The sequence below is a fragment of the Nyctereutes procyonoides genome, unplaced genomic scaffold, assembly GCF_905146905.1.
Source record: "Nyctereutes procyonoides isolate TBG_1078 unplaced genomic scaffold, NYPRO_anot_genome, whole genome shotgun sequence".
NCBI lineage: Eukaryota > Metazoa > Chordata > Mammalia > Carnivora > Canidae > Nyctereutes > Nyctereutes procyonoides.
Window position 1 is genome coordinate 26,205,894 of NW_026575040.1, and position 144,179 is coordinate 26,350,072.

The 144,179-nt window shown below is 39.3% G+C and overlaps 2 protein-coding genes and 1 long non-coding RNA gene across 6 annotated transcripts; 2 read left to right on the forward strand and 1 right to left on the reverse strand.

Annotated features, from left to right (window-relative positions):
• The first annotated feature begins 442 nt into the window (after positions 1-442).
• MYEF2 (myelin expression factor 2) lies at positions 443-30,380 on the forward strand. 2 transcript variants are annotated; one of them, XM_055319947.1, is made up of 17 exons: positions 443-712; positions 6,232-6,440; positions 7,679-7,731; positions 8,957-8,964; positions 9,069-9,162; positions 12,627-12,818; positions 13,550-13,703; positions 14,245-14,294; positions 14,416-14,479; positions 19,009-19,110; positions 20,584-20,634; positions 20,929-20,997; positions 21,237-21,335; positions 21,626-21,688; positions 23,397-23,605; positions 23,685-23,736; positions 30,216-30,380. In XM_055319947.1, the coding sequence occupies exons 1-17, from the start codon at positions 534-536 to the stop codon at positions 30,377-30,379; spliced, it is 1,812 nt and encodes a 603-aa protein (XP_055175922.1). In that variant the 5' UTR covers positions 443-533; the 3' UTR covers position 30,380. The 2 variants fall into 2 exon arrangements, with proteins under 2 accessions (XP_055175922.1, XP_055175923.1); XM_055319948.1 differs by lacking the exon at positions 21,626-21,688.
• A 571-nt stretch (positions 30,381-30,951) lies between these two features.
• On the reverse strand, positions 30,952-59,691 carry SLC24A5 (solute carrier family 24 member 5). Of its 3 annotated transcripts, none has more exons than XM_055319946.1 (9): positions 59,451-59,691; positions 58,565-58,744; positions 38,768-38,851; positions 38,571-38,674; positions 38,127-38,227; positions 36,051-36,223; positions 33,687-33,893; positions 31,782-31,883; positions 30,952-31,274 (listed from the first exon to the last, which is right to left on the reverse strand). In XM_055319946.1, the coding sequence occupies exons 1-9, from the start codon at positions 59,632-59,634 to the stop codon at positions 30,952-30,954; spliced, it is 1,458 nt and encodes a 485-aa protein (XP_055175921.1). In that variant the 5' UTR covers positions 59,635-59,691. The 3 variants fall into 3 exon arrangements, with proteins under 3 accessions (XP_055175921.1, XP_055175919.1, XP_055175920.1); XM_055319944.1 differs by having other exon boundaries at positions 35,940-36,223; XM_055319945.1 differs by lacking the exon at positions 38,768-38,851 and having other exon boundaries at positions 35,940-36,223.
• A 72,755-nt stretch (positions 59,692-132,446) lies between these two features.
• Positions 132,447-143,282, forward strand: LOC129506389 (uncharacterized). Its single transcript, XR_008663759.1, has 6 exons — positions 132,447-132,554; positions 132,965-133,046; positions 133,160-133,256; positions 134,439-134,612; positions 135,029-135,187; positions 143,110-143,282. It is a non-coding gene; the product is annotated as an uncharacterized LOC129506389 (long non-coding RNA).
• The last annotated feature ends 897 nt before the right edge of the window (positions 143,283-144,179 follow it).

Genomic DNA, 144,179 nt, shown 5'->3' on the forward strand with positions numbered 1-144,179 from the left:
ATTCAAAGGATTTCTAAGGGGGGGGGGTGTGTGTCTGAAAAGATTTGCAGACGTCTTTAAAGTTGCAGAGGGGCATGTGCGTCTTTAAACTGCCCCATCCCAGGAATGGATTGAACAGTGTGGGTTTCAGAGCTCTAGGGATTTCTAGCCCTCGGGGCCGACCTCTGTACGCGGAGACCCCAGCGGGCGTCAAGCGGCGGGCGGGCTGGCGGGCAGAGCAGGGCCCCGTCGCGGGCTTCTGGGCACGTCAGGCCGCCCCCGGGCTCGCGCAGGGCGCGCTGCGGCCCCGGCGGCCCTGACCCGCCGCCCCCTCCCCTCCCCTCCCCCTCCACGCCCACCCCCCGCGCCCGGCTCCCACCCTCGCCTAGTCTCCCGGCTCCGGCCGGTTCTCGCGAGATCCGGGCCGCTGAGCGCTCGGGGCCTTTTCAAATCGGGATCCGTTACCGCTTTCCCGGCCGCCGCCATTGCAGCGCTCGGAGCCCCTCCGCGCAGGCGGCCGCGGCGGAGGCGGAGGCGGAGGCAGCGACGGCGGGATGGCGGACGCCGGCAAGCCCGAGGTGCTCGGGGCCGCGGGCGACGACAGCCCGCATCAGCAGCCCGTGGAGCAGCCGGGCGAGCCGCGGCGAGACCCGCACCCGCCGGAGCCGGAGAAGCAGCCGCCGCAGCACGGCAGCAGCAGCAGCAGCAGCAGCAGCTCCAATGGCGTTAAAATGTATTGTCTTTTCCTCCGGGGACCGGGGCGAGGTGGGGGGGGGCGGGGAGTCGGCCTGGGGCGGGGCGGGGCGGGGGGTCAGGGCCGGCCTGGGGCCTGGTGAGGGGCCGCCGCCTCCGCCTCCGCCGCCGCCGCCGCGGGCGCGGGCGTGGGCGTGGGCGGCGGGCGCGCAGGTGCGAGCTGGGCCCCCCCCCCCCCGGGGCTCCCCCTCCCGCCGCGCGCGGGGCCCCGGGGCCGGCCTGAGACCTCGGGTCGCCGCGTTCTTCCCGGGCCTCGGCGGGAGAGCCCTGGAGCCGAGCTGCTCGGCCGCCGCCGCCGCGGGAAGATGGTCCCCCTTTTAAAGCCCAGCCGTGTAGTTGGTGTTCATCACTAGGGAGTAACTAGGGATGACATCATCGGGCATTTCCTCCTAACTACGCGGAGCGCGCTTCAAAGGAATAGCAACCCCCCTCCCCGCCCCATCTCGCGGCCGCATCCCGAGCTTTGCAAGTTCGGTGTTTGCTGCTGCTTTTTCCAAAGTATAATCTTATTTTCCGAACGGATTATATATACCAAGGGGGAAGTTAAATAATGTGCGGTTAGCCTGACTCCATTGTGTCATTCTTGCGTTGGTTAAGCGGTTATTCCCAAAGGAAAATGTGCGTGGTGCCCTGCCACCCACCCACCCTCCCACCCCCTCCCGCCCCCGCACGTGTTTGTAAGTCAGCTATACAGGTTACTATTATTTTTTAAAGGACTCATTGTGTGATGGTTTGTTCTTGATTTTGGTAAAATGGTAAACTAAGTTTTTTTTTTTTTTTTTGTCGTGGTTGTTTAAAGATTAAGATTGCCCCTGTCACCAGTGCTTATAAAGAATTCGGTTGAGTCGAATCCATAATTTCTAGTTTGTAAGAAAACACGCTCGCTCCCATTGTTCTTGTTGTACAGGTGATGTGAATCAGGCATTCTTTTGCAGGTGCCCAGCTCTTTAAACTTGGAGCTGAAAGTCTGTTAATAATTTAGCCGAAAAAAACATCCTTTTCCTTCTCTTCAGTTGTGCCTCAGAGTAGAGAGCGGTGAACATCCACACTCACCCTAAAATAAGAAAGAAAAGTGTTCTTTTGTGTGTGTGTGTGTGTGTGTGTGTGTGTGTGTGTAAAATGTTTGAAGCAGGAGGGTAAGACCTGAACTAGTTGGTGTAGGGGTTGAGGGCAGATGAGGTAGCTCTCTCCCAGCTCACTTAGAACCCTCTTGTTTTCAGTTGGGTTTGAATAGGATAGATTGCATCTTCCAGGCAGAATAGAGGTGCAGGTAGAAGAGATTCGACCTCCGTGGAATTTGTTCCTAGGTGCAAACTGGTGCACCTCAGGAACGGAGCAGCTGGAAAGTGAGCACTTTCTACCATGCCTGCCAAAATGTTGGCTCTCTGGGATTTGGCATCCTAAATTTGAATAGAAAGCATTGGAATGATAAAATACGTGGTTTTTGTTTATATCAAACATGGACTCGCCACCCTATTCTCCCGAACAAGAAGTACAGCCTTGAATTACAGAGAGAAGCCCTACTATACTTGGGTGTGATTACTATAATAGTGTCAGTACAGATAAAGCTGGCATCTAAACCTCCCAGATCTGAAAGTCTCTAATCCCTTTGAAAGTCTCATTGTGGTTTAGCTGGACAGGAGAGGAGAGATTTCTTCCTACGATTCTTTCCTACGAAAAGAATCTCTCACTTCTAATTGAAGAAGGGGGGAATATAAAGTGAAGTTAAGAAATGTTACTAGTGAGTACAAATGAAGATGCTTTTCATGTTACTTATAATTCATCTCTCACTCTTTTTTTTCCCAAAAGTTGAGTAAAGATGCAAATTTATTCCCAAGGGTTTCTTGTACTGTCAGTTCCATGAGAACCATACAGTGGTCCAGCATGGGTCGCTCATGCTGAATCACTGGGGACATTTACCTGCATCCACCTAACAACCTTTATTTGACCCTGTGAATCAACTGGAGTAGTTAACAATCCAACACATAACTTTTGATTTGATTACCTTACATTTTTAAGGATAAGAATTCACAGTATGTGAATGCAAAATATGTATTACTTAACATTGAGCAGGGTGCCACCTACCAAGATTAAAAGGACTTTTCTGAGGTTAATCCATAGTCACTGAGGATGGAGACCACTATGTCTTATTCATCTTTGTATATCCCCAAGGCCTTATACTTAAAAAGGTCCAGTAAATTTATGTAAGAAGTGCAGACGTGAACTTCTGTGATCATGACACTTATGCACAGAGGATTTCGTGGGCATGTTCACATCTTTTGAGAAGTTAAAGATGTCTTCCTAGGTTTAGTCTTTTTATGCCAAAGTGGTAGGCCAGTTCTCCTTAAGTGAAAGAGGAGGAAAAATAGCAGTATTGTTACGACTCTTCATTATTTCTGTGTAATTAAGTAACACTGTATTTGAAGATTGAGAGTTACATTAGGGTATAAAATATTGTGTAAGATCCTACGCATTTAGCGTGAAGCAAAGTGAGGTGGAGTAATATTTTTTATATTCGGAATAAAGAATGGAACTGCGCATAATTTTAGATCTCATACTAAAGCACTCTTTTTAAATCATATTAAAACTGTGTTTCATTATTTGGTGTGGAATATTGACTTTTCAGAAATTTATTATTTGGGTAGGCATAATTCCATCCTAAGAGTAGATAACATTTTTGTGACTTAAAATAGTCACAGTCCTTTTTTCAAGGGCATTAGGAGGAGGGTTTGTTTGAATGAATGGTTCGGGCATTATTACAAGGAATTCTGGATATAGTGCCAATATTTAATACTATGTAGCATCATTTCTCTAAGAGTTTTCGCATGTATCTGAATTATTCCATAGTGTATTTATGACGTAAAAAGAGTTTAGGAATTGAATAATTAAAGCTTATTTTCTTAATAATCAGATCATAATATCTCTAGCCACTAAACTGGTCTGCTTTCCATAGATATAGATAATCTTAATTTATGCATTCTAGATGAGCAGTGTAGCAGTTATCTTTATTTAATATGTCGCTGATTGGGGAAAACTTGAAGAAATTGCTCTCTGGTCATCATTGAAATAAATATTTTTGAGAGGGTATCCTACCCTATATAATATCATTGCTTTCTAATGGAATTATCAGATTGTTGTAAGCAAACAAACATTCATATAAGATTAGAAGAACATAGTATTTCAGAAATTTGCACAGTTTTCATAATTGGTTTCAACCAGGAAGAAAATAGGGAAGAGAAGACATACTGAGCTAGAGACTATATAGATGTCTATTTACCTGAACAGAGACTTAGTGATTTTAAAAACATTAATTCTGTCTACTATGTAAATGAGTTCCTTGGGGGATGAAAAAGAAGAGTTCTTGTATCTACTTAAAAATCAGAGAAAAGGCCTTTGTACCTTTTGGCTGCTTCCTTCCATTTTCAGAAGTAGCACACTGTTCAGACAGGTAGGTACTTGCTGGAGTTGGACAGTTGTGAAGAGCACTTCTAGATTGTGCCATTTCTGATGAGGGAAGTTGTTTGATAGTGAAGGTGCACCTGTCAAGGTCTGAAAAGGTGGCAAAGCAAATTTGACCCTAATGTCTCTTCCTTGATTTTAGCAGTTTTTCTGGCAGACAGCAGCACCATCTGTGCCCTGATGAGAATGGGTTCTTAATTGACTGTTCATTCAGTCAAAAATTAATATTTATTGAGTGACATGTGCAGTCACAGTGCTAGATGCTACTCATACCAATGCAGATAGTTTCTGTTCTTACAGAGTTTTATGTAGTATATTTACAGCTGTGTAGTTATCTGCTCAGAAAAGTAGTGCCCAGGAAGTTCAGTGTATCCTGGAACAGGTGACCACAATAAAAAGTGTGTGTGGACACCTACAGTGTATAGATTCCCACAATTGCTTGGCCTAGAAGATAAATTAGAGCCTGGATTATGAAGCCTGGTTCATTGTTGGCATAATCTAGGAAGCTTTAAGAGATTTGGAATTCTGAATGTCATTCCCAGAGATTTTTATTAGTATATGTTTGTGGAAAATTGGATTATTTATTTTTTATATTTTTAGAGATGAGGAGAGAGAGCAGGGGCTGGGGAGTCATGGAGGTACAGAGGAAGAGGGAGAGAATTCTAAGCAGGCTCCATGCCCAGTGTGGAGCCGGACCCTGGGCTTTGAGATCATGACCTGAGCTGAAATTGAATGGGATGCTTAACAGGCTGAGCCACCCCGGCATTCCATGGAATTTAAATTGAAGTTTTAATTAAGTAGTTTTAGATCCACTAGAATAATTAATAATTTAAAGGAAGCCTATTGTTATTCTGTTAAAAAAAGATTCCTTTTGAAAAGTAAATTGCATTTTAAAAATCTATATCCAGATTTTTATCTATAGGATTTACTTTAAGCGTATACTTACACATGGTTGGTGGGTAACGTCATATAGTTATGTTGTGATTGCAGTCTTATGATTTAAATAGTTTTCCAGTTAGAGTCTCATTAAAAAGTAGATTTATAAAATTCTGATTTGTGCTGCCTTCAAGTACTACTACCCATCTCCTCTCCATACTACCTTCTGTGTAATAACTTCCAGTAAAAATTATATGATTCTGTGAAGTACCCTATCCTAGTTTATAGATTAATATACAGAAAATATTGAGTATGAAAATATTAGAATACTTCACAAGTAATTATGGTGATCAAAATTGAGAATAGAAAAAATTTACAAGAGTCATATGGGAGTGTATGCATATATAGACACATCAATATAGCTATGTATTTTAGTTATGTTTTTAAGCAAGGAGGAGAAAAGTTTTGTGAAATTGTTAAGCTTGAGGAGATAAACTTTTTTCAGGGTATCCTTTGCAAAGTAAAGTATAGGGTTCTGATTGAAGTTCAGAAAGTTAATGCTTCCTTTTTTAAAGATTTTATTTATTTATTCATGAGAGACCCAGAGAGAGAGAGAGAGAGAGAGAGAGAGAGAGAGAGCGCGCGCTAGAGAGAGAGAGGCAGAGACAAGGCAGAGGGAAAAGCAGGCTCCATGCAGGAACCCTACATGGGACTCAATCCCAGGTCTCCAGGATCAGGCCCTGGGCTGAAGGCGGCGCTAAACCGCTGAGCCACCCGGGCTGCCCGAGTTAATGCTTCTTTAAAGAAGGCAGATATATATACTATAGGAATAAAATCACTCGTTTTCCCCTCTTGTTAGGTTCTTTTAATATTTATTAAATAGTATGATGGGAGAAGCTGGGAGACTGGATGCTGCAGCTATTTAATATGGAAAAAGAAGGATTGTTAAATGAGAAGTTTGGGAAGATGCCCAAATCCTTGCTTTGAAATGGCACTGGGTAATTTCAAAGCAAGCAAGCTGACTCTCCAGCAGCTTTGCTAAGGTCTAACTTAACGGAGAGTTTTGTGAAGTGAAGTGATAAGTATAAAATATTTATGTAATGTAGGCTTCTATTATTAGAAACATGACTGAGGTTTTCTTCTTGTTTTGTTTTTAATTCATAGGGAGAATGATGAATCAGTCAAAGAAGATAAATCTGAATTAAAAGAAAAATCTTCAGGAAATAAGAAGGCCAATAGATTTCATCCTTATTCAAAAGACAAAAATTCGGGCACTGGGGAAAAGAAGGGTCCAAATCGAAACAGAGTTTTCATTAGCAACATCCCATATGACATGAAATGGCAAGCTATTAAAGATCTAATGAGAGAAAAAGGTAACCATCCCTGATAAACCCACTGTTGGGTAATCTTCATATAGAAGGGGGAGGGAACTAAGCAAACGTGTTTTTTATTCCCCTGAGCCACACAGACTCAAAAAATTGATTTTTTGTTTATTTCTTGACGCTCGAATTAATCTTTTCCTCTTCTTTCACTTGACACAATTTCATTACAAAGTCATATGGATAAATGAAGTTATTTTTTTTCCCATTTTAGTGGTATAGTGTGAGCCAGCATATGCATGCCACCAAGAACTTTGTTAAAGAGATTGCTTTGTCTAGTTGAAGTTTTTATAGATTTTTAAAGGACTATTGCACTAGTTAAGTAATACATTTAGCGTGTTAAAGTATGAATAATAAGGTCTGATTATTTTTTTCCAAAAGCTGTTTTGTTATTTTCTTGGTGGAGTCTGGAATCTGGCTGTGGAGTTCATTTTGTTTGCATTGTCATGAATGCCATGATGCTGTCTCTGCAGTTCTATATTAAAATTGCGTTACTGCTGTTGCAGTTTTGTTTTTAGAATAACCTGAAAACCTTCATTTTATATACATGGTTGGTTTTGGGGAAAAATAATTTTAATATTTGATCTTGTAAAAGTTAGTTTTGTTATCTCTTGAAAAATTGAGTTTCAACAGTCCTGCAAACTATGTACTTGGCTTTGAGGCTGATCTCTTCTAATAAATAAAAAAAAATTTGCATTGGTGTATCTGTTGTAAGGTGACAACTATTTGATTGGTTTTATTTATTGACTTTATTTAGAAAGTGTGTGGCTTGCTGTGAAGCATGACTTGTAAATTTAGTTTACTGATGGCAAACATGATTGAAGACATTCAGGTAGAAAGTCACCTTAAAACAGCTGTTGTGTGTAGGCGACCAAAGTTATTTGAAAAGTGTTAATGTTGATGTTTTTAATATGACAGGCTAAGGGACCATTTGTTATGTATATGTGTATTTGTTCACCAACTATATCATGCTGGCCAAAATATGATCTGTAGCATGAATTAGGTTAATATGGTTGTTAGCTTTTTTTTTTTTAGAGAAAGTGGATGATGTACATTTTAGAAAATTAGTTAAATTTACATAGCCATTGATAGGAGGTATGTTGGTCTGGTTTTGATTGTTGGTGAATAATAGGTGCTTTTCTGTAGAGTTGTGCACAGGTGTGCAGTAAAGCAAGATACTGGTGTTTAAATGTATTGTTTCTTGGTATCTTCCTTTTGTATGTCTTATGTAGTTGGTGAGGTTACATACGTGGAGCTCTTTAAGGATGCGGAAGGAAAATCAAGGGTAAGTGCTGTGGGCAATAATCTGCTTGAGGTTTAAAAGTTCCTCAGCAGTTTACTTTTTTGTATAATATTTGTACCAGTTTTTGGAAACTTAAGTTTCATTTTGCTTTACTTTATTATGCAAGATTTGAGGCTTTATACTAGCAAGTCTGACACTTATCCAAACCAAACTAGCTGCCTGGAAGGGATGGGTTTCATAAAGGGCATTCACTTTTCTAATGCTCTAAGGTAATGCTTCTTCTTAACCAACAGACTTTAATATAGGATTTTTTTTTTTGTTGTGTTTTGATGTCTTCAAGGATATTTTAAAAGTTACTGAATTGATAATATTCCCTAAGAGTTCTATGAGAAGCCCATAGCTTAAAGGTGTTAATTCAGAATGTATGTTTGAAACTTTACATTGAAGAACTTAATTTGTTAGCCTGCAAGACTACATAAGAGGCAGTGCTCTGACCAATTGGTATGAATGACATTGATGATTAAATTGACATGGAAGGAATTGGTTGATAGTAGACTTTGATTTTTAGCAACAAGAAAGCAATATTCTGAAGAATACAGTGGAAAACTTTAAACAGTGTTTAATTATATTGGAAGAACCAGTTGGGTGCATGAGAAAAGCTTTGTCACTACATTCAAATGGCACTTCAAACAGTAATAATGACATGCTTATTTTTAAAATGATTCCATAAGTTTGTTTCTTTAGCATAGGTTGTTTTTTTTTTTTACATATTTAAACTGGATGCTATTAAATTGTATGCAGCCAGTTTTGTCTAATAGAGAACTGAGTTAAAAAGATTATTTCCTATATTGATTTAATAAAACTGAAAGATATACATTAAAATCAATTCGTGCATCATACATCCTTTGGAAATATTCCTAACGACATGAGAATGGGTGTATTGAAACCTTCAGTTATTTCCTTGAGTTACTTTTGACTGAATTTGTGCGATGATGTTACTTTGTCTTAGAGAAGAGTCCTCTAAAAGTAAATATTTGCTCCAAGCTTTTTAAATGCTAGATTTTACTTTCTTACATAGATGGATTTAAACATTGACAGGAAATTTGTGGTCACTTGCCTGTTGTGTTCTGGAAGTGAAAAAAGACAAAATGTAATTGTGTTATTGGTTGCTTTTAATGACTTAAATATTAGACTCTGCCATTAACTTCATCTACTGATCTAAAACTTTTTTTCTTTTGCATATATTGACAAATCTACCTGGATATAGGGTTGTGGGTAAGAATTTTTTTTTTTAAAGTATCAAGTCAAATTTAAACTTCTGATTGGGAAAAAGAAAACTTAGTATATAAACATTTCCTATAATTTTTTTCCCCATTAAGTGTGGTTGAATTCAAAGATGAAGAATTTGTAAAGAAAGCACTAGAAACTATGAACAAATATGATCTTAGTGGAAGACCCCTGAATATTAAAGAGGTAAGATTTCTTATATTTGGAGTAATTTAAACTTTGAATATAAGGGCATGTTTTCTTTGCATTTTCATCTTGGGGGATATATTTCTCTTACTGCAACTTTTTTCTTTTTCTTTCCTTTTTTTTTTTTTTTTAAGCATAGATGCTTACAAAAGCATTATATAATTGATGAAAGTTTTGCTTGTACATGCTTTCCTATTTGTCGTTAAGCAGTTTTCCTATGTGTTTGATTTGTCGCAAGTTGTTAGAAGTACAGACACATGATTAAAAAAAAAAATTCAGACATTTAATGATGGCAAACCTTAGGTGTGACTTTATTCGGTATAGACATTTTCAGTTTTTAGATTGTGTGGCTTAATTTGATAAATATAATAGATATTCTTGTAGTTGATAATAAAAAGTTGCTTAATAATGTAAATACCTTATGGATTTGAATAAAATTGATAGTCACTTTTAATGAAAATTACTCTGAAACTGTGCCAGATTAAAATTAAAAACAAAACAAAACAAAACAAAAAACGACTTGTGAATCTATTAGTGAAATTGTAACTGGAACTTGAACACCCCTAAAGTGGAGATACTCCCTTTGTATGGAACTATAGCAGTATAAATCTGTTGAAAAAAGAGTGGTCTGAAGATAACATGAGCAACTATTTACACTTAAGTGTAATTGACCTTGGTAATGATTAGTTTGAATAGCAGTCATTTTCATGTCTTCCTTTAGTTCATATTGGTACTCTTATCTGAATAGTTTAATCACAGACCGGTTACGTATATGTTTTTGCTAAATTCTATATTACGAATAATTGAGAACGTACTTAGGACCCTGAAGAGTCTCTACCAGCAAGCTTGCAAGTCATTGGTAGTAGAGCATTACTGTTGGTCACAGTTTAATTTGGTATAGAAGTGATTTGAATCCCAGCTCTATCACTTTCTGTGACTAGGCATATTACTTATTCTCTAAACCTCAGTAAGTATAATAGTACTACTGATAGTACTCACCTAATAGGGTTTTTATGAAGATTAAATGAGATAACTTGGCAAAGAATTCAGGCTCTGGTATCAGATAATCTGTGATTTAGGGCAAATTACTTACCTTTACTTACTTAACAAGTTGCCTAATTCTAATTCCTCTCTATTTCTTTGTTTCCTTATCACCAAAATGGGAATAATATTAGAAGCTATCTGATAGTTTTATAAGGACTCAGTTAATATATGTGAAGTATTTGATAAATGTTAGCTACTATGATTGTGATGTTATTATATAAAACAATTAGCACAGTGCTCAAAGTAGTATATAACTACGTAATAAATGTTAGCTGTATTAATAATTGATTGTTGTTATTCCTGTCCCAGGTGGGAATGTTACTGGTTGTTGGTCTCTTGATCCTGAGTATGAGGTGATAATAGCTTAAAATTAAAGGCCATGCCACCAGGAAATAGAAGTATCCCAAATCTTTTTATTGGAGTAAGCTCCTGAATTATTCTAATTCTGTTTGAGTCTGGGGGTTTGTTCTTCTTTTCTTTTTCCTTTTCTTTTCCTTCTGTTCCCTTCCCCCTTCCCTCTTCTCCCTTCCCCCTTCTCCCTTCCCTTCTTAAATATTTTGACTGGGAAGTGGAGAATTACAGAAAGTTTAGACTGTTGTCGTCTGTGCCAGCCATTTATGTGGTAGTTTTTATGCTACAAGCTGAGCCCATGTTATTTGTGTTATTTTAAGTTTTAGCACATCGTATATCCTCAGTAATATTTCAGAGACCCTAGTATAGAGTTATGTGATCCAAAATGATGTAGGTTACTTCCCATTTTAAGCTTTTTTAAGAGAGAAGTAACCGAATTTGGACTAGCTAAATGGAGAGGCACTCTTTATTCAGTTAACTTTTTTGGATTAATATCATAAAAGTTCCTGTCCTAGGAATATCTAATTTACAAATGGGTGGCTGAGCTCAGGGGTAAAACAACTAGTGAGAAAATACTAAGGAAAAATGTATTTCCAGTATGCCTTACCAGATAATTAGAATTGCATTTTTTCATTATCTGAAATGGAGGTTAGTAGCAGTTACAAGCTTATAGCAGGTAGTGACTACAAGGCTGTCATCTAAGGGGAAAAGAGGAATAAAAACCATGTTATGTTACGGCAATTTGCTTTATATAAATTGTATTTTATATATGTTTTATATGTATATGTATATATATTTTTGTGTGTACACATTTATATACATGTCAAATATAAAGAGACAAATCAAAACCTTAGCAATATGCTTTATTACGATATTAAGGACAAGCAACTTATCTTAATAGTTTATGATATATCTCTCCTACCCATCTTCCCCTCCCCATAGGTAACCACAATCCTAAATTTTGCATTTTTACAAGTTTTTGAAACTTTAGTTAGACCCAAAGTATTATTTATTAACTTAAAAATTTTATAGCATTTTTCAAAACATTTATTTATTTATGTCTGTATTTCTTTTTATTTCTTCATGGTGAAGACATACTTTGAAGCCTGTGTACCTTTATTCTTGCATTTACTTTTTCACCTTCTGTTTTCCCAGCCTTCCCAGAGAATTTCTGAAGGTCATCCAACTTTCTTTTTATTAGTATTCCCAGACTGAGACTAGTAGAGTTGAGTTGATGGTTAACGTTTGTCATTATCATTTAGTATTGCAGATGATAGTCTTATTAATGTTTATGTGTTTTTTTGTTTGTTTTTTGCATTCCACCTAGTGAGATGAGTGAGTGACAGGAGATGAGCTTAAACTCACTTTTTTAGTTTTGTTTAAAGGTAAAATATTTCTCTTAAAGAACTTTTTAAAAAGCCGTGTTTAGTATCATTTTTCCTTTTGACACAGCCTTTCTTTATCATCCCCCAACCCCCTTCATCTCAGGTCATAATCCATTGTTAGATCATAATCATTGTTGAAGGAAAAAGGTTGGAAAATGGATAATATTTTGTTCAGGAATGAAGCTTAGATGTTATAATAGTTTCCCTTTACCCCAGTATTTCTGGGTTTTATAACAGTCTGTTCCACAGTTAAAAAGCTTTGACTTAATCTGGTTTGGCATTGCCTTGGGCATCCAGTGGTGAGAATTCATCATTACTGGCATTTTGGAAAGAAAACAGTCAACAGTAAGTATTTTGTTCCTCTTTGAGTTATGTATATTTATGTGGATGTGTCATATATTTGAACACTAGTATGAGGGCAAAATTAAACTAATTTCAAGTTCTTAAGTGACTTTAGTGATTGGAAAGAGGTATTTAATTGACACCCCTGGAGACTGAAATCTTTTGTCTGTCCACAGGTTTTTATGGGACTGAATTCTCTGGATAAGAAAAAAAGCTCACTCTTCAAGAGGGTCAATAATTTGAGCCAGTTGGGATAGCTACTGTAGAATTTGAAGTTGTTATTTTAATGATACAGATTTACTGATGTATCTAGTGGTATTTAACATTCAATGTGTGTTATAGGATCCTGATGGAGAAAATGCTCGTAGGGCATTGCAACGAACAGGAGGATCATTTCCAGGAGGACATGTACCCGATATGGGATCGGGGTTGATGAATTTACCACCTTCCATTCTCAATAATCCAAACATTCCTCCTGAGGTTATCAGTAATTTGCAGGCTGGTAGACTTGGTTCCACAATTTTTGTTGCTAATGTAAGTTTAAGCTTTAGTCTAAAATTTTGTCATTCAGATAATTAGTTCTAATCATGAGATTATTAAATTAGATGAATGGTTTGTATGTAGGTTTATAGAACATTTTTCTTATTTTTGACTGAAGTAAGCGAAACGTTAATTACTGTAAACTTGAATCCAATTTAAGTCTCTCTCTCTCTGTGTGTGTGTGTGTGTGTGTGTGTGTGTGTGTATAAGGTTAGGGTGTAAATATGAGTAGGATTCTTTAGAAGAGAACTGTGGAATTTATAAATACCTAAGCAGTTCTTGAAAATGTTTACTTGCATTATATGTGATTTTTGTTCATATTGGGAAATGGATTTCTTTCTTTAGCTTTGTTATTTGATATTTGTGAATGTGCGCATTGTAGTTGGTCTGTCATTTGTTCTAAGCTTTTAAAAGTCAGTGGTATCAACAATACTTTCCAAAATCTGAATTTTTCTCAGTAAAAATAGATGTGCAAGTTTCAAATATATAAAACAGGATTGGGCAGTTGAGAGACTATTTTGGGAAAAAAATTAAAGATAAGGAACAATGTGGATGTAGCTTAATTGATTTTTAAACAACTTAAGATGTTTTTATTTGAATATTATCGATGTACTAACAAGAAGTATAGTTCTTCATAGTTTTGAGAGTTCAGAAAAGATTTATTTGTATTATAAATGGGGAGAAGGGTTTATTAGGTATGTAACTTTATATAATTTTATGTTAAGCTTGACTTCAAAGTTGGTTGGAAGAAGCTAAAGGAGGTGTTCAGCATAGCTGGAACTGTAAAGCGGGCAGATATTAAAGAAGACAAAGATGGCAAGAGCAGAGGAATGGGCACAGTCACTTTTGAACAAGCAATTGAAGCAGTTCAAGCAATTTGTATCCTAATTTACACTTTAGCCTTATTTAATAAGGTTGAAGAAGCTTGATACCATTTTGTGGGGTCATGAAATTTAAGGTTGCCTGGCTTAGAAATGTATATTAGACTTTAGTCTCCAGCACATAAAACCTTTACTATGTCCAAGTACTAAAGTCACTCTTAAAACTTGAATTAGCTATTTTGTATAAGCCTGGTATGAACTTTTTTCAACTTTCTCTTCCTACCACAACTAATGGTATGTATATCTGCTTGTTGACAGTTAATGTAATCCATAGTACATTAATGCAGTTGCTTGAAATGAAGCCTTGTTAATTTTCTTTTTTCAGTGGTTAAAATAAAAGGTTGTATTTTACTTATAAAACTGTAAAGCAAAGATTTCAAGATTTTTCTTTGAACATTTGGAAGAGACTAATACAAATAAATACAATAGCAAAGATGTTGATTAAAATTTTAGAGGTAGTCTGACTCTAAGATTATTAAAAATGTCTGTTCAAGTATAATTTTATAGTCTTAATGGACTTTCCTTGACTGAACCAACAGCTATGTTCAATGGGCAGTTTTTGTTTGATAGACCTATGCATGTGAAAATGGTGAGTTTCTATATATCACTTCGACCCTCCAATCTCTTCAGCCTCATTTATCTGCTCTCCTCTGCATTACAGATCCTTTTAGTTCTGTATTAACCGTATAATAAACTTTTTTTGCAATTAGGATGACAAGTCTGTCCCTCATGAAGACTACCGTTCACACGATAGTAAAACACCACAGCTACCACGTAAGTAAAAGTTATTATTAGAAACAATGCACACCATTTCTTTTCTATTTTATTATATGCTAAGCAGAACTCCATTTTTGTGCCTGTATCACAAATTTCTGACAGTTTAGGGTTAGTTTGGAGTTAATGAGGTAGATTGTCATGATTGATGAGGAAGACTGAGAAGATATTTTTCTTTTGGTGGTTTTTATGGATTATAACAGCAAAACATACTAAAAAAAAATTTGGTAAGTCCATATACATGAAGGGAATAAGGAGTCCTTTTAATTTTACGACAAGTAACCTCCATTATAACATTTTTGTGTATTTTTTATCGCTTTCCTTATATATGTGTGTTTAACATTAATAAGCAGTATCCCATGTTGAAATTCCAAGTGTTTTTATTGGGTGTATAATAGTCTTTTGTTTAGGTGCCCCAGAATTATTTCACTGTTAATGTTAGGTATATTTTTTAACTTTTTTTTCTTTAATTATCAACAGTTATTCATATCTTTGTATACAGATATTTGGTATGATTTTGGTTATTTCCTTCAAGTTGATATACAGGTTCTCAGGCATGCTTATTGATCAGTATTATCTAATTGTTTTCTAAATGATTAAAGAACAGTACCTAACAATTTTGTCTCAATGCTCCATCTGCAAAATGAGGATGAAAATAGCACCTGTATCATGGAGTTGGCATGAGTGTTGCATGAGTTAATATATGTAAAGCACTTAGAACAGTTCTGATATAATATATAAACACTTGAAAATACTAGTTCTTGTTCATACCATTTTATTGTACCGTCTCTGGTTTTTATTAAAAAAAATTTTATTTTAAAATATTTTAAATATAGACAAATAAAATTACTCCTGTAGCTATCACAGGCCATAATTGTTTTAGATGAGTTTTCTTTAAAATAAAATTTTACAGATAAAGTTGAGACTCCCCCTCTCTCCTGACTACCAAATACCATACCAAAAGGAAGCAACCTATGAATATAGTGTTTATCATTTAGGTTTTAGTGATTTGGCTACGCATTGATACATCCATAAACACTATATGAAATTGTTTTGTTGGATATAAAATTTGGGGTGAGTGACATCATATTGTATATATTATTCTACAAGTTGTGTTTTTGGTTTAATATTTTCAAGTCTGCGACCATACCACCCTGAACGTGCCCGATCTCTAATATTTTCAAGATGCATTTACATTAATGTATTTTTTAGGTTATTCTATATATTCTATTTTTTAGGTTATTCTGTTTTCTTGGGGAGTTGGGGAGTACTTACTCTTTTTTTTGTTAGAATAATCTCTTCTCTCAGTGTTCAACAAAAATTACTTAGAATGCTGTCTGACCTTCTTGTATAATTTGGGGGAAGATTTGAACTAATGATTGTATTTCCTATCACCTCTTTAGTCAATTTTGGTAATTGCAGTTTTTCTAAGATTTTTACCATTTTTGTTCATTTTCAGGTTTATTGGCATTACATAGTCTCTTAAATTTCTACTACATCTTTGGTTTTTCCCTCTGATAAATTCAAAAGGTTTACAATTTCTCTTTGGTCTGGTCGGTTTTGCTTAGATTTTTCAGTTTTATTAGTGCTTTCAAACAAATTAATTTTTGTATCTTAATTTCTGCTCTTTGCTTTAGTACTTTCTTCTGTTTCTTTCGGTTTAGTCTCTTGTTTTGTCCAAATTCCTTAAGTTGAATGTTTACTTGACTAATTTTGCAGCCTCTCCTTTAGTAAAAGTAGATATAACTATTAAATTAAGCTGTTGTGCACAGGTTTTGCTATGGAGTATTTTTATTGTGATTTATTTTTTGTTAAATTACTGTTATGATTTCTTCTTAAGCTATGCATTTTTGAGTTTCTAAATGTAATAGAGCTTTTTCTTACTAATTTTTTAATTTAACAGTGTAGCCAGAGGAGATATGATTGTGATTCTTGGAATTAATTTGGACTTTGCATTGTGGCCTAATATATGGTGCTGTTTAATATATATTCCATGTGTGCTTGGTGAGTGCAGTGTTCTACATCTGTCCAGTAAATCAAGTTTGTTAATCATTTATAATTTTTTATATCTCTACTAAATCATGTCTGCTTGTGCTGTCAGTAGTGAGAGATGTACAGGGTATAATTTCCCACTAGAATGTTGGATTTGTCTTATTTTTTGTTTTTACTTTAAATATTTTGAAACTAACTTAGGTACATCCAAGTTTAAAACTGATATATTTTCCTAATGAATCAAAATTTTATCATTATAATTTTATCTTTATTAACTAGGTCTTTTGTCTATTATTAATATAGATAGAACAGCTTTGTTTTGTTTATTCACGTTTATTGATTTATTTAGATTAATTCCATTTTCTTATTTTGTGTTCTGTTTTTCTGCTTCTTACAAATATTTTTCTCCTATCTTGCTTTCTCATTTAGTGGTTATCCTGTATTTTTAGTATAGCTATATAATATCTGAAGTTAATGTAATTATTCTTTTACTCAATAATAGAGTGACCTTTGAATGTTTTAGTTCTGATCACTTTCCTACTGAATTATATGCTGTTATTGCTCATTGTCTTAGTTTTGTATTGCTTTCTTTTCAGCCCCACAAAGTAAGCATTACCACTTTTTAAAAAATCTTACCTTTCTTTGCTTTCACAGATTCTGGCACTAGTGTTCTCCTCCCCTGCCCCCCCCCCCCCCCCGAAGGTTACATTTTAAAAGCTCTTTCAATGAGGATCTGTTGTTGGTAAATTGTCTCAACTTTGGATAGTCTTCAAAGATAATTTTACTGGTTTGTAGTTTAAGATAATTATTTTGTTTCAACACTTTGAAAATATCCCAGTCTTCTGGCTTCCATTTGTTGCTTTATTAAGTCACTATCAGTTGAAATGTCCTTTCTTTATAGGTAGTCTTTATTCTTCTTATGGTTGATTTTTAAGACATTTATCTTTGGTATGCAATTTTCTGCAGTGTGGGTATGAATTTTTATTGGGCTTTCACGATATTGGAATGCAGTTTTTTTTTTTTTTTAAGTAAATTCTGGAAAATTCTCAGCTTATGTGTCTTTGCAAATTGCCCTTTTTCTCTTTATAGGGCAGTCTTTTCCTTCCTCAATCAAATTTACCTTATCACTTAAGATGTCATCTTTCAAGATCCTATCTGGCTTTCTGCAGGGGCTTTTGGTTTACTTTTTGACTATTAAGTATACTTCTATTTATTTAGATTAAAAAATATCCTCTGTTATATTCAGACTTCTTCTATATCTATTTTTTGATATTTATGTTTTTTATATTTTCTTCTCTATTGACATATAGTATGAATTCATAGACTTTGACGGAATCCGTTTGTTGTCTAATCATTAATGTCCTTATTTTTCCCTTCTCTTCTTTTGCTCAAATTATTGTAACTTGTCAAGTGGGGGCTTTCTCATTTCCTATGCTGCTGATTCTCTTACTTTTGGTAAAAGCATGATTTCCCAGATTTGGGAAGATTTTTTTTTTTTTTTTTTTGGTCCCAGAGACATGAGATTGGCCTAGTTTCAAGGAGTCCTAGTTCCTTTTAGTGAAGAATGATATAAGAGATGAAAATATGAGTTTTAGGTGTAGACCTAGGCATTGCTGATGATCAAATATGCTGTTGCTTTCAGTTAGACCAATTTTAGGAACTGAGCAAAAAAAAGATATTTCTTTTACCAGATCACAATCTTTCCAATTTAACACAATGTGCTTCCGTACTTTATCTTTTAAAATATATATATGGTTTTCTCAGCCCCTGTCACCCAATTGCTACATTGACTAGCAAGAACTTTAAAGCCAGACTCAGATTTAGTAGAATAAAATAATTCCCACTCAAATGTCAAGTCTTTAAGGTCATCAGATTAACTTCTTAAAGTCTATTTCAACAAATTTAATTAGTTTATTTTAAGAGAGGTAGTAAAAGGAATACTGGATTTAGAGATAGAAAACTTAAATTCTAGTCCTAGCTTAATCACATAGCTAAGTGGTGTCATACAAGTAACTTAAGGTCTCAGAGATTTCCTCCTTGTATGGAAAAGAGATGTGAAAACACTTTAAGATGCCATATAAAATGTAAGTAAATATCTCATGGACAAAACCAGGTAATGTAATATTTGTTTTATCCAGTATTATGTTTTCATTGTTGTTGATCTTTTAGTTTGATTTAAAGTATCTTAAAAGTAATTCTTCTACTTTAAGTGGTTCTACAAATTTGAGCAGGGTTCTCATTTTCAGATATGTATACCATTTATAAGGTATATAATATTATTTAAAATCCTGTTGGTATTTTTTTGGTCCTTCTCAATATGCCGTGAAACTAGGATATAAGTAAGATAAGCCTGCTTCATTAATAAATGGTATTATAGTGAGGCTTCAGTGTGCTGTGTTTTGATGAAAGCAAGAGCCAGGACTCTTATTTGCAAATTTGCATAATTTTGGAAATAATCCTACAGGCATCTACCTTTACAAACTTTATTTTGCCAGTTATTTATATATGGGTTAGTAATAGTCTTACTTATGTTTTAGGTGGTCTTGGAGGCATTGGAATGGGACTTGGTCCAGGTGGACAGCCTATTAGTGCCAGCCAGTTGAACATAGGTGGTGTTATGGGAAATTTAGGTCCAAGTGGTGAGTATTCTCACTTATTTCTTTTTTAGTGATACATTTGCCAGATGACAACACTTACATTTACTAGTTTGTAATAATATTCAAAAGACTATTTTACAGTTAAGCATTTTGGATGTCATTCAATCTGAATAAAGAATGAAACCTTGAGAGCAGAGAACATGAAAGAGGTGAGCAAAGGTCAGGCAGGTTCTTCTGAGGGCAGTTGTATTGTAGCTAGCTTTTTAGGGGATTTTAAAGTGTCTTTAAGGCAGAGGGAGAATGTTTAAACATAGTGTCTTGTGTGTCATGGATATACGGTATTTGTGGAATGACTGAAATGCTACCCTGTCAGAAGCAGGTTAAATTTTTATATGTAGATGGGAAAGTAGCTTTTCAAAGAGCTGTTTGGCTCTTTACTTGGACTAATATACAGTTTATCTTTGAAGATCAGTTTTTAAACATTGTGGTTTCAGAACCCTTTTACTCTCTTAAAATTTGTTGAGGATCCCAAAGTGCTTTTGTTTATGTGGTTATGTTTGTCAGTATTTGCCGTATTAGAAATTAAACCCTAGAAATTTAAAAATACTTGAATATTTATTTAATATAACAATAATAATATCATGTTAATATAAATACAATTTTTAAGAAAATGAGTTGTATTTTATAATACAAAGAAATTAGTGAAAAGAGTGGCATTGTTTTTACCTTTTTGTACATCTCTTTAATGTTTGGTTTAATGTAAGACAGCCAGACTGTTATATCTGTTTCTGCATTTAGTTTGTTATAATATTGTACATCATGTAGTTCCTGGAAAATCATACCTTATATTCATGACAAAATGAAAGTAAAACAGTCAAATAATATCTTAATGTTATGTGATGAATGAAATAGTTTTGACTTATTGGACCCCAGACCCTACTTAGAGAGCTGCATCTTAATTGATGGACTAATCAATGCTATCAGATTCCTGTTTTTGCTGAGATGCTATAGCTAAACTTTTAAATTATAAGGATAGTTTTGGTAATCATTTTGACCCAAACAGAAACTTTGTCCCTTACTCTTAAGCCCTCCGACCTCCTAAACACATGCTATTTTATTTTTAGTTTTTTACTACCCCTTTAGCTGGCATGTAAGGAGTCCTTACTTTCTGATTTGATCTCTGAATCTGCTGTGGTGATATTTGTGTGTATGTGTGTTAAAAAAAAAGTGAACAATGACCTAGTATTAAATATTCTGTACTTGAATGTGAGTGTGACCAGTGAATTTTGTTTTCTCATTCAATAAATATTCATAGAGGCCTTTTTGAAGACTAATGATTAAATAGCTGATGTGGCATAGCACTTTAAAGCGTGCCACCTGTCCCCATCCCCCACTGCTTCTCTAGCATTCCATCATGACTAGACCAGTGGTACCTTTTGCTGTATTGCGTTATGTCATATTTTCAGTCATAAAAATAAGATTGACTGAACGTACATACTGTGTATTTTATTTGAGGTATGGGAATGGATGGTCCAGGTTTTGGAGGAATGAATAGAATTGGAGGAGGTATGTATAAGCGTTTGTTTTTTGTATGCACCCATTACCATTTTTAGTAAATTAGAAGCTGTGTTGAGAAACCCAAGGAAAAAAGTCATGGTTTATTGTTGGCTCACACCTAAAGACCACTGGCAGGTACTGAGCCTGGTACATACTTAGGGGATATGGAAATTGATGTGTTGAGAAGCCCCTGGACAAAGTAGGGTGGATGAAGAGCTTACTGGTGAGACTTAATCTTTACCAAATGTAGCTTTCAGCTGTATAACTGACAGGTAAATCTCAAAATTAATCTTTATTCCATAGGAATTGGGTTTGGTGGTCTGGAAGCAATGAATAGCATGGGAGGATTTGGAGGAGTTGGCCGAATGGGAGGTAGGTGAATGTAGGAATGTGTACTGTAGATGTCTTCAAAGGGCATATGGGCATAGGGAATAGGGATAGGCATGATGGGACTGGGGATAGTATATGGCGTATGAGGTAAGTTGGTGAATCACAGACTTTTGTTTTTGTGACTTTTGCTGTCTCTTCAGTTTAGTTTCAAAATATTCCTAAATGGAATACCATGTAACTGATGTACTTGAAAAAGTTAATTTGTTGCATAATCTTTTCAGAGCTGTACCGTGGTGCGATGACTAGTAGCATGGAGAGAGATTTTGGACGTGGTGATATTGGAATAAATCGAGGCTTTGGAGATTCCTTTGGTAGACTTGGTAGGGCTGGCTGCATATTTTTCCTTTTCTTTCTGCAGGTCATATTTTTCAAAGTCTGTTTCCTTTTATTGTGAACGATTGGAAATTTGTAATGTTTCACATAATTTATAACTTGATGAAAAAACACTTTAGGAATTTTAATGTACTCTCTTTTTCCAGTATATTATGTATTTGACCCCTATTTCTAGACGACTTATATTTTTTGCTTACTTCTGAGAGCATAGTACCGTGGAATTTTAAAATATGATTATTCAAATTAATTAGTATATTATCTTTCCATCCTTGTTTAGGCAGTGCAATGATTGCAGGAAGAATAGGAGCTTCTAACATGGGTCCAGTAGGATCTGGAATAAGTAGGTTTAAATTTTACTAGAATTTATTCAGTAATATTTGAGTGCTTGCAAAAGACTTTGCAAGAGTAGTTATTATAGTATAGTAATACTTTGTTTTTATGTGTTAATGTCTTGTCATAATTTAGAGAAATTTTGATAGTTGTTGAGCTTTTCTGTTTGATCACTGTTTGAAATTTCTAAACCAACTTGGAATTTTACTTCTTTGACATTTATAAACTAACGCCAGAGTATGTGTTAACTGTCAGGTAATCCAAGAAGCTCCATTCCAACTAAGGAATCTGGGGATTTCCTCTGATCATGTCAGGAGCAACTTTTGCTTTAGCACCAACTTTGTTTCCTTGCCTGTTGTCTACAGTTGCTGTTGGTGACTAGCTTATTTCATCTGTAAACAACTTGTGTCTTTTGGTAGATGAACGTGAATCACCCCAGTTATAACCCCCTGTAGAGACCTCCTGAGGTTGAGGGCTGAGGTTGAAAGAGATGCTTATTTCTTTTTCTCTTAAGAACCTTTCCTGTGACAGAATCAAGAGTAGTTGCAACATTGGGGAATGCCCATTTCTTCCACGTGTTTCCGCTACCACATTTGAGGCCTTATATTAATTCTTAAAGACATGGCTCAGTTTTTGATCTCTGTTGCTTATTAAGCCATGTGTCTTTGAGCTCTCCATACTCTACTGACTTCCTTTAATTGATTGAAATCTCACAAATAGGAAATAGAACCTACTTGGGCTTTTCTAAAATCCTGTCAGCTAAAGATATTTACTTGCATTGTACCTTGCTTCTCATTCCCTTTCATCATTTTCTCAGCCGTGAGGTAATTTTCCCATTAATCTTAACTTCCCTACTTTCTCTTTTCACCTCAGTGTTTATACTTCTGTTTCCCTAACTTTATATATGTTGTTCATAGAAAGTCGATTTAAAGGTGATGTTAATTTTTATAATTTCTGTGTGTGGGGATATTAGTACAAGAAAAAAGGATAAGTTTTGAGAATGAATAGGATTGGAATTAATTAAAGGGGACTTAGTGCATAAGAATGAATTGGGTATGAGCTGTGAATTAAATTTCAAGCTCTGGCCAAAGGGGTGTGATTCCATTTTTTTGCTATCTCCTTAAGTTCTATATAATATTGAGATTAAAAGTTAGGTTTTACTGTGGTCATTGAGAAGCTAAATTACATGTGAAATGGAAGATACTGAGGTTAAAAGAATATTATGTAAGGGAGTATGATGAGACTAACAGTTAATGTGTTGGAGTTATAATAATTTGAGTTCACTTCATATATCTTTGTTCTAGCATTTATTAAACCTGGTTTTATTAGATAAAAATGATAGAAACTAGTGTAACATTAATGGATCAAATAATTGGTAGGGAATTTATATCCTATGTATTTTATGATCAGAATTTAATTTATAGAAGTATATATGATGTATTCATGTAGTGGCTAGAATGAACAGATTTGGTTAGTGATTAACAGTCAACTAAATGTATATCAAATTCTGCTTCTTGGAAGATTGTTCTATTGTGTATATGAAAATAATTTTATGTTTATTATCTACTTATAGAAACGAATTAATTTTTCTCTTCTTTCTCAAAAATGATTCCTCCTCTTCCTCCTCTTCTTTCTCCTTATTCTTCTGTTTTTTTTTTTTTTTTTTTTTTTAAAAACACCCAAATTCCCAAATCCTCCCCTTCCTTCCTGAACTCTAGGTGGTGGCATGGGTGGCATGAACAGTGTGACTGGAGGAATGGGGATGGGACTGGACCGGATGAGCTCCAGCTTTGATAGAATGGGACCAGGTATAGGAGCTATACTGGAAAGGAGCATCGATATGGATCGAGGATTCCTATCTGGTCCAATGGGAAGCGGAATAAGAGACAGAATAGGCTCCAAAGGCAACCAGATATTTGTCAGAAATGTAAGCAACTAAATGTAAAGGATGCTTAAAATTATTTTTTTCTTTGTATATCTGTTACTAATACATTTTTTCATTCTAGCTGCCTTTTGACTTGACTTGGCAGAAACTAAAAGAGAAATTCAGTCAGTGTGGTAAGTATGCTAATGACTGCAGACATGTTAATATTGATTATGGAGGAAAAATTGATTTTAGACTTTTTAAACACTGTTTAAAAACAGACCTTACCTGTCCAGATGTTTTTTCCTGGATAGTATGACAGGTCTAATTCCACTTCAAATCAATTATTCTGCTAACCTCTGACATTAGTGCAAATTTACTACTAAATAACAAGATTCAGAATAGAGCCTGCCTGCCATTGTCTTCTGTGGATAAAGAAAACGCTTGTTTTATTAACCTTATTTTTAAAAATTAATATATCATCATTGCTTGTATTTAAAAATATTTTTTTTCTGTGGGAAATAATAATGAAGGGTATATTTATTTCCTTGTTTGTAATATAGTGCAGTGCATTGTCAACATGATCCCAAAATGCTGGCATCCAAATGATGTGGAGTTAATAGATGAGACCCATTCTGCACACTTTGTTGCCCATACGACACAGGATACTTAGCTGATAGCATAGAGTCCACTGGCTGGAATTCCTTAGACAGGTACATTCTGGTGGCCCTTCTAGCCCTTTTATAAACTATTCTTGGCTGTGGTGATACTGTCTATACAACCTTACTGTGTTCATTAGGCCTGTAGAAGATTAGGTGGTTTTATTACTTTAAAAGAGGGCCTTTCTCTTAATGATGAGAGAATTAGTGTGATCAAAGTGACCATGTGGCTGTCATCTCCTGTGTTCTCAGGGTACTTTATACCCAACTTTGTGGTAATAATCTGCTCACATGTTTTCTTCCCTGCTAGATGGAGGCTCTTAATGCAAGAACTGTCATCTTTTTATTCTAACATTTTTCATTGCCTTGGTACATATAGTAAGACTTTATTAGATGTTTAGAGTGAGTTAAGCATTCTGAGTAGATCTTCATTCGTTTATTCAGTTATTTATTGAATAAATCTACAATTTTTTTGTGAGTCTGTCTAGGATGTTCCTTTGACTCCTTTTGTTGATAGTCTTTTTTTTTTTTTTGTATTTCATTTGCATTTTATTTAAAGAAGAGAAACAACATTTTTTTTTATTGTAAAAAAGTTGTTGAAAATGGGTTAACTGTTAAATAGGTACCACTAAGAGAAAGCAGGATTGTAACATTGTTTTGCAGTGTTGGTAAAATTTGTATGAGTAGGAATATCTATCAGAATGGGTAAGCAGCATCTGGCTACGAATCACATAGACTGGGGAGGAATGAACATATTATGGCCTTAGTAAAATAGGTCAAATGAGGAGCAGTGGCAGCAGGTATAGATGATCTCTGTTATAGTTTCAGTAGAAAAAAAAAAATCTCAAATGAGATATGTGAGATTATTTTGATCAGTAGAACTGAGACAAGAATAAAATGGGGAAACAATGACATTAATGAAAATGTGACCAATATTGAGTTGACTTTATCATTTGTAGGCATATCTCTTTTTTGAGGTCAGACATGAACAAGGCTTGCAGCAAACTTCAAGTCTTTTGGTGGGCTTATTAGTGGAGTGGCATTGTTTTGATAGAAGGACATCAGAAATTCAAAAATATTTTCTGAAAGAAAAAAGATAGTATCCAAATACACATTTAAAAAATGTGTACAGCGTTTTAGCTGATAAAATGGTTATTATTCTTTTGTTATTTTAGCGTTCTTCCTATGTCCTTTATTTGATCAGTCAATAGTATGAGAGTAATGATTTTTGTTTTTCTTCTCAATTCTGTTGTAAAAGCTTCTGACTTTTAGGTTTATATTAAAGTAATACCATATTTAAATAATTCCCTACAATCTTGCTGTTTTTAACCTTGAACTACAATGATGGGAAGGAAAATAAGTTACGGTAATATAGAATTAAGTGTCTAGCTATTGACATCTATGGAAATTATCTGGCTTGTATGAACTAAATGATCCATCTTTCTGCCACATCTCTTTATTTTTAAATCTTAGAAAGTTTATTCTTTGTTAGTATGTGAAGCTGCTGCAAGTCAGTAATGACCTCTTTCACAGTAAAAGGCAGGTTTTTGTTGATTGCTTTTTCCCCCCTTGAGCCCAAAGTGAGTAAGTATATACTTTAGTTGCTGCTTGGTAAGAGTCTAGTGGTACTCCAGACTTCTTCCCTGGACAATATCTGCCTATAAATGGCTGATTAACAACCCCCTGGTTGTTAAGTATCTATATAGATCTTCCTCGACTTAGGATGGTGTTACACTTAACCTACTGAGCATCATAACCTCACCTAGCCCACCCTAAGCATGCTCAGAATACTTAACATTAGCCTACAATTGGGCAAAATCCTCTAACACAAAGCTTATTTTATAATAAGGTGTTGAATATCCCATGTAATTGATTAAATATCGAAAGTGAAACATTGAATGGTTGTGTGGGTACAGAATGGTTATAAGGACGTGGATTGTTTATCCTTGTGATTGCCTGGCTTACTGGGAGTTGCTGTTCAGTGCCTTCTGCCCAGTATCAGGAATATCATACCAGACACATATCACTAGCTTGGGAAAAGATCAGAATTCAAAGTATAGTTTCTACTGTGTATTGCTTTTGTACCAACAATGTCAAAAAAATTGTAAGTCAAACCATCATAAGTTGGGACTATCTGCAGTGGTTAACTGCCCTTGAAAGGGCAAATACTGAAGCTAAAAAAATGTATTTTAGGTTATACTACATTCAATACATTTCCTCAGCCCTAGGGGAAAATGTGTTCAAATATCCCCGAATGTATAACAAGATGAGAAATAAGTGACTGTGGTAAACATAGATCTCTTTTTATCCTACCCTATGTAATTCATCAGTGACATGCATTTTTAAGAAATCTGAGTATAAATAAGTATACTTATGGGTATAAGTATAACTGACCCATTCAGAGTCAGACCCCACATTAGTTTAAGTTCTGCTAATGGGGTCAAATAGACATAGTCTTTCAAACTTGCTCCCATATTTACTGTCCACTTTAACTGTATTCTGACCTTCCGGTTCAGTGTGATGCAGGACCATAACATATTAGAACTACAGTGTAAAAAAAAAAAGCTTATTTAATTATTCCTCCTATAAACTATGGAAACAAATACAACTTTGTTTCACATATTTCCGTTACAGAGTTTTCTAGACCAGTGTACTTGATCCAGATAGAAAGTAGAGACTTGTAGTAGATTTTATTTACCAAAGCACATGGTGCTTTAAGCATAACTAGTGGACTTTTTTTTTTTTTTAAAGATTTTATTTTTTTATTCATGAGAGACACATAGAAGCAGAGAACATAGGCAGAGGGACAAGCAGGCTCCTTGCGGGGAGCCCAGCGTGGCACTCCATCCCAGGATCCCAGGATCATGACCTGAGCCAAAGGCAGATGCCCAACCATTGAGCCACCCAGGTGTTCCATGACTGGTGGACTTTAACTATGGAATGATTTAATAGTAAAGATAATGTGCAGTAACAGTAAAAATAATATACAAAGAGTATTCATTGATATAATTACTTTTTTTTTGTTGGTAAAGAAACACTGAAGCATTGTTTTTTTGTCCTTTATATCATAATTATGGCTACTTGTAGAATATCTGATTTTGCTTTTATTTCTTGTGGTTATGTTACAACTTCATTTGGTAGTACATTTTACTGAACTATTTATTTATTTGTGCTTTAATTTGGCATATTTTTAGATGTGCTTTTATATCAGCATTTCCCAAAACATATCACAGGATGTTAATAGGCTGGATTAAATAAAGTGAAAAGTTTTCTTTCGGCAGGATAGGTTATTTGTATAAATAGTACGGCAGTGTTAACTATAACAGCAAGATGTTTGATTATTCTGTGGTACTGATTTCTCATTGCATACTATTTTGTCCTGTACTGCTGTTAAAATAGCAGTTCTGTTTTTGTTTTTGTTGGAATCATACAAGATTGGTAGATATTTAAGTCACTCAAGAAAGTCCTCAAGAGCATGTAAAAATAGCCAGAGGTCTGGTTTTAAATTTTTGAAACTACATTTTTTTCTCCTGAATTATTTATCTTTAGAAAAGCAAATTATCTCAATTAGTGTTTTTATGGTATTAAGAAGAAACTTAGAAAACCTATAGCTCTTGCTGGTTCTGTTCTGCCAAGTAGGGGTTTCTGGACAGTCTAACCATGAAACATGGATATCTATAGGCCACTTTCAATAGCCTTAGTGTCCAAACTGTAAGCATGTTGAAGCATCTTGGTCAAGAGACCTTGTCAGATTGAAAAGCCATGAGATCATTATGAGTTCAGGAATTTGAGGGTCTGGATGTTGGTTTCTAAACTGAGAGAGACAATTTAAGAGAAAAAAAGAGGCTTGTCTTGAAAGATTGAGATAGATTTTGCACGAGATAATTACATATTTTCCTTTGAAGTTTTGAAGATTTCTTGCTTGAGTGAACCTTACTATTATTGCTAATAAACTGATGATAAGATGCTTATGTTAAGTAAAGCCCTAAGTTTTTATAAAAGGTAAAAGTAAAAGTAGAATAAGGAAGAAACTCTAATCTTAAAAGCCCTTGAAAATTTTTCACAGTATCCTTCGGAATCATTGTGCATTGCTGCCATTTATGAAGGTATGCGTCTTTAATTAAACTTGTTTTTTTCAGGTCCCAGCATTCAAGATATTAGGACTCTGGAAATTGCTCTGTGTCTGTCTTTATAGCTTTTTAAAGTTTCATTTTACGTTGTTTATTAGAAAATGCAAAAGTTTCATTTTATGTTCATTAGAAAATGTGATTTCTGTGCTTTTTGTTTTGTTTTAACCAATTGTAGGTTATATATTTGAATTAACTTTAATCATGATAATAAAATTTTTTTTCTGGGAACTAGTCTGTTTTATGACTTTTAGAAACAGTTAAAGGCTGCCTGGGTATAAAATCATGGGTTTGGCTCACTATGATATTTATTAACTTAGACCATGTAATTAGTATTGAGTGGGTATTGAGTAGTTGACTACCAGTTGGTTTAAAAAAATGCAGTAACGGTAGGATGCAAAATGGATGAAAAGACAAAAATAGAAGAGTAGTCTCAAGTTGTAAATAAGAAAGCATTCAGTTCAAGAGTTAAACAGAAAACAAATTTTTCTACTTATGCATTGAGATTAAAACTGATCCTATCACCCGGAAAAGAGATTATGGGATTTTTTGATAAACTCTTTGCTTTTATTTTTCCCCCTTCTTTTTTAGTCCCTTTATTAGAACTAAATGTGCTTGCCTTTTAAGTTTGTTGCCAGACTAAAATTAGCCCAGAGTGATTTGGCAACTATATAATATTCAAGGGAAAGGAAATATTATGGTAGGTAGGCACACAATTCACCTAAATCTGTGTGGATCTGGTGAGAATACATCCCAGTTTGCCTGGGGATAGTTTCCCTTTGCAGCTGTTATTTATGTATAATTACTAATAACTTTCCATTTAACTCTCTAAAGTTTCTAGTTTGGATGGTGGGTTTTTATGGACGTTTTATAACTTGATAAGTGATAACTAATTTACTCAAAAACCAGTCTCTAGAGTCAGCAATAATATTAACTGTATATGGAATAATTGTCTGATTTTCTTCTTCCTCCTTGAAGCTTCTCTGAGGTTCTTTCATCTTAGTGTTCTTATCATCACTGTTTTTACTTTTATTGTTTTAAATCTATGATCTCTCTTCCATGCCAATTTCCATAACCCATTTGGTGCTACTCTTACACTGGAGTTCAAATTGTGATATTGAATAAATAAATGAGTTTGGCACTGATAAGCAGAGTTAGTGGGACCCTTTGTTGCCTGGTAAAAATTAAAATTCTGAGCAATTGGTACTATTTGCAGGGATGAAGGAATGAAGGGGGATAAAAGGGAAAGGAGAGATTAGGGGGATTGGGCAAAAAGCGACAATTTTTTCTAAAACTAATTTTGTTTAAATTTGTAAGTTTGTTATTGGGCACATTGACTTGGTGGCATTTTGTGCTAGTTTGCCTTACTGCTATAAAATTTACTTCAGAAACTAAAAAACTTTTTAAAGACTTTATTCATGTGAGAGAGAATACATACAAGCTGAGGGAAGGGCAGAGGGAGTGGGGAGAAGCAGACTCCCTGCTGAGAAGGGAGCCTGACTGGGGCTCAGTCCCAGCACTCCTGAGGGAGCATGACCTGAGCCAAAGGCAGACGCTTAACTGACTAAGCCACCCAAACACCCCTGGAAACTAAGAATTAAATATAAGAAATAAATTTTTAAATTTTCTATTTTAATAAAATAGTAAATCCTCAGCAAGTTATTTTGATTCCTATTTTGTATATTTTAACATGTTTATATTAGTGTCTATGAATTGCATTATAGTCAGAATATAATGATGGGAATAATGTTTATGTGATGTATTATTTTTAAATCATTAATGTTTTTAGTTATTTATCATTTCATTGGCTATAAGGAATTTCAGACCTGTGAAGTGAAATGAAACCTATTTAAACTGACTAGTAATTCTGTACTTTTTCTTTTACAGGTCATGTAATGTTTGCAGAAATAAAAATGGAGAATGGAAAGTCAAAAGGTTGTGGAACGGTCAGATTTGACTCCCCAGAATCAGCTGAAAAAGCCTGCAGAATAATGAATGGCATAAAAATCAGTGGCAGAGAAATTGATGTTCGCCTGGATCGTAATGCATAATTTCAAACCACGGTTGGAACATTCTTACGTCTGTTTTGCTGAATCTCCTAGTAAAAAGTCATTTTTTTAGTAATACTGTATGCTTACAAAAGCTGTAAAAATGAACTTTTAAATCTCCCACCAGCTTTTAACAGTATAGTGTGAAATATACTGTGATTTTTGTTAATCTCAAGTTTGGGTTTTTAAAGACAGCAAGTCGGTCATTCAGTTCAAATGAATGGTTATACTGTTTTTAATGAAATAAGCCATTTTTCTTCTTGTTACTTTACTACATAGTGGGATTTGTTTGTTCACGTTTCCTCAGCTTTTATCAACTTATTGTAAGGTAAAACATAGGTGATTTTTTCAAAACTTCCGTTTTATATATGTAATTGTCCTTGAAAGGGCTCGGGCAAATTAGGATGTGATTTGGGTTGGTTTTAAATTACTTTTCTTTGGTGATAAAGAATTACTGTAAGTAAGTTTTAGATTCTAAAGTTCAGGATCTTTTTTATTTGACTTAAATGAAGAAGTGGAGTTTTCCTTCTCTTCCCTCTCCCATCATTCACATTTTCCACATAACACTATTAATATTACCCTCCACAGCCTCTTATTTTATTATTTCCAATGACTCCAAGTTCATATAGAACTGATAATGTGGCAATCCCCAGGTATAATAACAGGCAGACTACTCCTAACTTTCTATCTAATTTCCAGCCATTGAAGTGAACTGCTGAAAAAAGAAAAATAATTGATATGTTGAGAGAGATGGTTATGTAAGTTAGTCCTCTGCTGTTCACTTCTACAGGAGCTGATGTATTTATAAATGCAGTTTTAATAAACCATGGAACACCTAGGCACAGCATATCAAACACGTTGGATCCCACGATGTTAGACATAGCCATATCTCCTTTGCCTGCAGAAAAAACATGTTGTTAAAATGTGCACACCAATACTGTATTTTATTAATAAGCTTCATAAAAAAACACTGGAAAATTTTTTTGTTTGTTGGTTTTGGAAAATTGTTATATTAGAACAAAAGTCTTACTGAATTTGTATTTTTTAATTTGGGGGGTTAGTATTTAAAGTCTTAACATTTATTTAATAATAATTATCTTTATTTATTAAACCATTTTTTAATAAGGTCTATAGATTACTTGTTGCTTTTCATTCTAATTTAATATGGTTAATTATGATTTAATGCACATTTTAGATAAATATTATTTGGGGGATTAGATTTAGTGAAATTACTCTGATATTAAATAGTAAATCCTTCCTTTTGAGTCCCTCTTTTTTTTTTCTTAAAAGTATGTTAACTGAGGAAATAAATATCTTTAAAGGTACCTTTTACCTTTGCTCAGTGTATTTCAAAATAGCCAGTCTTGAAGAATGGGCATTGCAGCTTGAGGGGCCTAGTTCTTACCTTTTCTTGCAACCAGCACACTTGTAATTGTGTCTGGCAGGCTTGTTCCTGCTGCTAATAAAGTAAGGCCCATTACTGTATCTGGAATTTCTAAAGTCTCCCCTGTAATAAACAGAGATACTACAAGTTGCAGATCTTATTTCAGATATTTCCTTTCTCAACAAAAGGAAAACAGGCACATTTAGATTTCACAACTAATATGTACTTAGACTTTACCTAGCAAAATATTTGAATAAGATTGGTAAATTGAAAAACCCAGGTAGCATTAATTTTTAATGACCGCTAAAGATATTTAATAGAATTCTACTAAGGAGTAATTCTACTACTCTGGTATGCTTACAGAAGGTTTGGATGTTCACTGTTATCTCATCAAGGCTGTTGCTTAATATATGCTAATAAGATCGGTCCTTTTCAAACTCTTAATGTGATCAGGATTAAGTAAATTGTTTTTAGCTATTTTTAACCTGTAAATGTGTTAAGATGGTACATGTTTTTTAAGTCCTACTTTGATGATCTACCTTAAAAAAGGAAAACAAAAATAGGGTTCTACTTGAGTCTTCCTAACATGGTCCCAATTTATTAATTCTGTTAAATTTGGTATCCGTTCAACATTTGACAGAAATGTGTTCATTCTGGGACATAATCAGGGAAGTTTAAAAGTACATGTAACTACTGTTTTAATGTTGCGATTGAAAACTACTTTAGAATCTTTTTTAAGTAGCTATTTATTGCATGCTTTATATATTGAAATTGGAATTGTAATAATGGTTGTTAATTTTTGTTACTGGTTTGCCAGAGTTCATATGTACATAAGTAACACTAGTATTTATCATCTTAGGGGCTGTTCTATAATATTGCTTGATTTTGCTCTTTAACGGATTTCCTATTGTCAAATATCTGGCTGAGAAAATTTGGAGAGATTTAATATGCAAGCTAATTGGACTCTTTCATCTTTCTCATTAAAAATAAGAAATATTCTGATATTTTGCTAGCATGCTATTCTAAGTCATATATTAACTTGGGAAAAGTCAGAGATCTGCAGGCTTTTTTTGTAAAGGACCATGTAGTACTTACTTTAGGCTATGCAGGCTATATGGTTTCTGTTGCAGATATTCACCTCTGCCACTGTAGTGTGAAAGCATCCATAGATAATGTATAAACGAATTAAATGAATGGGTTTGATTATGTTCAGTAAAACTTCACTAGCAAAAACAGACTTGGTCGTTTGGGTACACAGGCGATAGTTGGGTCACCTCTGATATGTCCAAGTTAACCTTTTTGGGAGAAGTTTTTATTTTTTTCCCCTATGTTTATATTCAGTTTTTTCCTTGGAATTCTGTGGGACTAGAGCTGATTATGGCCAAGCAGTAAGATTTAATTTTTAATCATGAAGATAGTAGAACCTAAATTTAAATTTTATTTTATGCCCTTTTCACCCATTTCATAGTTTGTTTATATGTCCATATTAAAAAGCAAAATGAAATGCAATCCAGTTAAACAGTGAGCTCACATTGTTATCTCAAAATGCTGGCTCCTTGTTATATGTTTCATTATGGAATGGAATTCAGTATAAAGAGTATATTGTGGATCTCATACAGTGTGATTTAATTATTAGTGTAATAGGGAGATATCCTGTGTATTTAATTTCATTTATAAGAAGATCCCGTGGCCTTTAACTCTGGCCTATACAGTACTGAGAATATAGTTGATATGTAATATGCAACTTACAAACCCTGAATTGATCTTGTTGGTATATTAATATTTTATCTTTTTATATCTTTAGTCTTTGCTGAAATAGAAATTTCCTCTGTAACTAGATTACTTTTAGTGAATATATGCAGTTTCTTCTTCTATAAAATTGATTATTTTCTTTATAAATTGTGATCTTGTACTAAAGATACATACCAGTTATTGTGACCATCCAAACCAAGATATATGTAAATGCAGATATCCACAGTGCTGACATGAAAAAGGTTATCATAAAATAATTTTTCCAAAATTTTCTTCTACAATCTGGTGTGGTTAGGAAAAGTAAGGTAATAATAGGAAGGGATAGTACCCAAAAAATTCTTTTTAAGTCTGCTTCAGGCATGTTGAAAACACTTGGTGGATCTGTTGAGGAAAAAAATAAATGATTCTGAGTTTTCTCAAATGGCCAATTAAGTTGGAAATGTCCATTTAGAAAGCTATATTGAAATAAATTAGCTGTATCAGTTTTTAAGAGGCTATTTTAAAACATTTGAATACCTCATTACTGATATTGCTGGCAAAAAGAAACTAATTGAGACTTTAGGGCAGACAGTATAAAATGTTATACTCAGCATTTCTTGTTTTGGGACCTTAAATCCATGAAAATCTTGGGTCATCCACTAAATATATTGGTCGTAATGTTTATGAAGTACTGGTTGGACTTTCTTTTGGTTTTCTACAATGTGGATGGTAATTTTTAGTAACTTTTTTTGCTTTATGGTATTAACCTGACTTCTACCTATTATAACTACTATACTTGTCCTTCTTCCTCAGTATTGATGTTTCTAGCCTGCCCTATGTATAAGACAATGCATACATACTTAGGACATATAAAATAATTATAGCATAATCTTTTTCTTAAGTTGAATATTCCATTCTAATTTTCATTGTAAATGAATTTTGGAGGCTTGCTTCATATTTCTCTCTTAACATTAGTTTACTAAATTTGGAACTCACTACAGTTCTTATGAAGAACCTTTAAGAAAATAGCAACTAGCATGGAACCTACAATATAACTTCTAAAACTTGAGTATGTTCCTTTATACAGTACGTTTTATTAAGTTAGTGGAAGACAATAGTACATTCGATAAAAATAAGCATTCACTTTAAAATCATTTAAAATTTGCATGGCATTTACAAAATAATGTACCCATATATTGGATCAAATTATATTACAACTAATACTAGTAAAATAACTCATAAAAAATTGGTCAGGCCTCAGCCAATGGGCCACCAAGTAAATTTTAGATATAATCTCAGTGTAATGAAAAAATTTAGAATGGTCCTTTTGAATTTCTTGTTATAAAATTCAACTTAGCAATATGTATCACTTGAAAGGCTAAAAAGTATAATTTTTGTAAGAAGGGAAGAAGTTTTGTTTAATTTTTTTAGGTAGTAAATTAGAATAACTTCCCTTCCTAATATACTTAGGTAAATTTAGAATCTGTTTCATACAACCACTTTGTAAGAAGCTAACGTATAAATTTCTATTTCTGGCCATAGATGAACTTGACTTCTACTAAATATCTAAATGTTTTGCTACTGCTTCAAATGACATACTTAAAACTCAAATGTTTCTTTTTTCCCATACCATCCCTTTTTCTTAAATTCCGAGTAAGTGATGTTCCCATTTTCTCAATCAATCATAAACAAAGCCTCAGAATTTTCTCTTTTCCCTTTCCTGGCCTTTTCTGGTCCTTCTATTGCCTCGTCTTAGTTGATACTTCCTTTGCATTGTCTTTTTTATTCCTACTTTCCTTTATCTAGGCATCTACCAAACACATCAGCTATTTTAGTAGCCTCTTAAAGACTTCCATTTCTTTTATCCTCTAATTTTCCTGCTTCATAAACCTGCAAAGACTTGTATACTAGCATTTAAGACTCTTCCTATCCTATTCTTTCCTATCTACCTTTTCCCTGCTTCTTTATTGTGTACATTCTGTGCTCCAGGTATGCTAGTACATGAATAGGCCTTTTGCTCATATATTAATTCCTTGGCATTAATTTACAGAACATACTTTACCCTTCTACCCCTTCTACTTCGTAGCTGTTACTTATTGGTCATAAATCAAGTCATCAGCTAAAATCTGATCAATTCTACAAGGCTCAGTTTAAATGTTCCCTTTTCTGTGATAATCATGCCTGTGTAGCCATCAAATTTTATACAATCTGTCCCATTTAGGAGCTACAGTTACACTTTTCTCTTTACTTAAATCTTCATATGTTAGCTATTTTCTTTTTTCCGTACAGCAATGGAAGTTTCTTAAGGATAGGACCACCTCTTCTTTACTTCTGAATCTCCACGGTATGTTTTACATAATAAGTGTGTGTAGTAATTGCTGAATTGAAATGAGATTCTTAAATTTTTCTAGTGAATAGACTTACTAGTGGGCATGATGGGCTTATTACCTTCAGAAACCTGACTTAGATCATGTAAACTTAAAGGAAGCTGAGAGTAGCCAGACTCTTCATAAAATATCCCACTGTCAGTTCTTGATTGCCGACGGATGAATGGCTCACCCTCATCTTCCCATCCCATCAGTGGCTGTTGTTCACTTCTCTCCTCCATAGCTTCAGCAAGACAGGTGCAGCAAGGACTGAATTTCTTTATAATATATTGGTTGATTTTAATGTCAAAACACAGCACCAAAATATATAATCCATATATCAAAAGCAGTAAAGTTCCTTCATACCTATAAATTAGAAAACTTTGTTTTAAAATTAAAAACAAAAAAAAAATTTTTTTAAAGAATTAATAGCTTTTGAGCAGTACCTGCTTAATAATTTTCTGGCATAGCAATAGAACAAGCAAAGAACATTTCTAGATATATTTTGGTTTTCTAAGATTTGTCCAAACTTGGGTACAGCATTATTAGAAATTTATTGATGAAGGCTTGACAATCCTTTCTATATTTCAACTAAAACCAAGAATTATAAACTCATCTTTATTTAGAGATTCTTTCAATGGTAGGCATAAAAAATGCTTTGAAAATAATAATTGTGGATTTTTCAGAATAAAAGTTAATGAATAATGATGGGCATTCTTCATCTCAGTTCATTGGCAGCAAACATCCCCCAAAATGTATAGTGATTATAAAAGAATGTTAGTTCATTTCAGCTGTGTCTATCAAATCTGGTATAAGAATTTTATGTAAAATATTCAGAATATATGAGGCTTTGGGACTTCTCAATTTACTGATTTTTTAAAAAAAATTTTGATGTAACTGAATTTGGCTTATATTTATACAAGAAAACGAGGATAGTCTTTAAAATAAAATTGTACCTTAGGCACTGAGAACTGTTGCCCTGTACCCTGGTTTCGTAAAGAGTTAAGATTAGCTAATACCATTACATTTGAACCTGTCATTTACCTTTTATTTTATAACCAGTGAATTTCTGCTACAGCTGAAAGCACAGAGTTCTTGATTTCCCTAATGGAGGGAGTATAAGCTTGGATACACTCATAGTCATTGTCTCCATAGAGACAACTGCTGAGTCTCAGAAGGATCCTTGCTATATCCATTGGTCTTTCTTCGGAAGACAGACCAGATTTTAGGATGATTCATTTAGAAATTGTTCTCCCTGCTAGATTTTAAGTTTCTAGTCAGCAGGTATTATGCAGGGTTGCTAAGTTGTTCTCCAGAAGGGTGCCATTTACATTGTTTTCTATTTTTCTGGTATCCTCTGGCATTGTGCAGTGCACAACCTGTGTGGCTGTGCATTGTACATTTTTCTCCATCCTTTATGATTCCTAGCATAGTGTTTTTTTTTTTAATTTGTATTTATTTATGATAGTCACAGAGAGAGAAAGAGAGAGAGGCAGAGACATAGGCAGAGGGAGAAGCAGGCTCCATGCACCGGGAGCCCGATGTGGGATTTGATCCTGGGTCTCCAGGATCGCGCCCTGGGCCAAAGGCAGGCGCCAAACCGCTGCGCCACCCAGGGATCCCCCTAGCATAGTGTTTTAACGCCTAGTAGATACCTGGTTATTACTAGTTGAAAAAGTTACTAGCTACCCACTGAGTCAATCTCTGTTTCAGTTTCTTGAAATCGCAAGATACTGGGAGGTTACAAAGAAAGTAAACAGTTGTTAATACCTAAATGTTGTTAATTCTCAGAGGAAGAAGGCTGTACTTCCTCTTGCTAAATGAACATTAGAGAGAAAGTTGGAAGAATCTAGATTTTAAAATTTACTTCCTCCCTAATTTCTCTCCAATCCTGTGACCATGAGCACTTCTAACAAAGGCAAAGTAAACAACCCAATAGATGAAAGACCCAACTGATGGGGCTTGAGTGGACAAAGGGAAGACTTTCTGAACAGGCAGTAGGGTGAAGGAAGATTGGTAATATCCAGTGATTAGTGAGACAAGGAAACTGACATGACTAAAGAAATTTCAAAGAAGGGAAAAACCCAACTGGCAACTGTGATGAGGAAGTTAGCTCAGAGGCATATGAAAAAATGTTCTAGAAGTGGCAGGTAATTGAGAAGTGACTGAAATAACATTTCTGAAGAAAACATTGCTAAACCATTGGAATCTCATAAAATCCTCTCTGTAATTGTGTTTTACATAAGAGTAACGGTTATTTCAAGCTTACCAGTAAACTTGGTTGTCGAATATTATGCCAAGAACTGCAGCTACACTAATTGCATATGCTGCACAGTCTCTGAATAGGGGCCAACATGATAGCGTTGAGACCTGTAAAATGACAGACCTGTAAAATGACAATTTACTGTTTCCATTACACTGTATAACTTTGAGTACATGCTTAGCATAATACTGGAATTGTATGTAGTTAAATATTATCTTTTGCATTTTGCTTAGAGAAAAAGGAATTTTAGGAAAAATTGTGTTTCAAAACCTACTCTGGTTTTCATAAATTTGACCAAGAGCTATTTGTGGGTTAACTTTAAATGGAATACATGTTTTTCTACTGATTAATAAATTTGATTGAACACATTACTAGTGCCTTGTTTGTTCTAGACTATAAACAGTTTATAGTTTGTCAAGACAATAAATACGTTGACGTTTTCTTACATACCACATTAGATAACAAGCCACAAGCTGCACAGATGCCAAAGAGGTTATACATTGCAGATCCAAGGATGGTACTAATGCCGATATCTCCCTTTGTGATAAATACACCTATGAGCGAGTTAATTGCTAAGTTAGTGTTACTAGACTTGAATAAGAGAAAATCACATTGAGTAAGCAGAAAATATAAGAAGCAATATTTACCCAGGAAAGCAGTAACTAACTCAGGAGCTGAACTACCGGCTGCCATAAAAGTTGCACCTGCAACATCCTGAGACAATCCAAGGGCTGAAGACAAATAAAATTATGTTAAAGTGGCAAATGAAAAGGTATGTCCCTATACCTAAATATTCAAATCTGCGGCTTCACAGAAAAGCACTCACAGTGACAAACTGGAAAAATAAAACATGCAGTTAATAAATTAGAGGAATCCAGTGCCTTGCTTTCTCAATGAATTCATTACTTCCATGGAAAGGGAGAGAGGCCAGGGACTATTGGAGCTATGCTCTGACTTGGTATTTATTGTAAATGCCAAGTTACGAGATTTCGTGGCACCCAGAAAAGATTCCTTCCTAGCTGCACGGCTTGTAGGTGTATAGCGACAGCATGACTGCTTTAAAATGACACTGTCAGCAGTGCTCCAATAAGATTTGGGAAAATAAAAGTATTTCAGGAGTCATAATCCAGTTTGAAAGAGGAGGAAAAAGTGAACATTGGTAGTTCTTAAAATGTGTAAGCAAACCTGAATTAAAGGAGATTATTCACAAATTGGCAATTCCAACCTTGTCAACATAAATGAGAGGAAATTAGTTAACCAGAAACCAAATAAGATTTACTATTATATAATTAGAATCTATTGATTTAAAACATATAGCCATTAAGACTTTGCTCTAGAGTAGGAAATACAAGAAAATACTACCATTCAAATAGTTGGTGTATATCCCCCAGACTTCACAAGCATGCAAATCCATTATCTTCAGTGATTGCTGGGATGAGAGTCTTAATATTTCTGGCTTTTTTCAGTTTTAGAGCTAAGGGATCTACTATGGGAAGGAAAAGAGAAAGCCATGCTGAAAAACTACCTTGTTTTGGGGAGGCTGAGACAAGGTCGCATCGGAAATCCCCAACCAGGCTTTACTGGTAGACTAAAAAGTAGGCTATAGAAGTAGCAGGCTTTTTTATTGGTGGTGTGACAGATTGTATTTTACAAAAATGGCTACAATATTTGCATCCATGTGATTTTTGATAACTTTTTCATTCCTTGCCCTTTCCACCTCCACCCCCCACCCAAAAGTAGAGTTTATGTCTCCCGTGACTGACTTGATTAACAGAATATGGCAGAGCCATGACATTTCTGAGGCTGGGATATAAAAGGTGACAAAACTTCCTTACCGTTCTCTCTCTGGGGACCTTTGCTTTAGAGCCCTAAGCCACCACATAAAGACACCGACTACCATTGAAGTATACTGGAGATGCCTCATGAAAAGCCCATACAGAAAGAGATGCCTGAGGCACCTCTACTATTTCAGCCCCCAAAATTTTGAATCTCCCTGCCCCAGGCACCAGACATGTGAAAGGGAGAGAGATTTCAGATAACTCCAGTCTTCTACACTGCATGAGAGACCTCGAGCTAGAACTACCAACTGAGCCCAGTAAATCCTCAAAGCTGTGAGAGGTAATATGGTGACTGTTGTTTTAAGCCACTAATTTGGAGGTGATTGGTTAAGTAGTCATTGGGAACTGGAACATCTGGCTATCGTTCACTTACTTGTTACACTTTGTGAGTACTATGCCAGATGCTTTTTTTAAGTGCTAGGAATATGGCAGAAAAAACAGCCAAATGTTTCTGTTCTTGTGGAACTTTAATTCTAGTGAAAAGAAACCGATAAGCAAAATTTGTTATGTTAGATCTTCGATATTACTATTGGGATTGTTTGTTGTCACCGTGAACCACACTCATACGATGAACTTCGTTGATAAATACTGTGTGTGTTCTGACTGCTTCACCAACTGACTGTTCTGCTGTCTCTTCCTCTCTTCAGGCCTCCCTACTCCCTGAAACACAACAATATTGAAACCAGGAGAGTGAATAGCCCTACTATGGGCTCTAAATGTTCAAGGGAAAGAAGGAAGAGTTACAGATCTCTCACTTTAAATCAAAAGCTAGAAATGATAAAAGCTTAGTGAGGAAGGCACGTTGAAAGCAGAGATGCTCCAAAAGGTAACAACTCTTCTGTCAAATAGCTAGCCAAGTTGTTAATGCAAAGGAAAAGTTCTGGAAAGAAATTACCAGTGCTTCTCCAGTGAACACACAGAAGGTAAGAAAGTGAAAACAGGCTTATTGCTGATAGGAAATTTTAGTGGTCTGGATAGAAGATCAAACCAGATATACTCTTAAGCTAAGGCCTAATCCAGCAAAACCCTAACTCCCTTTAATTCTGTGAAGGCTGAGAGAGGTGAGGAAGCTGCAGAACAAAAGTTTGAGGCCACTAGAGGTGGTTCATGTGATTTAAGGAAAGAGGCCATCTCCATGACATAAAAGTGCAAGGTGAAGCAGCAAGTCTTGATGTAGAAGGTATAGCATGTGATCCAGAAGATCTAGCTAAGATCACTAATGAAGGTGGCTACACTAAACAACAGATTTTCAATGAAGACAGTATTCTATTGGAAGAAGATGCTCTCTAAGACTTCTGTAACTGGAGAGGAGAAGTCAAAGCCTGGCTTCAAGGCTGCAAAGACAAGTTGACTCTTGTTAGGAGCTCATGCAGCTGGTGACTTTAAATTGAATCCAGTGCTCATTGACCATTCTGAAAATCCTGGGGCCCTTACGAATGATGCTAAATCTACTCTGCCTGGGCTTTATCAGTGGAACAACAAAGCCTAGATGAGAGCACATTTATTTACAACATTGTCTACTGAATATTTTAAGCCCACTGTTAAGATCTGCTGCTCAGGGACGCCTGGGTGGCTCAGCGGTTGGGCGCCTGCCTTCAGCTGGGGTTGTGATCCCGGGATCAGGGATCGAGTTCCACATCGGGCTCCTTGCAAGGAGCAGCCTTCTCCCTCTGCCTATGTCTCTGCCTCTCCCTCTTAGTCTGTGTCTCTCATGAATAAATAAAATCTTTTTTTTTTTTAAAGACCTGCTGCTCAGAAAAAAAGATTCCTTTCAAAATATGACTGCTCATTGACAATGCACCTGGTCACCCAAAGGTTCTGATGGAGAGGTATGAGATGAGTGTTGTTTTCATGCTAACACAGCATCCATTCTGCAGCCCATGGGTTAAGAAGTAATTTCAACTTTTAGGTCTTAATATTTATAAGAAGCGTATTTTGTAAGACTATAGCTGCCATAGATAATGATTACTCTGATGGATCCCAGCAAAGTTTATTGAAAACCTTCTGGAAAGAACTCACTATACTAGATCCCATTAAAAGCATTCATGATTCACGGGAGGAGATCAAAATACCAACAGAACAGGAGTTTGGAAGAAGTTAATTACAACGTTCATGGATGACTGAGGGAGGGGTTTAAGATTTCAGTGGAGCGAGTACCTGCAGAATTGGTAGGAATAGCAAGAGACCTAGAATAAGAAGTAGAGCCTCATGATGTGACTGAATGCTGCGATCTCACGATAAAACTACAATGGATGAGGAGTTGCTTCTTATGGCTGAGCAAAGTGGTTTCTTGAGATGGAATCCTCTCCTGGTGAAAACGCTGGGAAGACTGTTGAAATGACAACAGAGGATTGAAAATATTGCATAAACTCAGTTGATAAAGCAGCAGCAGGGTTTGAGAGGATGGACTCCAATTTTTAAAGAAATTCTAGTGTGGGTAAATTGCTATCAAACAGCATTGCACGCTACAGAGAAATTGGTCATGAAAGGAAGAGTCCATCAGTGTGGCAAAGGTCATTGTCTTATTTTAAGAAATTGCCACTGCCACCCCAGCAAACACCATCTAGGGTCAGCAGCCATCAACACTGAGGCAGGCCCCTCTACCAGCACTGACATCTCAGATAATAGTATTTTTTTAGCAAAGTATTTTAAAATGAAGGTATGAACATCTTTTTTAGTCATAATGCTATTGCACACAAGATAAACATAACTTTTTAACGCACTGGGCCACCAAAACATTCATCTCACTTTATTTGTGGTATTTGTGCTCTGTTGTGGTCTGGAACCAAACCGGCAATACCTGAGGTGTTCCTGAACCTGAGGTAATAGTGCTCTAGGCAGGAGTGAGTGCAAAGATTCCACGGTGGTGGCCAGCCTGAGTGGTCAAGAAACAGAAAAAGGCTGGCGTGTCTGGAATAAAAAGTGTGAAGGGATGGCAGTAGGTGATAAGGTAAAAGGTAGTAAGTGGCCAGATCATGTAAGACTTGTAAATGCTAGCAAGGATTTTGGCCTTTATCTTGAAAGATATGGGAAGTGCTTGGAAAGTCCTCCACACACTGCCTGTCAATGATCCCAGCCCCAGTTATTTGTCTTGGGGTTATTTGGCCTCAGAGTCCCAACTAGCTGGAGGTTGAGCTCTTTTGCCACCTTTTAGGCCTCTGTTGTGAAAAGTTCTGATAGGATAGTTGAATGATTCCTCACTATTTTGCCTTTGGTCATGTTGCTTGATGAACATGTTGCAGTAATGAATGAAGGTAGAGAAGTCCTGTTTTGTGGAACATATTTCATAACATTTCTTTTGCTAGTTAGAATCTGTCTCTCTGTCCATCCATCCATCCATCCATCCATCCATCCATCCATCCCTGTGATGTGTAGTAAGACCAATTGGCCATAAAACTTAAAATATAGTATGATAAAGTGTATTGCTCTGTAATTAACTGTTTTAATTGTAGGAATGAAATAAATGACATCTTACTATCATGGTATACAATTCACTTTCATATTCATAATTTAAAAATATCAATTATCCTCAGATATGAGTGGTGGTATTTCCATTTTACCTATGAAGACATAGGTCCAGGAAGTTAAGTAACTCAGTTACACGGATAGTAAAGATCTCCGATGTGAGGAGTTAAGGCATAAACCCTGAGTCTGTTGTTTCTAAATCCAATGCTATTCCTATTTCACCACAGAAACACAACATAAAAATGGCACTCAGGCAAGCCAATTATATCATGATGGGTGACTGAGTTATTTTCTTCTCTGATTCTTGGCATGGGCATATAACTGCCTCCATTCTGGTCATTCCTAGGGGAAATAATAGTTACCAGGAGTCAGGGATACTTTGGAAGTTTTCCAGCATATTCCAGAGGATGTATCAATTTAGTGATATTGGATATTATCATGAATTCTCTAATCAGATCAGAACTGATCATTCCTGTGGATGAAGTTGAAAAAACAAAATGCCTTATTTTGAACTAAATGTTCAAACTTGGTGCAGCTGAAGACTGTATGACCAATCTTTGCTTAATGCTAGCTGAAGAACGCTTCATTAGAAAACTTCAATCTCAGGAGGGAAAAGGTGATCTACTGAGCTGTTTGTTGCAAGGTGGGAAAAATAAGTGGCCCTTCTGAACACTTCCACTATCAAAAGGCAGTAACGATAAAGCTTGTTGCTATTCACTGGGCTCTAATTGAGTTATGAAAGGAAAGATTCTGTAAAGATGGATGTATAAAATTTCAAAGATATTTTAACAAGTTATATCTTAAGGTTCTAAGCATATTTTGTAAAATGGTTTATACCTTTGAACTTTAGAATAGAGTGACTTTGTCTTCACTGACCTTTGGGTAGCATTTCTCTCTGCTATAGTTTATTATTAAAGATAAATTTTTCTGGTTTTAGTCCCCCCAGAGCTATTACTTTTTTCCTCTTTATTACTCTAAAAGAATAATCACATTTCCTTCAGGATATAGGAGAACCGTTCAAGGTGAGTTTTCTTTATAGGTTTAGATGTCATTACAAAGTGCAACTTTATATAAAGTGCAACTTCATGATAATGAGCTGTGGTCCATGGGGACCACGACTTGGACCAAAATTCATCAGGCTTTTTCTTAAGCATGTTCTCTTTTCTGATGCCATGTTGAAAAGCTTATAACAGTTTTTGAAAACTCTCTTTTGGAAATATAATATAGTAGGAACAGTTTAAAATGGAGACCCTTATTCTGGCCCTGCCTTAGTATGTGACTTCAGACAAGTCATTCAGACAAGACTTGTGTTTTGCCATCTGTAAAATGGAGTATTGGATGACATGATCTTTGAGGTATCTTCTAATTTTATCAATTTTTATCAAAATATAGAACATAGATTCTGTGCTTTCAGACTCTATACTCTTATTGTTAAAATATGTTTCTTTTAATTAAAAAACCCCACATTATTGAAAATTTAGGAGATAGAGTGGAAATATAGAAGGGGATTACCATTGTGTTTTAACCACTGCTATCATTTTAATGTATTTCCAGTCATTTTCCTGATGCATATTTTAACAGACTTACAAGCATAAGGTATATATATGTGATTTGGCATCCTCTGGCACAATTTTAGAAAGTCTCCAGTGATAGCAAATTTTCATGCTCTGTGAATGGATTTGGATTTAAGTTTTGGAACTGATCAAAGGTCATTCAGACCCAACTCTAGTGACTTGGATGGTAGTCATTCTGTGTAGTTTTATTTTGGGTCCAAAATGAAGTGTGACAGCAAACTGGCTTTTTTTTTATTATTATTTGCAAAACTGGTTCTGACATTAATTTTAAATATATTTTTAGAAATTTTTTGAGTAAAGCTTTAGCATCATTGGACTAAATGCCTAGCTTCTCAATGCACGGTGTGTGTGTGTGTGTGTGTGTGTGTGTGTGTGTGTGTATATGTATATATATATATATATATTCCGTGATGTTTTTTAAACAATAAATACAAACATCTTGAGTTTTTTATAGTTACCCACTTCACATTTTTTCTGAGCTCTGATGGAATAAATGCTGAAACCCTACATAATGCTTTTAAAAGGCTTAATTCCACTTAGGACACCCACCAACCCCCAGCATATAGTATTATAGTGAATTTCCACCTGCTCTAAGCCTATCAATAACATATGCACAAGACATTTTATCTCCAGACCTTACAGTTATCTCAGTGTTAACTCCATAACTTGCCCAAGGTCACATAGGTAGTAATTGCAGAGATGGGATGGGCACCTAGCTCTTTTTTACTCTAGAAAGCTCCTCTTTCAGTTATCCATATAGGTAAAGTGAAGAGATTAATGCATGGCTTTATTATTATTACTACTACTACTACTACTACTACTACAATTATTATTATTATTAATATTGCCTGTTTCTGCAGTAGCATCTTGGTAGTACACTCAGACGACTTGGCACTTATTTAGATCCAGACACCTGAGGTAGATTTAGGTGCAATCCAAAGAAGCCACAACTTAGAAAAGAAAAACACGATGAGGACAGCCCGGGTGGCTCAGCGGTTTAGCGCCGCCTTCAGCCTAGGGTATGATCCAGAGACCCGGGATCGAGTCCCATGTCAGGCTCCCTACACGGAGCCTTTCTCCCTCTGCCTATGTCTCTGCCTCTCTCTCTCTCTCTCTCTCTCTGTCTCTCATGAATAAATAAAATCTTTTAAATTTTTTTTATTTATTTATGACAGTCACACACAGAGAGAGAGAGAGAGAGAGAGAGAGGCAGAGACAGAGAGAGAGGCAGAGACACAGGCAGAGGGAGAAGCAGGCTCCATGCACCGGGAGCCCGACGTGGGATTCGATCCCGGGTCTCCAGGATCGCGCCCTGGGCCAAAGGCAGGTGCTAAACCACCGCGCCACCCAGGGATCCCAAATAAATAAAATCTTAAAAAAAAAAAAAAAAAAAAACAGAAAGAAAAACAGGATGAAAATGCTCATGAGAGGAGGATGAGTGTCTTTGTGGCAGGGAGGAAGCACTATTCTTAGATTCTTTGTTCTTTGGGAAGGCTTTGCCTCTGTAAATTTCATGAGGATTAAGAATCAAACAATCCCCTGAAACTGTAGGCTATCCAAATGCCACACTCATGGAATTATTCAGCTCTCTTTCAATTTTATCAATTTAGAACCAATTCTACGTGGAATTAAAACTTGCATTTCTTTCTTATTGTCTATTTCTGAAACATAACATTGAAATGAACATGGGCAAACATTTAGTTCAAAGCAGAATGAATACAAATAAATTTTTAATAAAAAATTAAATGTTTTATTTAAGTATGTTTCCCCAATACCTTATTAAGATAATTTCCACTTAAGACATGTTATACCTCAAAGGATTGGCATGATGGAGGGATTCGTATTTCTGAGTAGTATGTTAGTGTAACTTTAAAAAGAAAAGTGTCTTAGCCAGATTATGGTGGACTTTGGGCTGTATCAAGTGACCAGTCCCAAAGGGTCCTCAGTTTTCTATGTAGTTAGCTTGGAAAAAGGTAAAGGAGCTGCTCTAAACAGTGGTTAGATATCTCTAAGCCCCATTACCTACCAAAAGGATACATAAAAAGGATTTATTTTGGCTTTATACTGAAATTTTATTGTTTCTAAAACTGAACTGCTTGTAGAGATGAGAGACCATCTATTTGGGCTATAAGCTAATATGGTTTATATTATATTTTAATTTATAATATATGAAATATTTTATTTAAATGAAATATAAAGATATCACTTTTTAAACAAGGGAAAATTGCCAAAGATAGAATAAAATAGTACGGATTTTAATGTAAGAGAAATAAAAGGAACTCTAAACAGAATATTCCAAAGATATTTGAGGTATCATTTAAAGTTGCCACAGGGATTGTTAGGTCAGATAAAAGAGTGGGTTTCATAAACTTACTTCCTACCTTGTGAAGGTAGTACTTCCTTTATTTGCCTTAAACTTAGTTTTCAGGCTCTAGCAGATGCGCCCTAGATTTGGTATTTTCCCCCAAACATACTCATACTGACTTTGATCACTCACCTTCTGTGCTTCCATCTTTGCTGAGTAAAGGATTGTAGTCTGTGTTCTTATGTAATAATGAATATTTAGTGAATGTTTACTGTATATGCTAGGTTGTTGTATAAGCATTTTACTTCTATTTCCTCCTGTTTTGGCACTCAGCTCTATGAACTGTCTCCTTCCCTGGGTCTCTGTCACACACACACACCTCAGCATATACACCAAGTATGAGTCTAGAGGAACACAGCTGGTGGGGATGAGGGAGCTCCCTTAAGTTTATTCTTTACCATTGAGCTCAAATAACATTCTACCTCTGATGACACTTTTTAACCCCTTCCCCTGAATCCTCATCCTATTTCCCAATTCAGAAACTAGGTCTTCTCACCAAAGGTAAAATGCTCTGGACAACTAGAGGGTGATTTTTATTCCCTCTGTGATGTGGAATTAATTTCACATCATTCCTCTATGTTCAGAGAATCATCATTAACCGCTTTTCCTATAGTACCTAAATGGATGTGAAAGAAGATGGGATTAGAGGAAGAGAGTATAGCAACAGCCTTTTCTTGTATGGGTGCTACAAAGTTAAGATGACAGCAAAATATCTTAGATTGTCTAACAGAGGTATGTGGGATGGATAGGAGAGCCCGTGTGACTTCTGTGATATCGTGAGTAGGGCAAGGAGAAAGCAAAGATCCTTGCTGGAAGAAGCCGCAGGTGGTGGTGGCTCTAGAAGAAATTGCCAGATCAATATAGATAACTACAGGCAGAGAAAGGCCCAGCAAGGGTATCAGTGAGAGGCTCTGCCATCCACGACCTCCTGCTTGTCCTCTCCACAGAAACTCCCGTCCTGAGCCCCTCTAGTCTTCATCTTGCTGAAGACCTTTCTGCTGACCAAACAAACCATTGCTGGTGAGTTAAAGAGGGGGTGATGGGGTGATAGGATTGGGGTGGGCCTGGATCCTGCCAATTCTCCCATCATGTTCTAAGTTGGGACTCAGAGTATGCACCCTACAGAAAGTCATTGCATCATACATGATGATTAGGTCCCATGAACTCATAGAAATCCTAGACAAAATGCTTAGGCCTCAGAATCTAATTATTGTACTGTGGGCAAGTGTTTATAATATTAATTTACAACCTCCAACAGGTTGCCTAAAGTCTAAACTGTTTTTTTTTTTTTTTTTTAGGAATTCAGCAGATTCTCTTTATTTTGTAGTATACTTCTTCCATAGTAATAAGAGGTATTTGATATATTCTTTTGGTCAAAATTCCAGTGCCCTTGATAGAAAAACACCATTTAAGACTGTTTAAAAGGACAGTTCTTCTAAAACAACCATATTATGACAGCTAACCTCAAATAACGATGTGTAATATTATACAGCAATTGAGAACATTCTTGGAGGTTGGCATTAGAGAGAGCAGGCTCTGAAATGTTCAGACTGTGTAGTCTTTCTTTTAAAGATTTGGAGAGAGCACAAGGAGGGGTGGGGGCGGGTTGAGGGGGGAAGGCAGAGGGAGAATCTTTCAAGCAGACCCCCTGCTGAGCAAGGAGCCTGAGGTGGGGCTCAATCCCACAACCCATGAAATCATGACCTGAGCTGAAACCAAGAGTGACACGTAACTGACTAAGCCACCACCCAGGCGCACCCAGGCTGTGTATTTTTAAGCGGTTATCTGAGCTTCAGTTTTCTCATCAGTAAAACCAATAATCTATAGTCCTGACTTGGTAGGGTTTTTGTGAAGACTAAATGAAACCATCTCTATTTAATTTAGTACCATGCTTGGTCTTCTATAATTGTTTTATGATAAATAGCTAATAAATAAATATATAAATGAATAATAACACTGCAGCACATTGTGGAATGCTTCAGTAAACTGTTTTCAGGATTATATTAATCCTTATTAGTTGACAAAATGTGTGGAATTATTACAACTCAATGCTCATCAAAGAACTATGGGGAAGTGTAAAAGCATTTGCAGACTTCCCTGATGCCAGTTTCTGTGGCTGTAAACAAATTCCAGGGAAATTGTTTTTTATTGTTGATGTTCTAATTTGGATGAGACCATGCTAGACGTTGAAAGGAGAAATGGCAGAATTAATTTATAGCCATTTAAAAAATGAATTGAGCCAGTACTATTTCCATCTCATTTTGTTACCAGGATTTTCAGTACTCAAGACCAGAGTCAATTCCTAGCGGCTGAAGAAGATTTAGCAGCAACATGGGCATCCATCAATCACCCATGTAATATTGTGATTTATAAGAAATATATATTTGGTCATTCAGTTGACCAAAAATATTATTTCCCATATATATATTCAGCGACAGTTACTGACTCAGGCTCCCTAACCCTTGGAATTTCCTAAGTATTCCCAGTGATGAAGGAATCTATTGCTAACGTTAACAAGATGACTTTTGGGTCCCACTTAAGAACCAGCCTTGTAATTAGAGGGTTACAAATTTCAATCCCACCCCTGGCGTCTAGGAAGGAGAGAGGGACTGGAGGTTGAATCCGTTGCCAATGGTCAATGATTTATTCAGTCGTGCCTATGTAATGACGTCTCCATAAAATTCAAAAGGACCTTCCTGGAGAGCTCCCATGTTGGTGAATATGTGGAGGTGCAAAGAGGGTGGAAGTTCTGTGCCCTTTCCTGACGTTATGCATCTCTTTCATCTGGCTATTATATAATTTTATTATATATATATATATATATGTGTGTGTGTGTGTGTGTGTGTGTATAATATATATATATATATAATTTTCTCATAAACCAGTAATCTAGTAAGTAAAATGTTTCTCTGAGTTCTGTGAGCCACCCTAGCAAATTAATTGAACCCAAGGAGGAGGTTGTGGGAATCTCTGATATACAGCCAGTTGGTCAGAAGTAAGGGTAACAACTTGGGCTTATGACTGGTGTCTGCAACCCAAGGAGGGGGTTGTTGGAATCCCTAATCTATAGCTAATTGTTCAGAAGCACAGGCTTGCAACTGGCATCTGAAGTGGGGTGTGGGGAGCACTCTTGTAGGACTGAGCCCTTAATGTGTGGAATCTGATGCCATCTCCAGATAAATACTGTCAGAATTGAACTGGGTTCTTGGACACCCTGCTGTTGTCTGAGCATTGCTTTTGTTGGTGTGGGGACCCCTCCACCCCCACCCTGCCAACCCTCCATTCATATACGTTGGAATTGGGTTCAGAACCTATTGAGTTTGGTATCAGTGAAGTGGGATTTTTCTAGAATGGCCTTGGCTCACAGAGAAGAAGAAGGGTGAAAGGACAGGGGATGAGGAACCTTTGATTTCTGGGTGGCCACTTGGTCACCCATGGTATGGAGCGGCAACTGTGCTGTGCTTAGTTACTAAGAGTAAAGGTTACTAATGGTGAAAGTTATCAGGAATTTAAAGATGGATCCAACTCTTGCGGTTGGTTCACTTGATGCATAAGGAAATGCAAAGTCTATGAAAAAGGCAAAATTGTCTACCCCTTGGTTATTGTTATCTGTAATGGCTAAACTAAAAGTAAAAGAGACTGTCTGGTCAGACCTTGATGCTAGACCAAGCTCAGATTTCTATGAGTCTGTGTGTAGGCTACTGGCCTCAAGGCCAATCAACAAGGGGGAAATTATGCAGGGACAGCAAAAAGTACTTCTAAGACCTCTGGTTACCAAGTAGGTAGTCAATAGGGAGCAACAGCAAAACCAAGAAACCATTGAAACCAGAGGGTATAGTGTGAAGGAATTGTTTCATTTTGTATCAGCAACTTCATGAGGCATCTTTACTGAAGGGGATTGTGAGAGTGAGTTGGGGGCTATGTCTGGTTTTGAATGCTGCAGAGCGAAAGAGCATGTTTGGGTTGATATGGGACAAATGTCTCACTATGGAAAAATCACAGATGGCCATATGTGATCTATACATATAGGAGGTTATTCCAGAGGGAGCAGCCAGCCTAGAGGACTGGATAAAAGCCATGGAAAGGTCTGGTTACCCTGAGAAGGGAGACTGCCCAATTTTCCCTATAAATGTCAAAGTGGAACATCCCTAATGAAGCCAATGATAATGTTCTGTATGTAAGCCATGTGGGATTGGTTTTATGAAGATTAGGATATTCACCCCCTGAATATGTCCATTACCCACGTCATGATAAATGCTGTGATTAAGGGGTCCTCCCCACATGAGCACCCAATATAACCTTATTGTTGCAAAACAGAGAAACAGGGAATCTTTATCAAATGTGCTAAGCTTCCCCGCCTTGGTCTTACAGATGCTAATAAAAGCATCAGGTTATTTAATAAGAAAATGGGGAAAACCAAGGGGAGAGTTAAGGGGCTGTTTGCAAGAAGGTAAAAATTTCTAGAAGGTTATTAAGAAATACATTAACAAAGTAAATATAGAAAGGGACAAAACAAAGGAATCAGAAAGAGGAGAGTGGTGGGACTTGTCCCAGCAGTGTGGAAATCTTTAGATGGTTACTAGAGAATGGGATGAATAAAGAACACATTGATGGGGTACAAACAAAAGTTTTAATGCAGCATAACCTAAGTTTTGTGGGCCAGTGGGACCCAGTATTGGTCACCCACCATTAAAGGACCCCAAACAATTCTGCTGTATTTACCTCTGTCTGGGAAATTTTAAAAACTGGCAGGTAGAGATTACTATGAGAAAATGGACCAGCAGTCACCTGGGGCAGTGGTCAGGCAGATGAATCAAAGATTCCCAAAGGGGCCAGGGTCCCTTGGGTTGACCCCTCACTGAGGACCTTTTGTGCAAGAGTGGGTAAAAAGGGCAGTGGGTGGAGAAGAGAAGTTTCTGGGACAGTGTCCATTGGCCTGGCTGTATGATCAGATTAGAAAGGCAATAGAAACCTGAGTACTAAAGGTGTGCCCATATAAGACATAACCCTGTGGAAATCACTCTGAACATTTGAAAGGTGTATTAGAGAAGAAGCCTATAAGAAGAATGCCCTTCCAAGTTTGGAAGGCGATTGAAATAGATAAGTAGGTATCCCTGTATGCTCCCTTGAGATGGCTGACTGGTCCATGAAATGAGTAGACAGGAGGGTCTGCAGTAGTGCAAAGATGGGCTGAAACCAGACACGTTGTTCTTGCACCCTCTGAAGCACAAAATGCCAATAAGAGCTGCTCTATCTACCAACAAGAGAGATGGAGACTGTGGATGGCTATGTGGTAGATTCCCTGGGGAGAAGGTCCTGAATGTAGCTGGCAAATGAGATTGATGCTGGTGGCCTTTGGGGGCTACCAGTGGGTCCTGACAGGAGTATTCGCTGCCTCCAGACTGGGCTTTGCTTCCCTGGTATTAGATGCAAATGCTCAAAATACTACAAAAGAACAGGAGCAGAAGATATTACATGGATTTGGATTACTGACCATCACTTCTTCAGACTGAGGAACCCATTTTACAGCCCATAATATCCAACAATGGGCAGAGAGATAAATTTGATAGAGAATTGGAGTGGTTGACTGAAACATTGGTTATTGAAAACAGGAAGAAAAAGACCTGAAGGACTGGCTCACAAGCCTTCACCAGTGTGTGCTCACCCTCAATATGAGGAGTCCTGAAGGTGTGGCCCCACGAGGTAGCTGCTTTTTTTCTGGTGGATCTGGGCAAGAGCGGGAAGGGAAGCTGCTATATTCTTTCTTCCTCACATCACCTCAACTTTCGTTTTCTTTGTTTTGCCCTCCTGCTAGATGCACTGGTCCTTGTAGTTACAAGGGCTAGAAGCAGGGAGGATTGCTGAGCCAGAAACTGTAACTATGTTTTTAACCTTTATGTCACAATTCCTGAGAGCCCCATGGGATAGGATGTACCTTCACCCCCTCTGCCAAATTGGGATTAATAGTGAATTCAGCCATATTGCTTGTGATAAAAATAGCTCACTACTCAGTGTGCCAGAGTGACCTTGCATTGTGTGATCAGGAATGGACTGAGGGAGAGGGTCTTGCGAGTGACTTTGCTGCCCCTGATCTAGACCGGCATGGTGGACTGGGTAGTTAGTTACTAAGGACTGAATGAGGGTCTAGTAATGTGCCAGCATCCTTTTGTTTTGTTTTGTTTTTTGTTTTAGATGATTCATTTATTTATTTGAGAGAGAGAGAGAGAGAGAGAGAGAGCCCGCACGCGCACATGTGCATGAGCAGTGGGGAGGGACACAGGGAGAGGAAGAAGCAGACTCTCCTCCAAGCAGGGACCCCCAATATGGGGCTTGATCCCAGGATTCTGAGATCATGACCCAAGCCAAAGGCAGATGCTCAACTGACTGAAACACCCAGGTGCTCCCCTGTGCCAGTATCTTTTGACTGCTATGATTGTTTTGGCATTAGGGGGATATGTGTGTGAAGACCAGGAGGTGGGCTGTGATATTGTTGATTTATAAAAAAATATATATTTGCTTTTCATCCATAGTTCCTGTTTCACAGCTCCCCAAAGCCCTGGAAATTCCTAAATATGGAGAGTGACAAAGGTGTCTTTTGTTATGTTAATGAAGTATATTTTGGTCACCATCTAAGGATGGCTGCTGGTTGCCAAGGGAACAAACCATGTGATTAGGGGGTGGCAACTTTTAGTCCTACCTCCAAGCCTCCACAGAAAGGAGAAGGGCTGGAGGCTGAACCAATTGCCAGTGGTCAATGATGTAATCAATAATGCTTATGTGATGAGGCCTCCATAAAAAAAAACCAAAAAGATGGGGTTTGGAGAGCTGGGAGAGTGACATGCCTGGAGAGGGAATGGAAGCTCTGCTCCCTTTTCTAGTACCTTGCCCAGGCATCTCTCCACCTCTGGCTGTTCCTGAGTTATATTCTTTTATAATAAACTAGTAAGCTAGGTAAGGAGAATATTTCTCTTGAGTTCAGTGAGCCACTCGAGCAAATTACTTGAACCCGGGGAGGGGGTCATGGGAACCTCTGATTTATAGCCAGTTGGTCAGAAGTATAGGTAACAACCCAGACTTATGCCTGGTATTTGAAACCCAAGAAGGGTGTCATTGGAACTCCCAACAGCCAGTCAGTCAGAAGCACAGGTAATAATTTGGGCTTGCAAATGGCATCTGAGTCAGTGAGGACCAAGGGAGGGGACAGTCTGGAATCTGATACTATCCTCTGGGTAAATAGCATCAGAATTGCTTCCTGTTGGGGGGACTACACCCCACCCCGCACCTCCCACACATCAGAAATGTGGGCCACGTTCTGAATTTACACATTCATAATAGCTACTGTATTATATTTCAGAGCAAAGAGCGATTCACTTGTCTGCTGATGATGTTTCAAAATAATTCCACAAGTGGCCTGGTGGAAGTCATTATCATAAATATTCAATGAAGTCACTTAATGAAGATTATTTTGAAGTAGCAATCCAAATTTTAATGCAGTTTCTTCTGCAGGGCTAGAAAAGTTATTTATTTACCACTCCCAAGACAATTTTTTATAAACAAAATTCTTGATGAATTTATCCTTTTAGTCAAGTCATTGTTTGGAAATGTGAAAACAAAAAGAAAAAAAATTTTGGACTTTTTTCTTTTCCAGGAAGAGAGATTTTCAAGGTGGCACAAAGTGCCTTGAATTTAAAATTTCTTAGCTTTTGTTTTGTTTTGTTTTTAAAGATTTATTTGTTTATCTTTGAGAAAGAGAGTGTGTGAGCCTGGGGCAGAAGGGGGTGGGGAGGGAGAGGAAGAAGGGGAGGGAGACAGAAACTTAAGGAGACTCCATGCTGAGCTCAGAGGCCAACATGGCTCAATCTCACAACCCTGAGACCATTACCAACATTTAATAATATGGGGAAATGTGCAGAAAGCATGTGCAGAAAAATCCTCAAACTCAAGAGTTGCAAGCTTAACTGACTGAGCCACCCAGGTGCCCTAGCGGCTCAGGTCATGATCTCGGAGTCATGAGATCAAGCCTTGTATCAGGCTTTGAGCTCAGTATGAAGTCTCCTTGGGTTCTCTCTCTCCCTCTCCTTCTGCGCCTCTCCTGTTTGAGCTCTTTTTCTCTAACATAAATAAGTATTTTTAAAAATAAAATAAATACAAATAAAATAATATAAAATTTCTTAGTTTAGTATAGTTAACATGACCTATATAGGTTTTCTAATTAAAGGTGCAGTCCTGGCACAAGGGCAAACAAATAGATTATTAGAAGTTTAAGAGTATAGAAGCAGATGTACATATATATATATATATATATATATACACACACACACATATATATTTATTTATGGACATATGTATACATGAATATATATGTGTGTATATATATATGAATTTAGTATATGAAAATCGATCAACTTTCTGAAGAAATTGCAATGCATCCTATAGTAAAACAAGTTCTCAGTGAAAGAAAGAAATGTCAAAAAAAAAAAAAAAAAGAAAGAAACTACAAGTAAAAGAAAATATGACAATTTTTATGACCTGGGGATAAATGTCTAAGTATAAAACCAAAAGGAGAATCATAAAGGAACATATTTATAAATTTACTTAAAGATCTGTAAACTTCAATGGGATAAACACATAAAATACAAATGCAAACAGCAAACAATGGAAAAGCATAGGATATAACAATTATATTAGAAAAAGGATAATATCTTTATATATATATTTTTATTTTTATTTTTTTATTTTTATTTTATTTTTTTTATTATTTATTTATTTATTTATTTATTTATTTATTTATTTATTTATGATAGTCACACACACAGAGAGAGAGAGAGAGAGGCAGAGACACAGGCAGAGGGAGAAGCAGGCTCCATGCACCGGGAGCCCGACGTGGGATTCGATCCCAGGTCTCTAGGATCGCGCCCTGGGCCAAAGGCAGGCGCCAAACCGCAGCGCCACCCCAGGGATCCCTATATATATATTTTTAAAGATTTTATTTATTTATTCATGAGAGACAGAGAGAGAGAGAGAGAGAGAGAGAGAGAGAGAGGCAGAGACACAGGCAGATGGAGAAACAGGCTCCATGCAGGAGACTGATGTGGGACTCGATCCCGGGTCTCCAGAACCACACCCTGGGCTGAAGGCGGCGCTAAACCGCTGAGCCACCTGGGCTGCCCCATAATATCCTTATATTAAAAAAAAAAAAAGTCTTGGGAATCAATAAGAAAAAGACAAATCCCTTCCTATTAGAACATGAATAGCAAAAAATAAAAAAATAGCAAAAAAGCAAAACCACAAATTTCAATAAACATGAAATGTTCAATCTCACAAAGAATAGGATAAATACAAATTTTATAAAGTGAAATTCCATTTTAAAGCAATTAGCAAAGACATTTGAAATGCTATTATTCATGGTTTTCTGGAATGGAAACTATCGCACAATTCTGGAGGTTTAAGTTGGTACACCTTTTGTGAAGTGTTTTTGGTAACGTATAAAATAAAGCCTGAAATATGCATAGTTGAGCATCTTTATCAAAAAATTATCAGAGAAGTTTGCAAAGATTTTATACAAGTATGAGCACAACATTTCTTAGAATAAGAATTTAAAAAACCCCCACAAATGTCTAAAGAGATCAATAATTTTAAAAATCATGATACATTTCTACTGGATACCTACTATGTATAAAACCCAGTGTGAGGTACTTAAGTAATTTACAAAATCATGCTACCATTAAAAATTATGTTTTTGAAGAGTAATAATATGGGGAAATGTGCAGAATAATATATGAGGGAAAAGAAAAAAAAAAAACTCAAACTCTATAGCAAGATCTAAAAGCCTGAAAGGAAATACACCAGATGGGGACTGTGAGGAATCTGAGTGATGAAAATGTAGGTGATTTTACTTTTTTCTTGCATTTCATCAGTCTCAGTAAAAATACTACGTTAATTTAATCTGTAGTAAAAAAAAATCAGTGGTGATGTAAAATGGAATGTCAATATAAAAATGGCTGTATTTATACCTACTTATGTTAAATGATAATAACTATAACAAACTTACGCTGACCTGTTTTGTGAATTTTTTTCTTTAAACAGATTCATGTTGAGAGCCTGTGTTAGGTCTTAAAGATACTGCAGTGATGTAGTGAACAGGAGAGAAAATCACTAGCAGTTAAGCGGGGGTAGGGGTCTGGGCCATGGGAAAAGAGAGAGTTAATGTTCTAGCTCTCTCTTTCTGGGAAGAAATGCTAGCAGTGTGTGTGTGTGTGTGTGTGTGTGTGTGTGTGTGTGTGTGTGTGTGTCTGGTGGGGGGAGAGGGTACCTTTTCTGTGCACTCCTGTGAGCATGCAGTTCGAAACCTACCCCTTAATTTTGACATTCTCTGAGGTGAGCATGCTCAGCCAACTCCACTCACCAAGCTGGAGACACACTGGAAACTTCTGCTGGGACTTTTGTTGTTTATGGCATGAATGAATCATCATTGATATCCTGACTTTAAGAAGCCAGTATACCAATGAAAGCTCTGTGCTCAGAGTTCTGGGTGATCCACATGGCTGAAGGGATGGAAGAGAGGGGGCTTGGCCCAGCAGATCTTACATTCAGAAAACAGTAACTGAACTTAATTTTTAGTAAAACTCAATTTACAATAATCTGATGACTGAGGTCACTTTGCATAGGATACAGGATTTATTTGTTTATTGGTTCATAAACATCGGTTAGTTTCCTTACTAGCATAAGGCTGAGAAAGGTAAAGGGGGAGGATAGTCCTTAATGTTGTTTACCATCTACCTTTAAAAAAACTTTCAACAATTTTAGAGTAAAACTGAAAAAAAAAGTTTTTTAAAGTATAAAGTGGCGAGCATCAGGCATGCTTTGTCTTAGGAGTACACACCAAACACACATATGTGAAAACTTGGAACAGTTTACTAACAAACAGCCAGCCGGGCAGTATAGTAGACAGAGAGTTTCTGGAGATAGTCATTATAATAATACTTGCTGGGTACTCATTTAAATAAGATGCCCTGCTGCACATTAACTACCAAGAAAAGCCACACGCAGGCCAGTTTTTTTAAGGTAGGGCCCCAAAACACAGAAGTCTATGCTCTGCAACCAGTTGAGATGGACTAAATCGTTGCTGAGCTGTTTTTCAAGACAGCCACGTATGTGTGGCACAACTATTTCGGAAGCTTTAGGAGATTTCCAGCCACTTACATTCACTGATGATTTCCAGGGAGGGTAGGAAGTACTCGTCACAGACAATAGACAGGGCCACGAACATGTAAAGGATAATTAGGAAGTAGATCACGATGCCTCCATCTGTGCGCTCCTGTTTTGTGAAAAACCCTTCAGGAAATTCCAGTGATGGAGAAATAACACATTGGGTGCTATTTCCTGGTAAGGAAAAGAAGGTGAAAATTTGAAGTATGCTTGTGTCACTTGTTCCAAGGCCATGAAGAGAAATTCCTTAAGAAAACGCTAAGTATGCAGTAACTGGGTGGCATTTTAAGAACCCTGGTGAAAATGTATAAATGATGTAGAGCTTTGCAGAGCTTTTTTAAAAAAATAATCTTTGGAGCCCAAAAAGGAGCTTTAATGAAATAAGCTGATGATAGTAAAAGAATTAGAAAAAAGAAAATCATGAGATCACTCTTCCTTCCTTGTCTGCTTTATTTCAAAAAGGGAATGCTGAATTCCTCCTCCTCCTCAAAGAGAAACTATATCTCTGATGAGAAAGATTCCTACTATCCGTACAATTTCATTTTCCCATTTCAGAGCCCAGACTGTCCACAGGCCTGTGAAGAATCCTCCACTGTTGCAGAGAGAATTTCTAAGACGAAAGAAGATTCTCTTTCATGAGAAAGTCTCCAACAATAAAAAACTGGAGACTTGCCTGCTTCATGATGTCTATGAATGATTTCTGAGCTATCTTTGAGAACTTAACTCGAAGGATCAAAAGTCTTTGATATTATTCCAAATGCTTAAAATCAGAGAAGCGAGCATAAGCCAAAGTGAGTCAAGTGAGATCTCCCTCTTTGTCCCTTCGTCCCTCCCTCTGTGGCAGCAGCAGCGGGGGCAGCTGACCCCAGTGTCCACCTACCTGTGGCCCTTGGGACACGCTGGAGCAGAGAGGCACCTGGAGGAGGCAAGTGTGCAGTAGCCCAGAGGATGGCGAGGAGCAGAGCTCTTCTTGCCCACCGCTGGCCCCCTTCTGCCTGCATTTCTGCTCTTACTGCGGTGTGCTGCTTTGGGAAGGGGTGAAAGGGAGGAATAAGCTGGATCATGTGAGGAGTCTCCTTCCTGCTCACTGCCCTGCCCAGGACACATCTCAGCAAGGCCTGTGCAGGAGGGAGGGTGAAAGGAGCCAGACAAGCTTCTCTGATTAGGAGCCCCAAGCTCCAGAGAGGCTGGGGGAGCTGGGGAGCAGAGCAGAAGATTCATGTGATACAGCTGGAGTAGTCCCCGAGGGCAGATCCAGGCAGCTTGCTCTTTAAGACATGGTTTGATTTACTGGTCTTCATAGTAGCTGTGATTTTGACTTTCTCTAGATCTGGACTGACCTCAGTTTGCAAATTCCTCCATTTCGCCCTCTCCAGCCCTCCCTCCCTCCGAGAAGTTGCTGCGGCTGGTGTATGTGAATTCTTTGACTAGATTGGCATGTTTTTATGTTTCTTTTGGGCCTCTCCTCTTCAGTTAGGGCTAGAGGCAAAAAGGTAACTTTGGAGGCTGTTGGCAATAATCTAGTGGAGAAATGACGAGGGCTTGAACCAGAGCTGTAGCGGTGGGGCTGGAAAGAAGCAGACAGCCTTAAGAACTGCAGTGGATGGGATCTCTGGGTGGCGCAGCGGTTTAGCGCCTGCCTTTGGCCCAGGGCGCGATCCTGGAGACCCCGGATCGAATCCCACGTCGGGCTCCCGGTGCATGGAGCCTGCTTCTCCCTCTGCCTGTGTTTCTCTCTCTCTCTCTCTCTCTCTCTCTCTCTCTCTCTCTCTCTCTCCCTGTGTGTGTGACTATCATAAATAAATAAAAATTAAAAAAAAAAAAAAAAAAAAGAACTGCAGTGGAGACATGGTGGATGCTCTTTGATCATTGGTTAGCTGTACTCTCTGCCAGAGGTTCTGAAATACAAATTCAGCAAGCCCGGGAGGGGCTAAATACCACTATCTTGCCTACCCCAGCATGTAGTTCGCTTGCCACAGCATTGAGAATTTGGGGGCAGTGAAGTAACCTGTGCCTAATAGCAGATTCTGGAGCCAGACTATAGTATGAGTCCTAAGCGCTGCTAATACTAGCTGTGTGTCCTTGGGCATGTTATTTAACTTCTCTGCTCCTCAGTTCTATTATCTGTAAAAAAGGGAAGGTTAGTGCCACCTCACCTCTGTGGTGAGGATTACAGGGATGAATGCATGCAATCCACCTAGAGCAGCTTCTGCCGCGTGGTCAGTGTTATCTGTTTATCTATCATCTATCTGTATTGTTATTAACGTGTTACTCTTGATTAAGATAAAAGCTTCTTGGCCAAAGGATTTCTTTTTTTAAGTTTTGCAACTCTCGTGGTTCCTTTGCTTTGCGGAAAAAGCATAAAAATTGATGTGCTTGCTAAGTTTTAGATTTAGAAACTGGGTTTTTCTGGTGGAAAAGAGTAGGTTGCTTCCGGATGTTTATGATCTTTGGTTGGTAACAATTCCCAAATGCCCTTTTGTTTTGCTGGGAACTGGTAGCCATTATAAACCTTTCTGAAATTGTCATTTCTAGGAACTGTCTATCCACATGTGTGGTGTGGTTGTGAGGTTGGGATGATGAGTCAGGAAACTGTAGCCCAAAACAGAGCAAATTCTCAGCAAGCAGCGCCAACCCAACCCCCACAGAAGGTGGCGCCCTGGGCCACTGAACCGTGGCCTCAGGGCCTGCAGTGGCTGGGGCCAGGGTAGGAACCACTTTTGTGCTGAGTGGATGTGTCACATGAGCCTTTCCTCTCCAAAATGCAGTAGTCCAACCAATTAATAAAAGTGAACATTATAAACAAAATAGCACAAAAATTCAAATCAACAGTAAATATTTCGAATGGCCAATATTAATCTAGGAAACAGCAAACATCTGAAGATACAAGCCAGTTATAATGGAATAGGAGTGCCTTACACATAGTAGGTACTTTTATTTATTTTTTAAAGACTTATTATTTATTTGAGAGAGCAAGGAGAGGGAGAGGTAGAGACAGAGGGAGAAGCAGACTCCCAGCTGAGCCGGGGGCCTGATGCAGGGCTTGATCCCAGGTCTCTGGGATCATGACCTGAGCTGAAGGCAGACACTTAACAACTGAGCCACTCAGGCACCCTCATAGTAGGTACTTAATAAACATTTGTTGATTGATTACATTATAATGGTTCTTAAAAACACATTCCCAGAACACACGTGTACTTGCTCCGAACAAAGTCTAAAACCAAATATGAATTTACCAAGGACATTAGGAGGTTAATTAGATCGGCCTTATACATTTATTGCTCACTTTGCAAAAGTATCTTAAAAAATTTGTTTATTGTAAAATCACAGATAAAGCCACACAAAATAAATGTACACTTTGCTGTCATATTATTAGTGTAATTTTCTAAGATGGATTCACTTGTAAATACCTCAAATCAAGAAATAGAACTTTCCTAGCCACCCTAGAAGTCCCTGCATGTGCCTCAATCCCATCTCCTGGAAAGTAAATAGCTATCGACTTCCATAGTGGTCACTTCCATGTGAATGTATTTTTAATAGTTTATTACCCACATCTAAATGGGGGCATCTTTAGGACACTATAGATTAGCCTTAGAAAAAAAGACTTTTAAGGTGCTTTTAGTTTACAGATTTCTCCTTCTCTCTCTCATTCTCTCTCTTTCTGTTTTTTCTTTCTTTTTTATAATTTATCTGTTGGAAGACGCCAGGACACTTGATCTGCAGTTTCCCAGAGTTCTGATTTTGTTGAGTGTGTCCGATGGCATAGCTCAACATGTCCCTCTGTTCCCTCTTTTTTTGTTAATTGGCAGCTGGAGGCAGAGGCTTGATCAGACTGGGTTTTCTGACCCACTGGCAAGACCAAAGTGGGTGAGTGGTGTGACCTTTCCTCAGAAAGCACACAAGGTCCGCACCTGTCTTTCCTTTTGTGATGTTAGCACCATTCCTTCTTTTGAGGTCACAAAACGGTCATGCTCTAATTCTATCTATAATTTTTTCTTCACTTATTATTTGCAATATTTTACAGTGAGATGATTTCTATCATCTACTCTTTGGGTACCCAGTTTAGATGGAAAAGATAAGGTATGTACTTGATCCTTTTCCTCTACTTATCAGTTCTCAAGTTAATTGGTTCTTAATTTTTTCCAAAAATAACCAACTAGATTTTAAAAATGATTGAGTCAATGTATTAAAATATATATTATATATTTTTATTATACTATATATTAAACTGTATATATTATATATATATTTTAAAGATTTTATTCATTTATTCATGAGAGACACACACACACACAGAGGCAGCCTCCATGCAAGGAGCCCGACGTGGGACTCAATCCTGGGACTCCAGGATCACGACCTGGGCCGAAGGCAGGCGCCAAGCTGCTGAGCCACCCAGGGATCCCCTGTATTTAAATATATTTGATGGCTTCCAATTGCAATGATTATCCTTTTTGAATTTTAAATCATCTCATCTTTAGCTGGTGGGAACCTTATGTCTAGGTTGAGTTCTGAGAGCCTTTGACATGACCTTAATAGTTTTTGATAGCTTTCTTATTATCTGATATAAAAGAGATGTTCTGGGCTCATCTTACACATAAAACCAGTCATTTCTCCAAAATACTCCTTTATTTTTTTAAGTGGAAAGAACATTCATATCATGATCTAAGAATCTGGGTGGCTAAGGATGCTCATTGTTGCTGGATTGCTCATTATTTGTAGTTCCCCTGTCTCCCCTCACCCCAATATCTCTTAATAAAATACCTCATGAGTTCATACTCATACTTCCCATTCAAGGGTCCTGGATGATAGAATTAGAATATCTGATATTTCATAATTACTTATTCACTGATCCTATATTACAAATATGAGTCTCAAAATGATGACATTGATTCTACAACCACTAATATTAATTACTGAGAAGAATTAAAAATTTTTGTTCGTGCTCTTTCCATTCTTCCATTCCAGGAGCTATAGCCTATCCGCATTGCCTGGGCATATAGTCATTAAGTGGCTCCCTTTAAACCTCAACTAGTCTTGGTTGACTTGCCTGAAACTTATTTTCTAGTAGATGCCTTGGAAAAGCTCATGGGAATAGTGTTCCTTGAGTTCTTTCCTGTCAATAATGATTTCTCAATGGTCTTTATACTTGAAAGTCAGCTGTGCTGGATATAAAATCACTGGCTCATATTTTTTTCCCTTGAGTATCTTAAATATGTCACTTTGTTTCCTTGTGGCATAAAGCATTGTTGTTGACAAGCTGATAATTATATAATTTTCTTCCCCTTAAGTCAATTTCTTTTTTTTCCTAAATACCCGGAAGATTTTTTTCTTTTTCTTTAAAGTTCAGTAATTATACTAGAATATATCTATCAGAGTGTGGGTCATTTTAAGTCAGTACTCTTAGGTATATAATGTGGTCTTTCAATTGTAGTTTCAAATTTCTTTATTTCAGGAAAGTTTTATTGAATTACAGTTTTTAGTATTCTGTTCCCTTTCTTTGGATTTATTCTTTCAGGGACTTCTATTATTTCTATGTTGGATATTCTTTGAATATCTTCAATATTGTTACTTGGTCATAAATCTTTTCTATTTTTTTCTCACTTTTTTTCTCTCTTTTGTTTTTTCTCACTTCTTTTTGATTTAAAAATTTTTCTTCTTTTCTTTTTTGCATTTCATTTCTTTTAAGATATTATCTGCTGTGTTTACTGCTTCTGTGTTCCTTCTAGTTTCATACTTACTTTTTTCAAAAATTTTTCTTTTATATCCAATATTTCCAGATTGCTACCACACCACATATCTGAGTTTTTTCTTTCTAATTTGATTTATGTTGTTCTTTTTATCTTATATGATTTTCTTCAAGTCTTCTAGATTCTAGTTGCAGTTTGATCTGTTGTGTGGGCATGTCTTCCTAGCATGCTTCCTGTTTTTGAAGCAGTGCTATTCTGCCCCTTATTCTCTTTTGTTTTTATAGTAACTTTGTGTGGGATTTGACCTCTGTATCTTTATTTTATTTTGTCATTTTTATGTGAAACTAATTTTTCCTGAACTTTAAGAAGAGGTGTTGTTCAGTGTAGCTTTTCTCAATTTGCAGAGATCGCTCTTCTATTGTTTTCTGGTGGTGTTCCAGATCTCTGAAATTTGCTGGCTCTGTACCCCATGCCTACTTGTATTGGGACCTCCTCTGTCCTTTTTTCCCCTATTGTTGCTGTCCTGGTTAGCTTTTATTTCATGACTAGATGTTTCAATATGTAGTTTCAAATCTCTGTGTGTCAGCCTAATCCTGGAAGGGAGCCCTGCTTGATTGGTTTCGAGAGTTCATATGTATCAGACCTTCTTGTGACCCTTTGTACTCAACCACTGTTAGACTGAGCCAAACCTTTTTTTGGTGTTTAACTGTTGGTTGCAAATAGTCCTATTGTATTTCATCCAATTTTTGTTGTTTTCTTGGGGTCTCCTGTTCTCAGGTTGGTCAGATTCCCTGGGCCTTTCCTGTACTTTCTCCTGCATACAAGCTGATTCTATGCATATTTGGTGGCATGAGGGCACTTTGTGTTTGGGGCTGGTGGTGATAAGCTCCTTACAACTTTCCGTTAAATGCTGTTAATGGATCTTTGCTACCTAGTTTCTTTGTCTGTTTCTATGTGGAGATTTGGAAAGATTGAGAAACCGTGCCACTCCTGTCTCCGTCTTGAAAAACCTTTTCTTTTTTAACCAAAGGAATCCATAGCTGTATTTTTTTAACCAGAACTTTTTTTTTAGTACATTGAACATATGCTTACACTTGATAAAGATTCTATTTACATACAACCAGTGGGAAACTCATCTATTATGTAAAGTTGCATACAGCTAAACTGTTACTGAGGTTCATGCTGTGCAAACAAAACAAAACTGAACCCACTGGGTGTTGACTCTTGGTATTTTGACTTTACTTCCTAGGGTTTCCTCACGCCCATTTAAAATAAAAGGACTGGGCTAGATAACTTCTTTTTTTTTTTTTTTAATTTTTATTTATTTATGATAGTCACACAGAATGAGAGAGAGAGGCAGAGACACAGGCAGAGGGAGAAGCAGGCTCCATGCACCGGAAGCCCGACGTGGGATTCGATCCCGGATCTCCAGGATCGTGCCCTGGGCCAAAGGCAGGCGCTAAACCGCTGCGCCACCCCGGGATCCCTAGATAACTTCTTAATTCTTCTTATTAGCATTTTGCTGGTATTCAACAGTATTAGACTCTGAGTAGCGGTTTGTATCAAAATGGAAATTAAAATGAATAAACAAATAGGGAATCTCTAGAACAAGCCATCTCTTGAAATAACCAAGTAAGTAACCCATTAAAGTCAGTGCAGAGGTGGTTATTGAGCTATGGTCAAGTTATAGATTAGTAGCCATCGTTCTTTTAAGGAGTAAAACTATCAGAATTACCTTCAGCTCTTCTTTGCTCACTGACCAACTTCAGTTTAACAGTCTTCTCTGAGATACTTGGAACTCTGCTGAGTAAGACAGCACCAGTTGTGCTTGAGAATCAAAGCTAACAGTCATGTGTTTAGTAAACCTGAGGTATTCTTGTGCATCATGCAGTGCAATTCTCCTACCAATCCTAAAAGATGAAGAGGAGTTCTCACTGGCTGCTCAGTAGAAGTAGCTGGTGGCTTTTAGAATTACTGATGTTTTGGCACTAAATCATAAAATAAAATTTCTGGGCATGGCTCACACACAGATACTTTAAAAAATTTCCTGGGTGATTCCAGGAGGGTTGAGAACTACTGGTACTGGGAAGGATATTGCTATCCTTGCTTTATAGATGATAGTTTGAACAACTGCATAAGATCTAAGGTTACATAGTTCCCATCTAAGTGACAGAGCCAAGATGTAGGCAAAGGTTTCTCTGATGTCAATGTACGTAACATCCTCACTTGCTGAGCCAGCTCCTAGATTGTAAGTTTTATGAAGGTAAACCCATACCTACCTAATTTCCTACTTCATTGCCAGTGTTCAACACAGTGTCAGGCACATGGTGGGAATCTAATAAATATTGTGGGAGGTGCGAATGAATGAACTACATAAGAAATTTCACAGTGGCTTTTCCTTGAAAACATCCCTGGACCCCCATAAGAATGCACAGGATCTTTTGTCCCATCCAAATGCCATTGGCTCGGATGTCTGAGCATTTGTCTGAAGTGTCCCCTAAATGAGCAGCTCAATTAGCTCTCCAGCTCCACCTGCTGATGCTTCAAACACAGGCTCTCCAACTTCCTGTTGGAGGAAATATGGAAAAATCTACTGTTAGAAGCTCTTTGAAATCAGTCATTTCAAAAGGTTTTGATTCTCCTCCATAGAATGAAAGCTAGGGATGTTTTGCACCTCCTGCCTTTTAGTATCTGCACCGTTAGATGAAAGTTTTCACAGGCTGCCCCTATTACTGTGAGGACAGAGGAGGAGAAAGAAGCAGTGGCTGAGGCTGTCCCTATATTCTGACTCCAGCTTGTTGATAGAACTTTTTATTATATATTATATAATATATATACATGTATTATATTTGCATATATAATATACATACAGAAAAGTGCATATATTTTGCCATTGCCTTTTGCAGTTTAGACCTGCAGAATCATGCCCCATAGGTAACCCTTAGTAAGGTGAGGGATTGAGTGTCACCATGTTCAGAGCAACCTGGGAAGGCCTGGGGGAGACTGAGTGTTGAATGTGAGTGCATTGTTGCAAGGAGGCTTCAATGGCTGCTTGCTTAGGAAAATAGCCCAGGAATCCTCAAGGCAAGGAACTTTCAGTTCAGTCTACCGAGAACGTTCATATTTTGTCTCCAGCCATCACAAGAGCTGCCAGCTTGAGCCATAGCCATGCAGTTGAGTTGAGTAGCATTCTACTCGGTTCACAGATTGACAAGGTGCCTGTTATCTTTCCCACTCCCTCATCCTCAGTGAGTTTATCAGCCAAAAATCAGGGTTGAGCATGGATGGGTTTAGGGTATGACTGAACATGGTCAATTTTCAACCCAGGTTGTCTCATTCACTGCTGTGTGGGTCCAACTCAGTGAACATTATTCAAAAACATTTTTGATTCCTAGAAGGCCTTCACAGTCTTCTCAAAATTTCTATTTTTCCCTCCTTTTATTGGAGGGCATATGTCAATTCTCTGAGTACTAAAGGGGAGTTCAAGTTTTTTAGATCAAATGTTACTTAAAAAAAAACATTTTGGAGTGGAAATAATTTTAGATTATCCAAACTTCAGTTAAATCTCCCCTTCTTTGTTGTTTCTGAAATGTAGTGAGTGGGGGATAATACCACATGTTTTTTAGGCTGTGTGATTATAGACCTAGGGTATAAATATTTGTCCCTTTTCCCTCTGTGCTGCAATTCCAGGAGACCACATTTTGTGTTATTAGAACTTGGCAGATTGCTTAGCTCTCAATGAAGTCAAATGCATCCGGCAGGCCATCATCTAGGGGGAAAAGTGGTAAGGGATTTTCATTAGCTATATTTATGAAAATTGGAATTTTGTTTTTAGCTTGCTTTTTGATACTTGTTACTGTCACTTAATTTGTGGTAGTCTTTCTTTGTCTTTGCTCTCAGAATTCAAATAAAAGCCTTCCGTGAGTGTTTCAGTACCTGGTGGCTGAGTGAGTGATCCGGAAAAAGGCCTGCCTCAGCCTGACTTTGCATTTTCTCCTCCAGCTCTATTTCACTGAGGTGCTCTGAAGGGGTGGCAAGTGAGACAAGAAGTGGAGGGGCCTGACTAAAATATGCTGGAGTGTGGAGATTTATTTTCTTCACTTTAATATAATAAACCCCCTCAGGGTCTGAGTTAGCATCATCATTTTTCCTTAGTCTGCTCTCTGAAGGCTGCCAACCCTATGTGAGGAGATTGATGCCTCCTTTACTATAAATAATCAGGACGAAGGCATTTATCAGGGATTCTTCAAAATTTGCTGGCCTTAGAACTTCTCCCCTAGGCTTGGAACTTAAAAGCCCTAGAGATCATGAAGACCAAACATCAGAGCCTGATCCTGAAGAGAGAAAGCCAGTAAGTGCATTGTGATTCTCTCTGGCTGGGATTGGCTGTAGAGATTATACTATGTGCTTTGAAGTCCCCCTGGCTTAGTAGATGGAGAAGGAAGTTGTCATAGCTCTGCTGCTGTGGTGGTGGGGGTATGGAGCTAGTAGGGAAGTGGGCCAAAAAGATTGACCATTGTAATAAGAGTAGCTTAGTACACCATGCCCTTGTAGTCCGGGACTGCTGTTGCGATTATGACTGTGGTCCGTCTTTGTAAATCAGTCTCTTGCAGGCCTGGAATGCACAAGTCTGTGAAAAGCGCCTTTGCTTTCCAGAACACTGGGCTACTCATTCTGCTCTGTCTTTGGCTAGATATTCCCAAAGAACTAGAACAATAGTACTTTTTTTCTGGAACCTAAGGACACACATTCCTCAGTTGTTGCCCTTCTCTTGCCTCTTTTCCCAGTTCTTCTTCAAGCTGGAAGGTCACTATGGGAGACATGAACATGTGTCTCCCAGAGCCACTTCGAGAAAGGACTGTTGCCCCAGCCCTGGCAGTGCCATTAGTGGGTGGCCTCCACCGCTCAGCCCCATGTGAAGCTGCCTGAGTAGCACAGAGCTGCCTCACCTGAGATCACAGCGTTCCCAGGGAAGCTCACATCTAAATAAGAGAGAGCTGTAGAAGCCCAGGCATGTTAGCCAGACAGAGACAACTCTGATGGGTACTGCTCATTTCACAACTTCTCATTGGTTCGGCTGTGGCTTCATTCATCTGCCCCAAAGTTCAACTTTTTCCATCACCAAATCCTACTTCCTCCTTTTTCTCTCACAGATGCTGAGCCCCAGGAAACCTCTTACACCCCAACTTCATCTCAGTGACAGTTTCAGAGAAACCTACGTGTAACAGGCTCCAACCTGCCTGGTAGCTGGGGAGAGTCTATGCTCAGAATTCCACCTTCTATTCTTTGTTATAAACAGGGAGTTTTAGATTTTGGAAAATGCTTTTTTCTTTTAATATATCGTGGCTTTCAAAATTGTTGTCTATGGATAGAAAAAAACAGATTGAATTTGAAACTCAAATTTGAGGAGTGACTCCCTGGTTCTAGGCTGTGTCTACCCTTTCCTTGAAGCCATGAATACTGTTGATTCCATGGATGGGTTGTTAGTCACAGGGTAAGAGGAAATGGGCAAAAAAAAAAAAAAAAAAGAGTTGGAAAGTATTTCTAAAACATCAACCCCATAGCATCTCTATCACAGAGCTTTGTAAACTGTAGAGCACCAGGCAAATCCTGATGGTTGCTACTTTTTGATGGATGGTCGCTATCCCTTTCACCATGTTGCAGTCAACCGAACAACTGGGCTGGCCTCATTTTGGTCTCTTCCTCAGCCGACTCTGGTGTTCCCACATGCTTTGGGAGACTATTTAGGCAAGAAAGAGCAGTGGCTATGATGGCATAAATGGCTTTAATTAGTTAAAATAATTTTAGCTGCTGTCTCTATTGTCTATCATGCTTTATGCTCTCCTTTTGCTCATGTCCATATTTTGTGGCTCTGATGAATCCTTCTAATCTGGAGATCTTCAGACTTTTCTCCTACATACAAAAGGAGGGAGAGGTTCATTTTTGAAGGGCCACCTCTCTTTCTGTGCCTTCTGTGCTTAAACTTTTGAAAGTGACTTGTGCAGCCATCGATTTGTCCTGCATGGTGGACTTATGTTGCTGGAAGTTGTAACATAGGAGAACCCCAAAAGACCAGCAGCCTTTGATCCCTTCACAAGGAATTTAGCTGCAACATTTAAGATTCACTCAGCACTCCCTTAGGAGACTTGGCTTCCTTTGAGGAGAGGTCACAAAGAGAAGTAGAAATAGGGCTGCCATGTAGGTAGAGTCTCTTAGCTAACTGTTTCACTGACTCCAGGTCTTTTTGTGCCTGGGAGACTGATGCAGGGCTCAGAAGTTCTAGCCAAGTCTCAGGATTCTTTCTCTCTTTCTTTAAGACTCATGGTTTTCTTTAAAAAAAAAAAAAAACATAGAAATCATTTGGCACTTCCATATGGCAGAGTAGAGGTTCTGTTAAAAAAATCAATAATAAAAATAGACTTTTTTGAGCATCTACTATGATCCATGCACTGTTCCAAGCCTTTATAGTTATTACTGTATTTAATTCTTACAATAACTCTACAAGGAAGTTGCTACTAATATTTCCATTTTATCATGAAGAAAGAGAGGCAAAGGAAACAGGCATCCATTCTGGTTCATTTCCTAACTGTTCATAAGGAGCTGCTAGCTATCTTTTCTTTTTTGGGGAGGAGGGTGCAGGTAACCTTATTTTATTAGTAACTGTGTTTTCCTTTCAGTTACTCAGTAACTATTCACTAACCACCTACTGCATGCCAGGTGCAATGGCAGCACTGGGGGATAGAGAGGAGGATAAAGCACATATGGTTCCTTCACTATTGGAAATCAAAGGTGGTCAGAACATCCAGTTCTTTAGGGGCAATACCTGCATATCAAGGATTTTGGCTAGGGAATCCACCTCAAACCCTTTGCATGCTGTCTAATTTTTCTTAAAGGCTAAGCTGAGAGAAACCAGGTTTCTGGAAAATTTCTAAAGGATGTATTATGTGCAGCCCATTTTCCCTCCAAGTGCCCAGTTTTAGTGAATGACATCACCCTGGTTGTCATCCTTGACTTTTCATAGTTTTCCCATCCTCTATCATATATCTCAATCTCTGAGTCCAGATATTTCTTTCTCCTAAACATCTCTTGGGTCAGCACACTTCCTTCCATGTTCATTGTTACCATCAGTTGTTGCCCAGAGTCTTCCTGACAGAGGTGTCATCTCTCTTACCACCCTACAGCCCACTGTCCTTGTGTGTCAGTAGGCAGTTGAATATAGGAATACAAAGTCAGAGGTGCAGCCTAATAAAAGAGGAGGAGCCAGCAAATGAATTTCAGCAAGCAGGTCACCGAGGTAGGATGAAAACTAGAGGGTTGTGATATTGCCAGAGTGGAAGATGGGTGGTTTTCAGTGAAGTTAAGTTGAAATACAAAACAGTCCAATACATTTGGCAATACAGAGATCACGGGTAATCTTAACTGAGAAGAGTCATTAGAATCCTGTGGGTAAGTAAAATGGGAATTAACCCCGAGAAGGAAAGAAGTAGAGATTTATTTATTTATTTGTTTTTTGTTTATTTATTTATTTTTAATGTATGTGAAACAGAAATTGGATAGCAGCTGGTGGAGAATATTGGGTAAGGGATTTTGGCTTTTGTTATTGGTTTGTTTTTACCACAGAAAGTTCTATAGCATGTTTATGCATTGATGGGGATGATTCAATAACAAGCAAGAGATTGAAAATGCAGCAAGGACAAGGGAATCCTTGGGAAGGTGCTGGGGATCAGGGTCCCAGAGCTCCAGAGGTAGATGGGCTGTAGTTGGAGGCAGCCAAGAGGAGTGTTGAGTGTTTTGTTCAGGTGTTCTGGTCATGAATTTGGAGTGAATCTGGTCTGCTGTGTTTATTGTGTGTATTTTCCCTCCAGGATTATTATTATTATTATTATTATTTTTATTATTATTTAATATAGGCATGGATAAATGAGTCCACCAGGCTTGGCTTTATTCCAGGCAAGTGTGACAGAAGAGAGAGGTGTTAAGGAGAGGAAATTTTCAAGGAGGCGAAAATAATTATAGAGCATATGATCTAAATGACTCAGAAAGAAATTATAAAGAGGGGACTAACAGACTGATGGGTAATGGGAATGTAGTTGATAGTTTGGAGATACCACTGAGGTTAAAGAATGATGTCAGTGAGTGGGAACTACGGGAGGAGGTGTGGGCTAGAGACTGGCTTTCATGAAACAGAGATGGAGGTGGTGTGATACAGCAGTAACACAGTAGTGGGTGACAATAAGACTAGCTCAGCTGCAATAGGCAGAGGAAAAAACAACCAGAGATGAGAACGTTGAGGAGTTGAACATTCAGCATTTAGACGTTATCTCATTTTTGCACACCTCTCAGTGTTTTTCGGTTGTTGGTCTATCTTTCCAAAAGTATGCTGTTCTCTGAAGGAAGGAACTCCATTTGTCTTATCACTGCTTCCTCTCTCATGCCCAGTGAAGTACCTGACCCATAAAATACTCAATAAATATTTACTGAATGGGCAAATAAGTCTATTCTTTTAAAAATTCGAGAAGGTATTCCTGAATCGAGAGGGGCACCCTAGGACTATTGTCTTGACTCCTTCTGGACCACTTTCGGTGAGCTGCCTTGTAGGTAAATGCCATTTACTGCTGCTGTGGAAGCAGTCCTGTTGAATTCTCCCTGGTATTTAAGGGCATGCCGAGGAAGTAATTCGCTCCTTTGCATAGTATTCCCTTCATTAGGACCCACAAGGGAAACTTGTCTGAGCTTTCATTGCTAGGAAGACCTGTGACTCCCTTAAGTGAACTGACACTTTGTGAGCCTCATAAGCAAATGTGTATCCCTCTCCGCTTTGCCCATTACAGGCAGATTTGTGGCTCAGGCTCAACTTCAGCAATTATGCAGAAAAATATGGTATCTATTTCTTAGGAATAATTTTATCATTTGCTTTATCTGGTTATCTTTTCCTGAGTTCCTCAACTCGGTGATTTCTTCTCGTGTTTCATTTCTATTCTAGAATATTTCTCAAATATGTAAAGCTAAAGTATGTTTCCCCAGGGTGCAGCTGGATGGAATTTTATCTCGACCACTTCAACTGGTGCATGCTTCTGGTGATCAGGTGAAAAGCGAGCCTGTTATTTCATAACCTGTAAGAATGAAGATTTAGATTATAACCATTTATAAACAATACATGTTTCTTGGAATTTATTGAGCTAATCTTTTTGAGTTAAGCTTGGAATTTCTACATAGAATGCTATACATGTCACCTATTTTGGACTTAATACCAAGCACAAAATTGCTTACAAAAAGTAAACACTTTTTTGAGAATTTATCAATTAAATCAAAAGCTCTTATCTGAGCCTTTCTTAATTTAATTAAAGAATCTTATGAATTTTTTGAGCATATGCTTGCTTAATTAAATAATTGAGGAAGTGTGAAAGGAACTAAGTCATGACTAAGGACTTTGGGAGCCTTATTAGAAATGCAAATGCAATAGTAAGGCAGAGATCAAGATGACAAATATGGACAAAGGCCACTGAGGAATGAGAAGGATGGCCGGAAATGAGAGGACCTGGGAAACTCTATAGGACTAACCACAGAGGAATACTGGGCACAGAAATCTACACACTACAGAAAATGAAAGGGAAAAACAGAGGAATCGTGTTACAGCTGTGGGCTTTGCAATACACGATATTGGAGAGTCATTAATGCATTGAGAGAGTACATAAATACTGTCATTGTGGGAGAGTGTGTTCCGGAACACAAGCTGAGACACCTACTATATTTTACAGCTGTTGCTTTCCACAGATGGAAATGTGGAACGTACAGGACAGAGAATGATGCACAAGTACAACTCAACAATGGCACTCGCACCAATGGGGCCATGACCAGACCTCTGTGTGTAATTTGGTTAGGGATGACTATAAGCTTCTTTCTGTAAAGTGTGATCACTGGTCTCATTAAGTATTGTGTCTGAGAAGAATGAGATTGTTGATTGTGTTGGCCAAGAAATATATGCATAAGAAAATCAAATGCATTAATATTTTATCAACAACTATAAAAATATTCCAGAATGGTCTAAGTTATGTTGGCAAAGCAAGTTTCACATATTTCTGTAAGCTACCTCAAATCCTTTCTTGGGAAAAGCTGGGCTATTCATTAAAGAATGTAAAACCAGACAGTCATATTTTCAGTACTGCATTTTAAAAAATGACTCTGGGAATGGAATGTCTCCTATTGGTATTATTAGAACTATTAACTATCATACATTGTGTGCTTCCAACGTGCTAAGCAAATGCTAGACATTCTTTGTGCCTTACTCGTTTAATCCTCATCGTAATCTGACGATAGGGATGATCACTATTCCCATCATGCATGCAGCAAATATTTATTGAGTTCCTAATATGTGCCGGCAACTTTTTTTAGTGAGTGAGGCAAAGACTGTATTTTCATGGTGTTTCCTTAGCAATGGAGGACAATGAGTGAACAATCTAACAGAAGACCAATAGTAATAAATGCCTGGCGAAATGTGAGGCTAGGCAAGGGGATGGAGATTGATAGGGGGTACAATTTTCAAAGAGTGGTCTGGGAGAGCCTCTCTGAGGAGGTGATATTTGAGAAGAAACCTGCGTACAGTGAGAAAGGGAGTCATTTCATAAACACAAACTCAAAAAAGGCTAAGTAACTTGCAAAGGGTTAAGCCCAGGGTTATCAAATTCTAGAACATCCCTTTCAACCATTTAATTCACTGGGGGTAGAGTTCTGGGCTAATTCTATGACCAGCCTTAAGGGCAATTTTGAAAGTAGGGTCTCAACTCTTGGAATTCCATCTTCCAAAGTCAGGGCTTGCCACTCACTGCTTCAGGGCCACAGCAGTGTGGCCAGGCTGCAATTTCATGGCAAAAAGATAAACACGTCTTTGATGAAAACAGATTTGAAATCCAGCTGGGGTCTGTTTTGCTGTGTGAAAATAGAGGGGAGTGTCTTTGGGAGCTGTATTGTGTGGTGTCGGCACTTCTAAAGCATTACGCCATGAGGTACCCGCAGAATGTTCACGCTGCTTGAGGGTAATTCATGTTGTGTCCTGCGCCGGAGTCCTACAGGATCAAACTGATAGAGTGGAAACACATTTGGCTCTTTTAACCTCCTCTCACTTGTTTTCCCTGTCATGCTATAGTTGCCACTGGAAGGGAATGCAGAAACTGTCCCATTTACCTTCACAGCCCACCTTCGTTCAGCTAGAATCGTGTCACCTTCCCTTCTGTCTCTGATATTCTCAATGTGGACAATGGACAGTGTCCGGCTGGTGTCACCCACTGTGTTATGGATTAATCACCTTTACTGGTGGTAGTATTTGTTCACAAGAAGGCGGGGAGAGCATGCTATGGGTGGGAGCCTGGACTGGGATAAGCCCTCAGGGAAAGCTTGGCCCCTAATATGCAAAATAACATCTTTAAGTTGATGTGGATTTGAGTGAAGCTCTGAAGTTTTTGGAGAGGTCACAAGAAGGGCTCAGGAGAATTCTAATCTGTTTGTTCATTTGCTCATTTGCACATTTTCCGAGTACTTATTAGGCACCTTAAATATACACAGCATGGTTCTTATCCCAGAAGGTGGTCTCATGGGACACAGTTGTGATCAAGGCCACTGCATTCAGTATGACAAGTGGTATGGAAGGAAGAGTTACAGTGATGTCAGAAGCACAAAAGGTGACTGGTAGGGGGTTCAAAGTAGCTTCACAGCAGGTGCTCTTGATGGTGGATCTGCGGGGAGGATGTAGAATTTGCCAGAGAAGGAAGGAATGAAGGGGAATGTTCTGAGATAGAGGTGATAGTATGTTCAAATGCAGAATTCAGAAGTGGTCGTCTGCCTCAGGCAATAGCCCTGGGACATGAGATGCATGTGCAAGAACTGAGGGCGGGATGGCAGGAGGGGCGGGCGGGGGGGGGGGGGGGGCGCTGGGCCAGATGCAGGGCCTTCTGTTCCCAGCCAGGGGGCTCAGGCCTTTTCCTTGCCCTCTGTGGAAGGGAACCACAGGTTTGGAGAACATCTGGTGAATAAAGAACCTGACACCCAGATGGTGACTTGATTAAACTAGATACTGAAAAATAGGATATGATTTGAGTTATTGCCAAATGAGAAATTCCTGAAGATTTTTGTTTTGCTTGCACATGGATGTATTCTATATTATTTTTTTTCCTCCGGTGTGCTTGTGTGCAAATGATGGACAATGTGTCATAAGGGCTTCAGATTCTTACAGCCACAAGAACCTGGTTCTGTCAGAGAGTTTACTGCGCAGCATGAAGACTAATGCTTTGGACACTCACCCACACCATGCAGGTGGGAGTATAAATTGGAACAGCACTTCTGAAGGGCAATCTGGCAATGTACATCAAAACAACCTATGAAAGCTGCACAACATTGACCTCAAACTCCTTTTTAAAGAATATGTCCTAGGGAATGGCCAGAAATGCATCTAGAGCATTCATTGTAGTATTTTTTTATGATGTCAAAAAGCTGGAGATCACCTACGTTTTCTAATGAAGGGATTATGGTATAATGGGAGAGCTCTGTCGATGTTAAAAGGATTAAACAGAAGTTTGTTTTTATGGAAATTTATTCCTAAATGAAAAAATAGTTTGCAATGTAATATGTACAATGACTCTAATCTTGTAAAAATTAGATGTATAGTCTACTTATAAAAAGTCCAGAAAAACATATACAAAGATGTTATTATTGGTAGTAGGATAATAAGTAATTCTTAATTCCTATTATTGGCTTGTCTGTACAATTTCTAGGGTTTTTTGTTTAATAATAAATATGTATTACTCTATGACTTATGCAGTATAATTTTCCCATGTGTTTGCACACTGGCTGTTGTTCACCACACCTTTTTACAATTCTTCTGTTATTCCATCCAGGATCATTTGGCCAACAACTCAGAAGAATGGAAAAAATAAAAGATTTGGGGACCATATATTATCTTTGGAAAACTTCTGCCTTGTGTAGGCCATGTCTGTGATGAGAAAGATAAGCTAGGCTTATCTTCATTCCTTTTTGGAACACACATCTTTAGATTAAACATTGCTGGCTAACTTCCAGAATTTCCATTTCCTTAGTAACTGAGCAGTGTAATAAATTGGATAGAGGCATCTGCTATTTTTCAAGTCATCTGTGCTGTGCAAAAGTCTCACCCGGACACCTGGATTCTTTTTCAAAAGCTGTGATTTTCATATTCTGTACGTACAGCTGGAAATGATCTGGGTTTAAATCAGTCCTTGTAGGGGTAGCTGCTTATTTGGTTTTACCCAGTATTGTGACTCTGGTGTTCAAGTGTGTATTGCCTGAATCTTGTGTCTATTTCTAAAACTTTTAGAAAGGATTCTGCACCTTGGGTTTTATGAAGATTGTAAACACGTTGTGGAAAATGAATTGAAACACCATTCACTGTTCTTATGTATTGACTTCAAGCTGCAAAGAAAGATATGCAGCGATTCTGGCCATTTCCCTTTTCCCTCCTCACTGCAGAGATGGGAGATAACCTTTCACTAGATCAATTCTGGTCCAAACTAGCTGCTCTTCTGCACGTCTCCTGTTGCTTTTATCTGAAAAGGTCTTACCTGCCTTGGGGCATCTGCAACCTGCTTGCACCTTTATTACAGAGTCTTTGTTTATGGCAGACCAAAAGATTGAGATAATAATTGGTGCAGGTTTTCCCTGGTTTTAGTTCAGATGGGAAATTCTTTCTCCTTTCTTTGTTCAGATGGGAAACCAGGTTGTTGGATTTCTTTGCCCTGGAAACTTTTTGCAGAGCAGAGAGGAGAAGCTGCATGAGGGAAAAACCCCTCCGGTGTGTTATAAAATCTTGAGCTCATCGGAGATGGCATTGGGTATTCTGGAGAAGAGTGATGTGGAGGGAGCACCTTTGGGGACAAGATGAGAGTAGGGGGGTCCCAGGTGATAAGCAGGGTTTGCAGGCTTAGCTAGCCTGGAGTTAGGTCAGGACCCACACCCTGTGCCCGGCAGTGCTCTAGGAGGGGAGAGGTTCCAGAGGGTCAAGGTCACTGCACACCAGCACGACTGGCTGGGACTCTCTACTTTGGAACAGTCACACTTCAAGGGACCCTGTGGACATAGATTTTGAGCATGTCAGAGGAAGCTGTTGGGAGAAATGAGGACCTGCCCCTATTTCAGGGCTTTTTGTACATCATCCAAATAGTGGAGGGGTAAGAGGCTGGACTAAAAGTCGGAGAGGCTGTGTACCTCTAACCCTGAGTGACATGAGCTTTGAAGTAGACTTACTGTGGATGAAAAGAGAACGTTGTTTCTGGCTCTGGTGTCATTGGCTCTGAGTCCATCAGATACAGTTTTTGTTTGTTTGTTTGTTTGTTTTTTAGAAGACCTTGCTTGTTTCCTTTCAGTATTCCTCCAACATGCTGCCAATGGTCATATACATTTCTGAGGTTTGTAGATCTAAAATGAGATTGTTTGGATTATTGCATTCCCTTTGCAAGGATTAGTAATTTTAGGGCCAGAGCTCAACTTTTAAGGGCCGTGGTTATTAATGGGATTTGCAACCCCTTTGTGTGGGAAAAGTTGCTTCCAGATTGGAACTGAGAAGAGATAACCCATTTCTGTAGCTTCGTGAGATTTCCTCTGTCACGTTAGTAAGCCTTGTCCTTTCCCTTTGTAGCAGCGCCAGCTGTAATTGTTTCTCTGTGTGTAGGAGCAGGTAATCCATTTTTAGTTGCACTATTTAAAACGATGAGATTGATTATTCCTTGGTTTATGTCATGGTTTCTAAGGCCGTGCGAATATAAAGTCACTATAAGTTTGCAGCTGTGACAGTTGCCGCTTATGTATCTAAGGTGCCTACCTGAGCAGGCCTGAGCGGTACGGATGACACACCTTGCAAATGAACTTGGATTACAAGCTATGGGTGAGAAATAGAGCTAGGAGGCCTGACTTCAGCTTTCTGACAGCTCATTGGAAAAATTAGAACCTAGTCATCTAGTTGTGTGACACACAACCTTAAACCAAGGCAGCTATTTATAAGGGTTATAATCAATTTACAGGGCATTAAGGGCATTTAAAAAAGGGAGGGTTTATTCCTGGATGGAATATGTGTAGAATATTCCAGAATGATGCACAAGATTTGGGTGGGCAGAAGGCAAAAGGTAATTTATGTTTCTATTATTCATGAAGTTTTATAACTAAGAGCCTATGGATTTGGTTCTTAAGATAACCCAGAGGCAACCCAAAATCGCCATGTTTTTCCTTCACATCTTTAGCCTGAGTCTGAGGCAGATTGGAAAGAGGTAAGATTGTGTTCCATTTCTTTTTAAGAGAGTTTTAATTCCATTTCCTTTTTCCTTTTCCTTCTTTTTAACCAAAGACTGGGCCGGGTCAGTGGCATGAGTTCAGGCATTCTCCAGACACCAGGAAGGAGTGGGGACGAGGGGAGGGTTAGAGCTCCCTTCTCCCTTGGGATGCTGCTGCCCTGGCCCTCACTGTCCTGCCTGGGTTGATAACCATGGAAAGGGAAGAGAAGAGGAAAGGGGTAGAAGAGAGCCAGCGTCTCCGGATTGCTCACCTACAAATTGCTGAATACCAAACATGGGAAAGGCCCGAGGCCGAATGAGGCAATGAATTGTGGGAACATGATGCCCAATCGAAGTATGCTCTCCACCCACATTTTGGATCATCAAGGAGACATGGTGAAATGGAGAAGTACCCACGTAGAACAATTTCCAGATCCAATAGCACCAAGTCTGGACGTTCTATTATCATATAACCATGAGAACTAGTATTTATTGAGCACTCACTTGCTGCCAAGCTCTTGACGTGCATTATTTTATTTACGGCACATAACTACCCCATGCAGGAGATACACCTGTTATCCCTATTTTATAGGTGGGGAAACTGAAGCAAAAGAGTTAAGATAATGAGCCAAGGTTGTTACTAGCTAGTAGCTAGGGAAGGAGTGAAGTCTGGCTCCAGAGCCCCAAAGTGTAATATGTATGCCACATTGACTGTCTGCTTTCAGGGGAGCAGAGCAGGGCCTGCACTGGAAATTTCTGTAAGCACTCCCAGCGTCTTGGTCGCTAATGGAGACGTCACTGAGTTTACTTGCATCAGCAGAGAGAATTTAACGAACCATATTAAAACAAAAGCAGTGGTTGTATTCACATTTCCTCAGATGTTTTCCCTTTTATCCTCGGCCATTAATGGGGTGGTGACTAGACAGTGGCATTTTTAAAAAGCATCCATAATGAATTAAAATAGCTTTTTGATGGAGAAACTATCGATAGCCTATATAAGAGTAACACTCTTAATAACTCATCTGGAGTGACTGAGGAGAGCAAATGAAACACATTTGCAGCACGGTGTATTTTGCTGGTTTAGTTTCTGGAAAACAAATAAGCCAATAAACTCTACCACTGAAGATTATGTTGAGTTACAGGGTTGTAATATTTATTCACCAATCAGGAAACATGAGCTTGCATCCCTAAATATGCCTCTGCTTTTCAGACACACTTATTTGTATAATTCTTCAGCTTCCTGAGGGAGGAATGATGTTGAACCTATATCCTATGTTCAGTTGCTATTTACAAGTTCACAGCCAATTCTAGACTCCAATTCCAATTTTAGAGAGAACATTTCTAAGAGAACCTTCAAATTTACATCTCCACCAAAGCGATGGTGCAAATACATTGGAATTAATAGGAATTTTAATTAAACGTGTCCCCTCCTGGAGATGTCATGCACTGTTTTCTAGGGCTCGAATGCATGGGGTCTCTTAAGGACATACACAATCTTAAAGAAAACTCATTTGTATTTTGATAAAAGGTAATGCGTGCACATAATACAAAATGCAAAAGGTGTTAATAATATATACTGAAAAATGAAAGTCCCTCAACCCCATTCCCTGGCCACAGCAATTACTGTTTCCTTGCCTTGCCTCACATGATATCTTGATTCAAATAATTTGAGAGTATTTTGACTAGACTGTAAAACAATAATTGAACTTTCACCTTGAAAGAAGTTATCAAGTAACACTCATGCACGATGCATCACTGCACTCCTCACCTCTTCCTTTAGAGCCAGTTCTTTCTTTACCACAACTCTGATAGTCACCCCATTAAGAATGAGATAAAGGGGAAGGTGGGAGGGAGTAAAGGGTTTCATGAAGTTCTGGGAGGGGCAAGAATGGTGGGCAGCCAGAGTTGGGTAGGATGAGAGGTAGGATAATCAGAATTACATGCTATGCAGACTCATTTTTTAAATCCAGTTTTAAGACTCAAATTGGCTGCTGCTTGATGTTGTGTTTTATGTGAGGCAAAACTTTAGTGACAGCCCTCAGAGGAGCTTGGAATCTGATTAGGACATTTGGTTGTCTAAGGTAATATAACAGGAGTTCGTGAGTAAGCTCTAATGGTGAGTAAGCACTGAAAGCATTATTATGTCTTCCAGCCTTTATCACCAGTGGGATTGAGTTCCAGCCTTTATCACCCCACTTTAAGCAGGGTGAACAGGGGGAAGGTAGGAGGCTGTTGTAGAATATGTTTCCAGAATTCACTGAAGCTCTTCCATGCCCACAAGCTATGAGTATCTTTGTAATACTTGTTCTTACACCCCCATCCCCCCACCCTCAAAAAAGTTTACCATGGTTTCTAGCTCTGATTGATTCATTGCAACATAGTGTAATGGAAATAAAGATTATCTATAGATGTAGATATAGATATAGATATAGATATAGATATAGATAGAGTTGCATTTTTCCAGCAGGATGAAAGTAGATAGAAATATATACAGAGGAATAGCATGACCGAGGCATGGAGGAGTGACAGCCCTGTGTGTCTGTGTGCTGGACAATACAGTGTCATGGTCAAGTTTGGGTGAGGAGCATGGAGTGACCCACTGCTCTAGAGGAAGCCTGGGCCTGGATGATGCTTGGCCCTAGATGAAATAGGGAGGAGTGCTGGGCCATTTGAATCAGTAGACGGTTGTGGTCAGAGTCTGGAATAACATCTTTGGTCACAGTGTAGAGGGTAGCTTAGAGAAGTCAGTGTTGCTTGTTTCCCTCATGCTTACTGGCTAGCAGTCCTAAATGTCCCTGCCAAGAATTCAGGAATATACTTAAGAGAAAAGCTTTCATCATCTCTCACCAGATGCATAAGGAATTTTAATACCAGTTTTCTTCCTATATCTTGGGCTTTCTAAGAAACTTATCTAGCCATATGACTGACTCTTTGGACACTACCTGGTTGCATTACCATCTGGGGTGGAACTCAAACATTTGGGGATTCTCCATCATGTCTCAGTTGTTTATGTTGTTTAGATCCCTCAGTTAAGAACTTAGTTTTAGTTTCTATGATTGGGCGGGTCAGTTTACAGGTAAATTTGCCATATCCCCAAAATGATAGAAATATTTTCGTGCAATAATGTAGGTGCAACAACAATGACAAGGGCCAAGATGAGGTTTCCAATACTGGGGCTTTGTGGCATAGCTAACTCATGCCTCCAGGGCTGTGCTGGTATGACTCAGCCCCACTCAGCAAGGCATGTGAGGATGATAGACAATAGTAATATATTTGAATGCTTCTTTTATGATGAATAGGAGTGGGTATTACAGAGTGATCAGGAGATATGCTAAGAGAACATGCTGAGGAGAGAGAGAGAGATTTATCTTAAGGAATTGCCTCATGGATTATAGAGGCAGGCAAGTCCAACATCTTTGGAGAGGGCCATCAGGCTGGAGGCCCAAGCAAAAGCCAATAGATATTGCAGTTCAAGATCACCTGCTGGTGGAATTCCCTCTTGGTAGGGGGCTAGGGATGATGGGAAGTCAATCTTTTGTTCTATTTAGGCCTTCAGCTGATTGAAGGAGGCTCAACCTCCTCATGGAAGGCAATCTACTTTACTCAAAATCTGCAAATTTGAATGTTATTCTTACCCCAAAATATCCTCACAGAAACATCCAGGGTAACATTTGCCCAAATATCTGGACAACACAGCCAATCCAAATTGACGCACAAAATTAACCATCACAGAGACTCAGGCACACAGGGATAAGGAAAATGTAAAGATGGAGGCAGAGATTGGAGTGATGTGCCCACAAGCCAAGAAACAACCAAAGATGGCTGGCAACTATCAAAAGTGAGGACAGATGTCTAGGTTGGTTTATCCTACAGAGCTTCCAGAACGAATAAATCCTGCCAATACCTTGATTTTGTTTTTTTTTTGTTGTTGTTTTGTAATAACTTGATTTTGGACTTCTACCCTCCTGAATTGTGAGAGAACACATTCATGATGTTTTAAGCCACTTAGCTTATGGTAATTTGTTACAGTAGCCCTAGAAAGTGAATATACAGTAAACTCAGCAGTGCTGCAGGCACATTTCCGAGTAGAAGTTAGGAATGTCCTACTAATGTCCTACTCTGGGAATAGGTTGGGATGTTCGCGATGCCAGGCACATTGGCAGAGCTTTGGAAAGAAAAGTAAGGCTTAGATACAAGGTTTCCAAGGGACACTACGTACAAAAGCCAACGGCAAACTCACTGAAAAGAAGTGGAGCTTATATGATAGCAAAGCAGGGGTTAATTTCCTTATATACGAAAAGCTGCTACAAAAAACATCAGGAAAAAAAGATAAATGACTTTTAGAAAAGTGAGGAAAATTGAAAAACAATCAAGATGCAAAGGAAGAACCTAATGAGTCACCCCCAGGATGACCCGGGCTCAATGTGCATCCTGCCTCCCCCTAAATTTGTGCTCAAAATGTGTTCTTTTAAGCATATCCTGAAGATGCACATACAGGACCCAGCTTGTAAGGACCAGAGAAAAGCCCTAGAGCACTGCATAACTTACTCCATCACCCATCAGCAGGGCAGGCGTTGCCACACAGAGATGGTTTCCTCGACCTGGGAGCAAAGGGTGATGGGGCATATGAAAGCACGATCAGTTGATTAATCAAGAAACAGGCATTTACTGAAGATCTATTTTGTCTCCGGAACTATCCTGTTCATTGTGAGGAACATGAGAACACTATGCTCCGGGCCCCTGCCCCACTCCATGGAAAAGACAAGACAGGGATGAGAAATAATAGAACAACAATCCAAGGAGGGATGACTATTTGGCCTAGATCATATCAGTGGTTCCCAGTTCTGGATGCCTGTTAGAATCCCTGGAGAGCTCTTTACAAAATGCAAATGCCTACTAGAATGTTCTAGTAGTAGCACTACTTGTAAGGCCTCCAAGCTGGAAACTCTCCAAACGCACATCAATGCTAGTTTGGATAAATAATTATGGATTATTCATGTAATGGAGTAGCATTTAGCAATGAGATTGAAAGATTGACAACTACACGCATCAATGTGGATAAATCTCTTTCATATAATGTTGAGTGAAAGAAACCAGATGAAAAAAGAGCACACTTCAATCTGCCATTCTAATGTAAGATGTTAACAATAGAGGAACCTTGCTACAGGGTGTAGAGGGACTTTCTGTACTACCTATCCTTTTTCTATAAAAATAAGCGGTTCTTAAATTTAAAAGTTTATTTAAATATAAAACAAAATCATACTGTATGGTTTCACTTACGTCAAATACGAAGACAAAATTTGCCTTACGCTGTTAGAAGTCAGGAAAATGTTTACCCTGGGAGGAGTGGTTTCTGGAATGGTCCGTGAGGGGACTGTGGGGAATTGGTAATGTTCTGTGTCTTGATCTGTGTGCTGGTTACATCAGCAAACATGTTTCACTGTGAAAATTGACCAAGCTGAACACTCATCTGCACTTTCTGTAAGTGATATTTTATTTCAATAAAAAGTTAAAAGCTATTCTGGTGTCTAATCCTACCTAGACTAACTAAATCAGATTTCTTGGAGAAGGGCCTGGGCATTAGTATTTTTAAAAGCTCCCTAGATTATTCTAATGCTCACCCAGAATTGAGAGTAACTGTTACTTTTCCTGTAGGCAGTGAGAGAAGCCAGTACAGACTCAAGCTGTGAATTCAAGCTTCTCAGAGAGGTCAGAACATGCACGGGGCCTCAAAGGCGAGAAGGGATTGATAAGGCCAGTGTGGCCCCACAATAAATGGCTTTTTGAGCCCAGGAAACATTCAATTTCCAATTCTCATTTTCCTGTTTTTCTGGCAGTGGCTACGTTTTCGCTTAGAAACTTGATTCCTTAGAAACTTGATCTTACATGCACTTAAATGTTCAAAGAGCTGCAAACAGGGTCTTGCCAGAATTCATGCAAATAGGATTAAAAAGCAATTAGTCTGGTGTACCCCAAACACTCTGTTTTATCTAATTTGTACCCTTTCTTGTATTTCTACTCAAGCCTCAGTAAGCCCTCCAGAAAGCATGCCTGAAATAAATGACTGGAAAAAACAAGCCCCAGCATTTCGGTTGGATCAACAGAAGCACTCCCTGTTGTACCCGTGATCAACTGCTAAGACATCATTTAAGTGTATAAGATCAGGGAAGGCGAACTTCATAGGGGCAAAGTCTGATGGATCTTGGCTTATAGAGGAACTTAAGTGCGTGTCGCTGCTTATGATTGTTAGTAGTCCAGACAGGCCAGCTGACTCACTGATAGGCTTCTTACTTATAAGGAGAGAGAGGCTTACAGAACATTCACGAAGAGTATCTGTGAATGGAGAACTGGCATTTTCAATCTGATAGCCTTTACTCCCTTGGGCTAATTCTGGGTAAAAATGGTAAGAACAGCTGGCTTCTATTGAATGAGCACATCACACCAAACACATGGCCAAGCCCTTTCCATAAATTATCTAATTCAATCCTCGATTCAATCTTATGAATCCCCACTTGAAAGATGAGAAACTTGATGCCCGGGACTAACAATTTATCCAGCTCCCATCACCTGTCAGAAGCAAGGCCAGTTATCTCAACACTGTTGACTTCCAGACCATGTTTTTAACCGTGGTGTGATGCTGCCTCCAGTCGTCCTGGGAAAAGTTGGGATGATATAACCCTGTAACACTGTGTCCCTAAAACTGTCCTCTCCTTCCCAGCCCAGATTCATCCCCTCCCCACCCTAAGCTTAGCTGGTCACCTCCTCCTTACCTCTCCCTCTGACTTTCTGTTTTCATCTCCGGATACTCACATTTATTCTGGACAGTGGTTTCTCCTCCCTCTGCTTCTCACCTCTAGAAGCATGGATGGTGAGTTAAATCATGCTAAGACTTTTGAGATTTGCTGAGTGATTTCTCTCGAGAGTGATTGTCCTCGACGAGAAACTCCACTGGGAGGACAGCGCTTACCACCGTGAGTGCTTACGCAGGTGGCATCAGCTGGCCCAGGGGTCGGCAAGCTGCTGGCCAAATTTGTTTCAGTAAATAAAATTCTATGGGAACACAGCTGTGCCCTCCTGTGTATTGACCATCTATGGCTGCTTTGATGCTACAACGGCAGCATAAAACTTTTGCTCTCTGGACCCTACAGAGAAATTTGCCCATCCCCAAGCTAACTGTGCAGGGGCTCTATGCAGAACTCAGCGCACAGGCACCCTGCAAATGGTCATTTCCTCTTGCAGGTTCCAGATGTCTTCCTGTGGGGAGTTCCAGCAGGAGGAGCATTCTGCAATCACATCACGTGGCTGGCTGCTGCCCCTGCCCCTCCACAGCGGGCATGGGGCTACAATCCTCGCTGGATATTCCCTTGCACCTTGGCAAATGAAAAAGTGACAGGCATCCTCGCGGAAGCAAAGCCATGTATTATTCATTTTGCAGAGAGTGTTTTCTGGTGCGCAGACAGCAGAGAAGCCCTGGCTGGGGTGGAAACAGCCCAGGACTGGGAGTGTCACCTCAGTCCCAGGACCAGAGAGCAGGACACAGGGATTGATGCCTCCATGCCACAGACACCGGGCAATTATGTGTCCTCACAGCTGTTTCCTTCACCGGGTTAGAGAAGGGACTTAATTCCTACACCAGAATATGTTTAAAATATCAAAAACCAAACCGAACCGAAAAGTCTTGAAGTACTTGGAGTTAGTTTGAAGTTAACTGCAGTGTCTGCTTCTTTATTATACTTTTGTTAAGGACCATTTCCATCATGCAATCCTGTTTTCCACTGGTTAGCTGCAGGGGTGGCTTGGATTTGTTGTGGATAAAATTGAATGGCTGTCTTGTAGCCATTTCGAGAAGTCACTAAGTGTAACCCCTTGGTTGCTCCATTAATTTTACTTTCTCTAAATTGGGGGAAGCAGGGGACTTGCATTTTGTGAACCATTCTCTTCAGAAACTGTATCTCCCTTCCTAGGGACCCACAAGTACTTGGATCTACTCTTTTCTCCTGGATGACCTAGAAGATCTGATCCTACATTATACCTCGCACCATCTTCACTGAGATTGAGCTTCTGTGAGGTTGGTACAGTGTTGAAGGTTGGAATTAATAAGCAAGTAACCCCACTAAGGAACCTGGGTGGCTCAGTCGGTTAAGCATCCGTCTCTTGGTTTCGACTCAGGTCATGATCTCAGGGTTGTGAGATTGAGCCCTGCACTGGGCTCCACCCTGGAGCCTGCTTAAGATTCTCTCTCTCTCCCTCTCCCTCTGCTCCTCCCCCACCCCACTTGCACAGTGCACTTGCTCTCTCTGTCTCTCAACTTAGTTCCAGGGAGCGGGAATGAGGGCTGAGGGAAGTGGGCAGGAAGGAGGAGGGGTGGGGTGACGATGGGCTGTAGAACTAGTCTCCTCTCAGTGAGGTGGGTTGCTCCATCTCCTGAGACCATTTTCCAAGAAGATGTATAAACTGGGTCTTAGGACAGTCAACCTAGAGGGAATAAAGGAGAAAGAACTTATCCACCAGCTCTTGTCTTCCCACCATCCCCCGAAAGCTTTACCGACAGTTTTTTGTCCCCCTGTACTTCTGGGCTGCATGTGTCAGCCCCGAGTAGAGCCTCGAGAGTCCCAAGGCTACTAGTCATAGATGTGGCCACTTTGTTATCTGGCGTCCCTTGGTACCCCCTGTTTGGCAGCTCTCTGCCTGAGGCTCTCCCTGGTTGCAGGACCATGTCTGGCCCCCACACCAGGGGCTTAACATTCCTGGGAGCTGAGAGTTGGTGCTAACTACTCTGGTGCCTGCAGCCCTTGGGTGTGTCAACTGTAAAGCCCGTGCTGTGGGTTCTCCCAGAAGCTTCCAGTGGCACAGAAGCCCAGGTACCCACGGCAACACCTCCCACCAACATCGGCTTTCTTCCTATCCCTTATCAGTGTTCCTAGGATCCACTCTAAATTCTTACCTCAAAGTCTGCTTTAGGAGAACTTAGCCAAAGCCAGTAGAGAGGTCCTCAGGGAGGTGAGAAGCGCATGGCATGGGCGTAGTGCACCGTGCAGCTGCTCTGGCTGTGGTCCCAGTAGGGGTGGAAGGCAGGGGAGGTTGAGGCACGTACAGGTGTCTAATGGTGTCTGCTGCACCTGGCAAGAAGAGTTAGAGTTCATTGATTTTAAACTGCCCCTAACTAAGGGTGTACCGCGTGCAGAGGCCACGCGTGAATCAATGCATTGAAGTCTCACCATTGTGACGCAGGCGCTGTTAACACGGCCCACATTTTACACATGAAGAAACTGAAGCACATAAGGAAGAAGTAAGCTGCCTCAAGTAATATAGTAACAGAAGGCCAGAGGTAGGACTTGAACCCAAGGCAGTCAGCCTCCAGATTCTGTGCCTCTAAGTTAATGGTTGAGGATGATGCATCTTAATCGTTGCTATTTACAGATTTACCGTGACCTGATTTAATTTCAGGAGACGCAGCCATTCAGCCCCCCTGTTCCAATGCCCACCTCTAGACTCGGTTTCTTAGTGGAGTGTGTGTATGTGTGAGCACTGGGTGTCGGGAGCATGGGAGCTGGGGGTTGAAACACGGTGACCCCTTTGCCTGCAGTCATTCCCCAAAGAAATAAGTTCCCACCCTTTGTAATCAAAGCCACAGCTGGATATGAGCCTGTCATCGGGGTTTGGGTCTTTTTCCAGGACCAGAGGCTGTTTCTAAATTAGACTCTAACTTACTGGCCATGAAATAGCACAAAGCAAACAACTTTTTGATGAGTTAAGTGTAAATGAGTCAGAGGCAGAGAGATTAAATTTTCCCTCAAATACACATGGGTTAAAAAAATTATAGTCTCTAGAGAGCCTGGCTCCTTGAGGACTGAGTTTTTGCCAAGTCAGCACATTGGAGAAAGAGTTTGTGACTCTCTGCCAAACCCCAAGCGCCACTGGCTTCCTTGCCTTAGCTTCTTGCTAAACCCAGGAGGAATCCGTCTTCCTAAATCCTTGCTGCCTGTCAGAGCTGAGTGCCCGTTTCTGTGCAAATGATTCATTGTTATAATTTGTGCCACCTCCTCATAGACTCAGGGACTTTTCATTTTTTTTACATCAATTCCTGTGTAGTATTCCAACAAGTCTTTTCTTCCTCCCCTGTCTCCCTCCTGCCCTTCCATCATCTCTGCCAACAGATTCAAAACAGGAGTCCGCGACAGGGCTTTCTTTGTCTGGCCCCGAAGCTCGCTCTGCCTCTGGCGGCCTATGTCTGACAGGTGCAGCACAGGCAGGAGGAATGACAGCATCATGCAAAACGCAAGCAAATATAGTAGTGCGCATCATCATTTCTCCTGCTAGTGCCTTTGGGTTACGGTGAGGACACCTTTGGGGACAGCTTTTGCTCTTTTCCTTAAACAAAAGAGTCACTGTGGATATCACGCACCCTCCAATTCTATTTTAAGAGCACAACAATGAGAAAAGGATTAGAATGATTTCGAGTATATTAGATACCTCCTATTCCAGGGTTTGGGGTAAAAATGTGTCCCCCGTTGCAGGGGGCTCTAAAAATGAAAGAGCAGGAGGGCCTTTGAGGGGCCCCTGAATATTGGTGGTGGAGAGCCAGTTTGCTCAATTGCAGGTGATGCTACTTCTGAGGTGGGTGAAATAAAGAACTTAGAGCCACGAAAACAAATCTCTTTGAGTTTGAATTTGAATACCAATAAACGTGGGTCCCAAAATTGAGCCAGTGGCACTTGCCAATTCCTCTGCATTTGGAGTGGATTTTAATGAGCACCCCGGGTGTCATTATATCTCCCAGGCTTTTTGCAGAGTGTCCAGATGACGCCTCAGGAGAGCTCCACTTGTAGAACCTCTGGCATCCACACCTGCAGCGTTCCGGAGGGCTAGTCCACTCAGACATTTTTTGTCCTGTGGGTCCTGGAAGACGGTTGGAGCTGAGCATAGATCAAATTCCAGGGAACATGCACGTCAACTTCTCAAATGTTCTGCTGGGTTGGGGGCATACGGTGGCGTAGGCTCGTGCCCAGGGAACAGCCTGCATGCAGCTCATGGAAGGATGCAGAAGTACAGCCTGCTTGACACCAAGAGCCGTACACGTGGAAGCCCCGGTAAAGTCCAGCAGCAGATGGAAAACTCCACCAAACCTTTTATTGGCCATATGTCACTTTTGAGCGTTGGCCAACAAACTAAAATTTCAGCTAATATATAATGATTTAAACAGCAAAAAGAGCAGCTGCACTTTGATTTTTGATGCCTTTCCTCCCGGCTCTCCCAGCTCACTGGAGTTTTTTGATCTCTTTTCTTTAACCCTGCATTGGCTCTGAATCTTCACCAGCCGGCACCCTCTTCAGAATTTTGCTGCTGGTTACATCCTGCTTAGTGGGTCAATCTCTCTATTCTTTCTTCCTTGAGGGCTGAGTTTTGTGTAGCATTTTTGTGGTTATAATTATTTCTTAAATTTTTTAAAGATTTTATTTATTTTTTCATGAGAGACACAGAGAGAGGCAGAGACACAGGCAGAGGGAGAAGCAGGCTCTATGCAAGGAGCTCAGTGTGGGACTGGATCCCTGGACCCAGGATCATGCCCTGAGCTGAAGGCAGACACTCAACCACTGAGCCAGCCAGGCATCCCAAATTATTTCTCAATTTGTTAAGAAAATACTACAAAGCACAAGATTGGAGTATTTCAATACTTTCAAAAATCCCTCTTGGGTAAGGGCCCCATGCATTCGTTTTGGGTGCCTGGGTTGGCCTTCTGCTTAGCCTGCAGAGCTAGTCCTTGGAGTTGACTCTGGGAGGGCAGCTTGTTCTGATTTATGAGGACACGACCTGAGATGGAGTTCCTCTGGAAAAATTCAGCTCTTTTACTGTCAGAATCATCTAGAAGGAAATGATTGATGTCAGGAATCAGGAAAGCAGGCCACCCCTTGGCTCTTTCGTCTCTTCTGGCTCTTCTATCTCACACACTTGAAGTGCCAAGTCTCTACTCCCAGCGGTCACGGACATGATAGCTGGCTTAGTGCTTGAAGCCTCATGGAAGAAGAGGCTTCTTGTTATAAATTGAGGGTTATACAGTTGTTTCTGGGGTCAGTGTGCTGGAAACCACCAGGAAAGGAGTGGGAGAACAATATGAATTTAAACTTGCATGCTTGCCAACGACTAAGACTAACCCAATACTCAATTTAGGAATACATGATCGCTGAAGTTATGTCCTCATCAAAGGGCTTTGTAGTTGTCACTCTAACAAATTCCAACTCAGGTTTCTTTATATTAATTCCTGCAGAACACAGCTACCTCCCTAATGTTATTCAAAGGATTTTGAACAGCATTGTGAATAAAAGTTATAGCAGAGCGCACCAAACTCCATGATTTCTATAACATCTGGAGCAAAGCACGTCAAGGGGGGAGTAAAATGCACATTCATCATGGGTGTTTGGGGTATTTTCTGTTTTTACAAAGAGAGGAAGTAAGAAATATTTTCCTGTAGGGATTTTTAGTTATCTGTTCCTGTGCTAACCTGGACACCTCACAGAAGAATTATGGTTTCTGTATTTATAGGTTGATTCCCATTGTAGGTCTGATTAAGATTTTGTCCTGTAGCCGCTTTCCTTTGGGAAATTTATCCAGAGATAGAACTGCTGTGTGAAGCAACATGTGTACACAGCTAACCGTTTCAGCATTATTTATGAAAGTGGGAGACTGGAAACAACCCAAATCTTCATCAGTGGAGAGTAGACTGCACTATAATACATCCATACACTGGAATGCAACCTAAAAGAAGAAAGATGGTCTCTACATACAGAGTTGGATAAAGGTCTAGGACATTTGTTAGTAAAAGTTAGGTATAGAACACTGTGTGCAGTGCACTACATTTTGATCTGTGTAATATGTGTAATGAGTGTATACACATAAAGAAACTTTAGAAGGATACATGGGAAAGTAGACTGATGGGAGAGCAAGAACAGACACCATAGGAGAGAATATGTCATTCACTTTTTTAAAAAATTGAATATATTTGACATGTAACATTGTATAAGTTTCAGCTGTGCAATGGGTTACTTTGATACACTTATATGTTGTAATATCCTTGCCATTGTATTGATATTATCACATAATTACAGTACAATATTTTGTCTATGTTAATTTTTTTGTGCATTATATCACTATGGCTTATTTATTATTTGTTGCAAGTTTGTGACTGTAAATAACATCAATTTATCCTCCCACCTGCTATCCTCTGGTAACTACCATTTTACTCTATTTATTTACGAGTTTGACTTTTTCATATTCCACACATAAGCGAGATCATGCGATATTTGTCTTTCTCTGACTTCTCTCACTTAGCATAATGTGCTCAAGGCTCCTCCATGTTGTTGCAAATGGCAAAATATCCTCCTTCTTGAGGCTGAATAATATTCCATTGTATATTATACACACAGACCATGTCTTTTTTATCTGTTCATCCACTGTTGGACATTTAAGTTGTTTCCATATCTTGGCTATTGTGAATAATGCTTCAGTAAACATGGGAAGACATATATTTGAAGGACAAATACAGCAGTGTTTTCACTCACCAATGACAGCTTCTCTCCTCCATGATTCTCCACTGAACTATTTCTTCCACTACTCTCACTGCTCATTTCCTGACTTTTTTTGTTGGCTTTCCCATCTCCTCACACAAGATTGTCTCCAAGGTCCTGCCCTTGCCCTCCTGTCTCTAGCTAACTCCCTTCCCCAGAAGAGCTTTGATCTTCACCCTATGGGTTTCCTCTCCAAGTCTGTGTCCATACCTTTAGATATTTATTTCCACTTGCTTGATGGGCATTTTCACCTAGAGATCTTGCTGGAACCTGAGCACTGGTATTTCCCTGAATCAAATATATCATCGTTTTCTTACAATCTGGTTCTTCTCCTTGCTTTATTCTTCTGGTAACACTGCATCCCCAACTCCACATTCCTTAAGCACAAAACCTTAGAGAAAACTTTGATTCTTTGTTTTTTTCCCCTTGCTTTTCATTTCCAATAAGTTAAAAAAAATGATGTTTTGAGTTTGATTGACCTCATATAGCTTTGTTATGCATTAATGTCTTGCCCGCGGAGCTCTTCACTGGCCACCTCACCTCCAACTTTATTCTTCTGCTATCTACATAGCTGACAAAATAATCTTCATGGAGAGAGGTGCTCATACGATCTGTGAGGAAGACTTTCAAATGCTAATGAGGGATACACAGAAAATGTCTTCGTAAATGGAAAGGCCAGAAAGCATAAATTATTATAAAGCTGACAATTCTCCCTAAATTAATATATAAAGTTAATGAGGTGTCAATGAATATACAAACAGGGCTTTTTTGTTTTTGTTTTAGTTTTTCATTTTCTGTAACCAGATAAGCTGATCTGAAAGTTTTTAAGGAAAAATAAGTGTGATAACATATTGCAGGAAAATTCTAAAGAGGATAAATAAAAGGGGAGAATGAATCCTAAAAGATATTAAAATTATTAAACAGTGATAGTATTTAATATAGCTTAACTGCACATCATAAGTGAGAACAGTATAATAGAATCAGAAATTGATCCCTATACTTTTATGAAAAGTTAGTACTCAATAAAGGTTGCACATGTAAATTAGTGGAGAAAAAATTTATAGTTTAATAAATGGCGTTGGGCCAATTGGGTAGCCATCTGGAAAATAATAAAGTTGTATTCTTCTAACTCTTTAAGCCAACATAAGTGCCAGATGGACTATCAACATGAAAATTATACTATCAAAGTTCTAGGAAGAAAATGGAAAATTTTTTTCTAATGATCTTGGAGTGGAGAAGAGCTTCCTATGCATGATGAAATTCAGCAGACATAAAAGAAAGGATAAATTTGGCTCTAAAAATCAAAGACTTCTGCATGGTAAGAAACACTATAAATAGAGTCAAAAGACAAATCATAATCAGAGGAAAAATATTTGTTACAAACATATCAGACAAAAGGCTGAATATGTTAAAATATAAAGAACTTCTACAAATCAATAAGAAAAAGATTAACACTCTACTAGAAAAATTGACAAAGGACATGAACAAATAACTCCCAAAAAGAAATACAAATGGTACTAAGATAGTTGAAAATATTCTTAGGTCCCTACACAATAAGGAAATGTAAACTAAAACTGCATTTTTCACCTAATATCCAAAGTTCCTTAAAATGTATTTTTGACAACTTGTTTTTGACAAGGATATAGGAAAACAGACACTTGTACGTTTTTAAGGTATGTAAATTAAAACAACCTCTAAAGAGAGCAATTTCAGAATATTTATCAACATTGAAAATGTGCATACCCTTCCACACATCAGTCCCATGTTTTAAATTGTCTCCTACAATTCTGTTGAAGCTTGTGGCTGAAGAAAATGTATGAGGATATTCATTGCAGCACTAAGTGCAATAATATATTTTATCATCTCAAAAAAAAAAAGGGAAACAAAAAGAAATGAAAAAATAGTAAAGCATAAAACCTGCCATGTTTACCCTCTACTCAACACCCCCTACCCCCAATTGTTTCCCATCAGGCATGGAAAGTTTTGTGATCTGGCCCCAGCCTGCCTTTTCTGCCTTGCATCTTACCTCTGTCTACACTTCTTATACTGGGGCAAACGACCACATTGCTACCCTGCACAGTCCTATCTTCATACCTTTCTTTGTGCTGAACCCGTTGCCGACATGCACTCTTCCCCACCTCTCCCTTCTTCTTCATCTATGTGAGTCCTAACTCTCCTTTATAACCAGACTCACATGCTACCTCTTCTGAAGACATCCTTGAATGCTTGACGATCCCCTATACTTACTTGAAAATCTCTACCTGCTATGACTTTTGCCACAGCACTGTGAGTCATCTCTAGAATGACAGTGATATATCTTGATGTCCTCACTTTTTTTTTTTGATGTCCTCACTTTGATGCAACTGTTTAACCTGGGGACCCTTTGATACAACCTACGGAAGACACTATTAACTTACATTTCCCCCAAGAATGAAGATATCTTAACTGTTTGTTTCTGATTATATAAGTAAAATGCACATACTTAAATAAGTGGAAAATCTCAAGACTCACTCCCGTGTGTGTGTGTGTGTGTGTGTGTGTGTGTGTGTGTGAGAGAGAGAGAGAGAGAGAGAGAGAGACTAAAGGAAAGATAAATTTCCTGAAGCAGATCCCTGGGCCAAAGAAACACAAATTTAAAATTTTGACATATGCTGCCAAACTGATCTTCAGAAAAAATTTATAATTCACTCAACAATAGTCATTGAGATCAAAATATGTGCCAAGTACTGGGTGCTGGGTATTTAGGATACAATGGTGAGTAATGGCAGGTGTGGTCCCTGCCCTCCTAGAGGTCTGGTGTAAGTGTTACTAAGGAAGACACATAGTTTTGTTAGAAAGGACAGTAGAGAGGATTTGGTGTAGTTGGGGAGTTCAAGGATGGCTTTGTGGAGGAAGAGACATTTCAGATAAAGCCTAAAGCTTAAGTGGGAGGTAACTAGATTAGTGGGGGCCATAAGAGCTCTTTAGCAGTAGCCTGTGCAAACGGGGACACAGGGAGTGTTGCAGAAGGTTTGTGTGGCTGCTGTGGAAAGTGAGGAGGGCCTGGTGCAAGGCTAGGCTGGGGGTATGGGAAGGGAATAGGCCACAGATGCATTTGTAGGTCTTGTTAAGGATCATATTGTTGTTCCAACGGCAAGGGGGGATAAAAGCAGGGTTTAGAGAGCGTATTTGTGTTTTAAAAAGATAACTTTGGCCAAGTGGAGAACCGATAAATAGGCAAGAATGAACCTGGTTGACAAGTTAGGAGGCTATTGTAATCGGCCAAGGGACAGGTGACACTAGCTTCAACTACCCTGAGTTATAGACAACAATAAGGTGATCAAGGCCGAAACACAGAAAAGTGGACAATTTTATAATTTTATCAATGAATACCAGTATCAGAGTAGATATCACTGATCTTTTCCATCTTTGCCAATCCAACGTGTGTATGTAGTATATAATACACGTAATATGGATTATATGTATAACTTAAATAATTTTCCCTTGATTTTTAGTGAGGTTGAACATTTTTTCCTTATTTTATTAGCTCTTTCTTCTTTTGAATTATCTGTATCTAGCCTTTGTCCATTTTCTTCTTGGGGTGCTTGCTCTTCTTCTGTTCCAGGATCCAGTCTGGGATCCCACTTTGCATTTAGTTTTCTTTCTTTCTTTTTTTAAAGATTTATTCATTTATTTATGATAGACATAGAGAGAGAGAGGTAGAGACAGGCAGAGGGAGAAGCAAGCTCCATGCTGGGAGCCCGACGTGGGACTCGATCCTGAGACTCCAGGATCGCGCCCTGGGCTGAAGGCAGGCGCTAAACCGCTGAGCCACCCAGGGATACCCTGCATTTAGTTTTCATTTCTCCATTGTCTTCTTAGGTCAATGAAAGTTTCTCAGGTGCGTATATTTTTATTAACGGTTTGAAAAAAGCATCATGATTGATGCAAGGCAGAGCTTGGTAAGAATCCAAGTGTGAAATCAAGGTAAACTTAAACCAATTTAAAAAAAGCAAATGACAATATGTGATACACATTGCAAATATTTATCCAGTTTTCTTAAACTTGGGTGCTTGTGTAGATGTAGGTTTATGTGTGATACCATCATCGAGTCACTCTTTTCCCTTGTTACTACGGCTTTGGTGTAGTGCTTAGAAATCCCTCCACCCCAATGGATAGAACTATTTATGTGAGTTATTTTTTATTACTTTTACAACCATACATTTTCAGGGTTATGGCAAGTAAGATGCAAAACAGACATCTTTGCCTTGTTCTTTATTCTCTCCGATGTCCACTTCACCAGATGGGGTGATAAAAATCAGTATGAGGTAGTGCTTATGATATAAAATCAGCAAAGTCAAAATGACCGAATGCTCTCCTCTGAATTGCTTTGACTTTATACCTAACTTGGGTCCTGAACAAGGCCTTCCCTGTCCTTAGTATTCTTTGCCTTGTCAATCCTACCAGATCACGAGTTCCTTGAGGTCAGGAACCGCATCCGTCTCCTTCTATGTAATACCCATGTTGTTGGGTCCTCCTTAGAAGTCTCCACCAACATAGCATTCTGATATATGTATTCCCATGAAGAAAACTCAAACTCTAAACATTGACAAAAATGTAGCTTTTCTCGAAAGTTTTGTGAGGTATTTATTGGAAGTGAGAATCCATCCTAAATCCCACAGCAAGACAATCAAATGTTTCTATCAGGAAGCACATTCGTCCACTTCCTCTTCCCCTCTCTTCTACAACCACTCTCCAGTGAGAGCAAAAGTCTAGTCAGCATAATAAAACCTGCCACGTCAGCCTAATGAGGGTCATGTGTGTTTTTTCAAACATCCCTTAAGGGCTTCAGTTCATCTCATCAAGGCTGTTTCCCTTGGTGTTTTTATCAGAAAACTTTGTGCATGACAGTCAATACGTGCTTATGCAAATCAATAAGGTAGGCAACAGTGCAGCTCTGATGCTGGACTTAAGCTGAGACTTAATCGGCATCTAGGAAGTAAAAAAGACTTTTGTTTTCTAATTCCTTCTTGTTAAGACTCTATTGGAAACCCACCATAGTTTTATGGGCTATCAGATCAAGTTAATTGTAATAAGGATCCATCTTAAATTCTCACCAAAGGGCTGTTCTTAAAGTGGCATTTTCTTAAATGGTCCCTTAGCACAGACTAGAGGACAGTGTAATTGCAAAGTGAGCAGATGGTCTGGGTGGACTGAAAATATGGATATCACCTGTCTGTCCTGGGTGGCCAGCCAGATGCAAATCCATTTGGGATAAAGCCTTTAGGCTAGAAGCCAATGGCTTCCAAATGGGAAGTTTTATCTTTTCCCTAAGGAATATGAAGAAGGGAGTTGAGATATCATACACCATTGGACAAAGTAGATGGAAACATTCTTTGTTCTAAGGAGCAAGCCAAGTGCGCATGCGCGAGCAAACCAGATTACACAAGGTTGAAGAGTAGCTGCTTGATGCCTTGTCCAGGCTCAGGTTGGGACCAGGGCCATAGGATGTTTGACTATCACCTGAGCACGGAGTTACAAGAGGGGTTCAAGTTCAAGTTCTCAGAAGTCTGCTGCCCTGGCACCAAAATACTGCCCTCATGGTGAGTGCTGTCAGTTTTCTCCTCTTTCATTTCCTAATGGCCTCATCCTGCTTCCTGGGGTCTTTTCAAGCCATCATTTACCTATAACAAGTTCACCTTGTGTGAACATCTCTTATTGGTGATGTGACATTCCTTTGTTAGCTTTAATTTCCTCATCTGAAAAAATAGAAGAAGAATAATAGAGATAATGTGGATAGAGCAACCAGCATGGTACCAGGCACCTAGTAGGTGCTCCTCTGGCTCATTTTAGGAGAAGCTAAGGCTGATTCCAGCTGTCAAGACACCTGAGGCTTTGGCATTCTTCTAGGCCATTGGCGAGGGCATGCCTCGACCAGAGCAGCAAGGATGACAGGCGGCTCGTTCTTTCCTGATCCTTTGCCATGTCAGAGTTCTCGTCATTTAGGTCTCTTGCCCATTTTGGGAGCCTGGATGATGACTCCCTGGTGTCTCTTCACATGCCACAGCCCATGAGCAGTCACTTCTGCCGACCTCTCTGCAGGGTAAGACAATGAGCTGGGGACACCTGTGGGAACCATGGGAAAGAGCCAGAAGAATCATAGCCGTAACTGAGTTAATGACACCGTGGCACTCAGGTGGCTGTCTTGAGAACTAGAAAAAAAGAAGAAAAAGAAAGAAAGAAAGAAAGAAAGAAAGAAAGAAAGAAAGAAAGAAAGAAAGAAAGAAAGAAAGAAAGAAAGAAAGAAAGAAAGAAAGAAAGAAAGAAAATCCCAGGCCTCCAACCAGAGACAGCTGTTTTGACTTAGGAAAAAAAGCCTAAAGAACAGTTTAGAAGTTTGTTTATCTAACAGCAAATGGATACATAACTGGTTTAAAATAAATCAAAAGACATTTTGTATTTACGTAAAAATTAATCCAAAAAGGAAGATAAATAAAAATCTCATCCTCTTGACTTCTCTATTTTCCCTCTTCTCTTTCTTCTTTCCTCTCCTCCTCCAATACAATGAACACCCCTCTTCTTAAGTATTTCACACGGCTCAGGCTCAGGCTCAAGCTCAGGCCCAGGTGAGCTGGAATCAGTGGATGTGATCGTGAGTGGGAGTCCTGCAAATTCCAACTCTCATCTTGTGCTGCTTCATGTACTTGAACCTCACAAAGGCAGAAACCTCTGTTAATTTAGTTGTGAGTGTAGTGTGCTAATGATGTCAGGGAATAGCAGCTAGCATTTGTGGAATTGTGCAAGGAACCCACGCCTGGGACTCAGGACACAGAGACTATGGTTCTAGTTGACTCCTAATTCATGTGTGACTTTGGGAGTGTAACTCAACCTCCCGGGGACTCTCCTTCCTATGGTCTCTTCCCTGATGGTCTAAGAGTATGCCTTGGGCAGAGGGCTGTTTACAGTTATGGCACTGAGGGAGGTGACCCTGGGGACAAGTCAGAGTTGAAATCTGGCCTTCGCTCCCCTTGCCAAGACTCTGCCTCACCAGAGGGGAAACTTGCTGAGACCTGGATAATGAGCCTGGGCAGAGGCCCTCTCTGACATGGGGTGGGAGTGAAGAGAGGGGGAGGCATTTTTGAGATCTTGGGACCGGAAAGCCCAATGATGTGACTGCAAGGTAGTCAGGAGAGACCAAAGACAAGAGAAGTCTGCAGGAGACTGTATAGAGGAGGTTAGGAGATGGAGGAGAAGACTGAGAGTCAGTGAGGAGAGGAATCCGGGGAGCGGTCTGGGGAGGCAGTGGGAGGGCCCCTTCTCTGAATGTCAGGGTGACTTGGAGTACAGCCTAGCCTCAATTCAATGATAAGACGCAGAGGAACCAGACAGGGGGGAGGGTGCATGCACACCGGCCCACACCATTCTGACTGATACTCCATTCTGCTGGGGTGTTGAGGAGGGCTGGATGTGGGGGGAGTTGGGGTCCACAGGCTTGGGGAGGCTGGAGACCAGAGAAGAACATGAGGATGAAAGAGACCCCAAACCTCCACTTTAAGGTAATGCATGGCTGTGATTTATCCACTTTTATAGTTGAATAGAGTCTGTCCCTTAGAGAGTTTACACTCTGTGGTAAAGCGGATTGCTTTGTGCCTACCTGAGCCTGGCTGACTGGCCTCCGGTGGTGTTTTGAGTGGCCAAGACTGGGAGATGCTGAAGAGGAGTGACAGGGAAAATGGGAGGACCAAGGTGGTATTAAAATAAGTTAGACCTTGTGCTTGGAACACCCTAAGCCTGGCCCCTCTTAGAGGGGGACATGGATCATGATCTGAAAAGCTGGGGCAGAAAATGTGAATAAGCTGCAGACATGAGTGCAGAGCTGGGCTGACCTCAGGCTCCCAGGGGACTCTTCGGATGGGGCCAAACCAGGCTCCGTTTGGAAAATCCAGGAGCGAGTCGGTACCTGACGGTGAACGTCTGTGCGGAGGGCGCTCGTGACCCAGGGCTGGGCCGGGAAGGAGTGTTGTCTGTGCTCCCCTGGAAGGTCTGGTTTATTAGACGGGACGGCAGAAGCAGCCAGAACACAGCAGGTCCCTCTGCGAACTGCCTTCTGCGCCCCGCGCCGGGCTGGGCCGAGCTGGGCCGAGCTGGTGTGGGTGCTGAAACCCCGGCCTAGGGCTGTCACCACCAAGCTCGCACCATGGACTCTCCCAGAATGTGCTGAAGAGGTTTGTGTGTAAGCCACATGGGCTGAGGGGCCACAGTCGGCGGCGGGGGGCTGCTGTTAAAGCCTCAGAGAAGGGCAGCCCGGGTGGCTAGCGCTTTAGTGCTGCCTTGGGCCCAGGGCGTGATCCTGGAGACCCAGGATCGAGTCCCACGTCGGGCTCCCGGTGCATGGAGCCTGCTTCTCCCTCTGCCTGTGTCTCTGCCCCTCTCTCTCTCTCTGTTTCTCATAAATAAATAAATAAATAAATAAATAAATAAATAAATAAATAAATAAAGTCTAAAAAAAAAAAAGCCTCAGAGAAGACCAAAGAGTTGGGCAGTAATCCTGCTTTATACCTCCTCTGGAGGCTGAGGATGACAAGGGGAGCAGGGGTGAGGAGTTTCGTCATGGGGCGAAAACAGCACTGGGTTAGGTGACTTAGGAGATGGATGTTGGCCCTCCCTCAGGCAGCTGACCTTACTTACCAGATGGGCCCCTTGGTCTAGAAGGTTCTCTGAGACTGAGACAAACCTCATGCCCTGTTGCTCAGGTTGGGACCATGAATATCCTCAGCTCAGTCTCAGACCTGCCAGAAGATTGTCTACATTAGCATTCCACGGCAGAGGTGCCATCCCGTCACCCCACGTGGAAAGCCAGTGACTAGCAGCAACGCCTGACACACCAGCCGGGTACCCCCACATGTGAGCCCTGCATGCCACGTACTTCATTGTGATGAAGTGCTGTTCATTCATAGCTGGACCCCCCAGGGCTTGCACATACATCCAGAATTTTGACATCATTTTCTTATCTAGCAGAGTTCTGGAAGGATAGGTGGAGATGGCAGTCACACCAGACTGAGTTTTTCCTACTCTACATGATTCCCCCAAATTGAGTCCATCTGCATATCGACTCTGAATTGCCCTAATTTCCTCAAACTCTCAAATTGTTATTTCACAAAAGAGAATTCTATGTCTCATACCTACTAACTCTAATACCTTTATTAATGGTCAGTGGAACAGATTCATTTATAAAAACTCACCCTTGGCAGACATTGTCAGATTAAGATTTGAAGGCCAATAAAGAAAATCTAATAAAATCATATTCTTATGTTTCCTTAAATCTACCATAAGACCAAAAATCTTTAATGAACCAGAAAATCCACAAAAAAAATCAAGCTAAAAATAAGCTTTAAAAATTGACTGGAAGTCAACAAGAATAATAGAAAATGTAAAACCTGCTGACTAGAGCAGTGGTTATATTATATTGATCTGAAGGATTAAGGCAAAGAGAGGGAATTCAGGGGTACATCATGATGAATGTTTGCTGCCCTTTGAATGAAAACTTCCAGGAATGATATGATGGGTGGTTAGGTTTTAGGACCTCAGGAGGAGGCCACCTTCTCCTTACCCTCACCATGAAGAAGTTTGTCCAACAGGCTATATTCCAAATTCCAAAGCAGTTTTACTAACAACTTCTGATGTGGCCATATGATCAAATCAAATGAAATGCCTTGTAAACTGTCGAGGGCTTTACAAATGCAAGTGGCACCTTGGTTGTAGGGGGAAGAGTTTAGGTCTCAACCACTAGTTTTCTCCTCAAAGAGCCTGGACACAATAAGAATTTGTTGAACAAATGAGTCAAATATTCTACAGATAATACTCTTTGGATATTATTCCTTCTGATTATCCTCAAAGATTGTTTTTGGGAGGGGTGGGTGCCAGGGGATACTCATTTACTATCTACTTGCAACCTAAAAGCTGTCCTGAGTGGTTCTGTTACATCCTATTCTCTTTGGAGGGAACCTATAGAAAAGGAATCCTTAAAAAAAAAAAAAGATTTTATCGATTTATTCATGAGAGACACAGAGAGAAAGGCAGAGACATAGGCAGAGGGAGAAGCAGGCTCTCTACAAGGAGCCTGATGCAGGACTCAATCCCAGGGCCCCAGGATCACAACCTAAGCCAACGGCAGACAGACGCTCCACCATTGAGCCACCCAGGACTCCTGGAAAGGAGTCCTTTTGTTAAGAAGGAGGATGGAGGAGATGACATCGACGGTCCTTTCAAGAGCCAAGATTCTATGATTCTAGATGCATTGGGGCTCCTCAGGTGACACCATGTGATTTGCCCCTTGCCTTGCTCATTGCCATCCTCCTCTTGTGGCCTGGCTGAGATGTCTTAGGATGTTCATTTCAATTCCTAGAAACTCAGACATCACTTGATTTCTATGATCCAGTCCTTGGAATTTTCTTTCTCAAGCCATGAATAAATCCACAGAAGGTACACTGAAGTAGTTCTTTAGGTTTCTCTTGAGGGTGGGCTCCATTCATTCATTTATTCCACAGATATTATTGATCACTCATGAGGGGCCAGGCACTTTGCTGTTACTGAAGATCTGGTCCTAAACAACACAGACAAATTCTTCTCATAGAACTTGAATGTTGATGACTGGAAGAAGAGCCCCAGTGGTGTGGGTTCTTCTGTGACTGGCCTCTACCTCCCCACCCCATCCGTGGATAGGCTTTGCAGCAAGAACAGAAACAGTAGATGCCTGGTAAGTCTGGGTAAGTAACAGAGGTGATGTCAAGAGCCTCACAATGTTAGGCTTATTAATTTTGTGTTTATATGACTTTCAGGATCTTTTACATACTGGTTAGCCGAAGCCTGCTAGTGCAAATGGCCAGAGTAGGAGGACCTGTTCCCAGCCATGACTGCCTCCCAGCTCTGTTTCTTGGTGGAAGTTGTGCGGCATAAATGGGTTGATTCTGATACTTAGTGGAACTATTTGGGTTAAGACTTGGTTCGGCTACCTTGTTCTCAAAGAGTACGCTGGTGTGAATATTTTTTTGCTCTATGGAGCCATGTACCATAGTAGCTAAGAGGCACTAGATCTCAGCTGTGTACTTGGGGCTCCCAAGACCTCCTTCTAGGGATAGAAGAGAGCAAGGTTATGATCTTCCCTGTGAGCTCTATGACAATGCTTTGCCTCATGAAGCAGCGAGCTTTTGCCCCCTTTGCCTTGGCATCCTGCAAAGAGCTTGCAGGGAAGGTACGATCTCCACCAAGTTTCCTTGCCTTCCTGGGCTATAGGAATGTGCTTGGTGAGACACTATGCAAACTTCCAAAGAGCTCTGATGAAAGGAGACATATTAGTGATGTTTTCCTTCAGCAGTTCTGTGTGATGGAGTATTTTGCCCTAACTCTGGGATGACTCCAGCCAAATTAATATTATTTTTAGGAGCCCTTGAATAGATCTGACCTATTCTGGTCATCAGAGCCAGTTTGGAGAGGTGGCTCCATTCCACAAAGATCCCAGGGAGCATGACTCATTTGGCCAAAGATTTAGGAACTCCAAGAGATGGTCTCATCAGCCACCCAAATAAATTAATCACAACAAGTCCTTGTAGCCACCTAACATCTGTTCTGGGACAACATGAGGTTACAACTGCAGAAAAGAATCAAAATAAAGAATTGGTGATTGGTGTTGAGGGACCAAGGGGAGAGTGAAATTTTCCCACAAGATTTACCTTTGCTATTACCAAGAATTTATCTCATTGGGTTCTGTCCATTTCATCCTGTTCTGTTGCAGGATGATGTATACATTGCCATCTTGATAGTCAGAACTCTATCTTCCTTTTCCCCTTTTCCCATGCCTCCCTTGAAGCGGGGAAGCAAACAACCAAGACACAAAGGAGCGAAGCCAAATACTACAAAACATTAATGGAATATTTGCTCCAGATGAGATTTTTAAAGAGGCACTTTAAATGCAGCAAAGACCTAAGCACTCACATCAATGTTCCTGTAAGCAGAAAATAAAATCTACAAATAAAGTTTTAGTGGGAGGTGTATCACTTTATTTTATTAGTATTCATATTCCAAACTCATATATGCAATTGTGGAGGACTTCATGAGACAGTTTGCTCTTGGGAAACAGACAACAACCTCAGACCAGCCCAATAAACATCCAAAATATCATCCATGCCTGGCGCAAGTGTTCTCCAGTTGCCACCTGTGCTAATGTTTAGTGGGCTAGAGCTCTGGGCACCATCATAATTTGCGCTCTGGCTTTGCATCCCACATGCCACTGCAACGAAATGGCCCAATTTGTCCTGCCTCTGCATTGGAGGGGACAAGGTCTCCAGGATCTCCTAGCAATATACCTGTCTTTCAGTTTACTATATTTATAGTCAGAATGACACTCCTTGACTGTTCAAGGACAGGTTAACTCTGAAGAAAGGTGCTTGAAGGTTTCCTGGAAGCTCCGCTGTTTTGATTTGGCCTCTGACTCAGTCGAGCACAGGTGAAGGCTTCAAGCCTAGAATCCAGCACCGTTCCCCTAGCGGCGTACAAGATGGGGAGTCGATATACATACCCTGTCCAGAACCAGGAGAGTTTTAGTTTTTTCATAAACCGGCCTGGTCCGAGAGAGGATCTGTTGGGCTATCGGAAATGCTGGTGCTTTGCTACTTAAAAAGAATGAATTTCCTTGCAGTTTCATTTGACCTTCACAAGGACATTCCCACTTAGACCCCAAAGCATCAAGAAGTGACTTTTCCACTTTACAGGCACTTTTAATCTCATTCCAACGTTTCTCTCCTCATTCCACAGCCACCCTAACGATGAACTGAGAATCATTATGAATTCCCAGGGGAAGTACCTCCACATTTTAATTCCTTATGGTCATGTTGTGGGAAGCCCAGCTGAAGAGAATTTTCAGATTAAAGACAAGGAAGAAACCTGAGGAAAAACCAAGTATTTCAACAGACCTCATTTGGTTGGGAAGGAATCCTAAAGATGCCCCAGAGGGAGCTACCCAAACTGTAGCCTGGCAACCTGGGGAAGTATCTGACCCAGATAAGTAGGGTTTGGCTTAATCTTCAGATTCTGGTTGCTTAATTCCCAGACTATTTGTTGTCAATGCTGCACGATCAATTGGCCTAAAGAGATAAGGGACCTGTTTAGATTAACATCAGAAAGAAAAAAAAGCACATTCTCTGATGGAAGGATCAGTTTTTCTCAGCTAATGGGCAAGGAAGGTAAAGCCAAGAAGAGGTGCTGGATGATTCCATCCCATTTCACCTAACTGGACAAACCTCTGGACTGTGGGAATGAGGAGGAAGTGATCTCATATGAAGAGGGTACTATGCACTCAGGAGGCACTGCAAGAAGAGGGCCTAACCCTAGAACTATCTAGCCTCAAGGAGAAGGATAACAGAGTGGTTCAGAGCTGAGGCTTTCAAGATAGAATTTCCGGAGTCACATCTCACATTGCCACTCTATCTTGCTCAAGGGCCTTAACCTCTTGGTGCCTCAGTTTCCTCTTCTGTAAAATGGAACTAATAAGGCTAATGTGTAGATCAAATAGGTAACAGTGTTTAGAACCATGCTTGGCATAGAGTTATTATTACATGGTCACTACTGCTATATTTGATGTGTTAGGCTACTAACCAGATTTCGTTTATCCAGACTCTTCTGTCTCAATAGCTCCTGACTGTTTATTGTTCCTGGACCCAACCTCAGATCTGCAGAACTGGAATCTCTGTGAGAGAAGCCTAGGAATTTGTATTTTAATAAATGTCTCAGGCAAATCTGGAAAACATAAATGTCTCAGGCAAATCTGCTGAGAAAATTCCTCTTCTGGACCCTGGACCCAATTTAGGATGGTTTCAATCCTCTTACTTCCCACTTTGCCTCTCCTCAGCTACCCTGCCCCCCCCCCACCTGAACATGTCTTCTTCATGACCATGAGGTGTTCTGTTTTCTCATCTTTGCATGAGAAAGTGCTTTCTCCTCCAAGTGCACATGAGTTTCCTTGCCGTGCTCTGCTAGCTCCACTGCCTGGAAGGCTCTTTCTTGCCCTCCCATTGCTGAGCACTCCCATTGCTGAACACTGTATACCAGGGTTAGGCATTTTTCCCTCACCAAGGCCTTCTCCGCACCTTCTTGTCTGGCAGAATTTCTCACGCAGAGCTAGATAGTTGTCTTCTCCCTAGACCTGTCTCCTGGTTCACCTGCAATCCTCTTTAAAGGGCAATTGGAGTTCAGTCATGAGAAACTAAGATGCCATGACCCCCGTGTCACCAGCTGGTGTCTCCTCACCAGGGACAGTGGGGTGTGGAAAAGAAGATGATCTAGTCTCTCAGGAGACAGACCCTGCAGCTACTCTCACACTCACTAGTACTGGTCATACCTCACACACCAAAACCATGGCCCCTCCACACCCTGTTCAAGCCCTTTCCCTGGTGTTTGGCCCGGTTCCCTGGAACTGCTCTGTGGCCCCTTTGCTTTCTCCACCATCGTTGCCTACACAGGATGTGGGTCCCCTTCCCACTGTCTTTGCTCTGAGCTTGAAACAAGCCAGTGTAACCAGCACCTTGGGCTGGTCTGCCCCAATCTGGACTGCTGAGCACAGCTCTCCACTCCAGGCCCTGTGGCCTTGCTGCCAGTAGGGGAGATTCTGTAAGTCCTTTGAACCTGTGGTGATAAGGAGGTCAGAGAGGAGGCCTGGGGCCAAGCCCCAAAGGGCAGACCTCTGGAGACTCGGGAACTGGCCAAGTGGGAGGCGAGGGGCAGACATTCCTGGTGTTTCTGTTGCTGTCTTTGCCACACCCTGGGGCTCACCACATATCCTCTAGGTCTGTTGTTTGACCTGCTTTGTTAGCAGATCCCATCTCTTCCACCCCAGCCCTTCTTTTGCTCTGTCCTTTGCCACAGAGGGGGCAGGGGGTGGAGAAGCTGTAGGAGAAGGGAGGGAAGGGATGCAGTGTGACTTTAGTGCTGGTGCAGGGAAGCTCCCAAGGCTTGGGACCATGGCTGAGGAAGGTTCTCTGTCCTCCCATGTGGTTATTTCTCCAAGGACAGAGAGAGAGAACAGTGAGAAGACAGAGATGGTGTTATACTCCAGGACTATTTATTACCTCCTTTTTGTGCAAATTCTGTTCCTTCTCTAATAGTCAAAGATGACTTTTTATGAGAACAGATACATGGCTTATACTTTAATTTATTCTTTCATTTAGCAAGTATTCAATGAGAACATACTCTGCCTGGGTCCTTAAGGTAAAGGTGCTGGAAAGAAGTCTGGGAGGTGCTGTAGATGAGACAAGCCTATAGTGCAGTGCCTGGGGTTGAATAGGCCTTAAAAAATGACTTTTAAGTAAAATCAGGCAACTCTGATATAAGGAGATTTTTTAAAATAAAATTTATTTATTTATTCATGAGAGATACACAGAGAGAGGCAGAGACATAGGCAGAGAGAGAAGCAGGCTCCGTGCAGGGAGCCTGATGTGGGACTCGACCCTGGGACTTCCGGGATCACACCCTAGGCTGAATGCAGATGGTCAACCTCTGAGCCACCCAGGGGTCCCTGATATAAGGAGATATAAGGGCCACACAGGTGCTCTAAACAAAATATACAAGGGTCAGAAAATCTTTGCTGCAGTGCCTGAGGGTGGTGTCAAGGTAGAGGTAACACTTGGGTTGACCTTAAAGAACAGGTGAGCATTTGTAACCATACAGGTGTGAGCACGGTCAACCCGAGTATATGTAGGGAGATGGGAAAGTTCTGGAATACTTGGGCAGTGGGTAAAGTTTAGTTGGGCTAGAGCCCAGGGTTTCTTAAGGAGAATAGTGAAAATCCTAGGAAAGTTGGCCAAGACAAGTCTGTGCAATGCTCATGGAACAAGACGAGAAGTTTTTACTTGATTTGGTCAGATACATAAGCACTGGAGGTTATCCTCCAATAGACAGATGAGTGCACATGATAAATTGTGCTTTAAAGAAGGATCTTCCTTTCAGGCCAGGAAGATCATCAACATAACAGTGTATGAAGGCAGGAGCAGTGGCAGTATGAATAGAAATGAAAAGATGAGATTTAGAGAGTGGTCCTGAGGGAGACTGAGCAGGATTTGGCAATGCTGTGGGGATCGAAGAGAAGAGAGTGGCGTGTCAGGAAGCGGTTGTGTGCTTTTATATACTGATCCCCATTGGCTGGGAAGCTTCTCAGTTCAATAATCACGAACATTGGTTAGTGCTACTCTCTTGTCTTGCGTGAGACAAGCAATACAGGAACAGCAAAGGTGACCAGACACAGTCTTTGCCCCAACTAGAGAAGAGACTTAGAGGAGAACCCAGGCCAAAACTTCTATTCCCTTTGGAGAGGAATCAGAGATGATTGAACGTTGTATTTACTATCATCCACGAGTATGAATGAGGGGGAAAGGGACTTGGATTCCCCGGGAACACCATGGGTAGTTTAATGATTTTGTTTGGCTTTGTTTCATCAAGAGCTATTTCTTTTGACTCTAACAAGGGGTATGTGTTGAGTCACAGAGGTGAGTAACAGATTGTCTCCCTTCCCCTCTCCCAGCTCTAGGGGATGCTCAGAGGAGTCTGAAAAGAATGGCAGGGCTAGGTAAAGAAGAGGACACATTTCAGTGGTCTGGGATTGAAAGGCAAGGTCTTGTGCCTCACTGGGGCACAGGGGCTGAGGGCAGTCTTTCTGCAAGAGGAGGCGTTTAAGCCAGATGTTGGATGGGGTGGGATTTCAATAGGCAGACATTGGAGAAGTGAGAGTGGCGTTCTTGGTGAGAAAAAAGGAGAGCAAAGGTGAGGAGACACAGATGATAGGACATGTTTAGGGCCTGCTACACTGTCTTGTTTGAAAGATGTATAGGCAGGGGTGACTCATTGACTCAGAAGGTCAAGCCTCTGTCTCTTGATTTCAGCTCAGGTCATGATCTCAGGGTCCTGGGATCCACTCCCCCCCCCCACCCCATGTTGGGATCTGAGGCAGGGGTACACTCAGCTGGGAATCTGCTGAAGATTCCCTTTCTGCCCCTCTCTGCCCCTCAAATAAATGAATAAATAAATCTTTAAAAAACGATGTATCCTTAAAAAGCATATGTATATGTTCTGTAAACAGAACACCATCCTGTTTAAAGCTAAAGTTTTGTTTTGTTTTGTTCATGAAGTTAAGAATAACAGTTGGTAAACCAGCTAAGTGGGCTAGAAGTCGTGGTTTAGTTGTTTCCAGTTATACAATGTTCTGGGTTTCTGATTGGGCCTAGGAGACATCCTTGTTTGTTAACAACTGTCAAGAGTTATTTGATTAGCTTATTTCTCTACTCAAGCCCAGAAGTGACTCTGTTGGACTTTGACTTTTGGGAATAACGTATCCTTGGTACGGAGACTTCCATTACTCACTATCCAAAGGAGTGGAAATCATGCTTGCTTTCCTTGTATGGGGTCTCTTTATGGACAATGAAATGTGTATGTGACAGGACATAGAGGTCAATACATGGAAATCACCACATTTCACAATCATATTCCTGAAAACCCAAATGCTCCATGCCAGAAGTAGGCTGAAATTAGCCTTTTGCACTTTTCTTACTTCATCCTTTTGGATCTTCCTTTGCTCTCAGAGTTGTTGATTCATCAAAGAGCAACTAGAAATATTATGACAACAGTGTCTTTTTTCATGATCAATAAGAGGACAAGAAGGACCACCCAAGGGTAAGAGAAACAATTAACCAACTTAATTATCAGCAATAAATTGTCAGTAATTCTTAGCTATGTTCTTTTGGTAACACTATGTGCTAGCATGCTTAAAGTAAATACAAGAATGGATTTTTTTTCTTTTTGGCAAGGCATAGTAGAGGGATGGTGGTTAGGGTTGGGGAATTGCTTGTCAAAACAGAAAGGATTCTAATAAACACATGAGATTCAAATCCTAAACATGTGTTTGAGTTTGAAGTGTTGAAGTTGGTGTCTGATTGTGTACTGCTTTCCTAGGGCTGATTACCAAATGGTCACCAACTACATGGCTTAAGAACAACAGAAATGTATTTTCTCCCAGTTTTGGAGACCAAAGGTTCAAGATCAAGGTGATTTCAGAGTCACATTCCCTCTGAGGTGTTGCAGGGAGGACCCTTCCTTGCCTCTCCCAGCTTCTGGAGCCTCCAGGTGTTCCTTAGTTTGACGCTACATCATTCTGCCTCCCAGCTTCATGTGGTTTTCTTTGTGCATCTCCATATCTGAAGCCTCCCCTGCCTTTCTCTTAAGAGGATACCTCTCATTGGATTTAGAACCCACATGAATCAAGGATAATCTCTGAGATCCTTGGCATAATTCCACCTGCAAAGACTCTTTTCCCAAATATGGTCAATTTACAGGTTCCAGGGATGAAGGCACAGACATATCTTTTGGGGGCCATCAATGTATGACACTGAAGATGCATTCTTTGGTGGCATAAGGATGTCCTCCTGGATGTTCAACTAGTTTTTGTTGATTGCTCATCCTTAGGACAGCAGAAGATTGAATTCAGTGCAAGGAGATTATGGTGAGTCCAAGAAATCTGCACTTGGGACAAGAGGAGTTATGTAGTTTACTGGACAGAGATTATAAATTCATTTTACTAATCACAGTATATTTTGGAAGTTTATCAACAACTTTCTTGATAGATTCCAATGCTGGGAATTAGAGATCCCCAAAGAGAGTCAACCACATGGTACATTTTGTTGTTCATAACACACTTTCTTGGTTTTTTTTTTTTCCCTCTTTATTTGTTTTAAAGATTTTATTTATTTATTTATGAGAAACACAGAGAGAGGCAGAGGCAGAGACATAGGCAGAGGGAGAAGCAGGCTCCCTGTGGGGAACCTGATGTGGGACTCAATCCTAAGACTCCGGGATCACAACCTGAGCCATAGGAAGAAGCTCAACCACTGAGCCACCCAGATGCTCTTCCCCTTTCTCTTGAAAATAGAAATATTTGAATTGATCCAGTTGGGCATTTGAAACTCTGAAATGTTATGGAATAAAAAAGTACATTTTAAAGCAAGTCTCCCTATAATAAATAAAATACAACCCAGCAAATAATACACATTGAAGATTTTTTCAAGAATGTTTTTGATGGCACCCCTTTGGGGTCGGAGTTCCTTATTTTTCATCTGGGAATAGTAAGACATAGAGAAGCCAGGGCCACAAATGCAAACTTAGCTCCCTGAATAATACACGCAGAATCCCTTTTCTCTTCCAGTAGCTGAGAAACACAGCCACCCACATATTCCTGCTCCTCTCCCCCGGTGCTTTGGGTTGGTAGTAGGAAATTGCTGGGAGAGCACTGACTCACCGGAAATGCTCTCTTTTTTCTAGCGTAAACAACAAGAATGAAATTGTGTCAGCACCATTTACCAATTTTATTTTTAATTGGATTCTACGCCTTTGATCACTGAAGGGGAAATAGTGAATGAGGGCCGGCACAAGCTTAAGGACCGGCATTATTACCTTGTATGTTCGTTTAGACCATTTCCCACCATCCACCTGAGATGCAGTTATTTATTAGCATAATATGCTTACGGATCTATCTGCAGGGCTTAAAGATGGAAATTGAAACTCTGTGATGATTTAGCTGAAAGTTACTGGAGCATTCATAAAGCTGTCAGAATTACAAGAGAAACCACATTAAGAAAACGCCAGCACTAGTTGCTATTAAATGGATATTCAAACATCGTCAGCACTGTTATCCACAGAGGGCTGGTCTAATTTATAAGCTCCTGTACAAGGGGATAATGGTAGCTGCAGGTTCAAAGGAAAGTGGATCATAGGAATGACATTAGGAAGAATGATCACATGTTTTAAAACATAAATCAGGACACAGGACAAAGGACTTTTCCCCCATTCATTAATATATTTACATCTTTAAAAAGTATTCTCACTAATAAATCACACTTATAGAAAACAATGAAATGAATTGAAAAGGCACAAATTCAACTTTTATTCATTCAACAAATACTTATTGAGTGCCATTTGTATGCCAGGCATGATTTTAGGTAGTGGATATGATGCAGACTAAACAAAGTACTGACCATAGACAGTAGTCCATTGTTTTATCAACAGAGGTTTATTGAAGGCTGCTACACACCAGGCATGTGCTAGGGTTGATATCCTGTTGATTTACAATCATATACATTTGTGATCCTATATACTCTTGGGAAATGAAATGTTACTGAGTCTCTGAGCCTAAGAATTCCCGGGAGTAGCTAGGTGTCTCCCATGAGTCTGCTGATCACTCTTGGGCATAGCCTGCTGCTCTGTTGGCTAAGCTAGAGTTCTGTAGACTCGGTCTCCTTGTACAGAGTAGCTGTACTGAGCCAAAACTTTGTTTCCATTTTCACGGCTGCCTCTATGTTTACAGCCTCAATGTTGGTGGAGCCGGAGATCTGGATGTGATGTTGGTGTCCCTGGAATGGAGCCTTGTGTTCTGAGATGGCGACCTGTCATGACTTGTCATGTGAATGCACTCTTCCTCCAGCACATTGAGCTCGGGTTGCTTGTGCCCCAGGAGTTACAGTGTTTAGCCAGCCAGTTCTGTCAATTCTTCCCAAGCAGAGTTTCCTTTGCCGTCTTGCATCCAACTCACACATCTGTACCCTCTCCTAGCCCCATAAATCTAAAGATGTTAGTGCATGTAACTTCCACTCCTTATGGGCCTCTGAGACCTGCCACGCCAAGGCATCTGGCTACACACATGCATCTTTGAAAACAAGATAGTCTGGGAAAATCTAGAGCAGGTGGCCTTAGATATATAGCCTCTAGGTGCAGACTGAAGGGACCCAGAGTTCAAGGTAGAAAAGCCAGTATTTTATGGAAATGGGCAGTTAAGAAAAGATGACCCAGGAGTCAATTACAAAGGCAAAAAACAAATTTGAGTATGAGCCATACACCCAGAAATGAAATAGAAGTTAAGGTGCAATAATTAGAAACATGGGAATCTGCATCAGAAATCAAATTAAATTGGCAAAGAACTTAACGATGTACCCCCAGATCTTCACAGAGAGAAATTATTACTTAGGCCTATTCTACTATTAAGGATGTGGTCATTGAGCTTCTGCTCCGATGCAGACTCTGCATTAGGCAGTGGGGAGAGAAGGATGAACGAGTTCTTTTCCTTGTCTTTAAGAAGCTTAGAGTCGAAGACAAGGGTCGGAAAGTACAGCCCTTGGGACAAATCCAATGCACTTCCCGTTTTTGCACGGTCTGTGAGCTAACAATGGCTGTTACATTTTAAATGGTTGGGAAGTGGGAATCAAGAGACTAATGTTTCCTGATATGTGAAAATTGCATGAGTTCAAATTTCAAGGTGTATAAATTAAGTGTTTTGGACCATGGCCATGCTCATTCGTTCATGTGTTGTGTCTGGCTGCTTTCCTGCTACAGTGTCAGAATTGAGTACTTGCCACGGATTGTATGAGCCACAAAGCCTGAAATGTTTACCCACTCCTGATCTAGGAGATGGGACAGAGGGAACAGCACAGACATAAGCACATGATTAGGGGAGAATATGAAGGTAAAGATGACCCCAAGGGTATTTCTGGAGCATTGAAGAGAGCATTACAAAAGAGGCACAATTTTCAGTTTATTTCAGTTTACTAGAACACATGTATAATGACCCAGAGAATTTTGGATACTTTTTTTTTTTTTTTTTTTTTTGCTGTTATATAAGCAAGGAGCCAAAGAAACAAACAAAAAAAAGAAACTTGTGACTGTATTTCCAGCTTAACTCTTCTGGTTATTTTTTTTTTTTTTTGCTTATTATTAGTAATAATATTTTAGCTTTCTTTTAATAACATTTTATACACACAGGTATTAATATTGCTTTATTACCAGTTGTCTTATATGTATTATTAAAACATTAGTTGTTCAGGATATCCTGTATTAGATGGAGTTTTTTTTTTTTTTAAAGATTCTTTAATTTTTAATTAGTCTGAAGGCTGTGGTCTGGAGCAACTTGGCAAGGCTGGGTCTCTGCATGTGGTTTAAAGGGCAAGTCTCCCCCAAAGGCCTGAGAGAGGGGTGTGCTCTGAGACACTCCCTTTTATTGGATCGGACTTCCTGGGACAGGAAGTGGGGAACCTGGATGTCAGCAGGTACCAATGGTGGCAGCAGCACATGGCTGACCTCAGGGGCATTTTTAAATAGAATCTCTTCCATATCTGACCCGGGGGAGTTGAGCAGAAAAAGACAGATATGGGACTTTGTTTCTCATTTTATATTTTTATCTTTGGCTTCCTCTGGTGAAAGTATAAACTCATGCTCTAAATGAACAAGTGGTCAGTAGTCCACACTGACTCATGGAGAGGCAACATGGCACTAGTTGTGGGGTTAGGATGTCTGGATTTGAATACTGGCCCTGCCACTCAGCAGTTTTGTGACTTAGCTTCTAGACATTAGCGCCGGTTAAATGGGGAAAGTACTAGCAGCTATCTAACAGGGTCATTGTAGATTAAATAAATTAATGCATGAAAAATATTTGAAACAATGCCCAGCATGCAGAAGAGTCCTCCACATTTGCCATGATGACAATGATGATTAATATTACTTTGGTCTCTTGGAAATTACCTATTTGGGGTCCACCCTAAACATTGTTTTTAGGCTCTTATCATATTTCGCCACACTCCATCTTCGGAGCGGGAATCCTTCCCTCTGTCTCTCTTTTTCCTGAGGTCCTCCCCTGAATTCTGGCCTCTTCCATTGTCTTTTTGTCTTACTTCAGTCTTTTAAATCCTGACTGTAGCAATCTAGCAAATATGCCCAGGCACTAACTTTTATTATCATTGTGAGGGAAGCCTAGTGGAGTGATTAAATGCTCTATCGCAATACCATTGATGATCGAGTTTCTGTTTTAGAGCATCAGTCATTTCTTCTGCAGCAGAAATGGTGACCACTACATATTTGTTGGATTGAATTGAATTCTATTCTTGCTCTGACAGTGATGAAGATCCTATTCTTAAAAATTTATTGCTGCATTAAATTAGCCTAGAGCTTAAGAACTGGACAGGTATCCATTGATTTACATTTAACTACCCAATACTTTCTGCTTGACCGTTTTGCTCTGGAAAAGAGAGTTTGGAATTTCTGTCTCCCGATTTATACAAGGGATGTATTATGATTCTTCAAGCAGATCATCCTTATCCACAATTTTCTGGAACTCTTGCTTTAAGCATATGCTTACTGGGCTCCTTATTCATTCCCAGCTGATTTGTTATTGGCTCAGCTTCCTCCCTTTCCTTGCACTCAGCTGCTCATCTCTGAGTTTCAGAGATGCTTGCAAAGGACTGATTTAGGATTTAACAGAGGGAGAGCGAGTGTTTTAGTTATCTGTATCTGTGTACCACACTGCCCTCGAACTTAGCAGTTTGAGACAATGAACATCTACAATCTCACAGTTTCAGTGGGTCAGGAAGCTGGGAGTGGCTTGGTTGGGTTATTATGGTTCAAGATTTCTCACGACGCAGCAATCGAGGTGTCAGTCAGGGCTGCAGTCTTCTGAGACTTGATTGGGTTGGAGGATCCACTTCCAAAACTGTGAGCATAGCTATTTTCTGGGGCCTTCATTTCCTTGCCAGGTTGGCTTCTCTTGCAGGGCTGCCTACACACAACAGTAACTGGCTCCTCCAGAGAGTGAGCCATGTGAATGAGTAAGAGTGTCCAAAATGGAAGCCAGAGCTTTTATAATCTAGTAGTAGAGATGGCATGTTATTATTTTTTGTATAGTATTGGACATGCAGATCAACACTCGTACAAAAGAGTGTGGATAACCAAATGTGGGTTCCTTGGGGATCATCTTGGAGGATCAGTCCCATATTCTACCCTCTGGTCCCTAATGATTCACATCATTCCCACATGCAATATACATTCATTCCTGCACAGGTTGCCCCAGAGTATCTCACTGAAGCACTAGCTTGAAATTCAGAATTTTCTTATCTATATCAGGTCCAGCAGAAGAAGAGGCTCTTCAGGTGTAGCTCCTTAAATGCAACTTCTCAAGTACAGTTCCTCTTCATTTATGAAACTAACTCCCCACACCCGACATACAGTGGGGGAGCAGGCATAGGATAATGGTGATAGACATTTCTGTTCAAAAAGAGGGAGAATGAAAGGCACACAAAAAGTTACTAGTATTTTAGAAATAGCAATCTGGAAACCAACTAGTTAAATGCCTGACTTTGGTCAACTATTGAAGCCTGGGAATAATTTTCCATGGCTCTCAGCTCTGCCTTCTGGGCTTTTGGTTCCTCCCAGTGAAATCATCTTTCTCTTTTTTTTAAAATAAATTTTTTAAAAATATTTTATTTATTTATTCATGAGAGAAAAACAGAGAGAGGCAGAGACATAGGCAGACTCCATGTGGGAAGCCTGATGTGGGACTCAATCCCAGGACCCCAGGATCATGCCCTAAGCTGAAGGCAGATGCTCAACCACTGAGCCACTGAGCCACCCAGCCATCCCTCCCCCCCCCTTTTTTTGCCATCCCTTTTTAAAAAACAATTTTAATGTTAGAATAGTTTCAAATTTCTACAAACTTGGGCAAGTTACTTAGCTTCTCCAGGCCTCAGGCTCCTCATCTTGCTTTCTTTGTTTCAAATGCCCTCTGGTATTTTCACCCACTTGCTTCTCCAGACTAGAAAACTCATTCTTAATTTTTACTCCTCTTCTCCAGTGTGCATTCCAGACTGCCCAACCCAAGGTCAATGCACGTTTGGTTCTCCTGACATGTGCTTCTTCCGCATCCTGTCATGCACATGAATGCAGTGTATTAGAATTATTTTTCTTTTCTCTTGTCTTTGTTTCTTAGCACCCTGAAGGCTAGAATCCAAGCCAGTGTCTAAAAGAGGGAGGTGCTTAAATATTTCCTGAATAAATGGAATACATTAAAGAATTATTTTTTAAAAAATAAAAATACAGAGTAAGTGTATAGATTCATGTAACTACCATTAACAATCAGGATACAAAACAATTTCATCACTCCATGAAATGTCTTGCTATCCTTTCCTTTACCCCTAAACCCTGGCAATCACTAGTCTATTCTCCACTCCAAGGTTTTGCCTTTTCCTGAATGTCATATACATGGAATTATAGTATGCAACCTTCTGAGAAATGATTTCTTTATTCATCTGCATGCCTTTGAGAGTCATCTAAACTGTTATGTATTTCAATAATTTATGACTGCAGTGTTTATACTGCTGAGTAGTAACCCACTGTATGGATATACCACAGTTTGTTCATCCATTCACCTATTGAAAAACATTAGGGTTGGTTCCATTTTTCAGTCATTATGAATAAACTTTCCTGTGAACATGTTTTTGTGTTAATTCAGATTCTCATTTCTTTAGGCTAGATATTTTGGAGTAGTATTTCTGGGTCATATGATAAATATATGCTTAACTTTATAAGGAACAGCAAATTGTTTTCCAGAGTAGCCACATCATTTTACATTCCCACTAGTAATGTATCAGAGTTCCGGTTGCTGTGAATCTTTTCCAGAACCTAGTAGTATCAGTATTTATTTTTTTTTTGGGGGGGGTCCATTTTAATAGATATGTAATGGTATCTCATATGGTTTTAATTTGTTTTTCCCTAATGGTTAATAATGTTGAATAAATTTCCATGTGCTTATTTGTCATCTATATGTTCTCTTTGTTGAAGTGTCTGTTCAGTTCTTTTCCCCATTATAAAAATCGTATTTATATTCCTACTATAGAGTTTTGAGAGTTCTTTATATGTTCTGGGTACAAGTTTCTTGTTAGTTATATATTATAATTTTTTTTCCAATCTGTAGCTTGTCCTTTAATTATCTTAACAATATTATTATAATGTGGTGCAATTTATCTTTTTCATTTTTTAGTGGCTAGTGCTTTTGGAGTCATATCCATGAACTTTTGCCTAAAGATTTTCTCCTATTTTCTTCTAAAATTTTTACTTATTACATTTATATTTGTGATCCATTTTGAGTTCTTTTTTTAAAGCTTTTATTTATTTATTTGACAGAGAGAGAAAATGAGAGAGAATGTGAGTGAGAATAAGCTGAGGGAGCTGCAGAGGAGAGGGAGAAGCAGATTCCTTGCTGAGCAGGGAGCCAGACATGAGGCTTGATCCCAGGACCATGGAATCATGACCTGAGCCAAAGGCAGATGCTTAACTGACTGAGCCATCCTGGGGCCCCATTTTGAGCTATTTTTGTATAAGATGTGAAAGATATGTCAAAATCAATTTTTCACATAATGATGTCTAATTGTTCTAAAGCCAAGTGTTGGACAGATCAAGCTTTCCCTATTGAATTACCTTTGCATCTTTCTTAGAGGTAAATTGATCACATTTCTGGGTCTCTACTCTCTTTAGTTTATTTTAATGTCTAGCTATCCAGAAATACCATACTGTTCTGACTACTTTAGATTTATATTAAGTCTTATAATTACATAGTATGATTTATCCACATTTACTCTTTCTTTTTTCTTCAAAATTGGCTATTCTAGCTCCTTTGACTTTTCGTATAAACTTGAGAATCAGTTTGTCCATATCTAACAAAAATCTTGGATTTGATTGCTATTGCATTAAATCCATGGAACAATTTGAATCTTTGAATACATTAAAACAGTATGTTTCTCCATTTATTTAGGTCTTTCAAAATTTATTTCATCACCATTTTGTAGTTTTTAGCTTACATGTGCTGCACATGTTTTATTTTATTTCTACATAACTCCATTTTTAGGAGGATTTATTGAAAATGGTGTTTTTACAGATTTTCATTCCCAATTATTGTTCATTGTCAGACTTCTGTGTGTAATTTTGTATACTGAGATTTTGCTAATTTCATTTTTAGTTCTGGGAGTTATTTTTTATTTTTTTTACTTTATTTATTTTTTTGTATATTGTTTTAATTGGAGTTCAATTTGCCAACATACAGTACAACACCCAGTGCTCATCCCATCAAGTGCCCCCCTTAGTGCCTGTCACCCAGTTACCCCAACCCCCCACCCACCTCCCCTTCTACTACCCCTGTTCATTTCCCAGAGTTAGGTGTCTCTCATGTTCTGTCACCCTCTCTGATATTTCCCACTCATTTAGTTATTTTTTTTTAAATAGATATCTTGTGATTTTCTATATAGACAAATGTGATCTATTTAAAAGTACACTTTACTTTTTACTTTTCCATCTGTGTGCCTTTTATTTTTCTTGCCTTGTTGCATTGGCTAGGATTTCCAACATCTATATTTATGAAGGAGACTGATCTACAGTTTTCTTGGGTACTATTTTTGGTATTTAGTATCTTTGGTTTTGATTTTGGCTGGTCTCACAAAATGAATTGGGAAGTATTCCCTTCTTATCTATTTTCTATTAAAGATTGTGTAGAATTTGCTTTCTAGCTTCCTTCAATGTTTGGTAGAATTCTCCAACGAAACCATCTGGGCCTGGAGATTTCCTTTTCTGAAGGTTTTAAAAATTAATAAATTTCTTTAATAGCTAAAGAATTCTTTGGATTATCTATTTCATCTTAAATGAATTTTGGTAGTTGGTGTTTTGTAAAGGAATTAATATACTTAACCTAAGTTGTTGAATTAGTTGTGTGCACATAGTTGTTTGTATAGCTATGGGGGTATGATAAGCTATTCCTGCTTTCATTCCTGATATTGGTAATTAATATCTTCTTTCTTTTTTCTTTGTTAGTCTGGCTGAAGACTTATCAATTTTCTTTATTTTTTTCAAGGAACCAGATTTTAGTTTATTGATTTTCTCTTTCCAATTTCATTAGTTTTCTTCTATTTCTATTATGCTTGACTTGAGTTTATTTTTCTTCTCTTTTTACTTTCTTAAGGTGAGATCTTAGACCTTTTATTTAAAACCTCTTTCTTTTCTAATATAAACATTGATTTTCTTTTCTAATATAAATATCCCTGTAAGCACTTTATTAGCTACATCCCAAACATTTTGATATGTTGTATTTTAATTTTTGTTCAGTTCAAATATTTTCTAATTATCTCTGAGACTTCCTTTTTTGACTCACAGATTAATTAGATGTTGCTTAATAGCCAAGTATTTGAAGACTTTCTAATTATGGTTCTGTTATTGATTTTTATTTTAATTCCATTGAAGTCAGAGAAAATACTCTGTTGGGTTTTGATTTTTTTAAAAATTTGTTAAGGTTTGTTTTATGGCCTAGGATATGATTTACCTTGGTGAATCTGTCATATGCACTTGCAAACAATTTGTATCCTGCTCTTGTTGGATACAGTGTTCTATGAATGTCAGTTCGGTCAAGTTGGTTGATAATGTTGTTCAGTTGTTCTACATTCTTGCTGGTTTTTTACCTACTTGTTCTATTGAGTACTGAGAGAACAGTGTGAAATTTCCAACTATATCTGTGGATTTGTCCATTTTTCCTTTCACTTCTATTTCTTTTTGGTTCATGCAATTTAAAGTTCTATTGTTAGATGCAATATATGTTAAAGATATGGCTGTCAAAATCAGCCAAAACAACAAAACAAAAAATGACTAGGATGAATTTTAGATACACAATGAATAGTTTGTTGGTATAAATATATCCTAAGTAACATTTGTATTTTATCTGGCAACTCTAATTCAGGATTGTTATGTCTTCTTGATGAATTGGCCTTTTATTAATTTGTAATGTCTCTCTTTATCCTTGCTAATTTTCCTTGCTCTGACATCTACTTTGATATTAAAAGTGATTCCAGGTTTTTTTCCCCTTAGCTTTTTTTTTTATTAGTATTTTCATCTACTAAGCACATCAAATAGAGACAGGCATTGTCAGATTTAAAAATAAGAATAACAACACCAGTAACCATGTGCTACCTACTAGGAACTCATTTTAAATATAATGATATTGATTATATTATGTGTCAAGTAGTATACCAAATGCAATTCTATTTAGGTAGACAAAAACACCAGAGTTATCACTTTCAGAAGAGGAAACTGCAGTTTGAAAATGATATAGTTATTGCTTCAGGTCATACAGCTACTAAATAATGGAATCAGAATTTAAAGCTTAGCCTAACTCCAAAGTTCATGTCTTAAGTACTAGATTGTTCTTTCTGGTTACCTTGCCTGTAAAGCAGGAGTTAGCAAATTTTTGCTTTGTTTTGTTTTGTTTTGTTTTTGGTTAAGGACCAGGTGAATATTTTAGGCTTTGCAGGTCATGTAGTTTCTTTTGCAACCATCCAACTCTGCCTACAGTCCAAAAGCAGCCACTGATAATCTCTAAATAAAAAAGTGTGCTTGTGTTCTGACAAAACTTTATTTAAAAGACAGGTGGTAGTTTAGATTTGACCTGTGGGCTTCTGTTTGCCAATTCCTGCTTCTAGGTTATGGGTGGATTTTTCTGTTCTTGTCTCCTGTGGGCTATATTTCCTGGTTCTTGATTTATGAGTTCATTCCAGGTCATCATAACTAGTGATAAAGCTTAATTCACATTTCAGGCAGTCATGTGTCACGTGACCTATTCCCTTACCTAAGATCTATTTCTCTTATAAAGAACATTAACTTCTTTCTTCTTTCTTTCTTTCTTTCTTTCTTTCTTTCTTTCTTTCTTTCTTTCTCTCTCTCTCTCTTTTTTGGCTTAGCAGGTCCTATTATAAATGCATGATTCAGAGGCAAAAGAATAGGAACAGTGATATACAAGGTTCTGTCTAGGAGAACAAGGAGAGAGAGAGATGTTAAACACACACAATCTGCCTTCACTATGCAGCCTGGTTGCTGAATCTAGTCCAAGTATACATGTAATTCCAGTCTACTACATCCTTGAAAGAATCATTTAGTTTCTTCTTGTATGCCTCTAGGGTTATGGGACTCTCAATCCCTAAAGATAGTCCTTCCTGTATCTTCCTTGGGGATGGAATAAGTAGATTGCCCTTAGTTCTTGGAAATGTTGTGTAAATAACGAACTGAAATGTGTCTCTGTGTGATTTGTTTCCATTGTTTGAGTTTTACCCTTTGAAGTCACACAAATGAATGTAATTTCTTCTACAAGGCAGTCTGGGATTGTAAATTTATTTTCTACTAGAGGAAGGAAAAATACTAGATCTCACAGTGGTGTCAATAGCAAGCACAAAATGCTTAAAAGTAAACTTAAAAAAATTCCAGGATTTATGTGTAGAAAATTTCACACATTTTTGAAAATATAAGAAAAATGGAAACAAATGGAGAAAAACACAATGAGAAGATAATACTATACAATGAGAAGACAATACTATAAAAATGCTGATTATTACCAAATTAATCATTAGATATAATATAATTCTTATTCAAACCCCAACAGCTTTAGCTTTTAGCAGGGAATATTTTGAAATAGGACTTGACTGAGCCTGAGTTTAGCATGGGAGTGCTTGTGGACTAAGGAAAGATGGGGTATGGGGTGGAAGAAGCAGGGCTGAATAGTGGGAAAATCTGGTCTGCAAAAGAGTATCAAGCTTCCTCTCCCCATGGGGAGCATGGCACTAGGTTGAATCTTTAGTTATACCAAGTTGGGATTCCCCTAGCTCCCAATCGGTCAGTTATCACATGCTTCAAGAAGGAGGCCTGATCACAGGTGTGGTGTTTTTCTTTAGCTGAGTGCTCACAGCTGAGGACCATCTCTTGAGCACTCTCAGCAGTTGGGAGAATAATCCTTTATACCTGAAGAGGGATCTGGTGGCTCATCACAACATCTACCCTGTGAAGAAAATTGGACAAAACTTCTGTCAGTAAAATTCATCTAAAATATGGGGGAAATCTTGCTCCATGAGATAGTATACTATGAAGCTACCCACAATCATTAAGAGTAGATTATTGGCATAGGCAAAGAGAGACCAATCAGTGAAACAGAAATGCAAGAGCAGAACAAGAACCAGACTTTTGCATATGTAGGAACTTAGTACATAACACATGTGATCCTTCAATCTAGTAGGGAATGATCATTCAATAAATAGTATTGAAATAAAAATGAAGTTAGCTTCCCTATCTCATACCTTATACTAAAGCTAATTTTAGGTAGATTAAAACCAACTCAATATATAAAAGAAAACTTAATAGTGCTAGAAAAAAATGTAACAACGGGAGTAGAGGATTTCCCAAGGATGATCTCAAGATCAGAATCTGTAAGAGAAAAAATATTAACATCAAATAAGATTAACAGTGCACAATGGCAACAGACTTACTGAAATAAAGATTTATTTTATTTTAGAGAGAGTGAGTATGTGCACATGAGGGGAGAGGCAGAGGGAAAAGGTGAGAGAGAATCCCAAGTAGACTCTGTGCTGACATGGAGCTGGATGCAGAACTCGATCTCACAACCCTGAGATCATGACGCAAGTCATAATCAAGAGTCCAATGCTTAACTGACTGAACCATCCAAGTACTCTGGCAACAAATTTACTGTAATTCATGTATTAAAATTGATCAAAAGCTTATTATGTACCAGACACTGTTATCAGGACTTGATATGATTTGCCATCTAACCGTATAATTAAGGTACTGTTATGTTTCTTATTTTAGAGATGAGGAAACTGAGGACTACCGAGACATTTACCTGGTTTACATAACCAGGATGTGGAAAAGCCAAGATTTGAACTCGGTTTGTTCAAACTCCCTATTCTTTAAACAAATGTGGAAGACAGTGACAACCTAGGAGAAGTGTCATCAATGACAAAAGGTCATTATCCCTACTTGAAAAAGGTCTATTACAAATTGAAGCTGAATTTGTCATTATTCCAATAGAACATTTAAAAACCCAAAGTAAAGAAGAAAAATAACGAGCAGTAGATAGGTGAGAAGAGCTCCAACTTTAAAGTCTCACCAGTGAAGAAGAAATGAAAAATTCAAATAAGGAGAAAGCATTTTTCCTCTGACCCATAAGCCAAGAGTTAAAAAAGCTACATCCTGGCAGCCCGGGTGGCTCAGCGGTTTAGCCCCACCTGCAGCCCAGGGCGTGATCCTGGAGACCGGGATCGAGTCCCACATCAGGCTCCCTGCATAGTGCCTGCTTCTCCCTCTGCCTGTGTCTCTGCCTCTCTCTCTTTAGCTGAGTCTCTATGAATAAGTAAATAAAATCTTTAAAAAAAAAAAAAAAAGCTACTTCCTGGAGTGACAAGTATATGGGGAAATGGCCATTGCCATATAGCTAGTGAGAATATTGAGCAGTATAAATTTTCCAGAGCTGTTTTGCAATATTTACCAAAAGCTTTGATCCAACATTGTCACCAATAGTTATTAAGTTTAAGAAGATACATAAATATATATTAATATATGTTAATAATATATTAATTAATAACATACATTATTCTAGTGCTGTAATGATAATGAGTTAATTTTTAAGAACAGAATATATTTCCACTATACTATACTCTCATTAATGATGTCAGTGCACATCTGAATTAACCTAGAAAATTGTTTAGTTTTTTATTGAGTGAAAAAAAGGTATGTATAGTGTTACATTTTGTAAATAGGGCTGTAGGTATAATTATCTGGATGGCTATATCTAGAATCTTAGCAATACTTACCTTTAGATGGTGAGACTATGGACAATTTTTCCTCTTTTTATTAATCCTTATATTCTTATTTTCTGCCATAAATGTTTGCATCTTGTGTAAAAATATAAATTTTGTTGATGTCAAAGTTTTGAGTAATGTTCTTAAATCTGAAGCCTTTTTGGAAATAGCAGTCACATTCCTAGCTGGCATTAAAAATATCTGTAAAATGTGTTTCGCCTGGTTTCATTTTTTTGGTTTCAATTTGGGTCAGTTTTTAAAATTTCAACTTGGATCTTTTTTTTTTTTTTTTTTTGGCCTGGGTTCTCTGTGTATGTTTGCTCCCAGTACCTAGAAAACTTGCCTTTTCATTTGGTAAGTAAAGCAGTCAGAACAAAGCCACCAATGTAATTTGAGTAGGTGTGGATCAGAATGAATCAGGCTGCAGGAAATGATTTGGGACTGTTTTTCAAGATCTTTGCTTTTTTTTTCAGTCTTTTGTATTCAGGGAAGATTGAAAGCCCAAGTGGGAGAGAAAGGCTTTCAGATTCTCAGGTTTTTAAAATACAGGTCTCCAAGGCCTTCGACTGAGCTTCCTAGGCATGACAGGAACAGAATTTGGTGCAAAAAGCAAGCAAATCGCCTTGGCGAAGATATTATCCCTTGGTCCCTCTCAGCTCCCCAAGTGTCCTGGGCTTTCTCTGCTCTCTTCCTCTGTCAAACATCTCTCTGCCTTTTCTCTATTTCTCCTCCTCTCAGCTCCCTAAACTGCCAGTGTCCTTGAATTTGAACTTCTTCCCAAAGAGAGAAGAATAGCCTAGGGAAATAAGAAGAGGAAACGAGTTTATTTTCCAGTTCTCAGGGGCTACCTTTAGTAAGAAGGCTAGAGGACCGTGCCAAGCAGTGTGTGTGTATTGCTGTTTTGTTTACTTTTATATATATGCATTGCCCTTCCACCTAGCCCCTCCCTAAAACTGTCTGCACACCCTGCTCATCCCTACAGGATTCCTGACTGGGGAGCCATGTAACAAAGGGAAGGAAGAATGAGATACAAGCAATATGCTATCATGGACACTGGGGGGCAAAGGAGGGTGGGAGATGGTCTGAACAGAATAGGCTGTGGTATAGCAAAATACCTACAGATATTTCTGCTCATTTCAGATTCGTTTGTTTGTTCTTTCATTTATTTGCCCACGCTCAAACATAAACTGTCGTTCCTATACATGGCAGACGCTGTACCAGGCCAATTGGATAGACAGATAAACCTACTTCCAACCTCAAGTAGTTCAGTTAGAGACAAGATTGCTAATTATGGATGCTCATCAGAATCACTTGTAAGAATGCGGATTTCTGGGCACCATCCAAGACCTTCTGAATCAAATTGCCAGGGAAGTTTCAGAAATTGTAATTGCATCAAATTTCCCAGATAGTTCTGTGTAGTCAGTACTGGTCTGAAGACCAATGTTAGGAAACAACTGGTAATAGCTTCATGATTTACAAAAGAAAAAAATAATTAGGAACCAAATCACAGTGCAAATTCCAGGCCAGCCAGCTTCTTCTCTCTCCTTTCCTTCCCACTATGCTTCCTTTTAGGAACACCAAAGTTGAAGATAATTTTTCAGCTTTCTATTGCTGTGTAACAAATGGCACCCAAGCTAAGTGACTTAGAAAAGCAAACAACAACAACTGGTTGTTTTTCACAATTCTGTGGGTTGACTGGGATCAGCTAGGTGGTTCTTCTGTTCTACATGGTCAGATTGAGGTCACTTACATGGCTGCATTCAGGTAGGGTCTCTAGTGAGACTGAAATGTCCAGGATGGTCTCTTGTCCTCTATGAGTTCTCTCCATGTGATCTCTCCTAATTCAGTAATCCAGCCCAATTCTCTCTACTATCTTTATAGCCAACTCAGAAAAAAAAAAAAAAAAAAAAAAAGCTGATGCTGACAGTTTGTTTAAGGCTTGGGCTTGAAATCCCAGAAAATTACTTCTGGTGTATTCCATGCATTCTATTGGACAAAATGAGACACTGGGCCAGCCCAGATTCAAGGGAAAAGAGAAGTAAACTCACCTCTCACTGAAAGGAAGAGGAAAGAATTTGTGGTCATCTTTAATCTACCATACAGTTTTTAAAAATTATGCTGCTTTATTAGGTCCACATACCCACAGACTTCACAGATGACTCCAGGCTAGGGGTTGCAGATATGGTTCTAGAAATCAGTCAACTTAGACCAAGACCTTGGCTAGTTGTATAAGTGGTCATAAATGAACAATAAACTTTAATAGGGACAGGCTGCAAATACAAGATGGGTCACTCCATTGTGACTATATAAAAAAAGAGCTAAAGGTAAATAATGAACAAACAAGGCATGAGACTGTAATCTAGTGTTTTTGCCAAAAAGGAAAAGCACAATATCAGATATACTTAGAAATTCTAAAGAATAGTAAAGCCATGACTAGAATATCGTATCCAGTTTTGGTTCTTATAATTAGGAGCCAGAGTTGTTCAGGTTAGAAATAGAATTGATTTTTTTCTTTCTCCATCATGTCCTGGAGCCAGGACTTGATTAGGGAATCCAGGATAGCCTATACTGCAGGAAATGAGGAGTTTGGATTTGGATGGGGGAGAAGGAGATAATTGAATGGCAGGCCATCAGCCACCTGTTGACTCTCTAGAGCCAGGACTTAGGGTATCAATTAGGCCATGTCGTTTTCTGTTTCACCATCCTTTGGCTATTCAGGTTATGCAGAGTAAAGGCTAGGTCTGTGCAAGAGCCAGCAAGGCTCCACCTGGTCTGGCCTCTCTAACTAATTTCATCTTCTACAAATATTTTCCCTTCTCACTTTACTCCCATCACAGTAGCCTTTCTGCTGCTGGTTAGAGATGCCAGCACACACCTGCCTCCAGCCTCTTGCACTCATTCCTCTCTTTACCTGGGATGCTCCTCTGTAGATCTGCATGGCTCATCCCTCACTTCCCAAGGTCTCAGCCTATATTCAAGCCATCACCCCATATAAAGTGGTAACCCCCACTTTCATACTCCCTATCACCATCTATCCCTATCACACTGCTTTGCTTTTCTCCCTGCACTTCTAGCATTGGGTATACATTTATTTTCTTGTTTATATGTTTGTTGTCTCTCTTCCCTCACCAGTATGCTAGCTTCAGGAAAGCAGCAGCACGGCTTTGTCTCCTTTATACCTCTAGTGGCGCCAGCAGTCCCTCGCACCTTCTAGGTACTCAGGAAGAGTTTCTTGAATAAATAAATGGATCTCCTTGTGAGCCTTGGGTAACTGAATACAACACTGAGATCATAGCACCCCGAGTGCTTGTTGAATTGACCTGTTGGCCAGTATGTTGCAGAGTCAATGGGCCAGGAGACTGGAGTTAAGTCCCTGCTTTGCCTCTAATTTCTTTGTGACTTTGGGCAAATGTTTATCCTTTCCATGTCTCAATAGGCATATCCTCTACAAAACTCAACATTTAAAGGAATCTTAGGTGGGAAAGTGTTTTGGAAAGAAGATTACCAATGGTCTTGTATTATTCTTTGAGGCTCTTGCCTGTTGCTCAAGGCAAGAGAATTGCAGCCTATGCTTTCAGTTCAAATCTTTGTATCCTGCTTATGGGGAGGGACATTATTGACCTAGCCAATTGCTAGTGCATAAGAAAGTAAGAATAATAGAATTCCAGAGGGCAAGTGGGGGCTCACCAGGTGGGTAGAGATGGCATTATCCAGGAACTGGGAGATGTGGGGTTTTTCACTGTTGAGGTTGGTTAGAATGCATGTCAGGAATACTTGGTCAAGGGTTTAACAGAGTTTTGAATCCTCTTCCTCATAGAAATGGTTATTTTAAAAAATGCTAATTGATATAGCAAGAACATGGTCTTAGATGTCAAATTACCTAGATTCGAATTCTATTACCACTTGTTAAGTGTGAGACCTAATATTTTAAGATCCTAGTTTCACCTTCTGTAAAATGGGCATTTTAGAAATTATTATTACCTTGCCAGGCCATTATGAAGATTAGATGAAATATTCCATGCAAAGTGGCTGGAACATATGTATGTTTGCAATTAATACTACTACTACTACTACTACTACTATTGCTACTACTACTATTATCAGGAACAGTAGTAGAGTAGTAATGGTAGACTCATATTTATCTACCTTAAATCCTGTCTCATTTTCTATTCAGTGAAATGAGATACCAATCTGTATCATAAGGCTGTTGTGAAACCAAATGATGGTGTACGTCAAAGAACTTTGTAAATGTGAAAGCTTTATCCGGATGTGAGTTATTATTAAATGTTAAGATTCAGCTACTATCATGAGCCCCAGGGCCCAGCTCCATTTCCCCTTCCCCATGGGACACATACAATGTACCCTCTACCTTGCCTTTGGCCCCACAGTCTCCAGTTCCTCCAGTTGCTGGGTCAGATCATCCTCCAGAACCAAAGGGACCAAGAACCTCAGCTCCAGATGCAGGGTAAACACAGGCCTCACTCTTGTCAAGTCTCTGCAAAGGACCCTGGAGGCCATGACGGGAGGACATACTCTAAAAGCTACCACTGCGGACCCATCTGAGGGTTGTCAAAACTGTCAACAGGAAGGTTGTCAAGTTTCTCTCCCTGAGGTTTTTAAAAATAAGAGTCTTGCCTGAAGATGGAGCCTTAATTATATGACCTCTCAAGATCACATCTCATTAAGATTCCATGTCACTTCCTGAGTTTGTATAGCCTCTCTTTTGAGAGTAAGGCCCTTCAGTAATTAAACATCTGAAGGAACTGGGCATTCATTATCTGAGCATTAATTCTGAAGACAGATCAGGGGATTCTGCAATTTCAACTCATTTTGGTAAATGGTCATTTGATTATTATCCAGCTGATGGAATTAGAAAGAGATCTTTGAACTCCATCTTTGTTCACATCCCTGTTCTTAGGGTTTCTCTGTGTAAAGGTCTTTGATTAACTGGCTATAAGGATGCTCTGTTGGATTTCCTTTGTAGACATGCCAGTCCCCTCTGTGATATAGGGAGCTCCTTTGGGGCCAGAAACCCATCTTGTCCTTGTGTGTCTCTTGCTGCCTGTCACTACACAGGATCTAAATATTACAAAGTAAATATTTTGTTTTGTTTTTAATAAACAAATGAATACAATTTCAGGGGAACTGTCAATTGATCATGACCAAACTTGGGACTGCTATTAAAAAAAATTCATCTTTCATCTTGGATTTGCTTTTTGGTTGTCTGTTACCTCAGAATGAAATAAGTAACAAACATTTTGAAGTAGATTTTTATGACAATTCTGAATTAATTTTAATGAAATTAAGCCCATTTCTGGAGTTTGCAGAAGGCATTTCAGAACATGAAGCTTGTCCATAGAGGAAAAAATCAGACTCTCTTTTCACACTACTCAGAAAATGGGACAGAAGAAGGTGTCTGATCATGATAACAATGAAAGTGGATGTGAAATTTACATTCTAGTCCTGTGTCCTGTGCTTTGTTGTCTGGTTAAGATGGAAACTCATCCAGCAAAATTTGACATGATTAATATAGACCCATTTTTCTGAGCCAGGGATTTCCTGAAAGAGGGTGGTAGACTGAAGTCATAAGATTTGAATCCTGATTTTGACACCACGGACCTTGATTTCTGTGTGGGTATGATGGGGGTGGAGTGGTGAGGGGAAGCTCTACTGTTCTATGACTCAGCGCCTGGCTCCTTGTAAGGCGCCCACCAGAGAGTGGAAATAGCACGGAACATGATGGTTCTGAGTGAATTCCTTGGGAGCAGAGTGTCTCACAATGCTTAATGCATGAGAAATAGCAAGGAGTGTTTATTGCCTAATGAGTGTGTCATGCTGGTTTGGGCCCTGGCTTTGAGGATAGGCTGAACTGGGTCTTTTCCTTGGATCTGCCACTCGATAGCTTTGTCACTTTATGTATGATAACCTTTCTAAGTCATTATAAAATGATATTTACATTCCATTGAAAAATGGAAATAAAAATAGTGCCCATATCATAAAGTTGGTGAAAGGACTGATGGGACGAAGTATGTAAGATGATGTAAGAACCACCTGATATACAGTGAATGCTAAAAAAATAATAATTGCTAATGTGGTGGTGTGGGATGAAGGTGGTGAGAACCAGGATTACCTGAAAGAGACAAGGATGTCAGTTTCCTTATTTGTCTCTTAGATTGTTGAGAAGATTAAAAAGAGTTTAACAGAATACCTGGCACACAGTAGGTGCCATTAAAGTGTTGATATTTTAAAGAAAAACACGTTCATAAGTTCTCCACGCTCTCCAACATAGATCAAGCTTCTCCTGTGTGAAGTCAACAGAGAAAGTAGGCGTGTGCTGCCACTGAGACATTTTCTGGGCATTAGTGTTCGATTTCATGATCAAGAAGGAACAATTCATTCCCTCCTGGGTGTGCTGTTGTCTCTAAAGACAACAGGTGGTCTGCCATAGTATAGCAAATCCTTCTTTCTTTTCCTCTTTTCTTCCCGTTCCTCCTTCTTTTGTGTTCTCCCATAACCCCCGCCCCTTGCCTTTTGGTTTGTATTCAAGTTATTTTCCCTCTGCTGTGATCTTCCCCCTCACATCTGCTCTTATCCCTCCTTTGCTGCTGAGCCACATGAGTCATGAGGGCCGCTCTGACAGAGGTGCAACTGTTCTTTGGCAATCAAAGAGCTTCTCAGGCCTGCTCAAAGTCATACGGTAATGCTGCAAATGCCAGCTCAAATGCCAGCAGAAAGCTGGACCCTCTTTCATCTCTTCCTTTTGAAGAACTTCTTTGTGGGGGGCCCCTCACAAATAGTATCTTGAGACAGAGTGCATTTTAACCCATTTGTTTTGCTTTTCTTCCTCAATCCTTGTAGAAGGAGTGGGAAGTTGGAATCAGTGATCAAACTGCTGCTCCACAGAGGGAGCCTCCCCTGAAACTGCACCATGGACTTGGGCTAAAAATGAGGTAATTTCCCCGAAGTGTAGCTTTGTCACATCCACTGAATCATTTGGGAGGCCTTGTCTAGGACTGCCTCAGCACCCTACTGGTAACTCATGGGGTTACCCCCAAAGACTGTGGACTTGTCTAAAAATCCATGGATTGTCTCATTTGAAAATTGTGAATCTGATCACATTTTTATATTTTAAATATTTTAAACTGGTTTACTGTGAACCATTATGAATATCCCAGGCTCAAAACTTATTTAGGGAGAATTTTGGATTCTAGGAATAATACCAGAAGCTTGTCCTTCTGTCAGAACATTTTGTAAAGAGTTTTCCTCCTCACATTAGTAAACACCCAAAAATGAGATCAAGATTCCTTCTAAATCCCATTATTTAACTAGTCATATTTAGTTACTTATTGTTTATATTCAGCCTAAAGGCCCTGACATCAATACACTACTAATGGGAGCAAGGAACTGTCTTCATTCCAGAACTGAGCTGATACCTCCTGAAGGTAAGATCCTTGTGAGATGTTCCCCGAATAATTAGGAAGAGCCTGAAGGATGTATGGTTTGGTATTTAGTCTTATTCTATTTCTAACAAGCTTTGTTCCTTGTCCTGGTACAGGTGAATCAACAGCTATCTAAGGAGGAAGAGATCATTTCTGTTGTCCCACATTCAACCTCCATCCTGGACTGAAATTGGTATTGAACATCTACTGCATGTAAGCATATAACCTCCATTATCTATAGTCTTTATGAGAACTCTGTGAAATGTTGTTATACTAAGTCTTTGGATAAAGAAACTGAGGCTCAAAAGAATCAAGTGACTTTGGCAGATTATAGTTTCAAAAGATGGTCTTAGCAATATTTCCTGTTGCGTGGCTCATCCAGAGTCTTGCCTTTCTCCTACCCAGAGGGGAAGTCCATTTTTTTCTCCCCTATAAACTTGGCAGGATTTTGTGATTGCCTCAAGAGGTAGAATGTTGTGGAGGTGATGCTACATGACTTCTCAGGTTGTTTTAATAAAAGGTGACATTGTTATATCTAGCTCTTTCTCTTTCTTTAGGAATATTTACCACCAGAGCGCATAACCATATTGTGAGGAAGCTCAGGGTATGTGGAGAGGTCACATGTGGACATTCTGTCCAATAGCTCTGGCTAAGATCCCAGCCAACAACCTACACCAAGTGCTAAGCCTTCCAATGATTCCAGCCCCCAAAGTCAAGCAACCCCAGTTTATGGTGGCATAGCAGAGACAAGCTGATCCTGCTAAGTCCTGACCTAATTGCAGATTCACAAGCAGTGTAAACATCATTGATATTATGAAGTTTTAGGATGGTGTGTGACATAGCAATAAAACCAAAAACGTAAGCTTGTATAACTAGTCCATGCATGAGCCAGGATTCAAACTTAAATCTTCACCCCACCATATGTTCTGTGATTACTATATGACTTTACACCACTGTAGGCTGGTTCCACTGTCCTAGATCCTTATTCTTCCAAGTGTTTCTCCTCAAGTAACTCTTCTTCTCCAAAGTCCTCTTTCAGCCTGGACCCAGAGCCATTCTGCCTCTGCTTGCTGTAGCTGTGCTCATTACTCTTCTTTCCCTAATTAATATACAGAAACCTGAAGAGCAACACACACATTCCGGATATAGACAGGCCTTATGCACTCCTGGGGATGTTTCCACATTATATTGTGTTTTTTAATCATTGTTTCCTAAGGGCATAATAATAAGTCTTCACAGTAGCAGTGGTAAGTATACAGGTCTTGACATCTGAATGTTGAGGTTCAAATCCTGCCTCTTCCATTCACCAGCTGTTTGACCTCAGTCAGTTTAACTTCTCTGTATCTTAGTTTTCCCAACTACACAATGGGGCTAATACCATTTCCTTCTTCATAGAGTTGCTGCAATGGATTAATGAATTAAGAAATTAGCACCCTACCATCGAAAGATGAATGGATAAAGAAGATGTGGTTTATGTATACAATGGAATATTACTCAGCCATTAGAAACGACAAATACCCACCATTTGCTTCAACGTGGATGGAACTGGAGGATATTATGCTGAGTGAAGTAAGTTAATCAGAGAAGGACAAACATTGTATGTTCTCATTCATTTGGGGAATATGAATAATAGTGAAGGGGAATATAAGGGAAGGGAGAAGAAATGTGTGGGAGATATCAGAAAGGGAGACAGAACATAAAGACTTCTAACTCTGGGAAATGAACTAGGGGTGGTGGAAGGGGAGGAGGGCGGGGGGTGGGAGTGAATGGGTGACGGGCACGGAGGGGGACACTTGACGGGATGAGCACTGGGTGTTATTCTGTATGTTGGTAAATTGAACACCAATAAAAATTAATTTATTAAAAAAAAAAGAAATTAGCACCCTAGAACAGCAGTTAGCATATTAGTTCTCAGTTAATGTCATTTATGGGTCACCTATAATTTAGAAGCATAGTTCATCACACATTTTTTTCTTTTTTTAAAGATTTTATTTATTTATTCATGAAAGACACACAGAGAGAGGCAGAGACACAGGCAGAGGGAGAAGCAGGCCTCTCATGCGGAGCCCAATGCGGACCTCAATCCCAGGACCCAGGATCACGACCTGAGCCAAAGGCAGATGCTCAACCACTGAGCCACCCAGGTGCCCCTCACACATTTTTTTCTACTTAGGTCATTGGACAGGAAAATAATGTTAAATACTCCCATTGTTTGTTTTCCTCTGTGGTTCTGTGTAACCTACTTTTGTTTAGTGTGGAAGGTGGGGCAAACTCTGCTGGTCATCCATCGTTGAGTAGGGAAGACCTGAGACTGGCCAGAGACTTTGGCATCCAAGGTTTAGCCCTGCCCATATCTTAGCCACATCACCTTCTGCCAAATGAGAACTGTTGGCTTCTGTTAGTTGTTTGTGGTGTGTGTGAATAGATGTGTAAATCAAAATTTATTTTGGAAGACACTTGAGAAAATTGGGTATTTTTCCATAAGGACTCAGGGGAACCAATGGACAGGCAACAAAAAAGGTTGGGGAAATGTTTCTGGCTTCATACAAATAATAGAGAAACACAAACAATTGGATAGGACAAGGTAGTGGCTGACACAGCACCAATGATCACACAGGACAGAACTGCAGGGGATCTTCAGTCCAATCTCCAGGGGTAGTTCCAGGGGTAAAGCAACTGCTCTGCTACTGCCTGCATGGACTTTAAGAGCCTGTGGCTTGATTATCTTGTGTCCTTGATCACCAAGGGCATTTGACTTTGGGGTCTATTAATTCAATTAGACTGAAATGACTTGGATTCCCCATCTTCATAATTAACTTTCTGTTCTGCTTCTTTTCCTTGAAGAAAAACTGAGGTAGACAGGTAGCTGTGACAAAGCAGTATATATTTAGAAGTGCCATTTGCTGAAACTAGCCGAGTGTCAGAAATTGCAGGAAACATATAATTATCCAGTCTGCCTCATGGCTGAGGAGCCCTATTGGTGTGATGGCTAAATTAGTTTTATGATATTATTTTTGGCTTAAGTTCAGGTGAACCGAGGGACCTCAGGAGGCACACAAACTCTCTGCCATCTCTCTGTTTTCAGCACCTATCCTTGCTGTGTGGGAACCAATGTGATATCAACGTGAAATATAAATTGAAAAGCTTCCCTTGGCCCTCTGTGTACCGCCCAGCTTTTTATATCAGTGACTCGATTTCCATCACTTGTCTGCCATGCTCTTGAAGTCTTTGCTGTCTCAGTGTGCTGTTTAGATGCTTAATGCCTCCTCTGTTGAAGTCCATTCCCTTGGAGCTGGTGTTAATGAGGTCCCACGAAGTAGCGCTACATTTTGCAGCACAATTTCAGTTGCCCAGAGAGATGGATGGTATGAAACAGGCAAAAGGGCTCCATCAAGTCGGCATGGAGAACAGGACCACCAGGAGCCCTGAACGGAATTCAATCAGGTGGTGCTGTAGAGTAGGAGAAGGGGGAGAGATCCCTTTGACAGGAAAACAAATTGAAAGGGAAAGAAAATCAGAAGACAAATGCCAGTTTTCAAAATGGGGGCTGGGAATAGAGGGGCCCTGCATTTGGCCAAATCAAGGCTTCACACTGCAATGGTTTTCTAATATTCTGGGGAGATTTCTATCTGACATTGGTCAGGGTCTCGATTAAGGTGTCTCCTGAGGAAAGAAACTTTCCTTTGTAGCTTTTGGGTGCCAGGATTAATCTCAGTTCAGATGATGGCCCCATTTGAGCAGTTTAAAAATTGCGTAGATAGCTAGTGATTATGCCTCCTTTCCTCTCCTGTCAGCTTGCATTTAATGGCAGCTCATTGCAGATAAAAACTTGGGAGTGGTATTGCATCATGTGGGTGTACCCATGTGAGCACGTGCACACACACACACACACATACAACATGCTCACATGCATGCATGCACACACTTTGAAATGTGAGCCCTGGAGAAAGTTCTAGGTGAAGGGGTCCTTGTTATCGTATTAAAAGTAAAAACTGCACTTGTCTAAAAGGTACATGGCACATCTGAAGGCTCTTTGAAACTCTGCCTCTCTGCTTCAATGTTCTATGCATTTCTAAGCAGGGAGACTTCAGGCAGCTGCAGGGAATAGGACAACTTAGCACATACCTTTAGGCTTTCCCCAGTGAAGTGACATTCTTTTCCTTGGGCAGTTCTGAAATAGTGATTCCCCATTTGACTCAACTGTAGCTTCACGGCTGGGAGATTTAGACAACCTGGTGTAAATCCGGGCTGCTCTATTTACGTTGTGTGGGACCATCAGCATTTTACTTAACAGTTTGGAGGTTCCATTTCCTCAATTGAAAGGTGGAGATATTTAATGTTGCTGTGATGCTGTTGTAAGGGTGGTATGAAATAAGGTATGCCAACGTAGTGCTTGCCGAGCAACAAGTGCTCAACAATTGTTACCAATTTATAACAACAGCAACCTTAAGTATTGGCCATCGTGGCATATACAGAAGCGGTTTGGAGAGAAAAGCTGAGATTATGCACTCCTAGCAAGAAAAAGACATTAAGGAATGAGTTTCACCAACCTCATTTGGAATATAAGGCTAAGTTCTTAGGGGGTAGTATCTCATAAGTGGGCTTTTATCAACACAGTTACTTTTACAGCACACGATGTGGCCAACTGTATAAGATAACTTAACCTCCTCAAGATGCCCCTAAAGTGAGGGTATGCAGTGGGATAGGTGGGCATTATTGTTTCTTTAATAAAAGTGAGGCCCTGAGAGAGAGAAGGCACTTCTTGCACATGGTTCTCAGACCTGACGTGGAGTCCTGTGAGCTGCAGTGGTTATGGCCTCCTGCTCAAGCTGAGGATGAGGCCATGACTTTTGATAGTGGAGAGGGAGAAGAGGTTGAGTTCTGAGATAACGACGGTACCTGGGATTGAGATATAACATTGGTGGTTGGCTATCAGTCTATTGATTCTGCAGATTGGGTTGTTCCTACATTCAGGCCATACAGACACAACACTACAGAGGAGCAGTGTTTTTAACCAAACTGTTACTCTTGACATTTCACTCATTCAACACCTACTCCTTCATCTAGTGAATATGTCCCTATGCCAGCAATGGGCATCTCTCATCTCCTTATGAAGTCCACATTCTCTCTGCCCCTGTAGTCTAGATCTTAGTGAAAATCTCAGCCACATAATTAGCCCTTTGAGCCAGATTCCTTGGTGTGTCTTAGCTTCTTGCTTTCCCTCACTTGCTGCTGTTCACTTGTCCCTTGTTTGGCTTTTTGAGGTGGCCTCCTAGTGTCCCTTCCTCTAGTTGCTTATGTGGAACCTCCTGCTTACATCCTTGAAAGGCTTCTTCCAGAGTGATGGCCAATTCCCTTAGCATGACTCAAAGGCCTTTCCTTATCTGACCCCTCCCTACTCAGCCTCATCCTCTGCCACCCTCTCTCCTGCCTCCTTGCTTCAGAAATACTGGTACCTTTCCTAGCACTGCATGTGCTTTCTTGCTTTGGAACCTTGGCTGTATTCTCAGCTGAACTGTATTTGCCCTGCCCCAGTGGCCTGGAAAATACTTGTGTTTCCTTTTAGATTTCTCTTCAATGTCCCCTCCTCTGGGAAGCCTTTCTCTCTTTTTTTATTGCTTCTGTGCAATGTCGATTATGTTCTCCATAATCATCCTTCTCTGAATAATCCTCCAAAGTTGAACTAAGCACATCAGACTGTAATTATCTGCATGTAAGTCTATCTTAAAAGACAGTCCTCTACTCCCTGAGGTTAGCAACCATGTCCTCAGTGCCTCAATAAGATTTACACAATTAATTAGGGAAATCAATCTATGGATGGTAGCCATATTTAAAGACAAGTGCAGGGTAGATATTCTTTTCGAAAATTGCTATTTTTTTTTTCTGGAATGCTCTCTGATGATTTGTGTGTATGTAAAGAATGTTTCCTGGCTTTAGTAAGGATGCTGGCTCTGGTGTCATTCCACCCTATCCAAGTGGTGGGGTGCCTGCCTCAGAGTCAGAGAAAAATGACTAAGCTTCCTAATTATAGTATGGTAAGAGGGGTGTAGAGTCCAGAAATCAGGGCCTGAAGGGCAGCCAACTAGAAAGGTTGTGGGGATTTGGAATGCAGATGTGTCCCCTCAGCAGGAAACAAGTACAAACCGGAAAATGAAGCAAAGAGAGAATAGGCAAGAGCAGAAAGAAAAAGGAACAATGAAGAAATGGCAACATGGGGCCAACCAAAAAATACAAGGGTTTGTGCAATGGGTTTGTGATATTACAGCTCTGTAACAGCAACAAGTTGCATTTTAAAATCTGACTGGTGAGTCTTCCACTTTTTTACATCTTTCTTTGTCCCTCCTATGGAAGGGGACTTCATCATAATGTCACATCATCTTTTTTTCCCTTTTGAATGGAGTTCACAGTATTAGCTTCACAGCAGAAGTGAGAAAAACATACAGAGATTCCCATGTGCCTCCTGTCCCCACACATGCATAGCCTCCCCTGTCATCAACATCCCACGGGAGAGTGGGATGTTTGTTATAACAGACTTGCCGGCATCGATGCACCATAATCACCCAAAGACCATAGTTTATCTCAGATTAATTCCTGGTGTTGTGCATTCTAAGGGTTTGGACAATGTAATGATATGCATCCAGTTTTACAGAATCATACAGAATAGTTTCACTGCCCTAAAAATCTTCTCTGCTCCATCTATTCATACCTCCCTTCTCCCTAACCACTGGTGTCCACTGATCTTTTTATAGTTTCCATAGTTTTGCCTTTTTCAGAATGTCATATAGTTGGAATCATACAGCGTGTAGCCTTTTCAGATCAGCTTCTTTCACTTAGTATCATGCAGTTAAGGTTCCTTCATGTCTTTTCATGGCTTGATAGCTCATTTCTTTATAGTGATAAATAAAATTCCATTGTCAGGATGTCTCACAGTTTATTTATCCATTCACTTACTGAAGGACCTCTAGGTTGCTTCCAAGTTTTGGCAATTATGAATAAAGCTGCTCTAAACCATCATGTGCAGGTTTTGTGTGGACAAAATTGAAAACTTATGTTTTCAATTCATTTAGATAAATGTTTTGTTTTGTAAGAAACTGTCCCACTGAGGCGGTACCATTTTTGCATTCCCACCAGCATCTACTGCTGCTTGTGTTCTGGATTTTAGAGTGTGGAGCTAACTTATTGTTGCTTAATTTGCATTTCCCTGATGCCATAGGATGTGGAACATCTCTTCATATGTTATTTGCCATCTGTATACCTTTTCTGGTGAAGTGTCTGTTTAGTACTTTTGCCTATTTTTTCAATTGGATTTTTTGTTTTCTTATTGTTGAGTTTAAAGAGTTCTTTGTATATTTTGGATACCAGTGCTTTATTGGATATGTCTTTTGCAAATATTTTTTCCCAGTCTGTGGCTTTCTTTCTCATTCTCTTCACAGTGTCTTTTCCAGAGCAGAAGTTTAAAATTTTAATGACGTCCAGTTCATCAATTATTTCTTTTACGGATTGTGCTTCTGGTGTTGTATCTAAAAAGTCATTGTCATACTCAAGGTCGTCTAGATTTTCTCCTCTATCTTCTAAGAGTTTCATAGTTTTGCATTTTACATTTAGATCTGTGATCTATTTTGAGTTAATTGTTGTGAAGAATGTAAAGTCTGTGTAGATTCTTTTTTTTTTTTTTGCATGCGAACATCCACATCTTTTGGTGTGAATATCTTATCATTTAAAAAATACAGATGTAGAGATTTGTGTAAGTTCTTTATTGTTTCATCTTTCAGTGTTTACTTTTACGGCTTATCAACACCGTTGGTATCAACCAATACCCACACAGTAGTGTCTCAAGCTACTATAAAAATCTGGGGAGTCAGTGTTTCTCTGCCTTTCTCTCCCCCTCCCACCTACCACTTTTGATATATTAGATTAAATTTCAGCCCTGGGCCAATCTGTCAGAGAAACAGAAAATGTCTTTTGCTATGACATATTTGCTAGCGGCTGAGGTTTGAAACCAGGTGGGTATTAGTTCTTGCACAGAAGCAATTTCTCCCCATCAAAGAGCTAGAATCACTGGACCTGCCCAGCCCAAACCTTTGCTTTGTATGGATCAGTCTCTCTGATGTGAAAAACATCTTTTAATAAACACATTTAACAATTTGCAGAATTCTTGAGAAACTTAAGGAAATAAAGGAGACAACAACTTTCTGCTTTGGGAGAAAAATCAACTCTAAATATAGTACGCTTTGATCCACACTGAAATTGTATGTGGATGATTGTCATATGGTTATTAACACCCTGAACAGGCTGTATGTGACTGGAGACAGAGTGATAAGAGGTAGGGGAATGCACGTCTCTCAGAGAGCCTCATAGCGTGCTCCTGTTCTCACAGCTATCTCTAACTAGAGGAGAGTCCCCAGCTCACTTTCTCTTAGCATGTGGAAGTTAAGGAGCGGCTCAGAGTTGCTTTGACTCATCACTCGGAGCACGTGGTGAGGGAAGGGAACCCACCTCTCCTTCATGCTCTCATGCCTTTGCTATTCTGCTGAAGGAAATATCAATACCAAGCACAGAGAACAAATCTAGCAGCACCAGAGAGGCAGCACTTCCCTCGTGCCTGCCTAAAGAAGATATCTTTTGCAGGTCCTGGCCAAGAACTGTAATGGCTGCTGCCAGCCCCTAGATTTTCCTTGTAGAAGGAATTATTTTTACACTGGTGTTCATACTAGCTACCTCCCCTTTCAGAATTCCTAACCAGTAATCACCTTAGAACTCATTCCAAATCAGCCTGGAGATCCAGGTGGAAGCCCAGAGCAGAGGGAGGCATCCCAGGTTTCAGAAGCCAACATTCATTCCTCCCTTTCGTGTTATGGGGAATCTAGGTCACTGACACCCGAGATAAGTTGTTCAAGGTGCGGTGGCAAGTTGTGTATTTTGCCTTGAGGTTTTAAGGGACTTATTTGCAGCAGAAGCTAGGAAGCTGCCTGAGCAAGAGAGCAGTGTGGAGCTTAGGAGGAGCTGCATCCAGCAATAACCACCAAAACACTGCCGGCTTCCCAGAGCAGCTATTCTTCTCTTTGCCGTGCTAATCAATGATTCTCTTTAGAGTTAAAAAATAGTTTTTAAAAGTTACTTTGAGTTTTTATATATTGATTTCTATCTACTTCTGTATCTATATCTATGTCTATATCTATACATGTTAATTTTAAACTTAACCAGGAATGGAAACTTCATGGCTTTGCCCAGTAGTCAGTGAAATGATCACCTTAAAGGATTTGCCAATAATTATTTAAGCAATTTTCCTCTTGGGACTAATAATAAAATAGTAATCGTAATCATGCTAATTATAGTAATAAAGCAACAGCCATCACATGTTAAACATGTTCGATGTCTAGGCCCAGTCCTTAGTCCTTTATGCATTTTTTCTTATTTAATTCTTACAGTTCTGATTAAGAGATGACATTCTGTGCAGGTATCAGAGAATACAAACAAAAAACAACAAGACAAAAAGTCCTTAAAATTTACCATTTGCTTTCATTTTGCTTTATAGCCATTTGCTTTATTAGAATGTGCCTTGGAGTATTTTTGGAACATGGTGTAGGGTCTGTAGTTCTGAAATCAACTGAAAATTGTTTGCCTATTTTATTTTTTAAAATTTATTTGAATTCCAGTTAATTAACATAGAGTGCTATATTAGTTTTAGACATTTGCCTCTTTTATTTTTTTTTTAATTTTTATTTATTTTGATACTCACAGAGAGAGAGAGAGAGAGGCAGAGACATAGGCAGAGGGAGAAGCAGGCTCCATGCACTGGGAGCCCGATGTGGGATTCGATCCCAGGTCTCCAGGATCGCGCCCTGGGCCAAAGGCAGGCGCCAAACCGCTGCATTTGCCTCTTTTAAAACAGCGTTTGTAGATTCTATTGTGAAGGTTAATATTAATGACAGCAATAATAATAATAACAGTAAAGAAAGGAATCTTCTTCTGAGCACTGAAAGTTTACCAGGCACTGTTTCACCTGCCTGGCACGTGTTAGCTCATTTCAACTTTTTGAAATGGGTATTACTGTGTCCATTTGCAGATGGTGAAGCTGAGATTCACAAAGGGCAGATGGCTGACCTGAAAACCCTCAGCTGGTTAGTGATGGAATCGACATCCAAAGCAGACTGGCCTGATCCCTGAGTGCTGTGGGGCCATCTGCAAAGAGTGCTGTGCAGCCTGCTGTGAGCCCATCATGGAATAACTGCCATCTAGGGGTGGGGAAGAGCTGTTAGAATTGGGGAAGGGGGTAGGGCTCTTTCATGAGAACCACACTGACTGGACTCTTGGGCCAAGGTCTTTTTCTCCTTGATCAAGTGTCTGGCTTCTGTCCAGTAGCAATGACCTCCACGCCATGGTATTTGATATGTGAAGAAGGAGCTCTACCAGCTGGGAGAGAGAGTTGAAATACGTAAATTCAGTTGGACGCCAACACTGGAGGACCTGTTTTATACACTTAAGGAGCTTCTTACTTCGTTTCTGCTTTTTCTGGAAACTGTCTCTCCACTCTGCGGACTCCCATGACAACCATATTATATGATGTCATTTGGGCCCACACTGGGTCAGACATGGTTCCCCTGGGAATCTGGAACTGGGACTTAGATATTCCAGCCTCAGAGGGAACTGTGGGTGGCCTAGAATGCTGAGCTGCAGTGACAAAGGGTAATGAGGATGCATTTGAAAGCATGGAGGGGAAAAACTCAGGGAAGCAGTCATAAAGGCAATCTAGTTTTGGTCTGTTCCTGAGGCTCCTCTGTGTCTTTGAGTGGTTTAGTGAGATCATCTATTAAAAATTAAATATAATATGGCAAATTTCCATTTTTGTTTAAATTAATTATGTGGAATTCTGTCATTGGCAAATAAAGAGGTCTTAATTCTGGAGCGTCTAAAGTCCAATCCCAGGTTAGGCAACAGCCCCAAAACTCTAGAAGAGGGGATGTGATAGTGAACATGGCCATGGTAAACAAGAAGCCAAAGGAAATGACAGCATCCAGGGTCTCCATCAAGTCCTGAAGACTGAGGATTGAGGGCACTGGTGTTTACAGTCCAGTAATAGAATTGCCCATGGGCGAGGAGAAGAAATCTCCTGCTCTGCTTCCCCCCGCCCCCAAC

Coding starts and splice junctions, on each gene's coding strand:
- MYEF2 (XM_055319947.1), top strand. CDS start 534: ATGGCGGACGCCGGCAAGCCCGAGGTGCTCGGGGCCGCGGGCGACGAC. Junction 9,163..12,626: donor GACCCCTGAATATTAAAGAG/GTAAGATTTCTT, acceptor TGTGTGTTATAG/GATCCTGATGGAGAAAATGC. Junction 14,295..14,415: donor GACCTATGCATGTGAAAATG/GTGAGTTTCTAT, acceptor TTTTGCAATTAG/GATGACAAGTCTGTCCCTCA.
- SLC24A5 (XM_055319944.1), bottom strand. CDS start 59,634: ATGATCCAGCTTATTCCTCCCTTTCACCCCTTCCCAAAGCAGCACACC. Junction 58,745..59,450: donor GCGTGTCCCAAGGGCCACAG/GTAGGTGGACAC, acceptor TTTCCTTACCAG/GAAATAGCACCCAATGTGTT. Junction 31,884..33,686: donor TTGGATGGTCACAATAACTG/GTATGTATCTTT, acceptor TGTTTATTACAG/GGGAGACTTTAGAAATTCCA.